This window comes from Rana temporaria, chromosome 1, assembly GCF_905171775.1.
Source record: "Rana temporaria chromosome 1, aRanTem1.1, whole genome shotgun sequence".
NCBI lineage: Eukaryota > Metazoa > Chordata > Amphibia > Anura > Ranidae > Rana > Rana temporaria.
Genome location: NC_053489.1, coordinates 101,609,792 through 101,753,970, shown reverse-complemented (window position 1 = coordinate 101,753,970; position 144,179 = coordinate 101,609,792). Strand labels below are relative to the sequence as shown.

At 45.9% G+C, this 144,179-nt stretch overlaps 2 protein-coding genes across 3 annotated transcripts; both read left to right on the top strand.

Annotated features, from left to right (window-relative positions):
* Positions 1-48,892: 48,892 nt before the first annotated feature.
* On the top strand, positions 48,893-137,243 carry LOC120929744 (beta-hexosaminidase subunit beta-like). Of its 2 annotated transcripts, none has more exons than XM_040341435.1 (14): positions 48,893-49,226; positions 67,735-67,883; positions 81,816-81,881; positions 85,568-85,614; positions 88,544-88,654; positions 93,975-94,076; positions 107,958-108,090; positions 110,975-111,155; positions 112,303-112,389; positions 115,191-115,263; positions 126,832-127,006; positions 131,551-131,641; positions 133,331-133,435; positions 137,088-137,243. In XM_040341435.1, the coding sequence occupies exons 1-14, from the start codon at positions 48,955-48,957 to the stop codon at positions 137,146-137,148; spliced, it is 1,653 nt and encodes a 550-aa protein (XP_040197369.1). In that variant the 5' UTR covers positions 48,893-48,954; the 3' UTR covers positions 137,149-137,243. The 2 variants fall into 2 exon arrangements, with proteins under 2 accessions (XP_040197369.1, XP_040197368.1); XM_040341434.1 differs by lacking the exon at positions 126,832-127,006 and adding an exon at positions 123,444-123,618 and having other exon boundaries at positions 48,894-49,226.
* LOC120929796 lies at positions 56,272-58,119 on the top strand. The gene is made up of 2 exons (XM_040341438.1): positions 56,272-57,863; positions 58,080-58,119. The coding sequence occupies exon 1, from the start codon at positions 56,472-56,474 to the stop codon at positions 57,858-57,860; it is 1,389 nt and encodes a 462-aa protein (XP_040197372.1). The 5' UTR covers positions 56,272-56,471; the 3' UTR covers positions 57,861-57,863; positions 58,080-58,119.
* Positions 137,244-144,179: the final 6,936 nt, after the last annotated feature.

The window sequence follows — 144,179 nt, the reverse complement described above, 5'->3', positions numbered from 1 at the left end:
TAATAAACATTCCTTTGAAATAAAGCTCCTAAGCATCATCCCACCTGTCTCAGCTAGTTATTTGTCACAGGTATGCTGCCATGGAGGCACCATGAAAACGGAAAATTGTATCATACTTACCAGTAATTTTCCTTTCCTGGTGCCTATCCATGGCAGCATACAATCCCACCCTCGGTATTCTATATTACGGAGAATGTGGGGGCGGTGCTAACCAACTCTTTTATAATATTCACTAGTCCTGAGGGAGGAGCCAAGGCGGAGCTTGTCACAGGTATGCTGCCATGGATAGGCACCAGGAAAGGAAAATTACTGGTAATTATGATACAATTTTCCGTTTTTCCTGACTTCTAGGCAGAAATGATTAATTGACCCTTGCAGTGTAGGCCCAGCCCTACTACAAGGGTATTCCTGGAGTTGGGCTTTAAACATTTAGGATTAGGAATGACAGAATATTTGATATGCCAGTAAGTGGCACATTTATAGTGTTTATAAATAAAGTTTTTTTTTTATTATTATTATTATTTAATTATATATCAGTAGAACAGTCCTTATCCAAGTGTGAAGAAAGTCTGGTTGGCAGAACTTGCATAAAATCACCTTTACTGATGTAGAAAATTTAGAACAATGCACAAGTGAGGGATACAGCCTACAGCTAACGCGTTTCTTGGCGTGTAATCATAGCTTGAAGCTATTTGTGCATTGTGGATGGTCCTTATATCGTGTAAGGTTTTCTTCTACAAAGACAGTACAGGGAGTGCAGAATTATTAGGCAAGTTGTATTTTTGAGGATTAATTTTTATATTGAACAACAACCATGTTCTCAATGAACCCAAAAAACTCATTAATATCAAAGCTGAATATTTTTGGAAGTAGTTTTTAGTTTGTTTTTAGTTTTAGCTATTTTAGGGGGATATCTGTGTGTGCAGGTGACTATTACTTTGCATAATTATTAGGCAACTTAACAAAAAAATATATATATCCATTTCAATTATTTATTTTTACCAGTGAAACCAATATAACATCTCAACATTCACAAATATACATTTCTGACATTCAAAAACAAAACAAAAACAAATCAGTGACCAATATAGCCACCTTTCTTTGCAAGGACACTCAAAAGCCTGCCATCCATGGATTCTGTCAGTGTTTTGATCTGTTCACCATCAACATTGCGTGCAGCAGCAACCACAGACTCCCAGACACTGTTCAGAGAGGTGTACTGTTTTCCCTCCTTGTAAATCTCACATTTGATGATGGACCACAGGTTCTCAATGGGGTTCAGATCAGGTGAACAAGGAGGCCATGTCATTAGTTTTTCTTCTTTTATACCCTTTCTTGCCAGCCACGCCGTGGAGTACTTGGACGCGTGTGATGGAGCATTGTCCTGCATTAAAAAAAATCATGTTTTTCTTGAAGGATGCAGACTTCTTCCTGTACCACTGCTTGAAGAAGGTGTCTTCCAGAAACTGTCTCTGAGTATTGCACACCTTGTGCTTTTGGGCACTCCAGTGATGTTGCAGCTCTGAAATATGGCCAAACTGGTGGCAAGTGGCATCTTGGCAGCTGCACGCTTGACTTTTCTCAGTTCATGGGCAGTTGTTTTGCGCCTTGGTTTTTCCACACGCTTCTTGCGACCCTGTTGACTATTTTGAATGAAACGCTTGATTGTTCGATGATCACGCTTCAGAAGCGTTGCAATTTTAAGAGTGCTGCATCCCTCTGCAAGATATCTCACTATTTTTGACTTTTCTGAGCCTGTCAAGTCCTTCTTTTGACCCATTTTGCCAAAGGAAAGGAAGTTGACTAATAATTATGCACACCTGATATAGGGTGTTGATGTCATTAGACCACACCCCTTCTCATTACAGAGATGCACATCACCTAATATGCTTAATTGGTAGTAGGCTTTCGAGCCTATACAGCTTGGAGTAAGACAACATGCATAAAGAGGATGATGTGGTCAAAATACTCATTTGCCTAATAATTCTGCACTCCCTGTATACACACTTTTAATAAATCTACTGTAAGTATATAGTAAATGGTTAAAGAAGCAGAACGTTGATGTGTTGGAATGGCAATGACCTGATCTTAAAATTATTGTAAGGCTTTGTTTTTTTGTTTGTTTTTTTAAATAACAAACATACTTGCCTCCACTGTGCTGTTCGTTTTGCACAGAGTGGCCCAGATCGTCCTCTTCTGGGGTCCCCCCAGTGGCTCTTGCAGCTCCTCCCCAAATCAGATAACCCCCTAGGAGAAGGGATTACCTTGCAGGTGCGCTCCTGAGTCCAGCATTCGCCGTCCATAGACACGAATTCTGGACTCGGCCCCACCCCCCGGCTTCCGTGTCATTGGATTTGATTGACAGCAGCGGGAGCCAATGGTTGCGCTGCTATCAATCTATCCAATCAAGAGCCGGGGCCCTGTGCAGAGAGGGACAGTGCGTCTCTCTGCCGAGGGAAATACGGGGCTCAGGTAAGTAAAACGGGGGGCTGGTCAATGCCAGAAATCTTTCCACCTTAATGCATAGGATTCATTAAGGTGAAAAAACATGAGGGTTTACAAGTGTCTGTAAACCTCAGTCATAAAATCTGAATAAAGCACATATATCTGTAGTGTTTACTTATTTCTCTCCAAAGTGTTGTTTCTCTCTGGTGCTTCCTTCCTTTGTTATCAGCATGTCTCACTTTTCCGACACATGAGATAAATTTGTGACCCGGGAGGGAGCACACAGCTGACACCCGCCTACCATCTGATCCGACAAGATCCTCTCAAAACAGACGTATGGCGATATGTTCGCCATCCGTTCAGCAGATAGGATCGGATGGGATCGGATGAAAATGGACAGGCTGTCCATTTTCATCTGATCTCCCCATAGAGGACAGCGGGGCTCTGACAGGTCAGTCAATGCAGAGTGAGCAGAGACGGACTTGTCATCCGCCTGCTCAGTGGGGATCAACAGGGCGATCTCCCGCTGAGCTAGCAGAGTTCATGCAACGGATCCGCCCGTGTGAAAGGGGCCTTAATATGACTTTAACAAGACTGTGTATTCATTATTTTAAGACAAATATGATATATCCATAAATAATGTTAAATTATAATATATACAAACATGATGATGTACCCAAATATGATGTTAAACAGAATACACACAATACTCTATCCTGTAAGGCTCCATGTATGAAGGAGAGAAGTGCCAAAATAGGCCCGGTGGACAAGTGGTTAAATACCACCAAAAGAAAACTCTATTTGTGGAAAAAAAATTACAAAAATGTTATTTGGGTACAGTGTTGCATTGTCATTCAAAGAGTGACAGCCTAAAAGCTGAAAATTGGTCTGGGCAGGAAGGGGGTTTAAGTGCCCAGTAAGCAAGTGGTTAAAGTTTACTACAGAAGTACACTACAGATGATACATTTCTCCTGTTGTTTGGCATTGGCTTTTATCAGTTTATGTTTTGTTCCCCATTGAAGTTTTTACATTATGTTTATCTTTGTTTGTTTTGCTACTTAGAAGATGGGATTTCCTTTTTAAAGAAAAAAACATAGGCCCAGATTCTCATACATTTACGTTGCTCCTGGGCAGCGTAATGTATGTGATTTACGTTACACCGCCGCAGCTTTACAGGTTTACAGCCTGATTCTCAGAACACTTACCTGTAAACTTGCGGCGGTGTATCGTTAAATCGCTCGGCGCAAGCCCGCCCCATTCAAATGGGGCGGGCACCATTTAAATTAGGTGCGCTCCCACGCCGAGCATACTGCGCATGCTCCGTCGGGTAAATTACCCGACGTGCATTGCGCTAAATGACGTCGCCCCGACGTCATTTGCTTAGACGTTTACGTAAATGGCGTCCAGCGCCATTCACGGACGTCTTACGCAAACTACGTAATTTTTTTAAATTCGACGCGGGAACGACGGCCATACTTAACATTGGTTGCCCCTCCTAATAGCAGGGGCAACCTTACGCGTCGCGTACGCTACGGAAACAACGTAAATTCTCACGGTCAACCGCGCGTATGTTCGGGAATCTCGCGTAATTACCTCATTTGCATAGACGACGGGGAAAACGACGATGCGACACCTAGCGGCGGGAAAAAAATTGCTTTTAAGATCTGACAGCGTAAGAGCCTTACGCCTGTCAGATCTAATGGGTATCTATGCGTAACTGATTCTAAGAATCAGTCGCATAGATACCCGGGGCCAGATGAGGAGTTACGACGGCGCAAATGGTGTTGCGCCGTCGTAACGCCTTTGAGAATCTGGGCCATAATGCTGTGCAAACTGAAGTAGGTGTCAAGACCATCTCCTTCTCAAATGTTGGTCAAGATTGCCCTCTGCTGGACAGGCCTGGCTAATACAAGCAAAATTCCACTAAGAAATTTATCAAAACTAAAAGCAAAGGAAGATGCCCATAGCCATGGGCGTCCGCTGAACTTTTTTCAGGGGGGGCATCATTTTAAGGTCATCCATGCTCGGTCCCTTTTTGACAATGTCATAAAGGGGAGGGGCTTAGTCATTATCACATAAAGCGCAGGCATGCAAAGGTTTGAGAAACTTGATGCAACTTTCAAGCAACTAGCAACTTTGAATAACAGTATCATAAAAATGGAGGCCCCCCAAGGAAATAACAACCCCCAGGATCAGTGCCAGTTTCTGCAATAACAATCTCCAGCTTTGCTGTCAGTTTCCGCAATAAAAATCGCCAGCATTGGTGTCAGTAGCAACAATAATAACCCCCCACATCGGTGCAGATTTCTAGAATAAATACTTCAGCATCTGTACCAGTGTACATAATAATGACCCTCAGCACTGGTGTCAGTTTCCTCACTAAAAACTCCCAGCATTTGGTGTCATTTTCTGCAATAATTGCCCCCAGCATGGATGGGAGGATATCAGGTTAGACACTTCCTAATGGCTCAGTCCCTAGGAACAGTAATGGATAATGGCCAACAGGCCCTCTTACCAGACCTGGTGAAACCGCAATGGTGATCCCTCTGGCTGGACGTTCACTCACTCTGGGTTGCCTGGGGTGACTCTAGTCAGAAGTGTAGCATGCCTGTACCCTGGCAGCGGCTCGGTCTTTCTCCCTCTCTGGTCGTGCGTGTACAGCGGGGCTCCCTCTCTGGTAGTGTGGGTACAGCTGGGCTCTCTCTCTGGTGGTGCGGGTACAGCGTGACTCCCTCTCTGGTTGGTGCGGGTACAGCATGGCTCTTTGGTTGGTGCAGGTACAGCGTGGCTCTCTGGTTGGTGCGGGTACAGCGCGGCTCTCTGGTTGGTGTGGGTACAGCGTGGCTCTCTGGTTGGTGCGGGTACAGCATGGCTCTCTGTTTGGTGGTCTGGTTGGTCACAGCGCCGCTGCTCCATTTACCAGAGAACTCAGCAGTGGCGCTGTGACAGGGAGAGGAGAGCAGCGGGCTGGCTGTACTGTATATCTTCCCCGATCGTCCCCCTCCCCCTCTCTGTCAGCTGGAGCTAGAAGAGAGAGAGAGCGGCTCTAATTGGATTTGCCGTGCCGCCGCCTTGCTTCATGCCCGCTGTTTCCCCCCCCCCGAGATTCATGGCACTGGTTTATAGGGGGGGGGCAAGCGCCCTCCCTTGCCCTATGGAGCGGATGCCCATATCCATAGCCACTAATAAACTAATCATATTTCAGATATAATTTTTTCCTGCAAAGATGTTTTATATCTGAACACACTGCAGCCTACAATCCCTTATATACTATTTTTTTTTTTTTCATATTTTTTTTTTTTAGCTGACAATCCTGCCAATTACACTTGTAGGCTCCATTTACACCTAAGCATAGCGCTGCTGACAGCTGCTGCAATGCATTTTTTTAACCTTTTATTTCGTTTTTTAGTTGAGTGTTTCTGGAGCGGCACCATTCATTTGAATGGGCCTCCGGCTGCTCCAAAAATGCTCCTAATGCTCATAATGAAGCTCATGTACCAAATCTTGACAGAGAACCAGGAGGGTTTACGATCGCACTTTTTGTGTATGAGAAGGCATGGCTTGCAGGGTTCACTCTAATTCATCCCAAAGGTGGTTCTATCGGGTTGAGGTCAGGACTCTGTGCAGGATTCACTCTAATTCATCCCAAAGGTGGTTCTATCGGGTTGAGGTCAGGACTCTCTCCAGCCCAAACTCGCCCATCCATGTCTTTATGGACCTTGCTTTGTGCACTCGTCCAAATCATTTGGTGGAGGGGGGATTATGGCGTGGTGTTGTTTTTCAGGGGTTGGGCTTGACCCGTTAGTTCCATTGAAGGGAACTCTTAAGGCATCAGCCTGCCAAGATATTTTGGACAATTTCATGCTCCCAACTTTGTGGGAACAGTTTGGGGATGGCCCCTTCCTGTTCAAACATGACTCTTCACCAGTGCACAAATCAAGGTCCATAAAGACATGGATGGATGAGCGAGTTTGGGTTGGAGGAACTTGACTGGCCTGCACAGTTGAGTTGAGTCCTGACCTCAACCTAATAGAACACCTTTGGGATGAATTAGAGTGGAGACTGCGAGCCACGCCTTCTCATGCACAAAAAGCGCAAATGCTTCTGGCTCTCTGTCAAGATTTGGTACATGAGCTTCTTTAGAAGCATTTTAACGCTCAACTAAAAAACAAAATAAAAGATTAAAAAAAGGCATTGCAGCAGCTGTCAGCTGCTCTATGCTTAGGTGTGAATAAAGCCTATGGGCCAGATCCACGTACATTGGCGAATCTTTATGCCGGCGTAGCGCATCTCATTTACGCTACGCCGACGTAACTCAGAGAGGCAAGCACCGTATCCTCAAAACATTTTCTCCCAACGTTGCGCCGGCGCAACGTAAATTCGTAGGCGTAATACAAAGTAGAAAGGAAGTGGGCGTGTTCCATTTTAAATGAACCGTGACCCCATGCAAATGAAGGGCTGAACGAACGGCGCATGCGCCGTGACGTTGACGTATGTCCCGCACCCCTCTGCGCATGCTCACAACTACGCCCGGCGTAACCCCTGAGATACGCCAGCCCACAGCCTACGCCCAGGGCATAAATACGCCCAGACATGCGCCCGTCGAGCGCAAAAGTACATACGCTTGTTTCCCCCCCTGAAGCAAGGTCCTTTTTGCTGTTTGGTTTTGAGCCATGTCTGCTCCAGCTTCTGGGAAGGAAGAAGAATTTTTCGGACCAGGAGAAGGATGTTATCATCAGGGCCATGTCCAGGTATGATGTGTACCTCCATGGTGCAGAGAGTGGCACCACCAGTAAGGCCAGAAGGGAGGAGATCCTGATGCTGATTACGACAGAGGTCAATGCCCTGGGACATGAGGTTAGGACCTCCGAGGACATACTTAAAAAAATAAATGACCTGCGTCGTCTGGTCCGAGGGAAGCTGGGCACGATAAGGAGGCATGCCAGTGGCACTGGAGGGGGACCAGCCACTAGTCTAAGGCTCACTCCTGATGAGCAGGTGGTTGCCCAGTGTCTACACAGGAAACAAGTGGAGGGAGTGGAGGGCTATGACTCCATGGAACAGGCCTTGAGGACAGGTAAGTGTGTGTTTTATCTCCTATCTGGTGTGTAGCATGTGAGGGGGTGCAAGGGGACATGTGACAAGTGTGTGGGTTCACCAACATGTGAATGTTTTGTGTCATCCACAAATGTGCTGGAGGGAGCGGGGCCATCTGTTGCTGGTGGCCATCCCACGCCATCCCCCGAACATCATTCTGAGCCTGACCCCCTGGGAAGCCCAGAGTCAGCGGTGGAGGGGAGTGCCCACACCTCTCCTCTTGAGGTGGTTGAGGAGGAGCAGGTCAATATGGACCATGATGTTGTCCTGTACTTGGAGGATTCTCCCCCTTTGGCCGGGCCCTCTCAGGCCTCCACCCCCATCAGGGGAAGCCCCTCAGGGTCCACCCCCATCAGGTCTACCCCCTCAATGGCCTCCCCATATATACGGCCCTAAGCCTCTCCTGGCCCCAGGAAGGCTACCAGGCTAGGGGGGTGCCTGAGTTCCTCCCGGAGCATCTGTCGAGGGAACAGGCCTGCAGACCCGCCATCTGGGTGATGTCGCTGTCCAGATGCGGCTAGTGGCAGACAGCCTGGCCTCCTCTGCACAGATCATTGACAGTGTCCAGGACGTCAGTGGCAACTGTGCTGCTGTGGTCACCTGCCTGGGGGAGCTGCAGGCCACCACAGCAGGCCTCGTGGCAGAGTTCCAGACCCTGGCAGTGGCCGTACAGCACAATACAGCTGCCATCCAGGCGGAGGGGAGGCAGTCAAGGCTGCTGCAGGCCGAGACCAATGCGGTCCTCACCCGCATTGCCCTGGCGTTGGAGAGCAGGCAGCCAGCCAGGGAGAGACCAGGGGATGCTCCTCCTCCTCCTGATGCCCCCCCACCTGAGGCTCCCACCATGCAGCTAAGGAGCCGGGGCCGTGGCACCAGGCATGGCCCACGACAGGGCAGATGAGTGCCTTTTTTTATTTTAAGATGCTCAGGTTATGAGACTTTTTTTTCTATATGCTCTGGTTCAGAGCTTTTTTATTTTGTAGGATCTGCACACGGTGAGGAGTGCAGGCTACAGTGTGACTGGTGTGTGAATGTGGGGGTGACACTCCTGCCAGTAAGGTGTGTCACCCTGGGTCGTCGGGGAGAGGTTATCCCCACAGCCGTGTGAATGTGGTATGAATGGACAGCGACATAATTGGGGCCTTGGCGCGGCGTTGCTGCTCCCAAGTCCTGCATGGTGGACTTGGGCTAATCCAATGTGATGTGGATGTGGTGTGTGTGAGCTAGGGACCACAGTGGTGTGCATGCGTGCATTCTCCTTGTGCCATGATGAATATGTGTGTTTAACGTGCAAAGATACGTTCCACGAGGCACCTCCTGACTGCTGTTCCATCAGCAGAATGGGTAGCCACGGGCAGGGGGTGACTGTGTGGTTGGGGGGTCAGGTCATCACATATGTCAATCTCCAGGCCCTTTCTCACTGCGTAGTTGTGCAGCACGCAACATGCACTGATGATCTGGCACACAAAGTTTGCGGAATACAACAGGGCCCCCCCGGACTTATCCAGGCATCGGAAACGGGACTTCAGGAGGCCAAATGTTCGCTCCACCACTGCACGGGTACGTATGTGTGCAGCATTGTATCTTCTCTCTCCTCTGGTTTGGGGATTCCGGAATGGAGTCATGAGATGGGGACCAAGTGCATATGCAGAGTCACCTGGAAGGGAAAAGACAGGAGGATGTTAGCCGTGCATGTGCCCCTCGTGATGTCTGCATCATGGGGTCGGACAGTCATGCCTGACACCCATGTCACTCACCAACCAGCTGTCCAAGTTCTGTTCGAATTCTGTTGGGATGGTGCTTTGACGGTATATGTAGCTGTCGTGGCTGGCCCCTGGGTGTTTGGCACGGACGTGCCATATGAGGCATTGGGCATCGGCTATTACCTGTACGTGGATGGAATGCCAATGCTTCTGATTGCGGTACATGTGCTCTGTGGCATGGGGGGGCTGTAGTGCCACATGGGTGCAATCAATGGTGCGTGGGAATCTGGCAATTCTGTAGAAATCCTGCATTGCCTTCTGCCGCAGGTGCTCCTGGGTGGGTCTGATGATGTGGTGGGACATGCGTGTGAAGATTGCGGGGACAACCTGGTGCACACATCTGCTCATGGTGGATTGTGACATCCCAGACACTACTCCACTTGTACGCTGGAACGAGCCACTGGCAAGGAAATGGAAATGGAAATTTGCCATTGGTGGTTATAGTATTGCGCAATCAGGTTCTTTCTGCTTGTTTTACATGAGCTGTGTCAGCGGGGAAGATCTCGTTACCTGCCAGTGATAAGTGCCTGGGAATCAGGGAGGCGCATCCCACACAAGTCTCTGTTTGCAATTTTCCACACATGGAGTGTATAGGTCTTTGTACCTACTGAGTCACTAATTGGGACTAATTTATTAATACACTGTGTTTGCACTATTGTTGCACTATTGCAAAAGGTTTTCACATCATCAGAGTTAATTTTCTGCGCATTGTTATTTATATCAAGGAAATGGAGTGTTGCCAGTACCTTGACCAGTGGCTGCACTGCATGTGTGAGTTGTGTCTGGCTGGTGAGGTCATCTTGCAGGGCTGTGGCTAATTCCAGGATGGCAGCAGGGCTGAATCTGAAGATGCGATACACCTCCGAATCACCCATGCCAAAGACGTCCATGCGCGTTCAGTATATCCTCTCCCGTGCCCTCCTCCTACGCGCCTGTGAAGACAGTAGTAGTGCTACGACCATGGCTGCCCCTGGCATGTTGGCATACAGAATGTTGTCCTGCAAGTGTGGATGCTCAGCTCGTCCGTAACGGTGCTGCTGCAGCCAGGACAGGACTTAGGGTGGTGGGGGCCCCTGGGCTTGAGTGTTGAAGGGGCCCCCTGGAGCCAAGAATTGGGGGGGGATCGAAGATGTTGAGCGAGGGGGGATCATAATAGTTGTTGAGCGGGGGGGTGCATTAAAGTTGTTGAGCGGGGGGTGGGGGGGAGCATTAAAGTTGTTGAGCTGGGGGGCGCATTAAAGTTGTTGAGCGGGGGGGTGCGCATTAAAGTTGTTGAGCAGGGGGGGGTGCCTCTCACCTGTGCACGGAATGTGTCGGCTCTCTTCCCTTCAGCAGACATCCACACACCACTCCAGGGGGGTTTTGCAGTTGTTGAGCGGGGGAGAGTGCCTCTCACCTGTGCTGACAGCCGGGGCCACAGACTATCATTAGCCCTGCTGTGGGCTTTCTTCCCTTCAGCAGCCACAGTCCTCTACCAGGGCCAGATTAAGAACATCATGGGCCTGGTGCTGAGGATTTTGGTGGGGCCTTTTATAAATGATAAATAAATGCGTGGGAATGACATCAATGCAGCCCGGCCAAGGCAAGTGACCAAAGGCACAGAACCCAGAAGGAAGACCGGGTGAAGATGGAAGTGTCCAGGCCCCGCCGGATTCATCACAGCGCAGCACTGGAGGGCGCAGTCTGAAAATTTAAGTGTACCCTAATGTGCTAATATGCTGTGCATACTTGTACGTTGTGGCATAACCTACCCCAGGGCCTCTAAACAGTAGTAATGTCAGGAAAGTTTACTACCGCTTTAATATCACAGGATCCCAGGAGCCTCTCATGGGGCCCCCTACTGACCCGGTGGGCGGTGGCCCTTGGGCAGTGCCTAAGTGCATAGTTGCCAACATTTAAAAAATATTTTCAGGGACACTTTTTTATACAAGTGCTATATTTAGAGTAGCTGAGATGCCCTATGTTCCTCTATACATCACAGTAGTAATCACAAAATTAAATGAGTACTAATAATGGGGCAGAACAAATATGAGAACTGAGATTTCCTTTAGTTGAACTATCAAAAGTATGTCCATTCTAGAGCTGGTAACATTGAGGGTATTCAGTATAATTTTAAAGAACTGTTTTTGTGGGTAAGCGACATAGGGGAGGAGTATGGACGGTATATAAGTGGGAAGTATGTGCAGGTGAGGGAGAGGAATGTGGAGGGTCTAACAGTGAGCACTATGTACAGGAGAGGAGTGCAAAGGGTACGGCAAAAGGCACTATGTACAGGAGAGGAGTGTGAAGGGTATGACAGTGGGCAGTATGTACAGGAGAGGAGTTTGAAGGGTATGACAGTGAGCAGTATGTACAGGAGAGAAGTGTATGACAGCAGGCACTATGTACAGGAGAGGAGTGTGAAGGGTATGACAGTGGGCAGTATGTACAGGAGGAGTGTGGGAGTATGACAGAGGGTAGTATGTACCATAGAGAAGTGTGGAGGGTATGATGGGGCAGTATGTACAGGAGAGGAGTGTGGAGGGTATGACAGTGGGCAGTATGTACAGGAGAGGAATGTGGATGGTATGATAGTGGGCACTATGTATCGGAGAGGAGTGTGGAGGGTATGACAGTGAACAGTATGTACAGGAGAGGAGTGTGGAGGGTATGACAGTGAGCAGTATGTACAGGAGAGGAGTGTGGAGGGTGCAACAGTGGGCACTATGTACAGAAGAGAAGTGTATGACAGCAGGCACTATGTAAAGGAGAGGAGTGTGAAGGGTATGACAGTGGGCGCTCTGTATACGAGAGGAGTGTGGAGGGTATGACAGTGGGCACTATGTACAGGAGAGGAGTGTGTAGGGTATGACAGTGGGCACTATGTATAGGAGAGAAGTGTGGAGAGTATGACAGTGGGCACTATGTACAGGAGAGGAGTGTGGAGAGTATGACAGTGAGCACTATGTACAGGAGTGGAAGGATGTTTAGGGACTGCGTAGTGGTTAAGCGGGTCATACATGGATTGAAATTACGCCAATTATGCAGAGACCAGCCATAGTCGATCTATGTATGGGCTAGCTGGTTTTACACAAGTCAATCTATTAATCAACTTGAGTACAACCAGCCTGTTAGGTTTTTCCCAAAACAATCAGTGCTGCCAGCTATAGTTAGAAACACTGATCATTGTACGCACTGGTAGAACACAATAACACTGCAGAAGTGATTCCCCCATCCACAGGTCAGCAGGTGAGAGGGTGTGTGGGGACAGGCTGGGGAGAGATACTAGTCAGTGGCTGGGTAGGCACTGGTAGTATCAGAGCCAGATATACACAGGTTACATACGCCATGATCGTTAGAGCGAGAACAATAATTCTACAATAATTCTAGTACTAGACCTCCTCTGTAACTCTAAACATGTAACCTAAAAAAAAATTAAAGCATCGCTTAGGATACCAAAAAAAATTGTGCTAGTGTTTTTTTTAATGAATGAAACTACCATGCTAGAGCTGCACAATTAATCGTTAAAAAATTGTGATTTCGATTCAACCCCCCTGACGATCTCCAATGCAGAGTTTGCTGATTCTTTCATATAACAAGTGGAGAGACTTTCAGCTGTCAAAAGAAAATATCTGGGCAGTCTGCCAAGTTTTTAACAGGAAACATTGTAACTAACACTTCCTTCTTAGATCAAAGGGATAAACTTCTGTGTGTAAAGAACAAATCCGGGCAGTCTGCCAAGTTTGTAACAACATGAAACATAACCAACTATCTTCTTAGATCAAACTTCTGTGTGTAAATGCAGGAAATGTAACCACTTAAAGTCCAACACTTGTTTCTTAAGTTAAAAAGCAATATTTTTTGCTAGAAAATTACTTGGAACTTGGAATTTTTTTTTTTTTTTTAAAGGGGGCCCCCTATTGGGCGGGGCCCATGGGCTTGAGCCCAGTCAAGCCCAATGGTAAGTCCGGCCCTGGCGGCAGCTGCTCTCCGGCTGACCTCTGCATGTCTGCTGTTGACTTACCCCTGCTTTATGAGGGGTAACTTTAGGCCGGACGTACAACTTACGCGCGGCGCGCGTAGCCGGCGTCGGGCGCACGTACGTTCGTGGATCGCCGTATCTCCTTCATTTGCATATTTGAATAGGAAATCAATGGGAGCGCCAGATGCGTCCAGCGTATATATGCGCCCACACTACGCCGGCGTAGGAAAGTTACGTCGGTCGGAAGAAGCCTATTTTCAGGTGTATCTAGTTCTGTGGATACGGCGCATAGTTGCGCCGGCGCATATATACACTTACGCCGCGCATCTCGAGATACGCCGGTGTAAGTGCTTTGTGGATCTGGCCCTACATGTGTAACTGGCAGGATCACCAGCTAAAAAAAAAAGGAAGAAATAAATGAAAAGAAAACAAATGCAGCCAAAGGATATAAGGGCTTGTAGGCTGCAGTGTGTTCAGATATAAAACATCTTTGCAGGAAAAAATTATATCTGGAATGTGATTAGTGGCTATGGGCATCTTCACCATTCCCTTTGCTTTTAGTTTTGATACATTTCTTAGGCCTAGTACACACGAGAGGATTTATCCGCGGATAAACGGATTTCCAACGGATTTGGATCCGATGGTGAGTACACTGATGAAATCCGCGCCGAAATCCCCTCGCAATGACGTGTCGCGCCGTCGCCGCGATGATGATGCGGCGACGTGCGCGACGCTGTCATATAAGGAATTCCACGCATGCGTCGAATCATTACGACGCATGCGGGGGATCCCTTCGGACGGATTGATCCGGTGAGTCTGTACAGACCAGCGGATCAATCCGTTGGGATGGATTGAAGCGGATAGATTTGAAAGCATGTCTTCAAATTTCTATCCGCTTGAAATCCATCCCAGGGGATAAAAATCTGCGGAAACAGATCCGCTGGATTGTACACACCAGGGGATCTATCCGCTGGAGCCGGTCCGCGGATCAATTCCAGCGGATGGATCCTCTCGTGTGTACGGGGCCTTAGTGGAATTTTGCTTGTATTAGCTAGGCCTGTCCAGCAGAGGGCAATCTTGACCAACATTTGAGAAGGAGATGGTCTTGACACCTACTTTAGTTTGCACAGCATTATGTTTCTTTCTTTATAAAGGAAATCACATCTATTAAAGTGAATCGCTCCGGCTTCACTGCCCGGTTCCCTACGGCGCATGCGCGTGTCGCGCTGCGCCTGCTGACTGGCTCCCGCTGTGCTCTGGGAGCCGAGTGTTCCCAGAACACAACGGGAGGGCGGGAGGTGACGTCCTGCCCGCAGTCTGCCTGCAGATTGTGGCCGGAAAGGTGTCAAATGTGACACCAGAGGGGGGGGGGGGGGCGTTCCGATCAGCGGGAGTTCCACTTTAGGGTGGAGCTCCGCTTTAAGTAGCAAAACAAACAGAGATAAACATAATGTAAAAACTTCAATGGGGAACAAAACATAAACGGATAAAAGCCAATGCCAAACAACAGGAGAAATGTATCATCTGTAGTGTACTTCTGTAGTAAACTTTAACCACTTGCTTACTGGGCACTTATACCCCCTTCCTGCTCAGACCAATATTCTGCTTTCACTGCTGTTACTCTTTGAATGACAATTACTCAGTCATACAACACTGTACCCAAATGACATTTTTTATATTTTTTCCCCCACAAATAGAGCTTTCTTTTGCTGGTATTAAATCACTGCTGGGTTTTTTATTATTTGACCAGAACGTTTGAAAAATCAAAACAGTTTTATAGTTTGTTATACAATTTTGCAAACGGGTAATTTTTCTCCTTCATTGATGTACGCTGATGAGGCTGCACTGATGGACACTGATAGGTAGCACTGGTGGGCACTGATAGGTGGCACTGAAGGGCATTGATAGGTGCTCAGCTGTTTGTATATCAAGGTAAATACACTTTCCCCACCCTAGCACTCACCTGGTGCTTCATCTGCATTCCCTGCACTTTTTTTTGTTTCATTTAAAACACCGCTGTTCACACAATCTTTTTTCTTTTTTCTTACCATAGGGGGTTGATTTTCCAGAAAAAAAACACTTTTTTTCAGGATTTACTTTCTTACCCATAGTCTCTATGTCTGCTCCATTATTGGATCACGTTAGTCCACACAAATAATTGTATAACCTTTGCCTACTCTGCCTATTTAGTACATACGTATGTTAGAGTATACATGCTCTCATATAAAACATTATTACATTATCTGACTTGATGCTCACCTTACCAGTTTTGGAATATTATTGAGACACATACATCTATGTTTACAGCTGATATCTATCAAGCTACATACTGAGACAATTAGGACCATTCACCTTCACCTATGCCATGTCTGCCGCCTGGCGTCCCCCTGGGGGTACACGTGTCCATCTTCTCCCCCTAAGCTCCCGTGCCATACTCTGGCTGCTGCCGCCCATTCGAGGGTTCAGCGATGGAGACTCTGGTTTTGTTCATTGGTAAGTAGTGGGCCATTTTTGTTCTTGCCCATTCTGCTATTGTTCTTACATTTACCACTGTGACACATCTCTTTATCTATTTAGATACATCTCATCTGCATCCACCCCTGATGAGCGAGCTATGATCTCGCGAAACGTGCATCGGGTTTCTTCGATGCTTGTATATGTATATACTCCATGTCATGATGTTTTGTATCAACTTTATTTATTCTTTTTATCATTTGCCATTCATTGGCTGAGCTAATATGCTATAGTATCCATGTACTGTATGTACATTTATTTTCAATAAACATTTTTACTGCTATTACTTTTGTTACTCAGTGGCAAACTGTGACCACCTCATTTAAAGTCCCATGGGCGACTCCTTTTTGTATATAGGGGGCACTGAAGGGAACTGATGGGTGGCACTGATGGGCACTGCTAGGTGACACTGATAGCCTGCACTGATAGGTGTCACTGATGATGAGGCACTGATTGGCATTGATAAGTGGCACAGGTGGGCACTGGTATGCACTGGCAGGTGGCACCGGTGGGCACTGGCAGGCGGCAATGGTGGGCACAGATACTTGGGTGATGTCTCACCCTCTTCGGGGACCGCTGTCCCTCTGACAAAAGCCGGTGATCACGTGATCAACTGTCATTGGGATCGGACCCTTACTCACTTTCAAAGTGGGGTACTGGCATTTCCAGAACACAGGCCAACATGACTCACTTGGGGCACTAAACAGGAATGTCCCCACAGCAACTCCCTTTTTAAAGGTGAAGTAGCTTCAGTAAAGCATTCTGACTCCACAAGGCACACATTTGTAATCCGTAATGATTTTTTTTGCAAATTGACACAGTTTAGTAATATTCACCAGTAATATCTGGGTTCTGGCAACTGTACAGGTTTGCCACTTGTATCGGTGGTAGTGACGTAATGCTGACGGTCTTTCTGGTTAGGCCTGCGAACGAATACACAGTCTGGGGTAATATGTCGGCCATAGTCCTAAGTTTGTGAAACAGAAGAGTACCTTTCAGAATACCTTGGAGATAGATTTTTAAGATCAAGGTTAAGGGGGATCTTGAGAAAGTTCTGAACAGCCACATCTACCCACTGTGCCCTTTTCTCCTGTATCTCTTCCTCCAACTGAACCAGAACATATGGGTACAAATAGCCATAATATTCAGCCATTTTCAGCCTAGGCAGCGTTTTAGTGTCTCCACACTTGGGCAGAACCCATGCATCAAGGGCATGTTGGACCAGATGCCCAGCAACAACATTGGATTTGCAACTGAACTTGGTCACTTGAGTTGGTTTAGTAACAAAGGCCCGGATTTACACATTTATGCCGCCGTAGCGTATCTCCTGTACGCTACGCCGACGCAGCGCAGAGAGGCAAGCACTGAATTCACAAAGCCAGTGCTTCCAGTGCACTGGGTTTCCTAGGCGTAAGCCGGCGTAGGTGGAAATGAGCCATCCAAATGAGGCGTGACCCCATGCAAATGATGGGCCGAGCGCCAGACAGATACGTATAACGAACGGCGCATGCGCCGTCCCGTGGACGCATCCCAGTGCGCATGCTCACAAACACGTTGGAACAACTGCCTAAGATGCGCCGGATCACTGCCTACGGCGTGAATGTAACCTGCACCTAGTCATATTCACGTCCAACGTAAACTACGTAAAATACCTTGGCTTGTATTTCTTGGTGCAGCCCTTTGCACGTCTGTTGCTGAGTTACATTCATGGGGCTTAACTTTATGCCGGACGTACAACTTACACGCACCACTCGTAGCCTGCGTCGGCCGCACGTACATTTGTGAATTGGCGTATCTCCCTCATTTGCATATTTGAATCGAAAATCAATGGGAGCGCCACATGCGTCCAGCGTAAATATGCACCCACTCTACGCCGGCGTAGGCAAGTTACGTCGGTGGAATAAAGCCTGTTTTTAGGCGTATCTTAGTTTGTGGGTACAGCGCACAGATACGAATATTTGCACTTACGCGGCGTATCTGGAGATACGTCGGCGCAAGTGGGAAGAAACTCATCTTCCTCCAAATCACATGCCTGCTCCTCCTCACTATCAGTCCACTTCCCAGTCCATGACAAATTATCTGAAAACAGCTTAGAGATCTTATCAGATGAGATGTCCTAATTGAGAATTGTAGAGCACTCTTCGGCCAGGAGCAGGTTGCACTTTGTACTGACATCAACTGGCAAAGCAATCTTATACCCCTTACTGGCCACAGGCATCACAGCTCCCACTGGCACACCACTCTCACCAAATTCAGGCTTACCCGACTCTGGCGTCTTTCGATCAGGGAGTTCCATCATCAAGGAACGCAGTTGGGCCGACCACGGCCTTGAGGGATAATGGGAGCACTGGGTCCTGGAGCGGCCACAGAGATAGGAGGAGCAGCTTCTTACACAAGCCGGGTGATAGCAAGGGGACTCTCGATGCCGTCTCCAGCCAGGATGGTGACACACTTGTCCCAATCTGCCTGTAGTGTCCGCGGAGGTTGGGTCGGTGTGACTACCTTAAGCAAGGATTCCCTGGGTGACAGCTGCAGCATTGGAAACATGTTATATATTCCACCCTGAAATCAGGTGGAGCATGTAACATGTTCCTAAGGCCCCTTCACATGGGCTTTCCAATCAGCTCCGGCTGTCAGTTTTTCAGGAGGACCTGATCAGATGCTCCATTCACTCCTATAAGCGCAGCAGGTGTCAGCGGTGACACCCACTGCTTTCTGATCCAATCCTGTCTGTCTGAAACCCTCTTTTCCATCCGTCTGGTGTATCGGATTAAAATGGATAGGCGGACCATTTTCATCCGATCTCTTCATAGAGGAGAGCGAGGTTCTGACAGATCCATCTCTGCACAGTAAGTGGAGTCGGACCTGTCATCCGCCTGCTCAGCAGGGATCAGCGGATCAATCCTTCGCTATGCAAAACGGAGTCCGCCGGGTGGACTGCCTGTGTGAAAGGACCCTTAACCCTTTGTAAAGTTGGGGGTTGTTAACTCTCGTGGTACAGCCGTTTTTGAGTGATTCACGCCAGTCAGGAACTATCTTTAAGGGCCTGGTAGCCCACTTTTATTTAAAAGCACAAAAGTTCACAAACACAACAGTATTTCTGCATCTTGCATAACCAACAGTTTAGCCTCCTGGCTTCCATACTTGCCATCCGGCTGTTTCAGGCCTTTAGCCTAGGCCTAAGTTCTGTTCCTCAGAACAAACAGTTTCCTAGGGATAAGCTCAAACCTAGCTTTCTCCTGATAAGCGTCTTGCTGCTCAATCATCAAACGACATCTGCCTGCTGCAGACATGCATGCTCTAGCTGCAACCATGCAGTGTCTTTGACTCCTCTCAGAGGGATGGGAATCCACCTGATTCCCAGGAACAGACTTCCTGTCTGTTGGGTGGGGCTCTGAGCCATGTCAGGTCAGAACTAAAAAGCTCAAGACACAGCTGTGCAATTAATGTGTCTTTCTCTCCAAAATCTGGTGTAAACCAGCAATCTTTCACATAGCACAGAGTCCCACCATCACACCTTGTTCACACTGGAGCGTTTTGACATGCGATTTGAATCGCATTTCAAACCGGCAGCAATTGCCGTCAATGCCACCATCCTAATCTGTAGCTTCTGCACTACCTTTTGCAATTTCGGCCTGCGATTTACATTGACATCTGTGCAGAAACCTGCATAGATGTCTCTGAAATTGCTGCCAAAATAGGGACTGACCGTCGCTGAACTCGCACGGCTTCATTCCCGCAGCTCAGTGTGAACCTGGGCTAAAGGTTGAATTTATCCTTTTTAAGCGCAGCTCCACCCTCAAATTAAATTCTGCATCAGCACTTTTAAAAAAAATTCATTAGCCGAGTAAAAAAAAAAAAAATGTTTACATACTTTAAAACGGTTGTTGCTAGGCAGACTTCCTAATCTGCCTTCTTCCTGCACCGCGGTTGTTTTCCTCTGCCTACACCGCACAGACTCCTGGGATTGTTGAGTCACCTCCCCCTCCTAGTCACTACTCAGACAGTATAACAGCAACACCCCCCCCTCCCCGCTGCACCCGCTGATCACCCCCCCTCTCAATATTCTATAAACGTGCCTCACTCGCGGCACCCGCGGACCCCCCCCCCGCTTCTCAATATTTTTCATTATGAGCCTCACTCGCGGCACCCGCGGACCCCCCCACGCTTATCAATATTTTTCATTATGAGCCTCACTCGTGGCACCCGCGGACCCCCCCCCCCCCGCTAATTATGAGCCTCACTAGTGGGACCCGCAGTTCCCCCCCCCCCCCCCCGCTTCTCAATATTTTAAATTATGAGCCTCCCTCACCAGCGGTACCCGCGGACCCCCCCCCCCCCCCGCTTCTCAATATTTTTAATTATGAGCCTCACTAGCGGCACCCGCGGACCCCCCCCCCCCCACGGTTCTCAATATTTTTAATTATGAGCCTCACTAGCGGCACCCGCTGATCATCCCCCCCCCCTGCTTCTCAATATTTTTTAAATGAGCCGCAAATGGTTGATCGGCGGTTCTTCCCCCCCCGCTTCTCTCGGCAGCACCCCCCTTCTCAGTGTCCCTTTTAATGGGCGATGTCATTGATTGTCATTTACTTTCAGCGATCGGCAGCAGAACCCCCCCCCCCCCCCGTGCTTATGAACTTTTCATGTGCAAGTTCAGTGTCATTTATATTCGGCGATCGGCAGTTAATTTTCATTTCTCTCCATTTACTTTCAGCGATCCCCCCCCCCATGCCCGCTTATCAACTTTTAGTGGGCGATGTCATTGTTTTTTTATTATCAACTTTTAATGTCATTTACTTTCAGCGATCGGCAATCCCTATCCCCTCCGCATATCAACTTTTAATGGGTTATTTCAGGAGAGGTTTGCATAAGGGGCGGCAACTTCGTCTGACACTGCCGTTGCTGTGGAAACCTGACCTGAAACCTATTACACTGCTTGTGCAGCACTGAGCATGTGCGAGATCTGCAAAGCTGAAATTCAGGAAGTAATACAGTCTGGCCCACACTTAAGATGGCCACGGCCTAATGCTAGTTTATAAAGTTTCAAAATGCTGTAATAACCAAAACGGACCTTAGTTTACAGACTAACTTTACTAGAATACATTAAGCTTGTGTATTATAGGGGTATTTTTATTTAAAAAGTGTAATTTTGTCCGGAACTCCACTTTAATTGAACACCATGCACAGCTGCACCAGATTTTGAGTGCTCAAGTTCTAGTAAATCTATCCCTTTATGTCTGTATGTTTTTAACCAGTAACCTTGTTTTCACAGTTAACACGGAACTTAAACTCAAGGGTGGATTGTTACGCAAGAGCCTTATATCTGCAGAATTTATTTTCTTATATCATTGCAGAAGTTATTTCAGGACAGAAACAAGTCAACCACTGTATTGAACTTCTGTTTATCTGGGTCCAACGTGCAAATCTGTAGTGGCCATTAACCTCTTTTCTGGTTCACACAAAAATGATTGGAAGCGTATAACACTACAAACATTTATGCTCAGCTAAGTGTATAACCCTGTAGAATAGTAATGCAGAATTAAGCCTTGTATACACGATCAGTCCATCCGATGAGAACGGTCCGAAGGACCGTTCTCATTGGTTAACCGTAGAAGCTGATGGTCCGTCGCGCCTATACACCATCAGTTTAAAAAAACGATCATGTCAGAACGCGGTGACATAAAACACAATGACGTGCTGAAAAAAAACGAAGTTCAATGCTTCCAAGCATGCGTCGACTTGATTCTGAGCATGAGCGGGTTTTTAACCGATGTTTTTGCATACTAACGATCGGTTTGACCTATCGGTTAGGCGTCCATCGGTTAAATTTTAAAGCAAGTTCCTATTTATTTAACTGAAGGTTAAATAACCTATGGGGCCCCCACACGATCGGTTTTGACCGATGAAAACAGTCCTTCAGATCGTTGTCCTCTGGCTATCGTGTGTACGCGGCCTTACCCTCAGTGGCATAGGGAATGGGGTCACAGCTGCTCCTGGTGGGTTCAGTTTCTATGCCATCTGCCTTGATGTGGACTTGTCAGCAGTGCACATTGTGTGTGTGGATGTGGGCACATGTCCACCATAGACATTGGTACAAAGTGGGCTCTTTAAAGCTGAGTCCTGCCTGGCTCAGCATAGAATGGTCTTTTAGCTGCATCTTTGCGATCCATGGTCTCTAATCCTGAAATTCTAACTAACATTTGTTACTGACCCAGCTTTTGTCTGACCTGCTCTTGGATTTCCCTTGTCTGCCATTGGTTACTCATTACCCCCATTACCGACTTTAGCCTTCAGACCAAGATTCTGCTCTCCAACTTTGTACCTCGCTGCCTGCGTTTCTCAGATCTGCCTATTCCTGATCTTGATTCTGCTTACGATATTATGCATTGGCGATCATCTGTTCATCTGACCCAACTCATTGATCCATTCCCAGCTGTACTCCTGCACAGATATCCAGGTCCTCATCTTCTGGATTTGCAGTATGCAAGACAATAAAAATACCACAACAAAATGTCTAACTGCCGTTAGTCCCTTAGGCCGGCCATAGACAGTTTGAATCCCGGTCAGCTGAGATTCAAACTGTGTATGGGCAAGCTAAATGTACCAAGTTGATCGATCAACCCATGTACCAGCATGCTGGGTTTTACCTACGATTATCGCTAGCGGCTGCTATAACAGAACAGGTCAAAAATCAGTAGGAAGTATTTCCCAGATCTGTTGGAAGTGATGCAGAGGTCAGAGATTAGTGGGAAGTGATGAAGAGCACCGAAATAAGTAGGAAGTGACTCACAGATCAGTAGGAAAAGATGCAGAGTTTAGATATCAGTAAAGTGACTCACAGATCAGTAGGAAGTGATGTAGAGGTCAGAGATTAGTGGGAAGTCATGAAGAGATCAGTAGGAAGTGATGCAGAGATTAGTATGAAGTGACACAGAAGTCAGAAATTAATACGAAGCGACGCAGAGCTCAGAGATCAGTAGAAAGTGACACAGAGCTTGAAGATCAAAAGAAAGTGACGCAGAGATCAATAGGAAGTGACACAAAGCTTGGAGATCAGTAGGAAGTGATGCAGAGTTCAGAGATCAATAGGAAGTGACACAGAGCTCGGAGAGCAGTAGGAAATGACTTTAGTCACTACTCCTGCATCTGTTCTAATTGCACTAATGGAGGGTGATTTCTGTTGTGAGTGGGAAAATGTAATGCCGATCGCCTCCTGAAGCTCCTCCAAAGTAAGAGGAGCATCCAGCTGAGTCCTAGCAGCGTCAGATAATGTGGAGAGGTCTACTGTCTCAAGGTAAGTCTGCAGGGAACTCGCAGAGTAAGTCTGTTTAGACTGGTATAAAGTAGAGTAATATGAGACCAATTCGGCCATAATAAGATTAGGGGCATTAGTCACTACCCCTGCCTAGCTTCTAATTGCACTAATGGAGGGTGATTTCTGTTGTGAATGGGCAATTTTAGCTAGCAGGCGACCGGTTCGCTCTCCCTCCTCATAGTAAGCCAGTTTGTTAAAAAAGCGTTCCCATTCTGCTGCAGAGGTAGCACAGCGATTGAGTGCCTCACTAGCAGCAAGCCATGAGTCTTTGTGTTCCTCTGTGGGATCAGATATAAACTTTGCCTCCAGATCACTCACCAGCTGCTCCAACCTCTCCCACCTGTTCTCCATTCCAACTTGTTCCCTTTGTACCTGCCAGAATTCCCCAATTTTGGTCGCTATCTGAGCATGGGATGAAAACAAATTAAGCCAGAAGGCATTCAGTTTCCAAGGGGTCTTGATCTTAGACGAGATGGGTCTCACCTCTAGAGTGGTTATCCCTGGCGAGTGATCAGATATGCTGGGGACAGCGTACGTGATCTCCAATACATGTCGGGAGGCTGTGGCTGAGCAAATACTAAGCTCTATTCGGGGGGGCATGGCTTGGCAGCAGATGTAGCCAGACGTGCAGAGTGTGAGCTTCTCAGAGACTCCGTGCTTTGATCCTGTTATTTGGTACTGATCGGCTGAAATTTGTGTTTTATCTGCCCCCTCGGTGCTGCCTGAACCTACTGTGCGGCTGCAAAATTGTCCTGCGCCGGCTGAGGAGATGTCTAAACGCGGATCCGTGGCCCGCTCGGCTCCGGGCCACGAGGCCCAAGATGGCGGCTTGGCAGGGAAGTCTGCTAAGAAGAGATACAAGGAGGCAGCGCAGAAGCTGTTCTCCCCATCGATTGCTCGAGATCTGCCTGTGTTACCCGGCGATACGACTGGGGATCACAGCAGTTCCCTGTCAGATGCAGATGACACAGTGCCGCTGAAGGATCCGATGGCACCCGTGCTGCCCTGGGACACAGTGAGTACTCCCCCAGTGACTCAAATCTCACATACTGCTGCATCTTCAGGCTCAGCTAGACCTGAACCCACGCTGAGGGACATATTCTCTGCAATTACATCCTGTAACGGCTCCCTGGCTGCATTGGCGACGGAATTTAACCAGTTGGTAACCGCCCTATAGCCAAAATACGGCTACAGAGCGGTTACTGTACTCTAGGAGGGCGTCAATGTACGTCCTCCCAGAGACTGCGTTGTGCGCGCCCGAGCGGGCGCGCACACGCGATCGCCGGTGCTCGCCGGGTCTACGGGACCCGCAGCAACAGCACTCGCGGTAAGGAGCCAATGGGCGCGGCTCCTTACCACGTGATCGCGCCGTCCAATGACGGCGCGATCACATTTGTAAACAAACCCTGCGGCTGGGTCACATGCAGGTCATCTCTCTCCTCTCCTCACACCGTTGCAGCGTGAGAGGAGAGGAGAGAGATTTTTTCAAATCAATAGTAAGTGCCAGCAGTGCCCAGCAATCCCCAGCAGTCCCCAGCAGTGCCCAGCAGTGCCCAGCAGTGCCCCATCTTTACCCCAGCAGTGCCATCTGTCCCCTAGGAAGTGCCATCTGTCCCCCAGGAAGTGCCATCTGTGCCCCAGGCAGTGCCATCTGTGCCCCACTAGTGCCATCTGTGCCCCACTAGTGCCATCTGTGCCACCTGTGCCCCACAAGTGCCCCAACAGTGCCACCTGTCCTACACCAGTGAACACCAGTGCCACAAAAGTAAAACAACACTGCCACATCAGTGCCACAACACTGCCACCTGTGCCCATAAGTGCCACCTGTGCCCATAAGTGCCACCTGTGCCCATAAGTGCCCACAAGTGCCGCCTGTGCCCACAAGTGCCGCCTGTGCCCACGAGTGCCGCCTGTGCCCACGAGTGCCGCCTGTGCCCACGAGTGCCGCCTGTGCCACACCAGTGCCGCCTGTGCCACACCAGTGCCGCCTGTGCCACACCAGTGCCGCCTGTACCAAACCAGTGCCGCACCAGTGTCATCTGAGCCACACCAGTGTCATCTGAACCACATCAGTGCCGCCTGTGCCCATCAGTGCCACCTGTGCCCATCAGTGCCGCCTGTGCCCATCAGTGCCACCTGTGCCACACCAGTGCCGCCTGTACCAAACCAGTGCCGCCTGTACCAAACCAGTGCCGCACCAGTGTCATCTGAGCCACACCAGTGCCACTCCAGTGTCATCTTTGCCACATCAGTGCCGCCTGTTCCCATCAGTGCCACCTGTGCCCATCAGTGCCGCCTGTGCCCATCAGTGCCACCTGTGCCACACCAGTGCCGCCTGTACCAAACCAGTGCCGCCTGTACCAAACCAGTGCCGCACCAGTGTCATCTGAGCCACACCAGTGCCACACGAGTGTCATCTGAGCCACATCAGTGCCGCCTGTGCCCATCAGTGCCACCTGTGCCCATCAGTGCCACCTGTGCCCATCAGTGCTCATCTGCACCCCACCAGTGCTCATCTGCACCCCACCAGTGCTCATCTGCACCCCACCAGTGCTCATCTGCGCCCCACCAGTGCTCATCTGCACCCCACCAGTGCTCATCTGCGCCCCACCAGTGCCATCTGTGCCCCACCAGTGCCATCTGTGCCCCACCAGTGCCACACCAGTTCCACCTGCACCACTGCAGTGACGCCTGTGCCCACCAGTGCCGCCTGCTAATCAGTGACCCCAGAGCCACAGCAGTGCAACCAGAGCCACACCAGTGCCACATTTGCCCATCAGTTACACCTGCGCCACTGCAGTGCCACTAGTGCCCACCAGTGTTCTGCAGTCCAGCCTCACTAGCCACCAGTATGGCAAAAAAAATTTTTACCACCGAGCAGGCCTTCCAGAAACTATGGGCGTCTGATGACAGCTGTGAGGAGTCTCTGTCCGATTCCGATTCGGCCTATGAGCCCGTAACAGGAAGCGGGTCTGATACTGATTCAGAGGAGGAACCTGTGCCCGTTAAAAGAAGGCGTTCTGGCGTGGAGCAGCCTACTACTAGTGCAGTGCCGTCCACCTCGCAAGCAGTGCCGTCCACCTCGCGAGCAGTGCCGTCCACCTCGCAAGCAGTGCCGTCCACCCCGCAAGCAGTGCCGTCCACCCCGCAAGCAGTGCCGTCCACCCCGCAAGCAGTGCAACAAAGGTCAGGCACCAGTAGGGTGTCCTCTCTGCCCCAAAGGGATAGGGGCCATGCCAGCCTTCCCTATGGCCTTCAAAACCCCCTGTGGCTGCCTTCGAATTCTGGAGCATCAAGTATCCCCCCTTTCACCGCCCAACCAGGTGTACAGGTGAACACCGATAATTTTGACACGATTGATTTTTTTCATTTAGTTTTTACAGACGAATTATTGTCATCTATTGTGGCCCAGTGCAATCTCTACGCTCAGCAATTTATTCTAAGCAACCCCGATTCCAGCTATGCCCGCCCCTTTCATTGGAGAGAATGTCCACATGCTCACCACCATCCACAATGACACCTACGTGGAAGTCCCCAAAAGAAGCGGCCCAGTGCAGAAACCATCTTGTGTCTACGACTACAATTTATTTATGGGTGGCGTAGACTTCAATGACCAGATGATTGAACCCTATCTTCCCTCCCGAAAATCCCGTCACTGGTATAAAAAAGTGTCCATTTACTTTTTCAGTTTGGCCTTCTATAACTCTTATGTTATCTACAAAAAAGCAACACAGAATCCCGTTCCATATCTACTCTACCAAGAAGACGTTATCACCGCCCTTTTGTTCCCTGAAATGCCACCAGACATTCTTCGCACTGATTGCGTGAGCAGACTTCGCGAACGGCACTTTCCTGACAAAATCCCCCCCCGTCGAACAGGTGCAGCCCGTCAGAAGAAATGTCGGGTGTGCGCCAGAGGAGGAGTCAGAAGAGACACAACAGTTTATTGTCCCAATTGTCCCTCCCAACCAGGCCTCTGTTTAGGTGCATGTTTCCGCCGTTACCACACTATTGAAAATTATTAGGTAAACAAAATTCAAATTCCCTGTCATTTTCCTCCACACCCCTTATGCCACTGCACTCTACATACCTCTGCCTTCTCCGGAACCGACCCTGGACTGTTATACGACCACGATTTTGCCTAATGCTAAAAATACCTCTGCTTTCTCTGGAACTGACCCTGGCTTGTTATACGACCACTCTTTTGCCTAACCCTAAACTGTACCTACATCTGCCTGCTCTGGAATTGACCCTGGACTGTTTGACCACGTTTTTTGCCTGCCCCTTGGATTGATCTTTTACCCTGCTATGCTAGTGGGAACACAGGAGTCTCACACATGTGAGGGGCTCCAGAATTGTTTTTCTGGATGAAAAAACTAATTTTTTAGTTTTCTCATTCCCAGATTAGGGTCTGGTTGCCCGGAGGCTTCAAAGAGATTTGGGTGGGAGAAGCCTCTACCCCTGTCCCCATTCTTTCCTGGCCTTACTACCAGGACCAATATTTTGGCACTGCTGGCTATGTACCGACTATGAACAATATTGCTGCCTGGACAATTCCATTCATTGTCGCTGACCACGTCCCTGCCTGCTGCCTGGATCAGGGCTCTCCTCCTGTGGACAATTGCACTACTAAAAACACAGGTAATCCTTTTTTTTTGTACCCATTACTCAGCAGAATGTATTTTAGGGTGTAATTCTTGGTATGTACATGCTGTGTTAGAAATATGAAGGGCCTTCAAAAATGTGATAGATTGTAAGGAAATTGGATGTGTAATTTGTGTCCCTACAACACCTGATGGTGCTTCTTGGATGTTGGGTCTCTATGTGGCCAGGCTGTGTAAAAGTCTCACACATGTGGTATCGCCATACTCAGGAGGAGCAGCAGAATATATTTTGGGGTGTCATTTTTGCTATGTATATGCTATGTGTTGGAAATATCCTATAAATGGACAACTTTGTGTAAAAAAAATGCGTTTTCATTTTTTTTTCCACATTTTCCAAAAACATCTGCAAAAAAATGAACTGTTCAAAAGACTCATTATGCCTCATAGATTATACGTTGGGGTGTTAGCTTTCCAAAATGGGGTCACTTTGTGGGCGTTTCCATTGTCCTGGTGCTCCAGGGCCTTCAAAAGTGTAATAGGTGGTTGAGAGATTAGATGTGTAATTTATGCTCCTAGAATGCTTGAAGTTGCTACTTCGGTGTTGGGCCTCTGTATGTGGCCACGCTGTGTAAAAGTCTCACACATGTGGTATCGCCATACTCAGGAGGAGCAGCAGAATACATTTTGGGGTGTAATTTTTGCTATGTACATGCTATGTGTTGGAAATATCCTATAAATGGACAACTTTGTGTAAAAAAAATGCGTTTTAATTTTTTTTCCACATTTTCCAAAAACATCTGCAAAAAAATAAACTGTTCAAAAGACTCATTATGCCTCATAGATTATACGTTGGGGTGTTAGCTTTCCAAAATGGGGTCACTTTGTGGGCGTTTCCATTGTCCTGGTGCTCCAGGGCCTTCAAAAGTGTAATAGGTGGTTGAGAGATTAGATGTGTAATTTATGCTCCTAGAATGCTTGAAGTTGCTACTTCGGTGTTGGGCCTCTGTATGTGGCCACGCTGTGTAAAAGTCTCACACATGTGGTATCGCCATACTCAGGAGGAGCAGCAGAATATATTTTGGGGTGTAATTTTTGCTATGTACATGCTATGTGTTGGAAATATCCTATAAATGGACAACTTTGTGTAAAAAAAATGCGTTTTCATTTTTTTCCCACATTTTCCAAAAACATCTGCAAAAAAATGAACTGTTCAAAAGACTCATTATGCCTCATAGATTATACGTTGGGGTGTTAGCTTTCCAAAATGGGGTCACTTTGTGGGCGTTTCCATTGTCCTGGTGCTCCAGGGCCTTCAAAAGTGTAATAGGTGGTTGAGAGATTAGATGTGTAATTTATGCTCCTAGAATGCTTGAAGTTGCTACTTCGGTGTTGGGCCTCTGTATGTGGCCACGCTGTGTAAAAGTCTCACACATGTGGTATCGCCATACTCAGGAGGAGCAGCAGAATATATTTTGGGGTGTAATTTTTGCTATGTACATGCTATGTGTTGGAAATATCCTATAAATGGACAACTTTGTGTAAAAAAAATGCGTTTTCATTTTTTTTCCACATTTTCCAAAAACATCTGCAAAAAAATGAACTGTTCAAAAGACTCATTATGCCTCATAGATTATACGTTGGGGTGTTAGCTTTCCAAAATGGGGTCACTTTGTGGGCGTTTCCATTGTCCTGGTGCTCCAGGGCCTTCAAAAGTGTAATAGGTGGTTGAGAGATTAGATGTGTAATTTATGCTCCTAGAATGCTTGAAGTTGCTACTTCGGTGTTGGGCCTCTGTATGTGGCCACGCTGTGTAAAAGTCTCACACATGTGGTATCGCCATACTCAGGAGGAGCAGCAGAATATATTTTGGGGTGTAATTTTTGCTATGTACATGCTATGTGTTGGAAATATCCTATAAATGGACAACTTTGTGTAAAAAAAATGCGTTTTCATTTTTTTTCCACATTTTCCAAAAACATCTGCAAAAAAATGAACTGTTCAAAAGACTCATTATGCCTCATAGATTATACGTTGGGGTGTTAGCTTTCCAAAATGGGGTCACTTTGTGGGCGTTTCCATTGTCCTGGTGCTCCAGGGCCTTCAAAAGTGTAATAGGTGGTTGAGAGATTAGATGTGTAATTTATGCTCCTAGAATGCTTGAAGTTGCTACTTCGGTGTTGGGCCTCTGTATGTGGCCACGCTGTGTAAAAGTCTCACACATGTGGTATCGCCATACTCAGGAGGAGCAGCAGAATATATTTTGGGGTGTCATTTGTGGAATATACATGCCATGTGAGAGAAATAACCTGTTATAATGACAATATTGGTATGAAAAAAAATAAATAAAAAAAAAATCTTAATTTTGCAAAGAATTGTGGGAAAAAATGGCAACTTCAAAAAACTAACTATGACTCTTACTAACTACCTTGGAATGTCTACTTTCCAAAAAGGGGTCATTTGGGGGGTATTTGTACTTTATTGGCTTGTTAGGGTCTCAAGAAATGAGAGAAGCTGTCAGTACTTCAGGTGTGATCAAATTGTTCAATTTTCAGAAATTGGTACCAAAGCTTGTAAACCCTATAACTTTCACCCAGACTAAATAATATCCAAATTTTTTTTTTTTTACCAAAAATATGTAGCAGTATGCATTTTAGGCCAAATGTATGAGGAAAATTACTTTTTTACAAAATGATATGATAGAAATGAAGAAAAATTCATTTTTTTACAAAATTTTCGTTCTTTTTTCATTAATAGCGGGAAAAAAAAAAACGCAGAGGTGATCAAATACCACCAAAAGAAAGCTCTATTTGTGGGAAAAAAAGGACAAAAATTTCATTTGGTTACAGTGTTGTATGACTGAGTTATTGTCATTCAAAACGTGAGAGCACCAAAAGCTGAAAATTGGTCTGGTTATTAAGGGTGTTTAAGTGCCCAGTTGTCAAGTGGTTAAAGGTATGAAGGCAGAAATGTCCTTTGCAAAAATTGAGGGACCGCACCACCGAAGTGGAAGGGCGCATTAGCATCATTGAGGATGATTGGGCCACTATGCAGAGAGAGTCGCATGCTCAGCAATTGCTGGTAGCCAAACACGCAGCAAAGCTTGACGATTTAGAGAACAGGCTTCGCAGAAACAACGTGCGGGCCATTGGTATCCCTGAAAATATGGAGGGTAAAAACCCGGTTCAATTCATAAAGCACTGGCTGTTAGAAAAATATGGGAAGGACTCCTTTTCCACAATGTTTGCAGTGGAGCGTGCACTCCGAGTCCCCACCAGGCCTCTACCCCTGGGTAATCCACCTAGAGCTTTTTTGTTCAAATTGCTCAATTACAAGGATCGTGATGTTATCCTTTTTTAAGGCGCACACTATGGGGGATGCCCTTGTGATGGATAACTCAAAAATGTATTTGTTTCCGGATTTTTCGGCGGAGGTTTAAAAAAAACGGGCCCAGTTTAATGATGTTAAGAAAAGGCTTCGTTCCCTGGAGATTCAATTTGCTATGTTGTACCCTGCCCGCTTGAGAGTTGTCGCCAGAGATGATGTGCACTTCTTTGAGAAACCATCATTGCCGATGTAATGGCTGGATAGAGAGGAGCGTTGATTGCGTTTAGATCTGGGCAGGAGACGAAGGGTGCCTTGATTTTTGTTCATTGTCTCTAACATCATGGGGAAAATGATTGACTTCCTAGCTCGATTGGATCAGTTCAAGTTTCGTAATCCTGTTCAGGCGGAAGACTGTGTTCACAAGTTTTGATGATACTATGCCTTATGCTGGATACGGCAACAGGTCTATTGCCTTCTGGTTCTTCAATGCCGGCTACTAAACTTAGCCCCCCTGATCGGTGTCCTTCGTGGACATTACAGTTTTTTTTTTTCTGTTGAGCTAACGGTGGCCCTGTTGGTCTGCATGCTCACTACCTGCCCAATCTCCTTTTTTGTAGACCATTTTTGTTTCTTTTTTTCTTTTTTTTCTGCTCTAAGACTGACAATTGTCATATGTTATATATTATGTGGGAACCTGCCCATCCTGCTGAATTACTTTTCAGATATAACCGTTCACTATTTTATATTTCATGACTCTTGCTTTTTATCTGTCTGTTGTGTTCCCTCTTGGCGGGGCAGAGGGTTATAACTAGTTGGAATGTTAGCGGCCTAGGGGACAGAGTGAAACGACTGGCTGTATTCCATGTGGTTAAACAGTTGGGCTCCTCTGTGGTGTGCCTTCAGGAGACCCATGTGGCTCCTGGTCAGGAGTCCCCTTTTTCTGCTACACTGTTCGGGGTCCAGTTTCACTCTGCCTATTCCTCCTACGCCAGAGGGGTTAGTATATTGATCGGTACAAATGTGGCCTTTACATGTATGTCCTCAATGATTAACCCCTATGGTCGGTTTATATTTTTACTATGTTCTCTGGATGGTTTGAAATGCATTATTGGGAATGTGTATATACCAAAATTTTAGCTACATTTCGTTGCATCATCCTGGTATTCCCACGATTATTGTGGGAGACTTTAATAACTATTTAAATGCAAGCTTAGACAAAGTTGGGGCTGAGGGACGTCTGGAGGCTCAAACACCCACAAGCAAAGTGTTATTCTTGTTATTCAGCTACACATGGAGGCCTATCCAGAATTGACCTCGGTCTGGGCACTGATGAGATACCCCTAATTTCATCTTCAAAGTATGAGGCGAGAACTGTCTCTGATCACTCCCCATTGTGTATTGAGATCTTTACGTCAGGTGTCACCAAGAGGATCTGCTGGAAGCTAAATCTGTTCTGGTTATCACCTTTTCCAGTCCCTGATCATAAGGCTATCTCTGATAGTCTGACTACTTTTATCCACTTCAATAGACCTTCGGCTAGTCCTAGTATCTTCTGGGATACGCTGAAAGCCTTCTTAAGGGGACAATTTATTAAAACCATTAATGCCATTAAGACTGAGACCAAGTCCTGGGAACACTCTGTGCGGTTAGAGGTTGAGAGAGCCGAGTCTGCTTTTATTGACTCCTCTGACTCCCCCCCCCCCCTGAACAAACTGAGAGACCTTGGCGGGAAGCTCAGAACATCGCTAAACATGTGGTTTTAACTAAGGCAGAGAAGAAGCGGTTCTTCATTCAGCAGAAGTACTTTGAAGAGGGAAAAGGTACGGGTCACATGCTTGCTATGATGGTGCGTTCGCAGAAGGGATCGTCTCACATAGAGGCAAAAACCAACTCCTATAGGGATTTTGTTTCTACGCACTTAGGAATTATGTCTGTTTTTAGGGATTTTTATGCTGATGTGTACTCCTCTAAGGTATCGCCTACTTTGAGTGAAATTGACCTGTTTCTCGATCACTGGTTCCACGGCTCCCGGCCCTGGAAGTGGAGCAGTTGAATGCTCCCCTCACGGTCAATGAGCTGTTGGAGGCATTGGCTGTTTCCCTAACCAGAGGAGGGAGCTTGTCTTCTAGGTCACTGATCATGCTTTCAGCTGCAGTAGTTCTTTCCCCGATTTTTTGCAAGTCTTGTCTGATCAGGGTTACTTCCTCTTTCAGCCCACCAAAACGGTCCTGTAATGTATTCACTGAAGCAGTGCATTTATTAACCGCTCGCAGTATGGCAGCTAGAGTCGGCTGTTCAGTTTCCTCATCTCAATCTATCTCATCATCCTCAGGCTCAGATGTGGGGATCTCATGCTGTGTTGTAATGGTCGCCAGTACCATAACCTTATCCCCCTCCTCCTGCTCTGTGTCCTCCCCCTCTGTCAGAGCCTCAGAGTCCTATCAGCCTGGTCAGCCAGCTTCTGGGCATAGTATCTCATGTCCCTGGGCTGATCGATGGTGGTTGTTTTAGAGGATTTGAGGTGCTTACTCACTGTGTCCTTCTTTTCTGAGCCTCTCTGGCCACGCTGCTGAGGAGTCCCGGCGGCACCATGTTGGATTTCAGGCCAATCCGCTCTGTCCTTGTTTTTCCAGGTAACCATCATCTCGATCTGGCTCTAAACAGGTCGGAGTGGTCAGCGGGAGTTCCGATACCCTCTGGTACTAAATAATCGGTCCTACGGAGTCAGTAACAGGATCAAGTACAGGGTAACTTGTGGGAGCTCTGTGAAAAGCGTCTGCTCACATGCCGTTCCGGGCCACGCCCCAATGTCTGCGGTCTCTAACCATCTCTTGTCAATGTCTGCAGTCTTTGAGGGCGATCCTAGTAAAGAGTGGGAGAGCCGCCAGGATGGGGGTTACGGGAAGAGAAAGACATGTGTGGACTGTGGAGAGGAGACTATAGAATAAAACCAGAACCGCCAAGCTGCAGCCGTCTGACTGAGCCCTGCACAGTGCACCTGAGAGGAGGTCAGTGACAGCAACACCAGGCCAGTCTGGGGGGAGGGGGTTGCTGATGTAAGGGGGGGAGTGAATACAATAATGTAAGGGGGCACTGATATAAAGGTTCCCTCCTATATTAATAACCCCCCCTTTACCTTGGGGTATTCACTCTGCGGAAGGTGTTCTTTATTCACCAGAGCCCCCCCCACACACACACACATCAGAGTTTCCCCTTACATCATGATCTGCAGTGTTCCCCTTTCACTGTAAGGGGGAATCCTGCAGACTCTGATGTAAGGGGGAATGTTTTTTGACTTTTGTTTAACTTAAACACATTGGGCCAGATTCTCATACATTCCGCGTTGGCGTAGTGTAAGCCATTTACACTACGCCGCCGCAAATTACTTGAGAAAGTGCCGTATTCGCAAAGCACTTGCTCCGTAATTTGCGGCGGCGTAGTGTAAATGGCCCGGCGTATGGCCGCGTAATTCAAAGGGGGCGGCTTGTATTCAAATTAAGCGCGCCCCCGTGCCGATCGAACTGCGCATGCGCCGGGCGGAAAAATAGCCCAGTGCGCATGTTCCAGCTCACGACGGAAAACGTCAATGACGCCGACGTGAGGGTCATTGACGTAAAGTCGTATTCCCGAACGACTTAGTAAAACGACGTAACCGACGGAAAAAGACGATGCTGACCTGACGCCATACTTAACATGGTATACGGCAGACTGGCGTAAGGTTACCCCTCATATAGCAGGGGTAACCTTACGCTTACGGAAACTACGTAAACGACGACGACGCGGCGCAAATTCGTTCGGGAATCGGCGTATCAGGCTCATTTGCATAGTCAAATGAGAACTGAACGTAAACGCCACCTAGCGGCCAGCATTGCATTACATCTAAGATCCGACGGTGTAAGTGACTTACACCTGTCGGATCTAGGCCGTATCTATGTGAAAATGATTCTATGAATCATACGCATAAATACCCGGGGCCAAAAACAGAGATACGACGGTGTTTCCTGAGATACACCGTCGTAACTCTTCTGAGAATCTGGCCCATTGCCAATAGAATTAGCTATGTGGGTATAGTTCAAATATTGATATTTGCACTGTTTAGCATTGAAAACCGTCATTTTAGGTACTTTTTTGTAGTGTCAGTAAAAAATGTGGCTCTCTGAGTAAATGTCATGTTTTTTTGCCAGTAAAAAAATTGTGCTGTTTGTAAATTTTGGAATTCTGCCAGTAAATTTCACTTTGGGGGATAAGACAAAGCTGCTAATTCAAGCGTTATTTTGGAAATGCAGTTAACCAAATACAATACTGTGAATCTGTGTTGGACCTTGAGTGTGCTGGTTTTTTTTTTGTGTTGGGTACCATACAGCTATCCCCTCCCACAGCCATTTCCCATTACAAGAAGTTACTTAATCATTTCAGCTTTCAGAAAGATTAAACATCGACATGAAGCTATTGCAGTAATCTCAGCAGATCGCATTAGTACATGACAAGGTTATCTCTCGCCCCCATACAGCTTTGATTCTAGTTATTGTACCGCACAACTCTGACCTTCATGCCTTGTACATTTTCAGATTCTAGATTAGTCATTTGATATTATACTTCCTGTAGGAAATTGTCTTTATAGAGAAAAACAAATATGTTCACATGTTATGCAAGTCATTTACAAGCTCAGGTGCTACTTTAAAGCGGAGTTCCACCCAACTTTAAAACAGGGCTGTGGAGTCGGTAGATAAATGTTCCGACTCCGACTCCTCAGTTTTATGTACTTCCGACTCCGACTCCCTGACTCCGACTCCTCTGTATTAATATGCAAATGTATTTTATACATTCCTTGAGTGAAAGAAACGCAACCTACCACAGGACTACTGGCTGGGAAGCCAACAGTCTACTGTATTGCACAGTTTAAGCAAAAGACAAACACAATGAAAACAATCAAGTGACTGGATAGTAGCAGCAGGCATAAACATCAGGAACAGGATCTTTACCAGTTCAAAAATACAAACCACATTATTTGGTTGTTTTAGAACAAAAACAAAGCTTATCTATAATGAACCAAAAACAAAATCTGCAAAACCTAGAAATGGTTTATATTAATCTTGAAATGTAGTTCTAGGCTTAGCAAATGCAAATCAATTCAATGTAGAGTTCTAAGGAAGAGAATTGCCTCTGCCAGATCCTCTTTCATAGAAGCTCTTAAGTCCGACTTTATTATTTTTAGGGCTGAAAATAATCTTTCGACACTGACTTGGGTGGGTGGCATTGCAGTAACTATTCTGGCCACATCACCAACGATCTCTGGATAAACAAGGATGGCTTCTTCAACAGTAAGTTTTGATGAGCGATCATACTTTTCAACTTCTTTTAGTGCTTTATAAAACTCCTGTTGGAATTTTTTTATTTGGACACTTACTGGTTCTCTAACATGCGTTCCCTGTAAAAGCAGAACACAACACTATGGAAAGTATAAGTATTGCAGCTCCTAATTGTGCGTTGCGTGCCATATAGTGAAGCACATGAAAAGCATGCTTCTTCACGGTCACTTAACGTGTTCGTTTTGCGGTTACGTGAGGCACTGCATGCATTGGTCTTTATTCTTACAGTAGAGAAGTCATTAATTATAACTTTTTGTGAATTGGGACATTTAAACTTGCTTTTTTTTTTTTTTATTCCAATCTAAATTTAGTAGGAGTCGGAGTCGGAGTCGGTGCATTGTTTTCCGACTCCGACTCCAGGTACCCAAAATTTCCCCCGACTCCGACTCCTCGACTCCGACTCCGACTCCACAGCCCTGCTTTAAAACATAAAGACCACCCCTCGTTTTAGGATATATTTTTTTTTCACTTACCTTAGTAGTTTAACCACTTCAGCCCCAGAGGATTGGGCTGTCAAATGACCAGGCCACTTTTTGCGATTCAGCACTGTGTAGCTTTAATTGACAATTGCGTGGTCGTGCGACGTGGCTCCCAAACCAAATTTACGTCCTTTTTTCCCCATAAATACAGGTGAAACTCGAAAAAAATTTATATCGTGCAAAAGTTCATTTATTTCACTAATGCAACTTAAAAGGTGAAACTAATATATGAGATAGACTCATTACATGCAAAGCAAGATAGTTCAAGCCGTGATTTGTCATAATTGTGATGATTATGGTTTACAGATCATGAAAACCCCACAATCTCAGGCCCCATACACACGAGAGGATTTATCCGCGGATACGGTCCAGCGGACCGTATCCGCGGATAAATCCTCTCGAGGATTTCAGCAGATTTCTATGCGATGGCGTGTACACACCATCGCATTGAAATCCGCGCCGAAATCCTCTGGCGATGACGTGTCGCGCTGTCATATAAGGAATTCCACGCATGCGTCAAATCATTACGACGCGTGCGGGGAATCCCTTTGGACGGATGGATCCGGTGAGTCTGTACAGACGAGCGGATCCATCCTTTGGGATGGACTTCAGCAGATGGATTTGTTGAGCATGTCAGCAAATATTCATCTGCTGGAAATCCATCCCAGGGGAGATATATCCGAGGATAAATATCCGCAGGAGTGTACACACCATAGAATCTATCCGCTGAAACCCATTTGATGGGATTTATCTGCGGATAGATTCTATGGTGTGTATGGGGCCTCACAAAATTAGAATATTACATGCAATCAATAAAACAAGGATTGTACATAGAACAATATCGGACCTCTGAAAAGTAGAAGCATGCATATGTACTCAGTACTTGGTTTGAGCCCCTTTTGCAGCAATTCCTGCCTCAAAGCAGCGTAGCACGGAAGCCATGAGCCTGTGGCACTGCTGAGGTGTTATGGAAGACCAGGATGCTTCAATAGAGGCCTTCAGCTCTTCTGCATTGTTCGGTCTCATGTCTCTCATCTTTCTTGGCAATGCCCCATAGAGCAATTTCTTTTGATGGTATTTGATCACCTCTGCGGTTTAAATTTTTTGGAGCTATAAACAAAAATAGAGCGACAATTTTGAAAAAGAAGCACTATTCTGTACTATTTGCTATAATAAATATCCCCAATTATTTTCTCAGTTTAGGCCGATACGTATTCTTCTATATATTTTTGGTAAAAAAATCACAATAAGCGTTTATTGATTGGTTTACGCAAAATTTATAGCGTCTACAAAATAAGGGATAGTTTTATGGCATTTTAATTATAATTTCTTTTTTACTAGTTATGGCGGCGATCCGGGATTTTTATTGTGACTGAGACATTATGGACACATCGGACACTTTTGATGCTATTTTGTGACCATTCACATTTAAACAGCTATCAGTGCTATAAAAATGCACTGATTATTGTATAAATGTGACTGACAGAGAAGGGGTTAACCAGTAGGGGGCGGGGAAGGGGTTACGTGTATCCTAGGTAGTGATTCTAACTGTGTGGGGGCGTGGCTTACTGCGACACGTCACTGATCGCTGCTCCCGATTTTTTATTTTAAAGCCAGCAGCTACTAATACTAGTGCAGCTGCTGATTTTTAAAAAAGGAACACTTACCTGTCCAGCACGCCCACAATGTCGGCAGCCGAGGGACGAGCAATCGCTCGTCCCTCGGCTGCCCCCACCGCCATCCTCGGTAAGGGAATCAGGAAGTGAAGTGTTGCAGCTTCACTGCCCAGTTCTCTACTGCGCATGTACGGCGCTCCCTCACTGGTCCCTGCTCTCTCCTGGGAACAGTGTGTTTCCCAGGAGACAGCAGGGGGGGCGGTTAGTGGGTGCAAATACCTGTCTAAGACAGGTATCTGTACCCCCCTCCCCCCTGAAAGATGCCAAATGTGACACCGGAGGGGGGGGGGAGGGTTCCGAAAAGCAGAAGTTCCATTTTTGGGTGGAACTCCGCTTTAATGCATTGAGTTGCTGGCATGTGATTGGCTGATTAGCAATTTGTTACCAAGCAATTGAACAGATAGATGTACCTAAACAAGTGGTAGTGAGTGTATTTGGCAAGTTCCACTGTGTCGATTTTTTCCCTGGTATAAATTATTTACATAGCAGCTTTTCTTTTGAAAGAATGCAGTAAAGTTAGTACATTGTGATAGAATATCCCCCAGTGTATGGAAGCCTGTCCCCTCAAGAGGCTTTCTCCACACCAGGGAGAAAGCCTCACATTACTGTGTGTAGTTACAGACAGAAGAACAGGAAGTGAGGATTTCTCAGAAGAAATAAGGACATTTAAAAGCAAAATGGAAGGATGAGGTAAGTGAAGGAGGACTGCACTAAGGTAAAGGAAGATATTTAGGGAAAACATTTTTTTCCTTTACAACACCTTTAAGGCCCCATACTCACGACCAAACATGTCTGCTGAAACTGGCCCGCAGGCCAGTTTCAGCAGACATGTTTGGTCGTGTGTGGGTGCGAGCGGGCCGAATTCCAGCAAACATTTGCCCGCCGGGCCTTTTCCCAGCAGACAAATATTCCTGGACTTGTTTTAAAACAGCCCGCTGGAATTCAGCCCGCTCGGACATGTACGGTCGTCAGTACAGACCTACCGTACATGTCCAGGCGCCCGCCGTCCCTCGCATGCGTCGAATGACTTCGACGCATGCGTGGAAGCATTTTAAAGGCGGGCCGCCCACGTCGCCGCGTCATTGTCGCGGCGACACCGCGGACACGCCCCGCGTATTGTTTACGCGCGGACTTCTGTACGATGGTGTGTACAACCATCGTACAGAAGCCCTCTGGCAGACATGTATGGTGAAAACGGTCCGACGGACCGCTTTCACCATACATGTTTGTCCGTGTGTACCCGGCCTTAGTCTTCAAAAGACTTGAGACTGGGGCAGAGGTTCACCTTCCAGCAGGACAACAACCCTAAACATATAGCCAGAGCTACAATGGAATGGTTTAGATAAAAGCATGTGTCATGTGTTAGGCCGCGTACACACGATAGGATAGCCAGAGGACAACGGTCTGAAGGACCGTTTTTATCAGTCCAAACCGATCGTGTGTAGGCCCCATAGGTTATTTAACCTTAGGTTAAAAAAATGAGAACTTGTTTTAAAATGTAATCTATGGACTGGTAACCAATAGGTCAAAACCGATTGTTAGTATGCAAAAGCATTGGTTAAAAACCTGTGCATGCTCAGAATCAAGTCGACGCATGCTTGGAAGCAGTGAACTTCGTTTTTTTCAGCACGTCGTTGTGTTTTACGTCACCACGTTCTGACACAATCGTTTTTTTAACTGATGGTGTGTACGCACAACGGACCATCAGTCAGTAATTGCAGTGAAAGTTGGTTCTATAAAGTATTGACTCAGAAGGGCTGAATACAAATACACACCACACTTTTCACATATTTATTTGTAAAAAATGTTGAAAATCATTTTCTTTCCACTTCTCAAATTATGTGCCACGCTGTGTTGGTCTATCACATAACATCCCAATAAAATACATCTGTTTTTTTGGTTGTAACATAACAAAATGTGGAAAATGTCATGAATGCTTTTGTATACTTTTTAATGGCACTCTACCTAAGACCACTGTCACACTGAAGGCGTTTTCAGGCACTTTAGCGCAAAAAAATAGGGAATGTTTGTTTATAATTTAACCCTGCTTTAAACTATTCCCAAACTTTATCCCCGACCTGTCTGGTGTGTTCTTTGGTCTTCATGGTGCTATTTGTTCACTAATGATCTCTAACAAACCTCTGAGGGCTTCACAGAACAGCTGTATTTATACTGAGATTAATTTCCACACAGGTGGACACTATTTACTGATTAAGTGACTTCTGAAGGCATCAATCTATCCAATGAGGACCCAAGACAGAGGCTGGAGCTGCTGGGCTTATCCCTGTTGCAGGAACGATCGGGTTCAGGTAAGTTAAAGGGTGGGGGGGCTTCTGCACTACAGAAGGTTTATCACCTTAAAGGGGTTGTAAAGGAAAAGAAAAAAAAAATTCCCTAAATAGCTTCCTTTACCTTAGTGCAGTCCTCCTTCACTTACCTCATCCTTCTGATTTTCTTTTAAATGTCCTTATTTCTTCTGAGAAATCCTCACTTCCTGTTCTTCTGTCTAACTCCACACAGTAATGCAAGGCTTTCTTCTTGGTGTGAAGAAAGCCTTTTGAGGGGGGAGGGGGCGAGCAGGCAAGTCAGGACACTCTCTACTTTGCAGATAGAGAAAGGAGCTGTGTGTTAGTGGGCGTCCTGACACTCCTGCTCGCCCCCTCTCCCCTCAAGAGGCTTTCTCCCCACCAGGGAGAAAGCCTTGCATTACTGTGTGGAGTTACAGACAGAAGAACAGGAAGTGAGGATTTCTCAGAAGAAATAAGGACATTTAAAAGCAAAATCGAAGGATGAGGTAAGTGAAAGAGGACTGCACTATGGTAAAGGAAGCTATTTAGAGAAAACATTTTTTCCTATACAACCCCTTTAATGCATAGTATTGAATTAAAGTGAAAAAAAACTTGAGGGTTTACAACCCCTTTAAGTAGAAGGGTAGGGTTGAGTTTTTCATATCTATTTAGGCCCAGATTCACGTAGATCGGCGCATCTTTATGCCGGCGTAGCGCAACTCATATGCGCTACGCCGACGTAACTTAGATAGGCAAGCACCGTATTCTCAGAACAAATGCGCCCAACCTTGTGCCGGCATAACATAAATTCGTTGGCGTAAGCCGGCGTAATTTAAAGTAGGAAGGAAGTGGGCGTGATCCATTTAAATGAAGCGTTACCCCATGCAAATGAAGGGCCGAACGAACAGCGCATGCACCGTGACGTGGTCGTATGTCCCGCACCCCTCTGCGCATGCTCACAACTACGCCCGGCATAACCCCTGAGATACGCCGGCCCACCGCTTATGCCCAGTGCATAAATACGCCCAGACATGCGCCCGTCGAGTGCAAAAGTACACCTGTTTGGTTTTTGGTGGTGTAAGTACTTTTGCATTGTGCCATGTCTGCTCCAGCGTCTAGGAGGGATAAGAGCAGGAAGAAGAACTTGTTCCCACAAGAGAGGGCCATTGTGCTCTCGGCCATGGAGAGGTACGATGCTCGCCTCCATGGGGCAGAGAGTAAAACAACTAGTAAGGCCAAGAGGGATGAGATTCTAATGAAGATCACTACACAGGTCAATGCCCTTGGGAATGAGGTAAGGACCCCCAAGGACATTTAAAAAAAAAATGAATGACCTGCGTTGTGTGGTCAAAGAGAAGCTTGGCACAATGAGGAAGCATGCCAGGGGCACTGGAGGTGGACCAGCCTCTGCTATTTGCCTGACTCCTGAGGAGCAGGTGGTTGCCCGGTGTCTTCAGAGGAAGCAAGTGGAGGGAGTGGAGAGCTATGACTCCATTGAACCAGCCTTGAGGACAGGTAAGTGTGTTTTATCTCCTATCTGGTGTGTAGCATGTGAGGGGGTGGAAGGGAACATGTGACAAGTGTGTGGGTCCACCAACATGTGAATGTTTTGTGTCATTCACAGATGTGCAGGAGGGAGCGGGGCCATCTGCTGCCTGTGGCCGTCCCACGCCATCATCCCCGGAACATCCTGTACCTCAGCCTGACCCCCTGGGAAGCCAAGAGTCATTGGTGGAGGGGACTGCCCAGACCTCAACTCAAGAGGTGGTTGAGGAGGATGTGGTCCATATGGATCAGGAGGTGTGCCTCTATTTGGAGGATTCCTCCCTATTGGCTGGGCCGTCTCACACTTCCACCCCCATCTCGTCAAGCCCCTCAGGGTCCATCGCCATCAGATCGAGCTCCTCAGGATCCATCGCCATCAGATCCAGTCCCTCAGGGGCCTCCCCATATACAAGGCACCAAGCCTCTTCTGGCCCCAGGAAGGCTACCAGGAAGACAAGGGGGGTTCCTGAATTCCTGCCGGAACATTTAGCGAGGGAACAGGACCGCCAAACCCCGCATATGGGGGCAGTTGCTGTGGAGATGCGTCGTGTGGCAGACAGCCTGGCCTCCACGGGCCACATAAATGATGCACTCCTGGATGTCAGTGGCAACAGTGCAGCGATGGTCACCTGCCTAGGGGAGCTGCAAGCCACAACGGCAAACCTCTTGGCAGAGGTAAAGTCCCTGGCAGAGGCCGTACAGGGCAATACAGCTGCCATCGAGGCGGAGGGGAGGCAGACGCGGCTGGTGCAGGCGGAGACCAATGCGATACTCACCCGCATTGCGGTGGCTTTGGAGGGCAAGCAGCCAGCCAGGGAGAGACCAGGGGATGCTCCTCCACCTGATGCCCCACCCCCTCCACCCGAGGCTCCCACCAGACAATTAAGGCCCCGTGGCACCAGGCCTGGCCCACGACAGGGAAAATTATTTTTTTGGGTTTCCTTATATTTGCTCAGGTGATGAGCGTTTATTTTTATTTTTTTTGCTCAGGTGATGAGCGTTTATTTTATGTTTGCTCAGGTGATGAGTTTTTTTTATTAATTAATTACTGCACATGGTCAGTAGTGCAGGCTACAGTGTGACTGGTGTGTGAATGTGGGGGTGACATACCTGCCAGTAAGGTGTGTCACCCTGGGTCGTCGGGGAGAAGTTATCCCCATGACCGTGTGAATGTGGTATGAATGGACAGCGACATAATTGGGGCCTTGGCACGGCGTTGCTGCTCCCAAGTCCTGCATGGTGGACTTGGGCTAATCCAATGTGATGTGGATGTGGTGTGTGAGCTAGGGACTACAGTGGTGTGCATGCGTGCATTCTCCTTGTGCCATGATGAATGTGTGTGTTTAACGTGCAAAGATGCGCTCCACGAGGCAATTCCTGACTGCTGTTCCCTCAGCAGAATGGGTAGCCTCGGGCAGGGGGGGAATGTCTGGTTCGGGGGTCAGGTCATCACGTATGTCAATCTCCAGGCCCTTTCTCATGGGGAAGTTGTGCAGCATGCAACATGCACCGATGATCTGGCACACAAAGTTTGGGGAATAAAACAGGGTACCCCCGGACTTATCCAGGCATCAGAAACGGGACTTCAGGAGGCCAAATGTGCGCTCCACCACTGCACAGGTATGTATGTGTGCTTCATTGTAGTTTCTCTCTCCTCTGGGGATCCCAGAATGGAGTCATGAGATGGGGCCCAAAAAGACGCCTCCCTGGTATCGAGCTACCGGCCAATCTCGCTGCTCAATGTCGACGTGAAACTTTACGCCAAAATCTTAGCGAATCGCTTGCTCCCACTCCTCCCTAACATCATCTCTTTGGACCAGGTAGGTTTTGTCCCTGGAAGGGAAGCCAGGGACAACACCATAAAGGCGCTCAATATACATCACTGGTTGAAGTCTTCCAAGGGGAGGGGATTTCTCCTCTCCTTGGACGCGGAGAAGGCGTTTGACAGAGTGGCTTGGGACTACATGGAGGCAGTGCTTGGAAGACTGGGTCTTCCGCCTCGCCTTATCCAGATGATTATGGCACTGTACTCTGCCCCGACGGCATGTGTCAGGGTAAATGGCCGGCTGTCAAACGCCTTCTCCCTCACAAATGGCACGCGACAAGGATGCCCCCTATCCCCAATAATTTTTGTACTCACAATGGAACCATTCTTGCGTAGACTGCGTGATAACCCAACGATTAAAGGCATTGAGGTTCGCGGTAAATGTTGCAAGGTAGCTGCGTACGCAGATGATGTGCTCTTATTCCGGTCCGACCATATCACAACCATCCCCAATCTGTTGCTTGACTTCCAGAAGTTCAAACTCCTCTCCAACCTCCAAATAAATTTCGACAAGTCTTTGGCTTTAAATGTGTCCCTCCCAGATTCGTTGGTCTCGCACTGCAAGCAATCCTTCCCATTTAGATGGGAGACACGCAGTATTACTTATTTGGGTATCAAAATACCCCCCGACTTGAAAGACCTTTTTGCTCTTAACTTTCTTCCTGCTCTACAGGCTATCAAGGAGGACTTGCAGTGTTGGACCAAGGGTCATCTCTCTTGGTTTGGGAGAGCGGCGGTGCTGAAGATGAATGTCCTGCCTAGAATACTGTACCTGCTGCAGGCAATACCGATTGCTTTACCGCAGTCTTTCCTTACTGCTGTCAAACAGTGCTGCAGGGTTTTCCTCTGGGCCGGCCGCTCCCCTCGATTAAGCTGGGATAAATTGATAGTGCCAAAACTAAAAGGAGGTTTGGGATTACCTGACATTACTCTTTACCACAGGGCGTGCCAATTGGTGAGGGTGGTGGATTGGCACCTCCATGCCGGTAACAAGGATTGGGTGGCAGTGGAGAATGAATTCCTATCGTTTCCCATCACTCATCTCCCGTGGATTGAGGCACGCTCAGTCCCTAAACCTTGCATGGAGCACCCACAGATAGGACCCACAATCAGGAACTTTAGAACGGTATGCCGTAAATCTGGCCTGTCACCATCACCTGGACCGATGACTCCCCTGATTCTTAACCCAGACTTCCCTCCTAGCATTGCGGCCAGTGACCCCACAGTGACCCCCGACCCCACTCAGGCGCGTGCTAGTCACTTCTTTCGAAACGGAACCTTGCTCTCCCAGACCGAAATGACCTCCGCGCTCCCACAGTTGACTATACCGTTCTTTAAGTTTCTCCAAATAAGACATTTCCTGGGCGGCGCCCGGACGCCCATGATATGGTCACGTGACTTAGCCCCGATAGAACAGATTTGTGCTACAAACCGGCCACAACGCCATTTGATCTCCACGCTATACTCCCTGCTATTATCCAAGGTGCCTCCCACTGACCAGTTCCAATCATCGTGGAATTCAAACCTCTCTCTTGACCTGTCAGACGAAGACTGGGACCGCATTTGGGAACACGCCCACAAGGGGTCCGTCAATGTGTCAGCCCAGGAGAATAGATACAAATTATGTATGCGCTGGTACCGCACCCCGGAAAAGTTACATAAAATCTTCCCTGCAGTTCCTGCGGCTTGCTGGCGGTGTGGCAAGGCCACGGGCTCTCTACTCCACATATGGTGGGATTGCCCCGTGATAGTGCCGTTTTGGAAGGCGGTCCACGAGAGTATCATTCAGATCACTACATACTATTTAGAGTTCTCGCCGGCGCAGTACCTACTGCACCATACAGTCGTACCTCGGAATCATTACCGCAAGTCCCTAACATTACACCTGGTCAACGCCGCCACACAGTGTGTCCCCTTGAGATGGAAATCTACATCTGCCCCCACTCTGCATGACTGGCACCTTCGGGTGCAGAAAATAGACGACATGGAACAACTCATCCATCGTGCCAATGACACACATGACAAATACCGAGAAACATGGGCGTGCTGGACCCATTACAGGGAATCCGGCGCCTTGGTGGGCCCACCCTCCCCTACAGACGTATCCACGAACCTGCCTTCGGGACAGTGATGTCTCTGTCCCATAGCTAGCTGGTCTCCTGTCTCCCGGCTTCAGGTTCCTCCCACTACCCCCCCCTTTTTTTTTTTCTCTCCCCTTTCTCGCTCTCTCCCCCCCCTTCCCTTACCCCTTACCCACATCGCTTACTGCCAGTGTCCTGTATCCTGGGGCCCGCTCCGCCCACAGACAGCTCAGTTCAGGGTTGACGGTTGGGGAGGGCCCTAGATGGGCGCGGGAATTCTCAGGTGTCCTGTTAAGCTCCTCTACCACAGGCTTATAAAGGTGGCCCGACCTCTTGCTTTCAGGATATTATGGTACCATTTCTGTACTGTTTTTTGTTGTATTTATGATTGACACAGTCTGACCTTACTTATCTGTACCTTTCCCTGTACTTCACATGCTGGACTACTGGTTGCATCCAGTAAGAGTAATGGTTGTATATCTTGCTGAATTCTTAATAAAAATGTTTTTGGAAAAAAAAAATGAGATGGGGCCCAAGTGCATATGCCGCGTCACCTGGAAGGGAAAAGACAGGAGGATGTTAGTCATGCATGTGTCCCTCGTGATGTCTGCATCATGGGGTCGGACAGTCATGCTTGACTCCCATGTCACTCACCAACCAGCCAGCTGTCCCCATACACGTTTTGTTCGAATTCCGTTGGGATGTTGCTTTGACGGTATATGTAGCTGTCGTGGCTGGCCCCTGGGTGTTTGGCACGGACGTGCCATATGAGGCATTGGGCATCGGCTATCACCTGTACGTTGATGGAATGCCAGTGCTTACGATTGCGGTATATGTGTTCTGTGGCACGGGGGGGTCGTAGTGCCACATGGGTGCAATCAATGGCCCCCACGGTGCGTGGGAATCCTGCAATTCTGACAAAATCATTCCTTGCCTTCTGCCACAGGTGCTCCTGGGTGGGTCTGATGATTTGGTTGGACATGCGTGTGAAGATTGCGGGGACAACCTGGTGCACACATCTGCTCATGGTGGTTTGTGACATCCCAGCCACTACTCCACTTGTACGCTGGAATGATCCACTGGCGAGGAAATGCAGTGTTGCCAGGACCTTGACCAGTGGCTGCACTGCATGGGAGCGGTGTGTCTGGCTGGTGATGTCATCATTCAGGGTTGTGGCTATTTCCAGGATGGCATCTGGGCTGAATCTGAAGATGCGATACACCTCTGAATCCCCCATGCCAAAGACGTTCATGCGCATTCGGTATATCCTCTCCTGTGCCCTCCTCCTTCTACGCGCCTCTGAACACACTAGTAGTGCTATGACCATGCTTGCCCCTGGCATGTTGGCATACGGATGTGTTGTCCTGCAAGTTTGTTTGCTCAGCTCATCCGTAACAGTGCTGCTGAAGCTGCTCTCCAGCTGACCTGCGCACGTCTGGTGCAAAGTTAGCCTGCGTCGGGCCACGTAGCCTGCGTCGGGCGCACGTACGTTCGGGAATCGGCATATCTCCCTCATTTGCATATTTAAATACAAAATCAATGGGAGCGTCAAATGCGTCCAGCGTAAATATGCGCCCACGCTACGCCAGCGTAGAAAAGTTACATCGGTCGGAAGAAGCCTAATTTCAGGCGTATATAGTTCTGTGGGTACGGCGCATAGATACGGCGGTGCAAATATACACTTAAGCCACGCATCTCAAGATACGCCGGCGTAACTTCTTTGTGAATCTGGGCCTTAGTTTTTTTGTGTATTTGTGGTAGGTATCTCTTTACTCGGTGTAACATAATGTTTTATAACTTACAAAAAAATTGGGGTATATATATATATTTTTTCTAAATTAATTAAAGTGTATCTTTTCCGAAACAAAAATTGTATTTGAAAAACCGCTGTGCAAATTTTATTCCTTAGTGTCTCTGCTAAAAAAAATAAAAATAATGTTTGGGGGTTCTAAGTAATTTTCAAGTAAAAAATGTAAACTTGTAAACAAAAAGTGGCAAAAAAAGCTTGGTCGATGTCCAGCACCTAATAGGATGGAGCTTGTCTGGGATCGTCTACTAATGAGAAGAGGCGTGTCTGGACGGGAATCACATGGCCACCCAAATTTCTGGTAATAGAAAAGGGGCGTGCCTTGGTGGGATTTATATGACCACCAATGAAGGGGCGTGTCTGGGGGGGGGGTCTTACATGACCTTCGAAGCCTAGTAATAGATAAAGGCGTGTCTGGGCGGAATTTTCATGAAAATCAAACTCTTTAGTATTGAAAATAGGCGTGTCTGGGCGGGACTTACACGCCCATCCAGATTTTTAGTAATGATAAGGGGCGTGTGTGGGCGGGACTTACACGCCCATCCAGACTTTTAGTAATGATAAGGGACGTGTGTGGGCGGGACTTACACGCCCATCCAGACTTTTAGTAATGATAAGGGGCGTGTGTGGGCGGGACTTACACGCCCATCCAGACTTTTATTAATGATAAGGGGCGTGTGTGGGCGGGACTTACACGCCCATCCAGACTTTTAGTAATGATAAGGGGCGTGTGTGGGCGGGACTTACACGCCCATCCAGACTTTTAGTAATGCTAAGGGGCGTGTCTGGGCGGGAATCACATGACCGCGGCGTCCCATGACCCGGCAGTTGGTGTAGATGTAGTTAGTATAGTAAGTGATGGAAGGGATGTGGATCCTTCCCGTGCTGTGTCTGATACAGACCGCTGGCAGCTATGAGTCCCGGCTCTATCATTCCCCGGAGAAGAGGGAGCATTTGCCGCCGCTCGGTGCTCCGGATCCCTCCCCGTACGGCTCCCTGTGGCCGCTTCCCCAGGAGGTGCAAATCTCCCCCGACTTCATGTTCATCCCCCCGGCTGACTTCTCCATAGTCCACGGAGAGCGATCCACCGCGGGGCCGGAGTGCCTGGTGCTGCAGGATGCCTTCCGGAGGTGAGCTGTGTGATCCGAGGGTGTCCGGTGTACTGTATATAGGAGGTGTCATCACCCCCCCCCCCCCCAATATATGTGTGATCATCACCCCCCCCCCCCCCCCAATATATGTGATCGGAGGGTGTCCGGTGTGCTGTACATAGGAGGTGTCATCGCCCCCCCCCCCGCCCCAATATATGTGATCGGAGGGGTGTCTGGTGTACTGTACATAGGAGGTGTCACCTCCCCCAATATGTGTGATCGAAGGGGTGTACTGTACATAGGAGGTGTCATCATCGCCCCCCCCCCCCCAATATGTGTGATCGGAGGCTGTCCGGTGTACTGTACATAGGTGTCATCACAACCCCCCCCATATGTGTGATCGGAGTGTGTGTGTGTGTGTGTGTGTGATCACCCCCGTCCCAATATGTTTGTGTGATCAAAGGGGTGTCCGGCACCATAGGTGTCATCACCCCCCCCCCCAATATGTGTGTGATCATTAACACCCCCCCCCAATATGTGTGGGATCTTCACCCCCCCACCCCGATATGTGTGTGTGATCATCACCCCCCCCCCCCCAATATGTGTGTGGGATCTTCACCCCCCCCTTCAAATATGTGAGATGACTATTCTCCCCCCCCCCCCCCCAATATGTGAGATGACTATTTTCCCCCCCCCCCCCCCCCCAAAAAAAAATGTATATATGTGATCCTACAGGACATGTGATTATCCTGTACAGGGCATGGCTCTTGGAGGACCCTATCACATCTGCGTGTTCCCACTCACTGATTTTTTTTATTATTTGCGTTTTAACATGCGTCGCGCTCAGGGCAACCCCTCCCATTCCCTGATCTATGTGTGACAGGCGCCCCAAAGTAGCTTCAGAACCTTTTCAGTTGTAGAGCGTTGCGTGTTATTAGTGCGTGTTTTGGCACGTTTGTAGCGCGAGGCAAAGCGTGCATCTGCTACCCCGTGTCTGTGGCCCCATTAACAATCAATGGCACCCCAAGCAGGACTCACAATTGTAGCACGTTTCTAGCTAAACGCAAAGTTTTGTGTCGCGCGTTTAGGAAATGCATCAGTGCGAATTCAGCCTGCGGATTATTCTGTCTTCCTGTTATTATTCTAAAAACAATGTTCAACTCAAAAATAAAAATTGCGTTAATCGAAAACATTGACAATGGTGACAATTATCAATCAAAACATTGACAATGGTGACAATTATCAATCAAAACATTGACAATAAGTTGTAGTGCCAAATATTCTATGAACTCCTTTTCCTTGTTTTGAATACTGAGGAAGAGGAGTTCTTGTAAACCTATATGAACTTTTCTGACTTCCTATATCCGTGTATTTAGTGTATTGGTGTATCTGCTCTTGGATTTTGCCACACGGGTGTCCTTTATAGAATATATAACACGTTGGCACCACAACTCATTTAACCACTATTGCCAAAGCTTTTTGATGCAATTTGAACATTCTCTATAGCGCCACTCTTTTTAAAAAAATATTAGACTGCCACTTTTTATTACTTTTTGTTTAACACTTCTTTTATTTGCACTGGTTTTCATCATTATGACCTATTGCTACGTCCAAGCGCAGTTTTTGGTGTAGTTGGTACTTCCTGTTATCGGCACACACGGATGTAAAGTCCAGACGGTGTCCTATAGAAGAGAACAGATCTGTCAGCACTGTCCCTGCAGTCATGGAAAGTCCGGGATGGAATGAGGCCGACAAAAGTCAACGTTTCCTCTGCATTTTTGAAGCCTCGCGAACAGGGTGGATTTCATCTAACCACTTCAGCCCCGAACCATTTTGCTGGTCAAAGACCAGGCCACTTTTTGTGATTCAGCACTGCGTCGCTTTAACTGACAATTGCGCGGTCGTACGACGTGGCTCCCAAACAAAATTGCCGTCCTTTTTCCCCCACAAATAGAGCTTTTGGTGGTATTTGATCACCTCTGCGGTTTTTATTTTTTGCGCTATAAACAATAGCGACAATTTTGAAAAAAAACAATATTTTTTACTTTTTGCTATAATAAATATTTTATATATATATATACTAGGGGCGAAACAACTAATCGACAATCGATTACAATTTTCATAATCGATTAATCGGCCAGTAACATAATGGGGTTAAAAAAAACTAAAATTAGCCCTTTATAGTACAAAAAAGCAAATCGCTACTGTAAATATTACTTTCACTGTCCCACAGTAAAAAAAATGAACCCCTTACAGTAGCGATTATTTGCTGTTTTTGTACTTATTTTTGTTTTTTTAACCCCATTATGTTACTAAACATCTCAGGCCGGGGGTCACACCTCTGTGTTTTGGTGCTTTTTGCAGAAACGCACTACAGTTCATTTACATGTTTTCCTATGGGACACGTTCACATCCATGATTTTTTTCAGCTGCTGCGCATTTGAAAAGGGCAAGGACTTTTTAACGCAAAACGGTGCTATTTTTTTTTTTTTTTTGGTTCAATATACTTCAATGTAGAAGCTGCAGAAAAGCATGTAATGTGTTTTTGCGGCAATTTGTGTTTTGTAATCTGCCCAACAACAAATTGGCCCAGAAAAAAATTAAAATACAATTTTTTTATTTTTTTAAGGCTATTATCCGAAAATAATCGATTAATCGAAACAATAATCGACCAACTAATCGATTATGAAAATAATCGTTAGTTGCAGCCCTAATATATACACACATATACATTTTTTTTTCCCCTCGGTTTAGACCGATATGTATTCTTCTACACATTTTTGGTAAAAAAAATATCGCAATAAGCGGATATTGATCGGTTTGCGCAAAAGTTAGTGTCTACAAAATAGAAGAAAGTTTTATGGCATTTTTATTAATACTTTTTTTTTTTTTTTAAATCATGACTGCAACATTATGGCGGACACATTTTTGGACCATTGTCATTTTCACAGCGACCTGTGCTATAAAAATGCACTGTTTACTGTGAAATTGACACTGAAGGGGTTAACCACTAGGTGGCGCTGTAGGGGGGATGGGCTGTGTGTGACAGGACAGTGATCACCACTTCCGATTACAGGAAGCTGTGTTCACTGTCCTGTCACTAGGAAGACTGGGGAAATGCTTGTTTACATCAGAATTCCCCCCTTCTTCCTCACCATGACACGATCGCGGGTATGCCTGCGGACATCGAGTCCGCGGGACCCGCGGTCAGAGTCACGGAGCTTGCGGCAGGTGCGCAATGTCGGCTTCTTAAAGGGGACGCATATATACGTCCTTTTGCCTGCCCGTGCCATGCTGCAGACGTATATCTGCTTGCGGCAAGCAGTTAAATGTAAAAAAAAGAGGGAGGGAACACAGTTAACCCCTTGATTGCCCCTAGTGTTAACCCCTGCCAGTGTCATTTGTACATTGATCAGTGCTATACGCACATTGATCAGTGCATTTTTAATGTAAAAAAGCGTAATTTAGGGTCAGATTTGTCTGTCGCAATCCTGATAAAAATCGCAGCTCGCCACCATTACTAGTAGAAAAAAAAAGTCCCAAAATTGATCCTGTAGTTTGTAGAGGAGAGACCTTTTTCCCTATCCGTCTTTCAGGACAGCCACAACTTGAGAGATAGGCTCCTCCTCTTCCTTAGGAAACACTGCCCAGCCTTTAAAATCTCTCCTCCCCCTGCTAGACCTCAGTTCTTAGTGTTTCCTCCGGTGGGGAGACACTGCTAAGGAACCAGGCAGAACAGTCAGGGGACTGTGGCCATCATTATTTTTCCTATGGTGGAGGCAAGGGCTTCCTAAAGGAGATTGGGCGAAAGAACTTACCGCCAAAAGAAACGCACCCCAACCAGGTCGAGCGCGACAGACGGTTCGTGGGGGGGTCCCTATCGTGTCCACAGGACCGCGGCGGGGGGAATTCAGCTCCGGGCACCCTGATTACAGGCCGCACATTGTTTTTTTCTTTTAAAAAATGCGGGCCGAGTGGCGGGCGACGTCATTTCCGGTGCGCCTCGGAAAGGATTCCCTATGACCCGCGACTTCCGGTTCCGGGTCGCGGCGCTGATAAGAGACCCACGCGTCCTGCTGGAGGTGTCGGATACTCGTTGGGACGAGTTAGACACAGCACAACCACCCCGCTATGTCGGTGACCTCTCCGGAACGGGACCCGACTAGGGACGCTACCTCCAGCCAGTCCAAGGTAAGGGTTCCTGGGGAGGGTTCCCAAAACTTTAGACTATGTCTCTTTTCCTTCCTCTATTTTTCCCTTGGTGGTTGGGGGAGAGGAGGGAAAGACAGCAGGGCACCTAGCAGTAGTGTCTGTCTAGTGCTTCCCAGAGGGCTGTAACCAGGTTGTTATTTAAAAAAAAAAAAAAAAAAAAAACTTTTTTATATATATCTCTGTTCTTTTAATGTGGGTCCTTATGTCTTCTATTTTTCAGAAGAGCCTAGAAAAGAGCCAAGAAAAAACAGGAAGGACACATAGTTCTAAGAAGAAGTGTGCTTCCTGTAGGGATTCCCTTCCTGATTCTTGGGCAAAAGTTTTATGCAGAGATTGCATAAACTCTCTAGTTAGGGAAAGGGATGCAGAACAGGAGGATAGTCTAGCTGCTTCAGTTAAGGAACTAGCCTCTACCTTTTCCTCTTTCAAAACCCTGTTTGAAAGGGTGCAACCCCCCCTGGTACCCACACAGGTTACAGCCCGCCCTGATGTTCAGGGTCCTGCACCTGCCTCTCCTGATCCTTCAGAGGAAGCAGTTGATTTTGCAGGCCCTTCTCAGGGGCAGCACTCCTTAATGGAGAATGTTGCTTTCGACTCGCAGGCAGAGTCAGGTGAAGAAGACCAGGACAGTGAGTCCAAGAAGTCTTCCAGATACAAGCTATCTCTTGATGAGGTTGAGGAACTACTAGGGGCCATTTACACGACCCTAGGCATTCACACGGATATTAAACCTCTTAGTCTCCATGACCAGATGTACAAAGGTCTAGGGGAACACAAGGGCAGGGTTTTCCCAGTACACGATCTTCTGATTGATACTGTTAAGAAGGAGTGGCAGGACCCTGAAAGAAAGCCTTTCTTTTCTCAATCCCTTAAGAGAAGGTTTCCCTTTGCGGAAGATTCCACGTCTGTTTGGAATAAGAACCCTAAGTTAGATGCGGCCTTTTCACAAGTCTCTAAAAAGACTGATTTAGCATTTGAGGATATGGGCAACCTGACGGATGCTATGGATAAGAGAATGGACTCATTGTTAAAAAAAGCATGGGAGTCCATAATTGGCAATTTAAAACCAGAATTAGCAGTTACAGTAGTGGCCCGTAATTTAGAACACTGGCTCTCAAAGATCCAAGAACATATTGAGGCAGATACGGACAAGGACACTATTTTGGCTTCCTTCCCCACAATTTTAAAAGGGGTAGCCTACATTGCGGATGCCTCAGCAGAATCCGTCCGCATGTCAGCCAGGTCAGCAGCCCTGGCTAATTCTGCCAGAAGAGCTCTCTGGCTCAAGACTTGGTCAGGAGACATTGCGTCCAAGTCTAAGTTATGTGGGATTCCCTTTACAGGAGACCTTCTATTTGGTCCTGACCTGGAGTCAGTCTTAGACCGCACGGCGGATAAGAAAAAATCTTTTCCTTTTAAACGTAAAGCTCCACAAAAAGGAAGAGGGTTTCGTCCCCAAAGACAAACGGGGGTTCCGAAACCAGAGACTCAAAAAAGGATCTGGACACCTAGGGGTAGGGGAAGAGGAGCGATTTTTCGCCCACCTGACCAGCCCCCCAAAAAACAATGACTCCCAGATCAGAGTGGGGGGAAGGTTGGGGGCCTTCCTTCCACAATGGGAGTCTTTTTCCCCAAACAGGTACGTATTGGCGATAGTGAGAAGGGGGTATTCCCTAGAGTTCTCATGCCTCCCGCCACAGAGGTACCTGGTCACTCAGCTTCCCAGAGCCAAGGAAAAAGCAGAAGCTCTAGTGGGGGCCTTGAGGGATCTGGAGGTCCAAAATGTTGTTTGCAGAGTCCCAAAAGGAGAGGAGAAAAGAGGGTTTTACTCCCACGTTTTCGTGGTAAAGAAACCCTCTGGCAAGTACAGGTTAATCCTAAACCTGAAACCGCTGAACAAGTCAGTAACATACAAAAGATTCCGTATGGAGTCAATTTTCACGGTAAGGGCCCTCCTACCACAGAATTGCTTTATGGTCTCCCTGGACCTCAGGGACGCGTACCTGCACGTACCCATTGCAGAGGGGTCTCAGGAGTTTCTACGGCTAGCGATAGACTTGGGAACTTCGGTGGTGCACCTACAGTTCCAGGCCTTGCCATTCGGTCTATCCTCCTCACCCCGCGTGTTCACAAAGGTCCTGGCGGAACCAATAGCTTTTCTGCGTCTTCAGGGAGTGGGTATAATAGCGTACCTGGACGACCTGCTTCTTTTTGCAGCCTCTCCGGAACAAGTCTCCAGGGACCTGGAACTAACCAAAAAGACCCTTATGGACCTAGGTTGGCTATTAAACCTGGAAAAATCCAGTCTAATACCATCGCAGCGCATTCCTTATTTAGGGTACACCCTGGACTCCACCCTGCTAAGGGTCTTCCTTCCATTAGAGAAGGCTCTAAAGTTAGAAAAGTCAGTATCTGCCCTCCAGGGCAGCCATCAGGTTTCAATCAGATTCCTGATGTCAACACTAGGACTGTTAACTTCCACTCTACCGGCAGTCCAGTGGGCAGGGATTCACTTTCGGGCCCTGCAGGCCTTTGTACTCAGAATCTGGGACCACAGCTCAGAACACCTAGACGTTCTGGTACAGGTCCCAAGTCAGGTAAAGAGATCCCTCTGGTGGTGGAGAAAGATCACCAATCTGTCACAGGGTCGTCTATGGCATATCCGGTCTCCATTGATCGTCACCACAGACGCCAGCGGCAGAGGTTGGGGGGCTCACCTGGGGGTACTTCCAGCACAGGGTGTTTGGGAAGTGGCAGAGCTGAAACATTCCTCCAACTGGAAGGAGCTGAGGGCGATCGGTTTAGCTCTCATCTTCTTTCAGGAGAGACTTCGAGGACACCACGTCCAAGTGAGGTCAGACAATGCGTAAACAAGCAGGGTGGCACCAGGTGTGTAGCCCTGTCGGCCATAACAACAAGAATCTTTCGCTGGGCCGAAACAAACACCCTGTCCTTATCAGCAGTTTTTCTAAGGGGGATAGAAAACAGTACAGCGGATTTCCTCAGTCGAAGTCAACTGAGGGAAGACGAGTGGTCCCTCAATCAGGAGGTCTTCCATCTTTTGGTCAAGAGATGGGGGTCTCCGGAGATAGATCTCTTCGCTTCCAGGGAGAACACAAAAACACATTGGTTTTTCTCTCGGGGCAGGGGAGAGGGAGCAAGAGGGATAGATGCCCTATCCCAGAGCTGGCGATTCGGGATTTGTTACGCCTTCCCACCCCCAGCTCTTCTACCACTGGTCCTGAGAAAATTTCAGCTGGAGAACACCTCACTTATCCTTGTGGCACCCCACTGGCCCAAGAGGGCCTGGTTTTCGGTTCTCAAGCAACTGACCACAGAACCCCCTCTTTTTCTTCCTCTTCGAGAGGATCTCCTCTCGCAGGGTCCAGTACTGTGCCCTCAGGTACACAGATGGAACCTCGCGGCGTGGTTACTGAGGAGTCCTTGCTGAGGTCCAAAGGTTTTTCGGACAAACTGACTGCCACCCTTCTTGACAGTAGGAAGAAGGAGACACGTTCTATTTATAGAAAAGTTTGGATTCGTTTTAATACTTGGTGCCAGGAATTTTCCTTTCCAACACAAAGCCACAAGTCCGTTCTGGAATTTCTCCAGTGCGGAGCGGATAAAGGCTTGTCAGTGAGTACCCTTAAAGGCCAGGTCTCAGCACTCAGTGTGTTTCTAGAGAGCCCTCTAGCATCCAATCCCTGGGTCATCAGGTTCTTTAGGGCTTTGTCCAGACAGAAACCTTCCCAGGGACCTTCCTTCCCCAAGTGGGATCTATCATTAGTTTTACAGGTGCTAACAGGGTTGCCCTTTGAACCCTTAGACAAGTGTTCTTTAAAGGATCTAACATTTAAAACAGTCTTTTTAGTTGCAGTGACTACTGCCAGGAGGGTCAGTGAATTGGAAGCCCTGTCCATTCGTCCTCCTTTTTGTGTAATTTTCCCGGATCGAGTTGTTTTTAAAACCGATCCGGCCTTCCTTCCGAAAGTGGCTTCCAAGTTCCATAGAAGCCAGGAGGTGGTATTACCCTCATTTTGTTCCAATCCCTCTGGTGAAAGGGAATTTAAGTTCAGTACACTAGATGTTAGGAGATGTATCCTACAGTACTTGGAGCTGACTCGAGCTTTTAGGAAGTCAGACTCTTTGTTCGTTTTGTTTTCTGGGACCAGAAAGGGACAGAAAGCGTCTCGGCGCACTATTGCTAGGTGGCTCAGACTAGTTATTGGGCAGGCTTACTCCTTATCTGGTAGGGAAGTCCCTACAGGAATTAAGGCACACTCTACTCGGGCGGTGGCTACTTCTCAGGCTGAAGGGGCTGGAGCGACGCCAGATCAAATATGCAAAGCCGCAACTTGGTCCAGCTACGCCACTTTCATCAAGCATTACAGAGTAGATCTGGTGTCAGCAGGTGAACAAGCCTTTGGGAGAAAAGTCTTGCAAGCCGTGGTCCCACCCTAAATTGTAAGTACTCGATTATCCTCTCAAGTTGTGGCTGTCCTGAAAGACGGATAGGGAAAAATGGAGTTACACTTACCGGTAACGTCCTTTCCAGTAGTCTTTCAGGACAGCCCTAGTTACCCTCCCGAAAAGTAAGAAGAAGGGGTTTCTAATCCAGGAACATAGTATGATATTGATGTGTTAACTATGGATTACTAACATGTTCTTGTGTCTCCCCAGCGGACCGGAGTGCTCGTATAAAAACTGAGGTCTAGCAGGGGGAGGAGAGATTTTAAAGGCTGGGCAGTGTTTCCTAAGGAAGAGGAGGAGCCTATCTCTCAAGTTGTGGCTGTCCTGAAAGACTACTGGAAAGGACGTTACCGGTAAGTGTAACTCCATTTTTTGCTCAAACCAATCAATATACGCCGATTGCAATTTTTTTTATAAAGAAGAAAAATATGTAATATCCCAGCCACAACGCTACCTGCCTGGAGTTTGCATGTTCTCCCTGCATAGGTTTATTGAAAATATTTTTTGCATAAGTATTTTTTTGTTAATAGCGCAATAAAGGTTCACACCTATGCAATCTGATTCTGCAAATTACACTGCGTTTTGCAAGCCGATTTTGGGGTGTTAAAGGGGTTGCAAAGGCAATTTGTTTGGTGTGTGTGTTGTGTTCTTCTTTTTTTTTATTTATTTTTTATTATTATATCTTAATACATTTTATGCAACCAGCAGCCCCCCACCCCCAAATTTACTTACTCGAGCCCCTTCTCTCTCCATGTCTAAGCCATCCGGGACACTCCTTCTGAATGGCTTAGACACAGCAGCAGCGCCATTTGGCTCCCGCGGCTGTCAGTCAGCTAATCAGGGGAGAGGGCGGGGTCCGATTCAGGGCCCTGTCTGAATAGATATCAGGATGGGGTGCCCCCAAAGAGAGCTGCTGGCTGAGGGGGCGCTTGATAGGAGGGAGCGGCCAGGAGCAGCAAAGAGGGACCTGAGAAGAGGAGGATCCGAGCTGCTCTGTGCAAAACAAACTGCACAGAGGAGGTAAGTATAACATGTTTGTAAAGTGTCTGTTATTTAAAAAATAAAATGAGAATTAACTTGACATAGAGTTTGCATGAACAGGGTGTGATCTGGATGCAGTGCGGAATCCGCACAGAATTTTCAGTGAATTTTGCATTGCATCAGTGTGAACTGGGACTAGTAGTAATCATATATTATACAGGATTTATAGAGGGCCAACAGTTTGTGCAGAGCTTTGCAACATGAGGGCAGACAGTACAGTTACAATACAATTCAATACAATACAGGAGGGATCAGAGAGCTCTGCTTGTCAGAGGTTACAATCTATGAGGGAAGGTCAAGTGATACAAAAGTAACAACTGTGAGGGATGAGCTGATGGAGAAAATAAACGTACAGTTGTTGGGTGGAGGCAGGATAGGCTTCTCTGAAGGGAAGGGTTTTCAGGGATCGTCTAAAAGCAAATAGAGTAGGAGATAATTGGACAGATTGGGGTAGGGAGTTCCATAGGATAAGAGGGGGGGGGAGTCCTGAATGGGAGGAGGTGGCAAGGGAGCCAGAGATGAGGCATTGGCAGGAACTAAGAATGATTAGGTTGGTATTTTTGAGATTAGGTCAGTGATGTAGCTGCGGGCCAAGTTGTGGATGGCTTTGTAAGTTATTAGTATTTTGAACTTGAAGCATTTGTTACCCTAAAACAAATGCTTTCAAAGGGTTAAATGTGTGCCTAGCTAGTGTTTTTGTGTGATGCTTTTACTAAAATGTGATGGATTTTCTTTACCTGGTGTCAGGGTGGCGCTCTGCTTTGTTTACATAGGCAGAGCTCTGTCCTGTGTGGTCTGCTTGATGATTGGCGGGTGTCGGCGGCCATCCATTGGCCAGCACCTGCGCTGATTTGGCGTCTCTTCTGTGGACAAATCGCAGCAGAAGCGGCATGCGCCCCTTACATAGAAGTGCAGAATCGCGCTTGTGTGTTGTACATATTTAATGCGATTCTGCAGAGAACGGCCATCCTGTAGCAGTAAATGTTCTATAGGGCAGTCGTTAAATGGATAAGTTCACCTTTTGAGAACATGTTCCAGCATCTGCAGCTCTCCCACACCAGTTGTATTGTGCTCCAGTGTGTGCGTTCTGTTTTTCCCCCATTGCTAAGTTGATTTATAAAAACCTATTGTGATGGTCGTTCTCTCAGTCAGGGCCGATCCGCCCTATAGGCTCACTATGCAAGCCGCTTAGGGCCCCGCAAAGCCACGGAGGGCCCCCCAAATTACTAAAGGCCCCGCCTGGTGAGAAGTCATTTTTGGCCCCTCACCCCATTTCTCAACTCACTGGCTGCATGGGAGAAGAGGTAGGAAGTCGGCACCCCCGCTTCTCACTTTAATGTAAAATGTAATTTTCGACAGCAGGACACCCCCTCCCCGCTTCTCAACTTTAATCTTTAATGTGACATGTCACTGTCGGTGGCGCCCCACATACCCCCCCCCCCCCCCATTTTGCTTGGGGCCCCAGGGAGGTCAGGATCGGCACTGCTCTCAGTACAAGACTTTTAGTTCTGCAACTGCTGCTGAATGACGGTTTGCTTCTCCATCTAACAGGGTGATTGCATGTGACCTGACCTCAAGCTCAGAGTCACACTCAGCACAGCGTAATTTCCCCACATGTCACATGACAGTTATTATTGTTCTATATCTCCAGGCCCTGATCAAAGAAAACTCATATTTCCTGTTGTACAAACCAGACAAGACCGGTCATTAACAGGAACTGTCATCAAACGACGTGGGACTTTCCATTGGTCTGTGTGATCAGATGACTTTGCTGTTCTGCTGGTCATGAGGGAAGTGTTAGAACCACATCCAGTATGAGTTACAGTGCATCCGGAAAGTATTCACAGTGCTTCACTTTTTCCTCATGTTGTCTTGTTATAGCCTTATTCCAAAATGTATTCATGTTTTTTCCCTCAAACTTCTCCAAACACTTCATAATGACAATGTGAAAGGAGTTTGAAATCTTTACGAATTTATTAAAAATAAAAATCACATTTGCAGGTGCATCTCATAAAATTAGAACCTCATTAAAAAGTTAATTTTTTTCAGTAATTCAATTAAAAAAATGAAACTTGGATAGATATCATATCTGATATCTATATATTTCCTCAAATTCCACTTTTTGAGGGCTGGCGAGCTATCGCTGCCTGGGTGTGGAGGGGGGGGGGGGGGGGGCAAGCACCGTCGGCAGCCTAGGTTGAATAGGAGTCCTTCCAGCGATTGCAGAGGAGAAAAAGGGACAGCCTGGATGATCACAGCGCAGGGAACACAGCGATAACGGCTTTCTTTCACATTGCGGTGTTCTCAGCTGGTCGCTGTCACATATAACCCCTCCCCCTGTCAATCAAAGTTCCCCGGGCCAGGGGGCGGGGCTGTATGTGATGAGCGGCAAAAACACGGCAATTGAAATGAAAGCTGTTATTGCTGTGCTCTGATCATCCGAGCGGCCCTCCCGTTTCTCTCCTCCCCTACACAGGCAGGCTGTATTGGTGGGCATGGATTAAGTTGTTGTTGATGATTTTTATAATTTAACTTCTGCATAAAACATTTAAAGCTGAGTTCCACCCAAAAATGGAACTTCCGCGTTTCGGAATATTCCCCCCCCCCCCCTTCGGTGTCACATTTGGCACCTTTCAGGGGGGAGGAGGGAGCAGATACCTGTGTAATACAGGTATTTGCACCTACTTCGTCCCTCCCCTCGCTGTCTTCTGGGAAACACACATGTCCCAGAAGACAGCAGGGACTGTGCACATAGGGAACCAGGAAGTAAAGCCGCAAGGCATCACTTTCTGATTCCCTTACCGAAGATGGCAGAGGCAGCACCCGAGAGCCAAGCAAAAGATCGACATCGCGGACACCCTGGACGGGCAAGTGTCCTAATATTAAAGCAGTCGTAAAGGATTTTTTTTTTAAATTTAAAATAACAAACATGTTATACTTACCTCCACTGTGCAGCTCGTTTTGCACAGAGTGGCCCCGAACCACGTCTTTTGGGGTCCCTCGGCGGCTGTCTCTGGTCCTCCCCGCAAGAACTCCACACATTAATGCAAGCTTCCTCGCATAGTGTGGAGTCCATGCGGGTGCGCTCCTGCGATGCATCGAGCGGCCATAGCCGCTCACTGTATCACTCGGCCCCACCCCTCGGTGCGCCACGTTATTGGATGTGATTGCCAGCCAATTGCTGCGCTGCTTTTAATCCATCTGCTTTAGCCAATCAACTGCCAGGCTAAGCGGCAAAGAGGATGTCTTTGCCGAGCGCGGGACTTTCGAGGGGTCAGGTAAGTATAACAGGGGCCGGTATACTCCGTTTTTTCACCTTAACCAGTTCCCGACCCCCGCATGTACATATACGTCCACAATATGGCACGTACAGGCACATGGGCGTACACGTACGTCCTCGCCTATTAGCGGGTGGGGGGTCCGATCGGGACCCCCCCCGCTACATGCAGAGGTCGGGTCCGCTCGGGGAGCGATCCGGGACCACGGCGCGGCTATTTGTTTATAGCTGCTCCGTCGCGATCGCTCCCCGGAGCTGAAGAACGGGGAGAGCCGTGTGTAAACACGGCTTCCCCGTCCTTCACTATGGCGGCGCATCGATCGCGTCATTCCCTTTATAGGGAAGACACGATCGATGACGTCATTCCTACAGCCACACCCCCAAACAGTTGTAAACACATACTAGGTGCACCCCAACTCCTACAGCGCCACCTGTGGTTAACTCCCAAACTGCAACTGTCATTTTCACAATAAAGAATGCAATTTAAATGCATTTTTTGCTGTGAAAATGACAATGGTCCCAAAAATGTGTCAAAATTGTCCGAAGTGTCCGCCATAATGTCGCAGTCACGAAAAAAATTGCTGATCGCCGCCATTAGTAGTAAAAAAAAAAAAAAAATAATAAAAATGCAATAAAACTATCCCCTATTTTGTAAACACTATAAATTTTGCGCAAACCAATCGATAAACGCTTATTGCGATTTTTTTTTTTACTAAAAATAGGTAGAAGAATACGTATCGGCCTAAACTGAGGAAAAAAAATGTTTTTATATATGTTTTTGGGGGATATTTATTACAGCAAAAAGTAAAAAATATTGCTTTTTTTTCAAAATTGTCGCTCTATTTTTGTTTATAGCGCAAAAACTAAAAACCGCAGATGTGATCAAATACCACCAAAAGAAAGCTCTATTTGTGGGGAAAAAAGGACGCCAATTTTGTTTGGGAGCCACGTCGCACGACCGCGCAATTGTCTGTTAAAGCGACGCAGTCCCGAACTGTAAAAACACCTTGGGTCTTTAGGCTGCATATTGGTCCGGGGCTTAAGTGGTTAATGCATAGAATGCATTTAGGTGAGAAAACGTTTTCCTTTACAACCCCTAATGGGTTTTACTTCCTCTTTGTTTCCCTGCAAAGGTAAAGCATAATGGGCTGCTATGCATTGCCTTATAGCATTCTTCACCCCTCTTCCTTCCGGGGCTGCGAACTCTGGCTCTGACTGGCCCCCAGTCGCGTGCAAGCGGGAGCCTGCCAGTCATGGCATGACCCCAGCTTGAAACGGCACAACGTGCCCTTTCAAGATGGCGCATGCGCTCTAGAAGTTATCATTCAGGGATATTGCATATACCTCCTAAACCGTGTAGGTAAGCCTTGATCTGGGCTTACCTGTAGGTTAAAGTGGTTGTAAAGGGTTTACAACCACTTGAAAAAAGTCAGCAGCTACAAATACTGCAGCTGCTGACTTTTAATTTTTCCGCTTTAAGGCCCCTTTCACACTGGGGCGTTATTCGAGCGTAATTGGAGAGAAGCCTCATCTGCAATCCCAATGTGCTGGTAAAGCACCGCTAAGACCCTAACGTTTTAGGGCGTTTTTGCAGTGCCTCAGTGTGAAAGGGTAAGGCGTTTTTTCAGCGCCCAAAAGCTGCTCCAAAGATGCTGCTTGCAGGACTTTTCTCAATGCCCCGCCAGTGCAACGCCTCAGTGTGAAAGAGTAAGGCGTTTTTACAGCGCTTTCAATTCATTTCAATGGAGAGGGGCGTTTTTGGAGCGTTTTTTCAGCGCCCAAAAGCTGCTCCAAAGATGCTGCTTGCAGGACTCAGTGTGAAAGGGTCCATTGAGATGCATGGAGAGCGTTTTATGAGCGTTTTAATAGCGCTCTTTTTAACGCTAAAACGCTGCAAAAACGCTTCAGTGTGAAAGGGGTCTAAGCAGGGCCGGCCCTATGATGGGAGCGGGTGGTACCATGGGTACTTTTAGGGGGGCAGCATACTGACGCCTGCCAGCCAGCCCGTTCCGCCTGCTATGCTGCATGTGAGGAGCGCGGTGCCGGGCTGCCTGTGAAGACACTCGCAGAGGGGGGGGGGGGGGGAGTCAGCGAGTGAGCGGGCAGGTGCCACTGCCTGTGAGGAGCCCAGCGCCGCTGCTGTTAGTGGTGACAAGAGCGGGAAGGCAGAACATTTCTATATACATGTATAGAGCCATGACAGGTCCTCTTTATACTCCTATACATGTATAGAGCCATGACGGGTCCCCTTTAGTTATGATATAAAATATTGAATGTGGGGGCCTTTTGGTGGGTGTGATTTTTTTTTGGGGGGGGGGGGGGGGCATTTCATTCTTGGTCCCAGGCAGCACAATGTCTTGGGCTGGCACTGGGTCTAAGTGTAGTTTCTTGAGAGAATTCATTAATTCATGAGGGCGTGTTTTGGGGCAGAATTGGGAAGGTCAGGGTTGGGTGGGGCAGCTGGTGGCGAGTAAACCTTGAGGCAGCCTGGCTAGTAGCTCAGGACTTGAAATTTTGAGCCCTGTATCGTATAGATGCGTCACACACCAAGTGATATACAGTGAATCCGGAACGTATTCACAGCACTTGACTTTTTTTTTCACGTTTTGTTATGTTGTGGCCTTATTCCAAAATGGATTTAATGAATTTCCTCAAAATTCTGCTAATATGACATAAACGTAATGACAATGTGAAAGGAGTTTGTTTTGAAATCTTTGCAAATATCTTCACACTGGACCTCATGCAACTTGGGTTCTGGGCCTCTCCGCTCTTCCTCCAGACTCTGGACCTAGATTTCCGAATGAAATGCAACGTTTTCCACAGTCTGTGGTGACTCTATCCCATCCTCCCCACAAAATGGTGGTCCTGTTTTCCATCTGTCCGGCAGAATCGGATGGAAATGGACTAGCGGTCCTTTTCACCCGATTACCTCATAGGCGAGCGGGACTGTATCCGCTCTGCACAGTGAGGAGAGATGGACCTGCCGTCCGCTTGCTCAATGGGGATCAGCGGAGCCGAGCAAGCGGATTCAGTTAGGCGGAGGTGCCTGTGTGCCCGTAAATTTGTAAACCTTTCAAACAAACGTCTTTCACGTTTGTAACATTTTAAGGAAAATAATTAATTTGATAAATTTTGAAATAAGGCTATAACATAACCATGTGGAAAAAGTGAAGTGCTGTGAATACATTCTGGATGCGCTGTATGTACTCTACAGGTCAGGTCAGGTAAGGTATACTGAATAGCGGTGGTGAGTTTATTGCTTTACTTCCTCCAGCGAGTTGGGAAATCTTCAAGTGTTTGCAGTTGTTATTATTAAAGTTAACTGGTTTTATTTGTTTAACCTGCCACAGAAGTGACACACCTTGATCAGGGTACAGCGTATGATAAATAAACTGAATCCCAGTTCACAGTGCAAACTGCATCTGATTTGGACAAAAATCGCACCGCATTCCTATTCAAACCCATGCAACTCATTGCAGTGCAATTTGAGCCATTCATTTTGTATGGCTCAAATCGCACTGCAAGTTGCACCACACCTGCAGGAAAGGTGAAGACACCCCCCCCCCCCCCCCTTATTTTTTTATTTTTTTTTGCACTAGAATGTTCAAACCCATTCATTTCAGCCAATCGCAACTGCATTTTGTGACCTGTTTTTGCATAGTCATTAACATTGACACCCCCTATGGTTTGCATGAACGTAGTGTGATTGTGATATGGTCTGGGAGACGCACAGGAATTGCTGTAAATCCTGCACTGCATCTGTGAACGAGGGGACTAAAATAAAAAATTGTGAGCAGCCAGGTTCTTTATAGTAGAAGACATGTTATGCTAAAAGGCCCCATTACACTTGATTTAAAAACCAAAGTTTTTTTTTTTTTTTAGGGCCAGTTCCTACCACATGCGGTCTAGTGTTTTTTTTTTTTTTCTTGTCTGCATCAAAAACGCAAGGAAAGTAGGTTATATGTTTTTTTAATGGCATAGTTCACACCAGTGCTTGCAGTTCCAGAAAAATAAAGTAGAACATGCTGCATTTTTCCTGCACTGGACAGTAAAAAGCATAAAAAATGCATTGGAACACACACATGTCTTTATTCAAGGTTAAGAAAAAAGGTGTGGAAATAAAAATACTGGACTGCATCAAAAACGCACCAAAAAATACGCATGCAGAAAATCATCTGGACTGCAATTCTATGGTGTTAACTGCCCTCGGTGGAAAAAAGTGTAAGGGACCTTTCACGCAGGCGGTCCGCCCGACAGATTCCACTTTGCTCAGCGGCAGATCGATCTGCTAAGGTGGATGACGGGTCCGTCTCCGCTCACTGTGCTGAGACGGACCTGTCCGAGTCCCGCTCTCCTCTGTGGGGAGATCGGATGAAAACGGACGGCCTGTCTGTTTTTCATCCGGTCCACCAGACGGATGGAAAGTAGTGTCTCCATCCATCTGGTTTTGGTGGACAGGATTGAATAGCGGGTGTCAGCTGACATCCGCCGCTCCATAGTGGTGAATGAAGTATCCTGTTAGGTGGACGTGATCAGAAAAGCGTGTGTGAAAGGGGCTTAAGCCCAGGTTCACTCTGGGCTGCAGGAATACTTGCAGGATTTCACTCCCGCTTGTCGGTCCCAATTTCGGCTGCGATTTCAATGACCTGTGCAGGTTTCTGTGCCCTGCCCCCAACCATATATTTAATTTGTGCTTTGGAATCATGGAGACATTGGTGGTTTTGACTGCACAATATTGCCTCGTAGCTTGGATGCTGTGTTTTTTTTATTTTTTTTTTGCATCATCTTGTGCACCTATGACCCTTGTGTCTTGGTGTTCTGTTTTACCCATGTTCTGTTACAGTATTGGACTGTTGCTGCTCTCGTTTTGCATTTGGGGAGCAATATTTGTTCAACGTGTATTGCTATTTTTGGGTGCACTTTTAGTTTCTGTAATGCTTTATTTCTCTTGTTATATTGCAGAACTTAAAGTGGAGGTTCACCCAAAAAAATCAATTTTTAACATTAGATTGGGCCTAATTACGGGAAGTAGAATCGGGTGTTTTGTTTAAAATCAATGCAGTACTTACCGTTTTAGAGATAGATGTTCTCCGTGGCTTCCGGGTATGGGCTGCGGGACTGGGCGTTCCTATTTGATTGACAGCCTTCCGACCGTCGCATACAGCGCGTCACCAGTTTCCATAAGTAGCTGAACGTCGGTGCGCAGGCGCCGTATAGAGCCGCACCGACGTTCGGCAACTCGTGACGCGCTGTATGCGACCGTCGGAAGGCTGTCAATCAAATAGGAACGCCCAGTCCCGAAGACCATACTCGGAAGCGGCGGAGAACATCTATCTCTAAAACGGTAAGTACTGCATTGATTTTAAACAAAACACCCGATTCTACTTCCCGTAATTAGGTCCAATCTAATGTAAAAAAAAAAAAAATCGGGTGAACTCCCGCTTTAAATAAAATCTCAGTAATTTTATTTTTTATTTTTTTTAACAAGATTTCAGATTGAAAAGTTTTAGAATGCACATTTTTAAACTTTCCAATGTTTGTTTTCAGATACTTCAATTACATATTTGGTTTCCTGCGATTGGAAGATGTAACTGCAGGTAAACCAAGGGCAGGACGATTGGTACAACTTCAGGTCATCATCACCTCAAAGGACAACGAATGTCACAAGTATCCCAACATCCGTTCAGATGAGTCATGTGAGTATTTAGGACTTTAGTACTAAGCGAACCATGTGACTTGTTTTTTATATCTTTTTTGTTTTATCTAGATTATAAACTAAAGCCAACGATGCACAGCTCGGTTGTTGTTTTTTTTTCATCCATGTATGAGCGCTGAGGTTGAATGAATGAATGAATGAAAAACTTATATAGCGCGGCACATGCGAACTGAATCGCCTCTGGGCGCTTGATGTTTCGTGTCTCATGACATCAAAAGAGCAGAGTTTTAATCTGTCTTCTGAAAGTCAGGTGGTTTTCCTCCAACCGAACGCTGGTTGGTAAAGCGTTCCATAGTCTCGGACCTTGAAAAGCAAACCTTCTTTCTCCTTTGGACTTGTATTTGGTTTTTGGCACCTTGACCAGATTTTGGTCGCTGGATCGCAGAACGCGATTAGAATTGTGAGGTTCTATCTTGTCGCAAAGATATTGCGGAGCCTTCCCATGGATGCACTTATGTGTCAGGCAGAGTGCTTTAAATGCAATTCTGTCTTTTACTGGCAACCAGTGAAGGGTTCTCAGCGAAGGTGAGATTGATTCCCATGTCCTTTTCCCAGTCACCAGTCTGGCGGCCGTATTCTGTACGACTTGCAGACGAGCGATTTGGTACTTTGGGAGCCCGAGGTAAAGGGCATTTGCATAGTCCAGTCTGGAATTCACGATTGTTCCCACCACGACTGCTACGTCTTCTTTGGGGATAAATGGAATAAGTCTGCGTAGTAGGTGCAACAAATGGTGCGATCCGCTGACTACTGACCCTATTTGTGCGTCCATTGTCATGAAGGTGTCAAAAATGACTCCTAGACTTTTGACTTTGGAGCTAGGGGTGATGCTTTGGCCCAGAATGGGCGGCGGTGTCCAGGTTGTTGCCAGTTGACTCTTGCGGCTGGCGTGAAACATAAGAAGTTCTGTTTTGGAACTGTTGAGTTTAAGATAACTCTTAGTCATCCAATTTTCTATCGAAGAGAGACATTTCTCTAAACTGAGATGATGATCCTTTTTGTTGCAGATGCGAAAATACAATTGCGTATCGTCTGCATAAGAGTGATAAAGTAGTTCTTGGCTACTGATAATATCAAAGAGAGGGCGAAGATAGATGTTGAACAGTACCGGTGACAGGGGGGATCCTTGGGGGACTCCACATGGCACCGTGCATTTTTCCGACGTGAAAGATCCCAGTTTCACTGTTTGTGATCGGTTTTCAAGAAAGGAGGAAAACCATGGTAAATCACCTTCTGCGATTCTGGCTACCTCGGCCAGTCGCATCAGTAACATTTTGTGGTCTACTGTGTCAAAGGCTGCGCTTAGGTCCAGCAGAACCAGGAGACAGGATTCTCCCTCGTCTGCGGCCTCGAGGGCATCGTCCCATATTTTAAGTAAGGCCGTTTCTGTCCCGTGTCCGGGACGGAAACCTGATTGAAATGGATCGAGTAGATTGTGGGTATCCAGATGCTGTTGCAGCTGTTGTACCACTATTTTCTCCATTATCTTGGAGAGAATATTTAGGCCTGTTATGGGGCGGCGGTGAGTTGGGTCCTTGGGATCCAAGTTAGGTTTTTTCAGGATGGGCTGGATTGTGCCCTCTTTCAGCAGGGATGGCACTATGCCTTCCTTAAATGACTGATTTATAAGCTGTGTGATGGGAGGCGCCAGAATGTCGGCGCATTCCTTCAGCAGCTTGGTGGGAATGATGTCATTGGGTGCTGTGCTGTTCCGCAACGCACCAATGATATTTTTGGTGGTATCGATGGAGATGGGTTCCAGAGTGAACTTAGTTGATTGTAGAAGGTTTCTGTTGGTGTTTTGTAGTTGATTGAAGAGGGGGCTGAGGGGGGTATTATTTTGCAGAATACTTACCCGGATTCTTTCGATTTTGTCGATGAAGAAATCCGATAGTTCATTACAGAACTCTTGGGTGTCTGAATTGGGGACTTCAAGACATCCCGGATTCATGGTCTGGGTGACCATCTTGAATAGTTCTCGGGGGCGGTTCATGGCGCTGTTAATCGTCATAGAAAAATGATGTTTCTTTGCTTTGAAGATTTCTTTATGATATTGTGTTGTTATTGCCTTGTAGATGATGAGGTGATCTTCTGAAGGGCTTCTTTTCCAGGCGGCTTCCGCCCTTCTGCGCTCTTGCTTCAGTAGGGATAGCTGGTTGTTGAACCAGCCGGACTTTTTTTTCCGGATGCGGACTTTGCGTTTCGGTGCTACTAAGTCGGCTGATTGTAGCAGAGCTGCATTTATGGCATCCAGTGTATCTGAGGCTGTTAACTGAGGATGAATAGTTTCGATTCGGTTTCCCAAGGTAGATTTGAAGAGTTCTGAATGGAGCTTCTTCTGAGATCTAGCCCAGTGTATTGTCACCGGCTTGGGTGCTTTTATAACTGGTGGAATTTTGGAAATTATGAAACTAATTGCATGGTGGTCTGTCCATGGCAAAGGTTCATTTCCCAAAATGTTTATTTTCAGATTTTGTCTGAAAATTAGGTCGAGTGTGTGACCTGAAGCATGCGTGGGACCGCATATAAGTTGCTGTAGTCCTAATCCTTCCAGGTGATCGATGCAGGCATCCGCAATGGGATCCTGTGAGGAGTTGGCCCACAGATTGAAGTCCCCGAGCAGCAAAAGATGTTTGCTGTTAAGGGTATAAGTGGATATGAACTCCGTTAATGATGGTAGAAGCTGCGATTTTGGCCCAGGTGGCCTATAGCAGAGGAGAATGTGAACAGTCTCCTGGGGGTTAGTTTGAAGTTGAAGAGTAAGGGTTTCCATAAATGGAAGAGGATTTTGAAGGACCGGCTTAGTGATTGCAATATGAAACTTATGGATCACCGCCAAGCCTCCTCCTCTTTGCCCTATTCTGTTTTCCGTTATAATTCGATAATTTTCTGGCACCAATTCTCCAAGAATGGTGTTGCAGTCGTCTGAAAGCCAGCTTTCTGTGATAAAGAGGCAGTCTAGATCGTTTTGTAGTAAGAAATCGTGGATTTCTGATCGGTGTTTTACTGCCGATCTTGTGTTGATCAAAGCACATGATATGTGCTTGAGCTGGGTTAAATGGTTGAAATTTTTGATGGTCGATCGTTGATCGAATCTCAAAAGTTGGTCTATTTTTAAGGCCTTTTTGGTGACGGCTGGTAATACTGTTGCGAATTGTCTCAGACCCCAAATCGTTTCTGCAGAGTATCGCAGTTTAACCATTGTTGCCAGTCACCGGGGGGGGGGGGGATTAATTGCAATAGAGGGAAGATTCGCTGAATCCTCTCGCTTGGCCTTGGTCCAGAGGAAGGCAAAAAACCCTGGCAGTGCTAAGCCAATTTGCTGCCGCAGGGAAAAAAATTCCTTCCTGATCCCTGAAAGGCGATCGGACGAAACCCTGGATCAAGTACTGTTTGGAATGGGGGGAAGGGTGTCACTGTAGCTGAGGAGTACCAAGATGGCCGCCGATCGGGCCACAGGCCTCAGGTTTGGGGGCTGTTTGGCTTGGTGGGTATGAGCTGGTTGTTAATCCAGGGGAGGATGGGATCCTCCAGGGATAGGGGGATGATCCCTGACAATTCCAGGAAAATTTCGAGGCTGTCAGTGCTCCTTTTTGCGGCGCACCGCTAGGCCGCGGCTGAAGCCGCGGTCTTTCCTAATTGCGGCGGCTGCGAATAAGGCCTGGTCTGGCGTGAAAGCGGGAAAGAGCCGCAGATCGCCAGAAAAGAGCGCTGCTATGCGCGGCGGGTGGCCTGGGTGATTATGGGTGACTGATTGGGGTGCATGCGGCTCTAAGAGAAGGTAAACAGCCGCAATTTGGATCGCTGGAGTGGCTGTCCTGAAAAGGACGGTCACTAGCGATTCCTGGGGGTGGAAAGATGGCCCTGAAAGACAGGGTCTTACCTGAAGAGAGGAAGGAAGGAGCCGGTCCTATGGGCTGCAAGTTGATTCATGCAGCAAAGATTGTAGGAGCCTGCCTGTCTGCGGTGTCTAGCTGGCTATCTGTCTGGTCCCTGGAGAGAGCAGACTCGTCGGGAAGCGTCCTACTCCCTCACTGAACTGACACTGACTGATTATCCAGCTAAGCCTTGTCAGCTGTGATGAGCTTGGGTGTGTTCCTTGGGTTGTACAGACGTTAATTGACTGACTGATTTGAGTTTGGCATAACCGCCCAATCAGATTTTACCTGCTTGGTCAGTGCTGCAAGCTATAACCGGAAACGCTGATCAGTGTATTTTGATGACGGGGGAAGTCGTCCCACTGTCAAAATACAATCACTCAGGGTGGGTTCCCCCATCCACTTTGTGTGTAATGCCTTGTACACACGATCGAAATTTCCGTTGATGAAAAGTCAAATTTTTTTCATTGGATATTCCGACCGTGTGTGGGCCCCATCTGACTTTTTTTTTTTTTTTTTTTTCGGCAGAGTTTAGAAATAGAACATGGTGTTGTTTTTTTTTTTTTTTTTTTTTTCCCAAGGGGGGTGGAAATCCGATCGGAATTTCCGATCGTCTGTGTGAAACTCCAATGGAGAAAAAACACGCATGAAAGTGACCAGTTATAGTCCAATGTGTGATTTGCTGTGCAGATACCTTAACATTTAACTTGACCTTTAATGATAATTAAGGCACCCATTGTATTCTAGGTATATGCAGACTGTGAAAGCCTTGGCCTGATGGGCAAAGTGTGAGACTAGATCAGGGATCCTCAAACTACGGCCCTCCATCCCATGAGGCATTGTAACACACTGACATTCACAGACATGACTAGGCATGATGGGAATTGTAGTTCCTGAACAACTGGAGGGCCGTAGTTTGGAGACCCATGGACTAGATGATTTGCTAAATTCTGTTCATGGCTATCGGCTGTATGTGCCTATCGGTCATCAATCGCTCTAGAAAAAGTTTTTGAAACTGGGCTTTGAGGGTTTTCTAAATCATAGAAAGTACCCCCTGCCTGGCCTTGTAATAGAAATGGAGAGGGAGGCATGTTTGTAACCATGTCCTAGTGTGACAGCAATGGCTGCCTCCATAGATACAGTGTAATAAATGTGAGTAGCCACCCTAGGACAGGAAGTGTTCACAGTATTGCCAGCTGAAAATTAGAAGTTTTAGCCACCACATCTAAGAACTTGCAATCTGCAATATATTCCATTTTTGTTTTGGGGTTTGAATCCAAGACCAATCATTATAAGCCAGCCATGTGGGAAGGTCAGTTTGCACTGGTGCCGGAGGTTTACTCTCATTTAGCCAGGCTTTTGCAACCTTTCTAAAACTCTGTACATGCCTGTTTGAAGGATTAAAGCACCTAAAGAATCTCCATTTAATAAAATTAAAGTGCTTGCTGTAAATGTGGTCAAGAGTTTTGGTGATAAATGTAGAAATAATACGATTTCTACATAAACATAATTTAGAGAACTATCCACTTTAATCACGGGATGTTGGGTGTGCATTGCTTAATAATAAAAGCACTAAAGGCCTTTGTTTCAGCAAATACACCAAACCTCTGACGTACTTAAAAGAAATTACACAACTGTGCTCACTTGAAAGATAAACATTAACATTTATAACTGCCTGACTTCTTCAAGCATGTCTGATCAACCATACACTGGTCAAGGTTATCCATTATTGTCGATACGCCAGACATGCAGATGGTCAGTAAAATTTTCATGACAGTATCTTATCTCTGTGGCCTGTGCATGGTTAGCAAGCTCAACTCCCCAGCAATGGTCACACAATCCGATGTTATGTTGGGCTGACACCATATCTGTGGCCTAGGAGTGCAATAAATCAAGTTCTGGATCGTATGACATTCAAATTTGCAGCTCAACCAAGAGATGTCTTTAAAAGGGAAGCTTGTTCTTGTACATTCCAATCGGTCTTAAAGGATAAGTTCGCCTTTGAGAACATGTTGCATGTTCCACCCATATTTTATTTATTTTTTTAGGGTTGGGATATGTTCCCACTCCTGCAGCCACTCTCCGATCCGAGCCTTATCTGTGACAGCAGGTCGGGGATCTTCTCCCCGTACCTGCTGTCACTTTTTAAAAAGCGCGCAGCTGTGCTGGGCACTCCACCCAAACAGCTTTTGTCATTCATTCACAGATTTCTATAATTCAAAGACATCCAAGTACTGACAGTCTTTGTGGCTGACGGCTTGTAATTTTCAATGAACTACCAGGGCGCTAATTGGGGCTCTAGGTAGTTCAATGATTATTCCTGTCTTTTTTTTTTTTTTTAAACTGCTTCCCATACGATTTACTGTCAGAGAGCTTACACGGTCTGTAGAGTCCTACTTTGCACCTGCGATCTGCTGATTGCTGCTGTAATGCTTTTCTTTGGGGGGGTTTTCGGCAAAAAATGCATTATTTATTTTAACAAGTGAACTTCTCCTTTTTAAGTCTATGGTCGGCTATAGTTTTCCATGCATGCTTCCATTCAAATTGGAAGTGGCTTGAGGAAACATACCTTTTTTTTTTTTTTTTTTTTTTTTTTTCTAAAAGTACTAATTTGTAAAAGTTGAATACACTAGCTCAATGAATGTTGTCAGTTTTTATCATTACTTTTATTGTAGAGTAGAGGCAGCATGTTTTGTGTCTGGTGCACAGCATTGCATAGGAAAAGGGGTTGTAAAGGTAGATGTTTTTTCACCTTCATGCATCCTATGCATGAAGGTGAAAAAACATCCGACGGTACCGCCCCTCGAACCCCTGTTTTACTTACCTGACCTCGAAAGTCCCGCGCGCGTCCACGTGATCCTCTTCGGTCCCCAGCTTGGCCGTTGATTGGCTAGGCTGGACGGATTGATAGCAGCGCAGCCATTGGCTGGCGCTGCTGTCAATCACAGTGGATGACGCGTCCAGGGGCGGGGCCGGTGGACGGCGCTGTATCACGGGAGCGCGCTCGCAAAAGCTTTCCACCATGCGAGCTCGCTCCCATGAAGGTGGAAAGCTTTTGCGAGAAGGAGCCGAGACAGCTGCCGAGGGACCCCAGAAGACAGGGTTAGGGGACACTCTGTGCAAAACGAGCTGCACAGTGGAGGTAAGTATAACATGTTTGTTATTTAAAAAAAAAAAAAAAAAAAAAAAAGTTTGCCTTTAGTGTTCCTTTAAGGGTTGGAGAGGCATAGAAATGCACAAGGTGGTGGGCTGATGTGAATGAGCAAAACACCAAGCTTCCGCTTCTATCCTTCTCTGCATGTGCACAGTGATTAAAGTACCGTGTATATACTCAAGTATAAGAAAAGTTTTTCAGACTTTTTTTTTTTTTGTGCTGAAAGCCACTCTCGGCTTATACTCAAGCCAGGTTCTCCTCTCCCGCTGTGTCAGTATTGATGAGGAGGGACGAAAAGCCATATACGGACGAGAAGCCCGCCTCCTCCTTGTCCGTCCGTGATGAGGAGTAGGCGGAGCTTTGTCACGGTGGACGGCGCAGACTTCCTATACACAGCCCTGCTGTGAATCAGAGGAGACCATGTACAGCGTAATATGGCTTTCCTTCCTCATCAATACAAATGGGCACAGTGAGGCATGCAGATGGGCATTGTTGACCCTATTCCTCTTTCGTTCATAGACTGACACAGCCTTCATTGACCTTAGGGTTATGCTTCTTCCTACCAGGAGATTTAGGCAGAATTCTACAGCACTTAAGGTGTTAAAAACTTTCCTTCATGCCGCTCCTCCCAGGGGGCGTGGCTCGCCAGGCATAACCCACACAGTCAGGCTCTCTCTGGAGTCCTGGACTCTGGAGTTTTCTTGCAATTTTTCTTGCGATTTTTCTCGCTTTTTTTATTTTGTTCCTGCATTTTTGAATCCTGCGATTCTTCTATCAACAGCCGACTGGGTGACAGGCTGGGTCCTCGACCCTTGTAGTCCCCCCAGGTTCGGCCTTCGAGCGTGTGCCGGCCCTCAGCTCAGCTTTGGGACGTCCACGACAGGCCCCGTTGCTCCAGGGGCGGCTGGGGAACATCTTGTTCTAGGGCACACATATGACCGGTCTCTATGGCTTTGTCACAGTGTGTCTGGCCGACAGCCATGCCGTTCGCGGACGTTGGTTCTGTCTGGGATACCTCCAGCCGGGTAGTCGCAGGACAGGCAAGTAGTGGCCCCTTACTCAGGTAAGTGGTCTGGCTGGAATTTTCCCTTGGGAGGTCGACTGAGGGTTTTTCCCTGCTTTCCTCTCTCCCTTATTCCCCTCCCTCCTTCCCCCTTTGGGTGACGGCTGTATGGGTTTTTTTTTTCTCTGGGGCTCATTTTCGGGTCCGTGGTATGGCGGGGACTGTTTTGTGTCACTGCAGGGGACTGCGGTGGACATTCTGGACGTTTTTCTGTGTGCTGTGTGCTGTATTTTGTGTGCTGACAGTTTGGGTACACTGTCTTTTTAAATCTGCGCCATTGGCGGCCATTTTGCCGGAGCCACGATTGCATTGTTCGGCGGCCATTTTCTTGTGGCCAGCGCTGTTTTCAGCTCTAGTTCGGCCTCTGGTGGCCGTTTTGGCGAGGGGAAAAAAGACCGCAAATCCTCTGAGGGGACAGACGCAGCGCTGCAGCTTCTTCTCAGCACAGACTTGTCCTTCACAGACCGCGCTGTACCAGGGGGTTGGTGAGTCCCAGGGGCCCCATACTGTGTTTCTAGCGGCCGGGAGGTGACCTGTGGGGGACTTTTTTCCTGCCCTTGGCAGTGGGGGTGACACGGCAGCTACACTATGGAGCCTGAATCAGGCCCCTCATTCCTAACAATGCCGGAGTTAACCCTTAACGCCCCTTCCCCTGCCACATCTGTTGAGACGGTGTCGGCTGTCCTGGAGTCCTTTCTCACCAGGTTTGAAGCAGCCAGTGCTCGGTTGGGGGGTAAAAAGCGCCCCCCCCCTCCCTGAACCTGCTTCTGGGGACATATCTGACGCAGAATCTGACAATGCTATTGCTGCTTCTGTCATGTCAGAGGATGCGGGCTTAACCCACATGGACAGCGTGGATGACTCTGCTGCAGAGTCGGCTGACAAGGAATTTGTTGGGGCTCTTATTACTGCGGTGCGTGAGACTCTAAAATTAGAGGATGTGGCGGAGACACCGGCGTTGTCAGTCCTTTTTGGATTCCGCAAAGCACCGCGTACCGCTAAAGTATTCCCCTGTGTTCCTTATTTGGACAATATGTTGTATAAGGAATGGGATACACCGCAAAAAGTTTTTACTGTTCCTAAAAGCTTTGCTACCCGTTACCCCCTTGAGGAGGACTTCTTAAAAAAGTGGGTCTCTCCTCCGTCAGTGGACCCTCCTGTGTCCAGACTGAGCAAGGCTACTACGTTGCCTGTGGAGGGGGCTCCTGCTTTCAAGGACCCCACTGATAGGAGAGTGGAGGCCGTGGCCCGTTCCCTGTTCTCGGTAGTGGGTTCGGCGGTGAGGCCGGCTCTGGCCGGAGCCCTGGTGGCACAGACGCTAACTGAAAGGGCGAAGCTCCTGCTGCAGGAGCTGGAGGTCCAAGGTGCTTCCGAGTCCTCTAGGGACCTGGCTGAACAGTTGGTTCAGGGTCAAAAGTTTCTCTGCGAGGCGGCCATGGATTCGATACCTTTGCTTTCCAGGGCTTCCGTCTACGCAGTGGTTCGGCGCCGCCTTGTGTGGCTGAAATGCTGGTTCGGCTGACCGGTCCTCAAAAAAGGCCTTGGTGGATTTGCCCTTTAAGGGCAAACGGCTTTTTGGGGCGTCCCTGGATGACATCATTAAGGATGCCACGGGTGGTAAGAGCACGTTGCTCCCACAGTCTGGGAAGGGTAAGGAACCTCGCCGCAAGCAAGGTCCTACTTTTACTACCCCTAAGCGTTTTATTCGTGCGCCCAGCGCGGCGGGAAAAGGTCCGCAAGGTGCTAAAGCCCCTGCTGCCGGGCGTAAGCGCCCCAGGTTCAACAAACCAAACAAGCCTGCGGACAAACCTGCTTCCGCATGAAGGTCTGCCCCCGCCCGGGTCTCGGTTGGGGGGACGGCTTCACGAATTCGCGGATTGGTGGAATTCTCTTCTATCCGACCGTTGGGTTTGCGAGGTGGTTGCCTCGGGGTACAAGATAGAGTTTTTCTTGTCCCCCAAAACAGATTTTTTTCCCTCCAACCTCCAGCTTCCTCCGGCTTCCTCCGGATCGTCGGCTAGCCCTGTCCGGGGCTGTCCAGGATCTTCTGGACAGGGGGGTGGTTGTGCCGGTTCCCTCGCAGGAACGGTTTCAGGGGTTCTACTCCAATCTGTTCGTGGTCCCCAAGAAGGGAGGGGTTCGCCCTATCCTGGACCTAAAGGCCCTCAACTCCTTTGTCAAAGTGCAAAGGTTCAGGATGGAGTCGGTCTGATCGATCATAGCGGCCCTCCACCAGGGGGACTTCATGGCGTCCTTGGACATCATGGACGCATACCTGCATGTTCCCATTTGCACAAGGACACCAAAGGTATCTGCGTTTTGCGATCGGGGAGGACCACTATCAATTTGTGGCCCTCCCGTTCGGTCTGGCTTCGGCGCCACGGGTTTTCACCAAGGTGCTTGCCCCGATCCTGGCCTTGCGAAGGCAGCGAGGGATCGCTATCGTGGGATACCTGGACGACCTTCTCCTGAGAGCTTCTTCAGGCTCAGAGTTAGAGGAGGACGTGTCCATCACGTGTCGGACTCTCCAAGAGTTCGGCTGAATTCTGAATCTCAGAAAGTCAGTGTTGGTTCCGTCCCAGAGACTAGAACACCTGGGGCTGGTTTTGGATTCGGGGGAGGCAAGAGTGTTCCTCCCATCGGAAAAACTGCAGTGAGACGGTTGTCGACCCAGAAGTGGTCATCTCTTCGCTTCTGCATGAGGGTTCTGGGTCTGATGGTGGCCTCCTTCGAGGCGGTTCCGTATGCCCAATTCCACACCAGGGTACTACAGAAGGAGATTCTGTCACGTTGGAACAGGGTCCCATCTTCTCTGGATCGCCAGATTCGGTTGAGCCATCTGGCCAAGTCTTCCCTGGCGTGATGGCTGACGTCTCCGGTGCTTCGGTCCGGGAAGTCTTTTCTTCCGTGCCGCTGGACAGTGGTCACGACTGATGCCAGCCTCTTTGGCTGGGGGGGCGTCTGGGGCACCCAGTCAGCCCAGGGGCGCTGGACTCGGGAGGAGTCCCGCCTGCCGATCAATATCCTGGAGCTCCGAGCAATCAGGCTGTGCCTTGCCAGGTGGTCCCTGGAACTGCAGCGCCGTCCTGTCAGGATCCAGTCCGACAACGCCACGGCCGTGGCATACGTCAATCATCAGGGCGGCACAAGGAGCTCGGCTGCAGCGACGGAGGTCGCTCACATACTTCGGTGGGCCGAAAGGTCCGTTCCGGCTCTGTCGGCCGTATACATTCCCGGGGGTTCAGAATTGGCAAGCCGACTTCCTAAGTCGCACGACTCTGGATCAAGGGGAGTGGTCTCTCCACCCGGAGGTGTTTCAGAGCCTGTACCAAAAATGGGGCACTCCAGACGTGGACCTTCTGGTGTCCCGTCTCAATCAGAAGGTGCCACGGTTCGTGGCCAGGTCAAAAGACCCGTGGGCGGACGCGTCGGACGCGTTGGTGGCTCCCTGGGGTCACTATCACCTGATTTACGCCTTCCCTCCTCTAAGGCTCCTCCCTCGCCTGCTGCGCAGGGTGGAAGCCGAAGGGATTCCAACGATCCTGATCGCCCCAGATTGGCCACGTCGCGGACCTGGTACGTCTGGTGGCAGACGCCCCCTGGCGTTTGCCTCTGAGGGAAGATCTCCTGTCTCAGGGTCCGATCTTCCATCCTGCTTTACGATCACTGGCTTTAACGGCGTGGCTGTTGAGAGCCAGGTACTGAAGGACCGGGGCCTGTCGGGCCCGGTAATCTCTACCATGCTGCGTGCACGGAAGTCCACTCCTCGGAAAATTTACCATCGTACATGGAAAGCATATATCTCTGTGTGAGGAGATTAAGTGGCACCCCCATTCTTACGTGGTGTCCCGGATCCTGCTGTTCCTACAGCGGGGAGTGGACCAGGCTCTTGCCTTGAGCACGATCAAGAGCCAGATTTCTGCTCTGGCTGTTTATTTTCAGCGTCCCTTGGCAGCGCACTCTTTGGTTCGCACGTTTGTGCAGGGGGTCCGGCATGTGACCCCCCTGGTGCGCCCTCCGCTGCCTCCTTGGGACTTGAATTTGGTCCTCTCGGCGCTTCAGCGTGCCCCCTTTGAGGACATTCGGGAGATCCCTTTGCTGACTTTGTCGCAGAAGGTGGTCTTTCTGGTAGCTATTACCTCTATCAGACGCGTGTCTGAACTGGCGGCCTTGTCCTGCAAGGCCCCCTACTTGGTCATCCATCAGGATTAGGCGGTGCTGTGCCCGCAGCCCTCTTTTCTTCCGAAGGTCGTTTCGGCCTTTCACATTAACGAGGATATTGTTCTTCCATCCTTATGTCCTCAGCCGAAAAACCAGAAGGAGGCCACTTTACATTCTCTGGGTGTGTTTCGGGCCCTTCGAGTTTACTTGTCGGCGACAGCTCCGTTCCGGAAGTCGGACTCGCTGTTCGTGTCTGTGTCCAGTCCCAGTAAGGGCCTGGCAGTCTCGTCGGCCACCATTTCAAGGTGGATCCGACAGGTTGTGCTTCAGGCCTATGCCCTGAAGGGGCGGGCGCCTCCCTTTCGGGTCACGGCGCATTCGACCAGGGCCTCCTGGGCTTTCCGACATCAAGCCTCTGTGTTACAGGTGTGTAAGGCTGCGACCTGGTCGTCGGTCCACACTTTTTCAAAGTTTTATAAGGTGGATGTGAGTGCATCTTCTGATGCCTCTTTCGGCCGCAGGGTTTTACAGGCGGCAGTTTAAGGTTGGAGTTCCTCCGTTGAGTAACTCCGGTTTTGTTTGGGGTGTAACCTGTTTTTGCTGTGTTTTCCCACCCCTCGAATTTTTTTGACACTGCTTGGGGACGTCCCTAAGGTCAATGAAGGCTGTGTCCGTCTATGAACGAAAGAGAAAAAAGGATTTTTGTACTCACCGTAAAATCCATTTCTCTGAGTTCATAGACGGACACAGCACCCACCCCTCCTTGGTTTGTACTGCTTGTTGTGAACTGAAGCTGCTAGAGCAGGGTGTGGGTTATGCCTGGGGGAGCCACGCCCCCTGGGAGGAGCGGCATGAAGGAATGTTTTTAACACCTCAAGTGCTGTAGAATTCTGCCTAAATCTCCTGGTAGGAAGAAGCATAACCCTAAGGTCAATGAAGGCTGTGTCCGTCTATGAACTCAGAGAAATGGATTTTACGGTGAGTACAAAAATCCTTTTTTTTTTCACTCACTGTAGCTGCTGCATTCTTGCCCTAGGCTTATACTCAAGTCAATACGTTTTTTGTGGTAAAATTAGGAGAGGGGGAGAGGGAGAATATTTTGGATTGACAATCATTCTTAAACTGGCTGAGTGTTCGGTCTAAAATTTGTTAAAGCGGAGTTCCAGCCTGTATTAAAAAAAAAATAACGTATTAATGTGCTATTTATTTACCTGTTCAGGATTCCCGTGATGACGGCACCCCAAGCCAATCCATCCATCGGCTTTGGGTGCAGGCGCTGGCATTGCTAGTAAGGGAAACCGGCAGTGAAGCCTTTGGGCGCGATACACGCTGCACTTTCTGAATGGTCCTCTCGTTACTTCTGGGACACACACAGGTCTCGGAAGGCAGCGGGGGGGAGGAGCGCCCAAAGCAAAAGCGTAAATTACGTACCTCAGCGCAAAGAGGTAGGACGGAAGTCCAGCTGAGAATTAACACAAAAGGAACAAAAAAAGTATTCAGTATTAAGGCCTTTGTTGCATTTTAAACTGGAACTCCGCTTTAAAAACAAGTTGCTAGCAACATGCCAACTCTATCCCTATCCACTCAAAACCTTTGAAAGGGGTCCTGTTTTCATTCATTTAATCATTTTATGATTATTTTATTTTTCCATTGTAGATAAGCTGTCAGTTAATGAAGATGGAGCTGTTCTTCAAGCAAGTCAAGTCTGGGGTGCTGTGAGGGGTAAGCAATTTTCCATACAGTATTCATCTAGTATCTCCAGTTGAAATACAAGCTACCTGTCTGGGATCCGGGATTTTACTAACCTGGATCAGTCCTGTTTCCTGCATCTCCCAGTGTTGGAACTATAGATTCCACCTGTATAGTCGGGTATTGCGCTGCGGCTGCACGGAGACAGTAAGTCATTGATGGTGAAAGTTGGCGTTCCCCCTTGACCATGTGCTTTTGTTTATATAAGTGGAGCACGGTTGTTGGACACTCGTTGATCCACTTAAGGAGAAGTACAGCCAAACCTTGTTTAGCTGTACTTTTTCCTGTGGATCACAGGAGTGCAGTTCATTCTGTGACCCATTTTCAGCAGAGAGCAGACTGAAGCCTGCTGCTGGCTGATGTCACAGAGCCGGTCCAGGCTTGGAATGATCACGGGTCACAGGCCGAGATTCGCCCACATGCCTGGACCGTCACATGGCTCAGCCTCTCAGCGAGCAACTCAGAGCCTGAGCCGGCTGCTCCCCCTCCACAGCCTAGCGCTCTAGTGAATGCTGGAGGGGCAGAGAGCAGTGACTGACAGTTGCCATCTCTGCACTTAAGGATCTCCGAGAACCAAACGATGGGTTGTGTTTAAGCGCTCTTATCAGTGTATCTAGGTAAAGTATGATTCTAAAATAAAACAAAATCCCCATACTTCTCTCCTAATGCAGTCTTGAGCAGACGAGAATCTTCATTTCAGCCCAAAGTCCCTTTTTTTTAATTGGCTTACAAATTAAAGCTCTAGTGCACCAATAATTGATATTTAATTTATTAATCAATATTATTGAACTAAATCAGGGGTGTCCAACTTTTTTACCTTTCTGGGCCTCTTTGGAAGAAGAGGAATTGTCTTCGGTCACAAATAAAATCCACTAACAATAAGGATCGCTGATGAGCAGAAAGTCGGGCAGATCACAAGTTAACAATCACTGATCTACATAATGTACCCATCTGAATTTGAAAACTTAATTTTTATTATAAAATTAAGACCCCCTGTTTGACACCTGTTTTTGATAAACGAACGCATCAATATCTGGACGGGTGTAGTAGCAATTTTCAATGAATTCTCAAGGTGCTCATCAGATATTTTGGTTCTAATTTTGCCCTTCGTGTGCTTTATCCTTAAAGCGGTGGTTCACCCATAAAAACGACTTCCCCCTATTACACTGCCCCCCCGCATTACAATACGAATATGCCATTAATTTTTTTTTGGCTGCTGTACATACCTGGGTACAGCTATTCACCCGTGTCCTCCGGGTTGCGAGTCCCGCGGGAGTGGGCATTCCTACCATGGCGGTGATTGACGTTTTGACTAAAAAACAAGCTCCCCCCGTCGCGTAAGCAGCGTCACGATTGGCGGAAGGAGCCGAACGGCGAGTCGGCGCTATACTGCGCCTGCGCATCGCAGTTCGGCTCTTTTCGCCAGTCGTGACGCGGCTTACGCGACGGGGGGAGCTCATTTTTTAGTCAAAACGTCAATCACCGCCATGGTAGGAACGCCCACTCCCGCGGGACTCGCAACCCGGAGGACACGGGTGAATAGCTGTACCCAGGTATGTACAGCAGCCAAAAAAAAATTAATGCCATATTCGTATTGTAATGCGGGGGGGCAGTGTAATAGGGGGAAGTCGTTTTTATGGGTGAACCACCGCTTTAAATTGTTGCTTACAAATATAGGTGCTGCCAAAAACTGATGACATGAATAAGCCGTGATTGTGAAGAGTGGGAGATTTTACTCTAGGAATATAAAACCAAATACATGTTTTCTTTTTTTGTGTAAATGCATTTTTACAAAAAAAAAAAATTTTTAACGTAAGTTTTTAAGATTTCGTATTGGGCTGCATTCGTAGCCGTCTTGGGCTGCAGGTTGAACTAAATCACCCACCTTACATCTCTTCAGGCAACCAGAAGTGAAATCTGCCCTATCACAACAGAGCCTTACACCTTTGGTTGTGAAGGAGTGGGGGGTTAAATGTCCTTCTGCTCTTTTCTCTATAGTATATGACAAAAAAATCTAGCAGGGATCATGCAATTCTGCTAGAGTGTTGGGGGCGATTTGAGAGCTGGGTTTTTAAAATCTGACCTTGAGAATCTCCAAGATATATAAAAAAAATCTGCTCTGTGATTCAACCTGCTGTTTATCCAGAGATAATAACAGAAAGGTGCCGTTTTAAAGATTGATGTGTATAGCTCCCTCATTTAATGTGAGTGTAAAATGTAAAATCAACAATCCTGTCATACTTGCGTGCTCTGTAGTGGCTTTGCACTGAGCCACCCCAATCCTCTTCTCCTCTGCTGAGTGCCCTATAGCAAGACGCTTGTTAAGGTGGCAGTGATGCTGGCTTATTCCCAAGCCGGCTGTGTGTGTCCATAGACACACAGAGCGTGGCTCGGTCCTTCATTACGTGCTTAATGCCGCCAAATCTTGTATTGCATTGTGCTAGAAGGATTCCAACACTCCCTTCATTGCAATGTGGCTCAACAAAGTCAGGAACATTAACACTCTGGAAGACATGATGCTTACCGCCCAAAACAGGAGAGAGCAATATACAAAAACATGGTCCTATTGAAACTTGTTGATATATTTAGACAAGGCTCTACTGGACAACTGTTCTGGAGATTGAGGTCTTCTTGCTGATGCAAAGGTGCGTCAGGGAGACAGTTATCACAAACTGTCAGTTGCTGCTGCTTCCTTTTACTCCTACCCAAGACATTAACCTGTGAATGCTTTTGGGTAATATTGCTGCGGCAACAGCACAGTTGGATTAGAATTATTGGCAAAGGTTTTTTTTTTTTCTTCCTATTTTGGATAGAGTATAGGAGGGTGTTTTTTTTTTGCCATCTCTGTCACGTTGAGATTTCACTTCCTGTCTCGTAGCCAAAACAGGAAATCTCTGCAAATTAAGGGAATTCCTTGGGGACCGCCTGGTCACCAGAATTGGTGCCCCCCATTGGCAGATTTCCCCTTTAACTTTTCCAAGGACAACCCAAAATTTAAGCTCTTCTTACTTTCGGTGATGACCATAAACGGGACTAATATAGAGGGTGAACAGACACACTGAAAGCAATAGAAAAAAGTGTTCTGATCCCTCCCCACTCCAAAATCCCCCAACAAAAACTTTTGTCTTTTTAGTTATACTTTAGTATGGCAGCTCAGGCCCAGTTTTTCCTTACAGGCTTTGTATTGTTTGCCCTCTCCACATCTTGGTAGGCAAGCAGTCAGCCGATTTTGGTAACGTATTACTTTATTAACCAGTAAAAAAAAATCATTGCTCATCGGTTCCATCAAACCTGACCTTTCAGTTTTAGGTGGTTGCCCATAGGTTGAATCACCTGCCAGCTTCTACCATCTCGGTATATATTCCATGGCAATATTTCTTTGTAGATGTTTGTGTCACTAACCCCTACCAGAAAGACATGAGGGATTTACACTTTTAAAGATTATTTGTTCAATCTGCATTATGAAGGAATTATGAAAGGAGTGAGGCGCCATATTTTGGCAGGCTGGGCTGTCATCGGTGAAAAGGCAGCATGTAGTCGTATTCCTGCCTTTTCTGTTTTTCAATGTGTTTTTCAGCATTGACATACAAGGAAACACACCTGACTTTGCACTTTTTCTGGATTACTGAAGCTAAATGTATTATTTTTTATCTTTTTAGGTCTTGAGACGTTCAGCCAGTTAGTTTATAAAGACAGCAATGGAGCAGTAAGTATTGATTACGTTGCTGTGATATACGTGCCTCTCAATCGTTTTCAGAACTACAGGGGCAATGTATAATGCTACCAGTACAACTAGTGTGGAAGTTCAGTATCTGCTGAGATGTGTAGTCCCACAGTAGTGTGCGCTAGTATTTCCTACAATGCCCTGTGTTAAAGTTTTATGCCCCAGTGTATGTTCTATATAATGTGTAGCTTTATCCCTTATTTCATAGTGCCGATTGGCGCACACGTGACTGCTCGCCACGCTCCTCTCCTGATCTGACAACTACAGCGGGAGGGGCTGAGAATCTGCCGCTGATGTCAGCCAGGAGAAGAGCGGTGGGCGGTCACGTGTGTGGCACTCTAAAGTTTAGGAATAAAGCAACATCATTTTTAAGTGCTTTAGGTGCCCAGAGTCTAGATGTCTCGGCAGGCATTGAGTTCCCATGTCGGTTGTGTTGGCAGTGGCATCATTATCCACAGCCAAAATGCGCTGACATTTTATATTGAAGATGGCAAAGGGCACCTGCAGATGGCTGAAGTGGCCTGCAAATGGTCAGTCACGGGATCTGTGGCCATTGTTCAATGCTACTCTTATCTCATGGCTGTGGTGTATATTAAATAAGGGTATTAACAGAGAAGTACAAGGGTTGCACAAAATTATGGAAACGCCAGGTAAAAACTAAATTTCTACCTAATATTGTGTTGGCCTGCCTTTTTGGCATACAAGATGGCTTGAGTTCTTCTGGGAATTAACAAACATTATTCCGGGCCACAATCCCGTGCAATGTCCTTTTTTTTTTTTTTTTTTTTTTTTGTTTCTTTCAGTCAGTTGACCACGTAACGGTGCTTATGCTTATCAGATGACATTTTCCCAGAAACTGTATATACCGTCAAAACCTTTGATACTGTACCTCGAAAAAACCAGCAAAAAATGGCAGTCAGTCACCAGCATTAGCAGGCACCAACAATTTGCCCTTTTTGAAGCTCAGGAAGCTCTGACGTGACTCTGTATTATTGCAGTGAATCATGAAAGTGAGGCTCCTCGCCTGTTAACTGAGTGTCTCCTCACACAGCGGAAGCAAAAGAATGTGAGGTAAGGGGGAATAGCCTGTTTTAAAGTCCCCCTTTTCCTCATGGGATGATGGTAGGAGTTTCAAGCACCCCATTGATTGCAATGGGGAATTTTGTGATATGTCAAAGGTCAGTTGATTGGAAATGTTCTGGGCATCCTCTAGGATGGGTCTTTTTAGGTCACCTGGCCCCCCAGAACATTCCAGGACACATATTTAAGCAGGAGACTTATGAGGGTCTTTGCCATTCAGAGGGATGTTTTAAGAGCGCCTCACTGATTTTTGGCTGACTTGTTTACAGTTTTAAAGTATTTATTGCTTAAGAGTTGGGCCCCTTTAACGTGGGGCGGATCCGTTTTGACAGACTCCACCAACTCAGCAGGGGATCGCTCCATTGATCACTGCTGAGAAAGTTGATGACAGGTCCGTCTCCACTCACTGTGCTGCGACGAACCTGTCAGAGCCCCGCTCTCCTCTATGGGAAGATCGGATGAAAACTATGTCCATTTTCATCCGATCCGGACAGATGGGGAACGTATCGTCATCTATCTGTTTTCAGCAGATCTTATCAGATGGCAGGTGGGTGTCAGCGGAACCCTATCTGCTGACATCTGCCTGCCCATAGAAGTCAATAGGTGGCCCGATCGGGCAGGGCGAGCGATTGTGTGAAAGGGGCCTTATGGTGAATTGTTGTTTTTGTGAAAAACAAACAAGGCTGCGGCCATTAAAGTGCCTGTAAACCCAGATTAAAAAAAAAAAACCTGCAAGACATAAGCATAATGGGCTCGTATGCATCGCATACTAGTCCATTATGAAATTCTTACCTTAGAGCGATGCTGTTGCAGCGGTCCCGGCACACCGATGTGGCCGGCGTCGGCGACATGTCGCCCCCAGAGTTATTCTAGGCTCCAGCTCTGTAACGGCACAGCAGCTGAAGAAACTGCACGAGCGAGCCGTTTCTTCATTGCTAATCTGCCGATGACGTCGGCACATGCGGATACAGTGACTGTCTCCTAAACTGTGCATGAAATTCGTGGTACCTACAGGTAAGCCTTATTATAGGCTTGCCTGTAGGTAAAAGTGGTTGTATAAGATTTACAAACTTAATAGTTTGGTGTGTCTAATGTTTGTATGAGTTTATGCTGCATACCGCCCATGTTATATCACTTCTGCTTTCAACTGAAAACATGTCATCGCTTTGACACCTGAGAATTATGTTGTGTTTCCATTTTTGTCCAACCCCTGTATGGCTAAAGTGTTTTATTTTTTTATTTTTTTTTCCCCCTTTTATTATTATTTTATTTATTATTGACCAGAAGTACAATTATTTTTGATCTCCTGCGTCCCGGGGTCTGCTAATATTGGGCTGATGCCCACTATCAGCTGACAAGCTCTGGAAAGCTCCCAACTATATTTGTTGGGATCCACCTGCCTGTTTGGCAGCTGGTTCAGCCTCTTAATGTGCTGATGAGAGCCGCAGTCCCCTGTTCCTGCTCCCTTCCCTGTCCAGCGTTGACAGTGACTGCTCTCCACTCTGAGCAGATAAGAACTGAGCAATTGGTGGTCATGTGATCACTCGGTACTCAGTCTTGGAGCTGACATTGGACAGCTGCAGCATCCCCCCGCTGCTTCAGCATGGAGGCGAGTATGTATGTTTTGTTTTTTTAAAGTCCATACTTCTCCTTTTATGGTTTACAGCATTGACCTATTATAAACTGCACATAGCTTTTCTCTAAAACAGTAATGCAGATATAAAAATTCATTATAAAATGTTTTGCTGTCTTCTTGACATCTATTTTATTTATTTTTCTCTTCTACTAATACAGCTGTGTATAAAAAATATTTTTCTTGTTCTTCCTCTAGTTTGTAATAAACAAAACTCAGATTACTGACTTTCCAAGGTTTGCCCACAGAGGATTACTACTGGACACATCCAGACATTATCTGCCTCTAAAGGTTATCCTAAAAACTTTGGTAAGTGACACTGGAACGTGCTGTTAAAGAAATCCTAGTACAGTCTATATATGGGCTGCCATTGCTGAACTCCTGAAAATGCTGATTCTCTGGCTTCAGTGCTTTCTAAGTTACTGACTAAAACATAGTAGCATTCTCAAGGGGAGTTTAGCAATGGCAGCCCCTGAACCTCTTCTCTTCCTAAAGCTTGGTTCACATATGAGCCGAATGCGGCTCGCAGCAAGGGTCCGGTGATTTATTTTTTATGTTTTGCCCATTTTGAATAGAGTAAGATGCAAGGATGAGAAACAGATCGGTTAGTAAAAGCAGCACACTGTACATTATTACATATAATTGGGCACGTGTTTAATTTCTTGATCGCTCTATGTTGACTGCCCCCCCCTCCTCCCTTCCCAGCCAGTGCTATTAGTAGAGTGACCATGTATAGTAATGTCACTGGTGATGTGAGATTGACTGCTGCTTTATATGAGTCCCTTTTATAAGTTGTTGATTGCTGGAATACATTTTGGACAAAGTGTGTGTGTGTGTGTGTGTGTGTGTGTGTGTGTGTGTATGTATGTATGTATGTATGTATGTGTGTGTGTGTGTGTATATGTGTATATATGTGTGTATATATATATATATATATATATATATATATATCATTTTTTTTTCCTGTTTTATATTGTAAAAACTCAGTGATGATCAAATGCCACCAAAGGGAAGATCTTATTTGTGTGAAAAAAATTATATCAATTTCATTTGGGTAGAGCGTTGCATGACTGTGCAATTACTAGTTAAAATGGCGCAGCTCTGGAAATCATCCAGAGCTGAAGCGGTTATAGAGACACTTGGGTTTATTTACTTGAGTTGGAGAGTGCAAAATTGATCTTCTGCATAGAAACCAATCGGCTTCTAAGCTCATCTTGTTCAATTAAGCTTTGGCAATAAACCTGGAAGCTGGTTGGTTTCTATGCAGAAGTGAAGCCTGATTTTGCACACTCCAGCTTTAATGAAAAAAATAAACCCCTCTGTCTGCACAACCTGCAACAACCTTTTTTGTCCATTTATGGGCACTGAAAGCCTTAACTTCTGGGTTACACTGCCACCTACAAGAGAATGAGATGCTGACAAAAAAAAAAACCTGTAGGCCATCCCAGGATGATTCTTCCCACGTGTCTCGTTTTTTTTCTAACCTGCTGGAAGAATGAATGTTTCTGCAGCTGTGTAAGGCTTCTTTCACACGGACGGATCCGCTTTCAGCGGTCTGCCAGCTCAGCGGTAGATCTCTCTGCTGAGCCGGTGTCTTGTCACATTCGGCTCCCCATCACAGATTGCTCCGGAAGAGACGTTCTGTCGCCGCCATCTTGCTACACCCCACACTCCTGCACAGTAATGATAGAGTGTGAAGGGGGCGAGCAGACATCTTGTTACACCCACCGGAGTTTTAGATTACATAGTTATTTTCAACACAAAATGGAGCTTATGTGCTTAAAAACAGTATTTGGAAATCCGACTGGTTACATTTTTAAAGCAGCAGCAAACCTGCTGACCTTACATGGTTGCTAATGTGAGGGAACACCTCCTGATTTTCACATTTTAACATGTAAACAGTCCGTCGGATTTACAAACACTGTATTTAAGCATATAAGCTCCGTTTTGTGTTGAAAATAACTGTGAAATCTAAAACTCCAGTGGGTGCAACAAGATGTCCGCTTGTTCCCTTCACGCTCTATCATTACTGTGCAATGGTGTGGGGTGTAGCAAGATGGCGGCGATGGGAACGTCACTTCCAGAGCAATCTGTGATGGGGAGCGGAATGTGACACTACACCGGCAGATGATGGGTCCCTCTCTGCTCACTGAGCGGGGAGGGCCTTGTCCAGCGCCACCGTCTCATATGGAGAGATCGGACGAAAACTGACAGCATGTCCGTTTTTATCAGATCTCATCAGATCTGCCATGGAGACGAATGGTGACGTATCGCCACCCGTCTGATTTTGATCGGGTTGGATATCAGCGGACATGTCTCTGCTGACATCTGACACTCCATAGAGCTGTATGGAGTGACCGTGTGAAAAGGGCCTAAAAAAAACTAACTTTTTCTGGCCAGCACCTATTTTATTTTCAATCAAGACTCTTATTGCAATGCGGATGGCGCTTTTGTCTTTGATTGCATCTCTTTGACATGGTCACCCTCAGCCTAGATTTTGGAGTACTGCATCTGTACCCAATTGTGGGGATAGCCTTGAAGTGACCTTCTGGCACCAAGTTCTGCTTATTGGCCTTGTATTCGTTTGGGGAGGAATTATGCAAAAGTGGTTCTCACTGTGGATTCAGCACTACCTCGCATTAAAAGAAGTATGGCCAAAGCTTTTTTGCTCACACTCTCCTTTTGACTCCGAATCGGCCTACAGTGGGCTAAAGCCCGCTATCGACTGACGTCAGACTTTTTCAGGCTCTGCGGGGATCCCGACCATAATTGTAAAAAAAATTATACACTTAAAAACTGGACGTATTTACCCCCTTCCTGCCCAAAACATTTTTCAGCTTTCAGCACTGTCGGTTTATATGACAATTGTGTGGTTATGCAACACTCTACCCATATGAATTTTATTTATTTTTTAACACAAATCTTGCTTTCTTTCAGTGGTATTTATTCACTGCTGGGTTTTTAGTTATTAACATTTTTTTGCTAAATGAATATAAAGACTGAAGATTTTGAAAAGTTTTTTCAGGTTTCTGTTAAACGGTAACAAATGATATTTCTTCATAAATGTAGGCCAAAATGTATCCTGTTACATTTCTTTAGTGCAAATAACTGTATATATGTAGGTAGATTCAAGTACCTATGCCTAACTTTGCGGCGGCGTAGCTTAAGGCATTTAAGCTACGCCGCCGTAAGTTAGCTAGGCAAGTACATGATTCACAATGTACTTACCTGCTAAATTACGGCGGCGTAGCCTAAATCGGCGGGCGTAAGGGCACCTAATTCAAATGTGTTTGAGGGGGGCGTGTTGTATGCTAATGGGGCTTGACCTTACATTTTTTACGTTTTTTGCTAACTTCACATCCGCCGGGCGCCTACATTTCCCAGTGTGCATTGCGGCTAGGTACGCCGCACGGGCCTATTGATTTTGACGTGGACGTAAACCAGGGCTCGACAAATCCAGGTCGCCATGGCGACTAGAAATAGGGTCCTGGCGACTTGGTCTGGAAGGGGGGGGGGAAAAAAAAAAAAAAAATTTTTTTTTTTTTTTTTTTTGTGAGCTGGCTTCATCTGGTGGTGATCCGTTGTATTACAAGTTATTACCACCAGATGTGTGAGCTGGCGCCATCTGGTGGTGGCCGTTGGTATTACAAGTTAAGCATTACAAGTTAAACAGCAATTCTAATGTAATTTTTCACTATTTTCACTGCCATCTTCTTCCCTCTAATTAGAACCCCCAAGCATTATATATATTTTTTATCCTAACACCCTAGAGAATAAAATGGCGATCGTTGCAATACTTTCTGTCACGCCGTATTTGCGCAGCGGTCTTACAAGCGCACTTTTTTGGGGAAAAAATTACACTTTTTTTAAATTAAAAAATAAGACAACAGTAAAGTTATCCCCATTTTTTTTTTTTTATATTATGAAAGATAATGTTACGCCGAGTAAATGGATACCCAGCATGTCACGCTTCAAAATTACGTCCGCTCGTGGAATGGCGTAAAAATTTTACCCTTTAAAATCTCCATAGGCGACGTGTAAAAAAACTCTACAGGTTGCATGTTTTGAGTTACAGAGGAGGTATAGGGCTAGAATTATTGCTCTCGCTCTACCAATTGCGGCGATACCTTACATGTGTGGTTTGAACACCGTTTACATATGCGGTCGCTGCTCACGTATGTGTTCGCTTCTGCGCGAAAGCTCGTCGGGACGCATTTTCTGGCTCCTAACTTTTTTAGCTGGCTCCTAGATTCCAAGCAAATTTGTCAACCCCTGACGTAAACGATGTAAATCCTGATTCACGGACGACTTACGCAAACGACGAAAAAATTCGAATTTCGACGCGGGAACGGCGGCCATACTTGACATTACTATTCCAATAGGGCCTAGCTCTACGCGGCCTATCTCTTACGTAAACGGTGTAAAAGTACTGCGTCGGCCGGGCGTACGTTCGTGAATCGGCGTATCTCCTCATTTACATATTCTACGCCGACCGCAATGAAAGCGCCACCTAGCGGGCATCCAAAATATTGCAATCTAAGATAGGATGGCGCAAGCCGTCGTATCTTGGATATGTTTAAGCGTATCTCTGTTTGAGCATACGCTTAAACATAAGTCGGCGTAGATTCTGAGTTAGGTCGGCTTATCTACTGATAAGTCGGCCTAACTCTTACTGAATCTACCTATTAGTCTGTAGCACTATGGTATATTTATCTGAAATTTGATCAGTCCTGATGTACTGAAGGCCTACCATTCCTTGAGGCCCAAAAATGGAAGGACAGTTCAAATACAACCCAAATGAACCCCTTTTGTAGTAGACCGTTCAAGGTATTTAGTAAGAGGCATGGCAAGTTGGTGTGTGTGTGTGTTTTTTTTTTTTTTTGTCACAATTTTTCAAAAAATAAAATATAAACATTTTTTACATACTATCACCAGTGCAGTACAGCATCATATTACATGTGTGGCGGTGACCATGGACACTGACTGGTGGCAGTATATAAATAAATATTTATTTATTTTTTGCATACAGTGACCAGAGCAATGCAATGTTGCCATAGTAACACTGAGGAGGTGATCCGGGGTGTGTGTGTGTGTGTGTGTGTGTGTGTGTGTGTGTGTGTGTGTGTTTTTTTTTTCACTGGTTTTGTTTTTAACAGGATTTTACAGTTTTAAGCTACAATGTGATGGCTGTGATTGGCCACAGATGATCGCATGGTGCAGATGGGTTGTGATTTGCCCAGACAGTACTATATGATCAATGGCCAATCGCAGAGCTCAATGGTCCACAATGAAAGGCATGTATCAAAGGCTTTCATTGTGCATAATTGTCATGTGATTTGCTGTGATTGGCCACAGCGATCGCATGGTATCGGCAGTGGGCTGGTGCAGTGATCTAGCACCTGGGTATGCATTGGGCTTTTTTTGAGGTGTGTTTGTGTCTGTACCTTCTCAGCATTTAATTGCTATGCAAGTCTAAGATAAAAAATCCAATCCATTCCTGTAATACAGTAGGAATTTTCCCTGCCATGCTGTATGTGTCCTGAGGTTTATAATGTATATTCATTGTCCTTTCACAAGCTAGATGCTATTTCTCCCCCCTTTAACATGAATACTATGTTTTCTGTTTCAGGAAGCTATGGCATTTAACAAAATGAATGTCTTTCACTGGCATATAGTAGATGATCCGTCTTTCCCTTACCAAAGTGAAGCATTCCCTGAATTGAGTAATAAGGTGAGTGATTTTGTTTTGGGTATTGCCAATTCTCCAGTTGTGTAATTACACACACAATAAATGGAGAGCGGAAGCAAAATAAGTAATCGCTTCCTTTTTATAAGGAGTATTTAATAAAAATAAACATTAACTGTTTTTTTTTTTTTTTTTTATTTGTTTATTAACCACTTCCAGACCTTAGGTGTTTTTCAGATTTGGTGTTTGCAAGACTAAAACAGTTTTTTCTGCTAGAAAATTACTTAAAACCCCCAAACATTATATATATATATTTTTCTAACACCCTAGAGAATAAAATGGTGGTCATTGCAATACTTTTTGTCACACCGTATTTGCGCAGCGGTCTTACAAGTGCACTTTTTTTGGAAAAAATTCACTTTTTTGAATTAAAAAATAAGACAACAATAAATTTGGCTCAATTTTTTTTTATATATTGTGAAAGATAATGTTACGCCGAGTAAAATGATACCCAACATGTCACGCATAAAAATTGCGCCCGCTCGTGGCATGGCGTCAAACTTTTACCCTTAAAAGTCTTGATAGGCGATGTTTAAAAAATTCTAGAGGTTGCATTTTTTGAGCTACAGAGTAGCTCTAGGGCTAGAATTATTGCTCTCGCTCTAACGATCGCGGCGATACCTCACTTGTGTGATTTGAACACCGTTTTCATATGCGGGCACTACTCGCGAGCTCGTCGGGACGGGGCGCTTTAAAAAATTTTTTTTTTTTTGTTTTCTTATTTATTTTTATTTTATTACTTTTTACACTGAAAAAAAAAAATTGATCACTTTTATTCCTATTACAAGGAATGTAAACATCCCTTGTAATAGAAAAAAGCATGACAGGTCCTCTTAAATATGAGATCTGGGGTCAAAAAGACCTCAGATCTCATATTTGGGCTTAAATGCAAAAAAAAAAAAAAAAATTTGGAAATGTCACTTTTTCAAATGACAAAAAAAAATATTGTCTCTTTAAGAGGCTGGGCGGGACTGACGTTTTGACGTCACTTCCGCCCAGCAGAGCTATGGGGACGGGCAAAGGAGATTTTTCCTTCAGTCTCGTCCCGATCGGCTCCGCCGCTACCGACGGCTCCGGTAAGCAGCGGAGGGCGCGGGAGAGCGGCGGCCACCGATAACGGCAATCTCGCGGCGAATCCGCCGCGGAGACCGCAGTTATCGTTTACCAGACCGCACACACTAAAGATTGATACCTCGGTTGTGGCAGCAGCTGCTGCCGTTACCGAGATATCAATCTTTAAAAAAATGGACGTACGGGGGCGTGGCCGGGATGTAGAGAGAGACGGACGTGCATTGCCTGTGCTCCTGCCATCCGTGCTCTGAATCCGTCTCCATCCTTACCTTAGGGTGCCATCCTGCTCAGCAAGCTTCTTCCTCCTGTCCGGGGGACAGCCCCGGTCCTCCCGATGACTGGAAAGCGCGGCTCGGCCAAGAAGGCGGCGAGTTCTTCTGCCCGGCGCCCACCGCCAAACACGCGCGCGGCGGCCATCTTGCCGCCTTCACCATCCTTCCCGGCCTCGGTGGCAGCGCAAACGGAATCCTGGATGGCGGACCTCGAGTCGCTGGACCTGGAGGGACCGCAGATGGAAGAGAAGGACCCGCCGGGGATGCTGGGAGGTCGGTCCACCGCCGCGATCCTGGCGGCCATTGCGGACAGCAAGTCCTCCGTGGAGGGTAAGATTGACACCCTGGCCATAGAGTGTGGGCTGATAAGGCAGGACATGGACAAGTTTAGAGGCCGCCTGTCAGAGGCAGAACACTGCATATCCGTGGTGGAGGACACGGTGGCCTCCACCGCTCATTCGGTTGGGGAGCTGCAACAGCAGGTCAGGGTCCTAATGGCCCGTTCAGAAGACGCCGAAAATCGCCTCCGCCGCAACAATGTCAGGGTGGTTGGGCTCCCAGAGGGCGCTGAGGGAGCCAACCCGGTGGAATTTGCGGAGACATTCTTTAAAGAACTCCTGGGCCTGCGGAATCTGTCCCCTGTCTACACAGTGGAGCGCGCTCACAGGGTCCCCACCGGCAAGAGGCCTGTGGGTGCATGGCCGCGTGCGTTCCTGGTCCGCCTCCTGAATTTCAGGGACCGGGACATGATCCTGGCAGAGGCCCGAAAACACCCGGAGCTGAAGCATGAAAATGCGGCGATCCATTTGTATCCTGACTTCTCCCAGGAGCTGCAGAAGAGAAGGCGTTCCTTTACGGATGTCCGTCGTCGCCTGCGGGAAAAAGGCCTGGTGTATAGCATGCTCTACCCTAGCCGCCTAAAGGTGATCCATAGGGGCTCTGCAAAATTTTTTGACTCTCCGGCAGAGGCGGTGGATTGGCTGGATTCGATGGCCTAGAGGCCTGTGGAGGCTGGGTGACGGCGCAGTCGGCCTAGGGAGGAAAAGTTACTTACCTCATCACGATTGCCCTTGCTGGGAGCAGTGGTTCCTTGCTGCAGTACCTCCTTACTACACTCCGGTTGCTCTTGGCTGCTGAACTTTGTAGATCAATGATGGATGGACTATTCTGCGTGGTCAAGCATCCGTTCCTGACAGGAGCAACAGGTACTGTTAAGCACGGTTTGAAATTTCTCTGTGTTTCCCTGGAACCCCTGGGAACTTTTTTCTTTTTTCCTTTACTTTCTCTCTTGGAGTGGATGAACTGTTGAGACGTTTCACACCTGATTTCTAAGTTTTTGGGTATAAAGTTTCTCCGGCGGTAATACCGTTTTTTAGTTTGGTTCGCCTGGAGCAAACAGGGCGTTGGGATTTTAATGATGTTTTTTTGTTTTAACTTTTGGTTGTTAATTTTTTTCCTTTTTTTCCCAGGCATTTTTTGCCTTTCCCCTGTCTTTCTATATGAGGCTTTGACTCTGTGCCTCCACCCCCTATTGGCCCTGGGGCCTCGCTCCATATGTGCTACACTGTACAATGTGCAATGCTCTAAGTGTCACACCCTGTTGAACTGCTGTGATATATTATTCAATGGCTCTCTGTGTCCAGCTTCCTCTCTCCTCGTATGCTTGATTTACCTTGCATTAACATGTTGCCTCCCCCCACCTGATGAATGATATTAAGCTAGTGTCGTGGAATGTCCGCGGTCTAAACTCTAAATACAAAAGATCTCTAGTTCTACAGTACCTTAAATCTCTAAACCCACATATAGTTCTCCTGCAAGAGACCCACCTGATGGGTAGTAAAACTCTTTCCCTGAATAGGAACTGGATACAGAGAGCGGTACACTCCACTTATTCCTCATATGCAAGGGGTGTGGTCATCCTGCTGCACAAGAAACTGCAATGTAATATAGAACATGTTGTGACAGACCCCCACGGGCGATATGCTATTGTGGTTCTCACTGTTGACTCCCAGCTGCTGGCCATAGCTAATGTGTACATCCCTCCCCCCTTCAACAAAGAGGTATTATATCTGGTTTTAGAGAAGATTGCCACCTTTGGCCCATTAAAATTGCTGGTGGCTGGGGATTTTAACAATGTACTGGACTACGGGTTGGATGCTTCTAACCCCAATCGGGCACGAAACCTCGACCTCAGGCACTGGGCGGATGTTGCGGCTGTGGAGGAGTTGTGGCGGTGGAAACATCCTGGTGAGAGAGGTTACTCCTATCTTTCCCACGTCAGTTCCTCCTCCTCCCGTATAGACCTTGCCTTCGCGAATCCGGCCCTCCTACCACAGGTGACGGATGTTGATTACCTGGCCGGGGGACTCTCGGATCACACTCCCTTGCAGGTGACACTGAGTCGTCCCGGTGGGGGTGGTCTGAGACTCTGGAGGCTGCACCCGGGATGGGTAGATGAACCATCAGTTGAGTCACTGGTCTCTGGTCATGTAACGGAGTACTGGGAGGCGAATGAAGGCTCTGCGGGTGGACACATGGTGTGGGATGCGTTCAAGGCGTCCACCCGGGGAGTATATATTGCTGCTATTAAGGCTGCCAGGACTGAAAAGAACTCTGAGTCGGAAGCGCTCCAGGCGCATGAGATTCGGTGTGCGAAAGCCCATGCTGAGGCGCCCTCTGCCTCCACACTTGTGGAGTTGCAGATGGCTAGAAGAGCTTTCTTGGTCCACCTACAATCACTTACACAATGCACGTTTAGGCGTAGGGCAGAGGATCTATTTGAAAGAGGAGACAAGAATGGGAAACTGCTTGCCTACTTGGCAGCAGATGTCAGATCACATGTGTCCGTTCCATGTATTTACACGACTGGGGGCACTCTGGTACGGGACAGGGAAGGTATTCTACAAGCGTTTGTGTCCTATTACTCAGACCTATATGCGGCTATCCCACAATATGACAACCAGGTTCTGACGGACCTGCTGGATTCCATTCAGATCCCGGTGCTGCCTGGAGAGGCGGTCAAGCTTTTGGAGGCTCCTTTCTCCTCCAAGGAGCTGGCTGTGGCTATTGCCTCCTTCCCGAACGGCAAGGCGCCGGGCCCTGACGGCATTCCGGCAGAGTGGTATAAGACCTATTCAGAGGTGGTGTCCCACAGACTACTGAACCTTTATGGGGAGTGTTTGGAGATAGGGAGTATGCCCCCCCTCTTGGTATGAGGCTCATGTGGTCCTGCTCCCCAAGCCTGAGAAGGACCCCCTTTACTGTTCGTCCTACAGGCCTATTGCGCTGCTGAACATGGACCTCAAGATATTGACCAAGATGGTGGCCAATCGGTTGATGTCCTGCCTAGACCATTTGATATCTCCTGACCAGACGGGGTTCATGCCCAAAAAGGCTACTGACATTAACATTCGCAGGGTATACACGCACACGCAAATTGACGGAGAAATATCTCACGGGGGGGCCCTGGTGTTCTTCGATCTGGAAAAGGCGTTCGACTCCATTGATTGGGGCTACATGACGCGGGTGCTGGAGCGCATGGGCTTTGGGCCTGTATTTCTCAAATGGATATCGTTGCTGTATGATAGACCAGTGGCGGCAATTCGTCTGAATGGCGAGGTATCGGGCGCCTTTCCAGTATCCAGGGGCACCAGGCAGGGTTGTCCCCTGTCACCGGGCCTGTTTGCCCTGGTGATGGAACCCTTGGCGATTGCGCTGAGATCTTCGCCCCTAATCCAGGGTATCAGGGTGGGCACTTTGACTGAGTCGGTAACTCTTTATGCGGACGACCTGGTTTTATTTCTGGGGGATACTGGCCCCTCTTTGCATGCCGCACTGTCACTGATGGGCAAATTTACTGAGGTATCCGGCCTCAAAGTCAACTGGACCAAATCCAAAATCCTCCCACTCCGCTCCCATGTGTCCCCTGGAGGGGCCGACCCCTCAAACCCCCTACAGTGGGTGACCCAAATTAGGTACTTGGGGCTACAGATTACTAACTCCGTAACGAACTTTATTGAACTTAACGTGTCCCCATTGCTGAATGTCGTCTCCAAAAAATTGAACTCCTGGAAAAATCTCCCCCTGTCCCTCATAGGTAGGGTTAATCTTCTTAAAATGAAGATCCTTCCTCTCCTGCTCTATACGCTTAGGAACGCCCCAGTGTGGATACCAAAGACGGTTTTCAAGGCCATAGATGGCATGATATCCTCTTTCCTGTGGCAGGGTAGTTCACCCCGCCTTAAGTTGACCATTCTCCAACAGCCATGGGGGGAGGGAGGCCTGGCGGTGCCCAATTTTTCTAAATATTTCCTGGCCGGCCAGTTGACGGTAGCACACCGTTGGCTGACTTCTGCTCCGGATGATGCCGCGGTGTCGCTGGAAGCTGCTTGCGTGGGCTCCTATGAGGCACTCTCCCGGTTAGTCTACAGGGGCCCGAGGGCCCCGTACCCCTTAACGCCTTCCATGAGGTCAGTGATCAGAGCATGGGTCGTGGCGCAAGCATTAAGACCTACTGATCGTGCTACCTTCTCCCCCCACGCGCCCCTATGGAGAAATCCCAACTTGGTCCACTTTCTGGACTACCCGGACCCGGTGGTATGGACGGCCTACGGGATTAAGACCTTGAGCCATGTTGTAGTAAATGGTACCTTAAGGACGTTTGATGACTTGAAAACGCGACATGACCTACCCAATACCCATTTTTTTAGATACCTACAATTGCGCCATGCGTTTCAGGCACAGTTCGGAGGGAATCCGTTGGTTCTGGAGTCTGGGGACCTGGAGTCACTGGCTCGTAGTGAACCACTTCCCAAGGAGGTTTCCAGCCTCTATAAAGACCTTTTCCCCGAGACCACCGGGTTGCTGTCGCCTTGTAGGCGTGCTTGGGACTCGGTGACCACGGGATTGGACAGGGACGACTGGGACGATGTCTGGGGGGCGGCTTTCCAGGCCTTAGTCTCTACAAGAGACAGACTTATACATTACAAGTTCCTACATACGTACCTGACTCCTGCCAGGCTGGCTAGAATGTTCAGGGGTCAGGGATCGGCCTGCTGGCGGTGCTCCGCGCCTACTGCCGATTTTATGCATATTTTTTGGGAGTGCCCCCAGATTCAGGTGTACTGGCAGGCAGTGGTAGATTGCATCCGGTCTGTCACTACTATTTCAATCCCCATGACTGTAGAGGTGTGCTTGCTACTTTTGGTCGAACCCCTAGTGACGACTAGGGCTGTAAGGACGCTTCTCATTCTTGTGCTCTTCTATGCTAAGAAACGAATCATTCTTTCTTGGAAAAGTTCCTCTGCCCCGACGGTGACAGCCTGGAAGGTATTAGTCAACAAAGCCATCCCATTTTACAAAGCCACATACTTGAGTAGAGGGGCATTGACCAAGTTCGATAAGGTGTGGGGGGGTTGGATGGCCTCCACAGACACGGTATCAGACTAAGTCACATCGATGGAGAAGTTCAGTGCCTGGCAGCTACAGTGGTCGGGGAATCCTGAATGGGAGGAACTGGGGAGAACTACGACCCGCACGCATAGGGGGGACAATTCAGGTCTGTGGAGGATCTTGGGGTAAGCTAATGCTATGGATGGGCTCCTTGGGAGAGAATGGGGCCATACGTCTTTGGATTTGGCACTGGAGCTGGGTGTAGGTGGAAGAGTCTCGGGTATATTGTATGGGGGGGATCGGTTGTGCTCTGACCCATATCGTCATTTCCATCCATCCTAGCCCGTTCGGCACCTGCTGACGGGGTTCAATGTGAGCATTTCGGTCCCCCCATTCCTTCTCCCCCCTCTTCCCCCCCCCCCTTTTTTTTTCTTTTTTTTCTTTTTTTTTTTTTCTTTTCTTTTTTCCTTTCCTCCCTTCAGTTTTTGTCATGTTTGGGTTCTGTACACCGGTCTCTGTGTTTTAACCGGTCAATGTTGGTCACATATGTGGCCTGTTATTGTATATGTGTTTTGAAAGCTTAATAAAAAATAATTTTACAAAAAAAAAAAAAAAAAATGGACGTACATCGTCGTGCGCAGGTCTGGAAGTGGTTAAAGGTTTTATGCACATACAACAAAAAAGGAAAAACATACCTTGGCACACCGCCAAGGTTAACTGTCGGCCAACATGACCGGGAACATAACAACTGTGCCATCGCAGATGGCATATTCAAAACAAAAACCCTCCCGGATCCCCCCCCCCACCCCACCCCCCCTACTCAGTTCCCTTCCCCCACCAGCCTTAAACTAGGACATCTTCAGCAGAAATACTCCCCTCTGTGGCATGTCACAAACAGCATCCCCGAAACACCTGGAATAAGTCCTCTGGCCAGCTTATATACGTACTTAATTATAAATTAGTCATCTGTCCCTTTACCCAACCGTGTGATCTGATTCATACCAGGCCCTCCACACCTTCTCGAATTTCCCGAGATAGGTACGTTGCTTTATAGTACGGTAGCATAGCGTTCACCAAACCTTTCCAAAAAGCAATTTCAGGGGCCCCTGAATTCCTCCATTCGAGCAAAATGGCCTTCTTCCCATAAAACAGTAAGATACTCAATAATGTTCTGTGAGCCCTAGACGGTACCACCTCTTCCACCAGACCCAGTAAACGGACACTAATTTCCCATGGGACCGGTACCCCCAGCACCTCTGCAATACAGGCCGTGACCCCAGTCCAGAACTGTTGGATCTGGGGGCAATTCCAGAACACATGTTGCGCGTCAGCAGGGGAAAACGTACACCTCCAGCATTCGGCCGGCACCGATGGATATATCGGTGCCAATCTGGCCGGGGTATAATATACTCTATGTAAGAATTTAAACTGCATTAGCCTGTCTCTTGCTGCCACTAAATATTTAAATGGACGGTCCCACATTTCATCCCATTCCTCCCCCTGTACTCCCGGAACCTCCGCCCCTCACCGCTCTCTGCACTTGAGTAACGCTTTGGGGCTAGCCTTAAACAGTTCTTTGTAGGTTACTGACAAGGTCTTGGAAAGTTCCTCCGTCATCAGTAAGTCTTCCAACCTAGAAGGGAAAGATTCAACCTTCTGAGATCCAAACTGAGACCGATATGCATGTCTCAGGCTTAAATAACGAAAAAATTGCGAGTTTGGAAGGTCATGTTTGGCTTTCAATTGATCAAATGTTAGCAGTTCCCCGTCCCGAGTAACATCCCTGAGTAATTTAACCCCCTTAGACAAACATTAACTGTTTTGTCTGGTATGCACACCAAAGGTATCTAAAGGTGGGTACAGTGTCGGGAACTGTTCCTGAACCTTGGAGGCCTAATCAAATCTGCATTTTCTTCCTTGTGTTGTTGTTCAGGTTTATTTCTCAACACAGCTTGCCATCTACTGTCTGCATAGCAATGGAATAAAGAAAAAGTATGCGTATATATGTGTATAGTGAGGTAAAAGTATTTAAACCCCTGCTGGTTTCATACATGTGCCCACTGACAAAAGAAATGATCAGTCTATATAATTTTCATGGTAGGTTTATTTTAACAGTGAGAGGCAAAATAACCAAAAATTCCAAAAAAACACATTTAAAAAAAGTAAAAAATTGATTTGCATTTTAATAAGTGAAATAAGGATTTGATCCCCCTATCAATCGGCAAGATTTCTGCCTCACAGGTGTCTTCTTCTATACAGGCAACAAGCTGAGATTAGGAGCACTCTCTTAAAGGGAGTGCTCCTAATCTCGGCTTGTTGTCTGTATAAGACACCTGTCCACAGAAGCGCGATCAATCGGATTCAAATCTCTCCACCATATCCAAGATCAAAGAGCTGTCCAAGGATATCTGGGTCAAGGTTGGTAGACCTACACAAGGCTGGAATGGGCTACAAGACTATCGCCAAGCAGCTTGGTGAGAGGGGCGACAACAGTTGGTGCTATTATTAGCAAATGGAAGAAATACAATATAACTGTCAATCTCCCTCAGTCTGGGGCTCCATGCAAGATCTCACCTTGTGGAGTTTCAATGATCATGAGAACAGTGAAGAATCTGCCCAGAACTACACAGGAGAATCTTGTCATTTTATCTCAAGGCAGCTGGGACCATAGTCACAAAGAAAACAATTGGTAACACACTACGCCGCAAAGGACCGAACTCCTGCAGTGTCCCCCCTTGCTCAGGAAAGCGTATGTACAGGCCCGTCTGAACTTTGCTAATGAACATCTGAATGATTAAGAGGAGAATTGGGTGAAAGTGTTGTGGTCAGATGAGACCAAAATCAAGCTCTTTGGCATCATCTCAACTTGTGTTTGGAGGAGGAATGCTGCCTATGACCATGAACCCCAAGAACACCATTCCCACTGTAAAACATGGAGGTGGAAACCTTATGCTTTGGTGGTGGTTTTCTGCTAAGGGGACAGGATAACTTCACTGCATCGAAAGGACAATGGACAGGGCGCCATGTACTGTCAAGTAGGGCTGCAACTAACGATTATTTTCATAATTGATTAGTTGGCCGATTATTGTTTCGATTAATCGGATAATAACCTTAAAAAAAAATAGCATTTTGAATTTTTTTTGGGCCAATTTGTTGTTGGGCAGATTACAAAACACAAATTGCCGCAAAAACGCATCACATGCTTTTCTGCAGCTTCTCCATTGAACCAGAAAAAACAAAATGGCACCTTTTGCGTTAAAACGTCCTTGCCCTTTCCAAATACGCAGCAGTTGAAAAAGAAACATAGATGTGAACGTGTCCCATAGGAAACATGTAAATGAACTGTAGAGTGTTTCTGCAAAAAAATAACAAAAAAGAGGTGTGACCCAGACCTGAGATGTTTAATAACATAATGGGGGGGGTTAAAAAAACTAAAATAAGTACAAAAAGAGCAAATAATCGCTACTGTAAGGGGTTCATTTATTTACTGTGGGACAGTGAAAGTGATATTTACAGGAGCGATTTGCTTTTTTGTACTATAAAGGGCTAATTTTAGTTTTTTTAACCCCATTATGTTACTGGCCGATTAACCGATTATGAAAATTGTAATCGATTATTTTCAGAATCGATTAGTTGCCAATTAATCGATTAGTTGTTTCGGCCCTACTGTCAAGTCTTGGGTGAGAACCTCCTTCACTCAGCCAAGGCATTGAAAATGGATCGTGGATGGGTATTCCAGCATGACCCAAAACACATGGCCAAGGCAACAAAGGAGTGGCTCAAGAAGAAGCGCATTAAGGTCCTTGAGTGGCCTAGCCAGTCTCCGGATCTTAATTCCATAGAAAATATGTGACGGGACCTGAAGGTTCGAGCTGCCAAATGTCAGCCTCGAAAATGTATTGAGTTTGAGAGGATCTGCAAAGAGGAGTTGGACAAAAACCCTCCTGAGATGTGTGAAAACCTGATGGACAAATACAAGGAATGTCTGATCTCTGTGATTGCCACCAAGTACATAGTCATACAAGTCAGTACAAGTCATATTTTACAAAGGGGTCAAATATTATTTCACTCATTAAAATGCGAATCAATTTGTAACTTTTTTGAAATGCATTTTTCTGGATATTTTGGTTCTGTCTCTCACTGTTCCACCTACCATTAAATGATAGACTGATCATTTCTTTGTTGGTGGGCAAAATCAGAAGGGGTTCAAATACTTTTTTTTCCCCTCACTGTATCCGTTATTGGTCATTCGCTCCCAAAACCCAATGCAAATACAAAAATAATTATTTTGGTGGATGCCATTTTAATGGAGTACCCAATCTAGAATATATAGAAAGTAATGAACTGCCATATTACTTACCATATCACTGTTGGTATATTTCTATTAGTAGTGTAACGGTCAGGGGTTAACGCTGTATACAATATTCCATTCCACCAACCCACAACAGCTTATCGACACTCCACAATCCAGCAGACGAACACGGCCCATATGGGTTCTCCAGAAACGAGACGCAGCTCTGTTCTCTGATTCAAAACGGATAGATAATTTAATGGTAAACTCAGGCTCTTTATATACAGTCAGCAACCAAATAACAATGGCTTAACTCCACCCACAACATGACACAAGGAGCCAATACACATCTTAAGTCAGACTTTCTGGCACTGATATAATCCACATGAGCTATTTGGCTACTGCTGACAAGTCGGACATCAAGACTCCAGCTTTTCTCACCTGCTATACAATACACATTTATCATCAATAGAAATTCACACAAAACAGTGTTAATTAGCATCACACAATGAAAAGGTCTTCAGAAGCCAGACTAAGGCTAGTTTACATGACTGTAGCAGACTTAATTACCCCCTTAACAGTCTATGTTCCACATTGAATGAGTCACTCTCCTATTGACCTGTTGGGTTCAGAATCAACCACCTGTAATATTTCAAGATATCCTGCAATACAATGTGAATTATCATTACTGTCCCGTCTAATCCAAGATATAATTTCTCAGTCATCCTATGCCCCTAGTGGACATAGGATGACCCTAGGCACAAGAGTCATTGGTGAAGCTGAAACAGGAGTACCCCACACCCTTCAAGAGCCTCTGGGTCCCACGGGCCATACCGTTACAAGTAGCAATTGGCACGGTTCCATTTTTTTATTTTTTAACCACTTCCCGACCTCCTCATGTACATTATACGTCAGCAGAATGGCACGGACAGGCACATGTATGTACCTGTACGTCCTCTGCTAGACGTGGGTGGGGGGTCCGATCGGGACCCCCCCCCGGTACATGCGGAGGTCCGGTCCGCTCGGGGAGGGATCCGGGACAACGGCGCGGCTATTTGTTTATAGCTGCTCCGTCGCGATCGCTCCCCGGAGCTGAAGAACGGGGAGAGCCGTGTGTAAACACGGCTTCCCCGTGCTTCCCTGTGTCGGCGCATCGATCGCATCATTCCCATTATAGGGAAGACACGGTCGATGACGTCATTCCTACAGCCACACCCCCCTACACTAGTAAACGCACACAAAGTAAACCCTAACTCCTACAGCGCCCCCTGTGGTTAACTCCCAAACTGCAACTGTCATTTTCACAATAAACAATGCAATTTAAATGCATTTTTTGCTGTGAAAATTACAATTGTCCCAAAAATGTGTCAAAATTGTCCGAAGTGTCCGCCATAATGTCGCAGTCACGAAAAAAATCGCTGATCGCCGCCATTAGTAGTAAAAAAAATTTAAAAAATAAAAATACAAAAAAACTATCCCCTATTTTGTAAACGCTATAAATTTTGCGCAAACCAACCGATAAACGATTATTGCGATTTTTTTTTTTTTTTTTTTTTTTTAACCAAAAATAGGTAGAAGAATACGTATCTGCCTAAACTGAGGAAAAAAAAAATTTATATATGTTTTTGGGGGATATTTATTACAGCAAAAAGTAAAAAATATTGCATTTTTTTTCAAAATTGTCGCTCTATTTTTGTTTATAGCGCAAAAAATAAAAACCGCAGAGGTGATCAAATACCACCAAAAGAAAGCTCTATTTGTGGGGAAAAAAGGACGCCAATTTTGTTTGGGAGCCACGTCGCACGACCGCGCAATTGTCTGTTAAAGCGACGCAGTCCCGAACTGTAAAAACCCCTTGGGTCTTTAGGCAGCAATATGGTCCGGGGCTTAAGTGGTTAAAGAACATTTTGAAAAAAGGAGTCGGTCTATGAACTTTTGGTTTCCGTTTTAATAATCCTACTAAAGACTCAAACAGAAGGTACTAGATCGGATATAAATAAATAATATTATTATGCTCTTCCAATTATAACCTAGCCTTTGTGGTTCAGGAGACAAGTTATAATTGGAAGAGCATATTATTATTATTATTATTATTTATAGCTGATCTAGTACCTTCTGTTTGGTTCCGTTTAATAATCCTACTAAAGACTCAAACGTCGCTGTATTTAAAATGGGCAGTACAGTGGCTGTGGGCAAAGCAATAGATTGTCCTAATATCACAAACTATCAATATTTTTCTGCAGAGAACATGATTATGAATCGGTTATTGGAATCTTGCCTGTTTTCTGACATCATAGGCCTACAGAATAATTGAGCCGCAGTAATACATCTATTGTACATGTTTCAAAAATAGAACAATACAGTCTATAAACAGTTTTCTGTAGAATAATCAAATTGTATCAGGGAACCACAATCCCAGATTGGAATATGTGCCAGCATATAGACCTGAGCTTGTGACAACAAAAAATACATAAGTATAGATGAATTTAGGTGAAAACTACATGTAAATATTACTATAAGATCTGAAGGTTGCAGGCAGTGGAAACTATATTCCGATGTTGAAGTAGAGGACCTTTGACCTGCTGCCTCCTGAGGAGCCCTGCCGATTGGCCAGAGGTGCCCCCATCACATTAATTGGCCTATAGGAAGGCTTGAGAGGGGCAAGCCAAAGTGGTCTATTGCATGGAATATAGAGCCTTTCTTCAGTTGCATATCTCTGGATCCAATGCCTGTTTTTATATGCATGTGTTTTTTAGGTGAGTTCTGCGCATGTTTTGGAAAACCTTGCATTACTTGTGATATGAAGTGGACTGTTTGCTAATAAACATATTCTGATTTCAGGGAGCTTATCAGGCATCAACACATATTTATAATTTCATTGACATACGCATAGTGATCGAGTTTGCTAGACTAAGAGGAATTCGGGTTATACCAGAGTTTGATACTCCAGGGCACACTTACTCGTGGGGTAATGGTGAGTATGGTTTGTGCACATTAAAGTGAGCTTCTACATTCTATTACTTTATACTTTTAAATATGATGTGCATTTTATTAGATGAATGCTTTCTTCAAAATGATTTCCTTGTCTACATTACAGTTCTGATAGATGGCTAGATATAGATGCATAAATAGTCACCCAAATGCTGATTACAAAGTCTAAACATTTTGCCAAATGCATTAAAGGGGTTGTAAACCCTTGAAGTTTTTCACCTTTAATGCATTCTATGTGTTAAGGTGGAAAACCTTTTGTAGTGCAGCAGCCCCCCTTTTTTACTTGCCTGAACCCGATCGTTCCAGCGATGGGGATGAGCACACCAGCACCAGCTGCTGTCTCGGGTCCTTATTGGCTGGATAGATAGCAGCAGGGATGGGGCTGAGTCCTGCTCTCTGTGTCAATGAACGCAGCAGGACTGGGGAGCGTGCCTGCACGAGAGTGCCCCCAGGGAATGTGGGTCTCCATGGGGGCACTTGAGAATAGGAGGAGCCTGGAGCTCCACAGGGGCACCCCAGAGGGGGAAGGTTGTGGCCCCTCTGTGCAAATCCCTTGCACAGAGTAGGTAAGTATGACATGTTTGTTATTTAACCGCTTCGGCCCCAGAAGGTTTTTACCCCCTTTCTGACCAGAGCACTTTTTACAATTTGGCACTGCGCCGATTTAACTGACAATTGTGCGGTCATGCAACGCTGTACCCAAACGTGCTCTATAAACAAAAGAACGACAATTTTGAAAAAACACAATTTTTTACTTTTTTGCTATAATAAATATCCCACTTTTTGAAGGGGGAAAAAAATAATGTTCTCAGTTTAGGACATTATGTATTCTTCTACATATTTTTTGGTAAAAAAAAAACTTAATTAGTGCATATTGATTGGTTTGCACAAAAGTTATAGCAAAATGGATAGAATTATGGCTTTTTTTTTTTTTTTTACCAATAATGGCGGTGATCTGCGATTTTTTTTTTTTTTTTTTTTTTTTTTTTTTTTGGGGACTGCGACATTATGGCGGACACTTTTGGGACCATTAAAGCAACATAATGTTTCGCACAGCCGTACCATGCTGCCGTAGTAAAACTACGGCGGCTTGTCGGCAAGTGGTTTAAAAAAAAAAAAAAAAAAAAGCTTTACAACCCCTTTTTAAATTTCAATCATTATAGTTGGTTCTTTTTGAATAAAGGCTAATTTCATCTTTAGTAACATGTTACTAAAGCAGCAACCCTGCACCCCTCATGTTCATTGTGAATGAACTACAGTGAAATGCAAGACCCACCTTCCACCATGGCAGAAGGCTTGTAACCGTCCTCATTAACCACTTCAGCCCCGGACCATTTGGGTGGTCAAAAACCGGGCCACTTTTTGCGATTCGGCACTGCGTCGCTTTAACTGACAATTGCGCAGTCGTGCAACGTGGCTCCCAAACAAAATTGACGTTGTTTTTTTTTTTTCCTACAAATAGAGCTTTCTTTTGGTGGTATTTAATTTTTTGCACTATAGACAAAAATAGAGCGACAATTTTGAAAAAAAAAAAACTATTTTTTACTTTTTGCTATAATAAATATCCCCAAAAAAGATATACAAAATGTTTTCCTCCAGTTTAGGCCGATGCGTATTCTTCATATTTTTGGTAAAAATCTGAATAAGCGTTTGGTTTGCGCAAAAGTTATAGCGTTTACAAAATAGGGGATAGTTGTATGGCTTTTTTTTTTTTCACTAGCAATGGCGGAAATCAGGGTAGGCTGCAGACCACACGGCAGTCATTTAAAGGGCCACGTACAGGTACGTGATAATGCCTGTCCATGCCATTCTGCCGACGCGTGTGTGTATATATACAGTGGGCGGTTAAACTGTGAGGATGCTGGTGAACGCCCTTTTGGTTCATTGACTTTTCTTGCTCTTCAGTGACCCTATTACCAAAAGATCTACAGGCAGACGGCTGCACTGGTATTCTGCAGGAGCCTAGCCTTGCACGGTGATCTGCTAAAAAAAATAAGATACTAAATGTTTGTGGGTTCTGAGTAATTTTTTTGGCAAAAATGTTTTTTACATTTAAGAGAAATTCCAGAATTGGCCCTGATGCAAAGTGGTTAATTGTTATAATTGACCTATTTTTGCACTAATTAGATGATCTTGGTATATAAAAGCAGTAGCAAATGGAATGAAAAGGTGCCATTTTGATAACGGGCAATCAGATTTTTGCTTTGTTGTACTTAAAGCGGGAGTTCACCCGAATTTTTTTTTTTTTTTTTTTTTTTTTTAACATTAGATTGAGCCTAATTAAGGGGAGCAGAAACGGGTATTTTTTTTTTAAATCAATGCAGTACTTACCGTTTTTGAGATGGGATGTTCTCCCGCCGCTTCCGGGTATGATCTTCGGGACTGGGCGTTCCTATTTGATTGACAGACTTCCGACGGTCGCATACAGCGCGTCATCAGTTGCCGAAAGAAGCCGAACGTCGGTGCTGCTCTATACGGCGCCTGCGCACCAACATTCGGCTACTTTCGGAAACTCGTGACGCGCTGTATGCTATGGTCGGAAGGCTGTCAATCAAATAGGAACGCCCAGTCCCGCAGCCCATACCCGGAAGTGGCGGGAGAACATCTATCTCGAAAACGGTAAGTACGGCATTGATTTAAAAAAAAAAAATACCCGTTTCTGCTCCCCTTAAATAGCCTCAATCTAATGTTAAAAATTTATTTTTTGGGTGAACCTCCACTTTAACGTAAATTATCCTCCAACCTTGTATGCTGTGTCCATACACTCTAAAGGGGACACTACGGAAGAATGCTAGGATGTTTAACAAGTAGGATTTGTATGTCCGTGTCCATCTTTTGTAAAGTCAATACTTTTTTCTCTACCTTAGGCCAAAAAGATCTTTTGACTCCCTGTTACAAAGATGGAGAGCCAAGTGGAAGTTTTGGACCCGTGAACCCGATTGTTAATGGCACTTATGAGTTTATGTATAAATTATTTGAAGAAGTTGGCAGCTTGTTTCCTGACAAATATATCCATTTAGGAGGGGATGAGGTAGATTTCTCTTGCTGGTGAGTTAATGTTGTGTGATGTATTCCTTGCCAGAGAAAAAAAAAACAATTTAAATCCACAAAACTGTTTTGTAGACGATGAAAGCTGTGCACACACTAAAATGTAAACAGCCGTGGCAGGTAGTTATCTTCATAAGCCATAGAGATTCACACACCTCTTATACCTAAAATAACTGGGGAATTCTCCGATTGGGATGACCCCAGCAGCCGGCCCCAGGACCAGTAGCCCAGCCACAGCAGCTGTGGGATCGGGCTGCATTTCATTGGGCACTGGTATAGGTGCATTTAATTGTCACTGATCAGGCTGCATTTTATTGGGGGGGGGGGGGTGGCCGGCCACCTCCTTGAAATTAGTTTGAAGCCTCCCTTTTGCAGGTTTGGATGTCTAAGGGAGGGTGGTTGTGGGTTTTTTTGTTTTTCTCAATTTAATATAACAGAGGTTCTACTTCCCTGGTCTGTGCAACGATATTGCACAGAGCGTTCCCTTAACTCCTTCTTTGTTGGTCCCCCTGCTGGCACTTTTGGCTTTTTCTTCCCTTGGATGCCCCCTCAGCAAGCCATGTGCTTGAGGGGGACACCTGTGTGTGCATGATGCAGTGTGCATCACCTTATTTTGCAATCTATTCCTCTCTATTTAGAGTGATATACTATAGATAGCAGGTGTGTGTAAGGTCAGATGGTAGGCCGTGTCTTCTGCTTTAGGTTAAATGCCCATTTCTGCTTGACTGGAGTTTTTGCAGCAAACCTGTACACTGCTCGACATGTGAAGCAATCTTCATTTTACTTGAAGCAGAAATTTTTAGCCAAGTGTTTAGATACACACATGGGGCCTGTTTTTTGTACTTGCCAAAAATGTGTTCTGAGGCCGGTGGATCTTGACAAGGGTACAACCAAACTCTGCTCCCCTAGAAATTTCTCTGCAGGCTGTAGTGAAATTGAACAGTACAGCTTGATCTATGCAACATCCCAGCCTGTGATTGGATAATGAAGGAACAGGAAACCAGCACTTTGTGCTTTCCTCCTCCTTGGTAAAACTCCATGTCGGAAGGACAGCACTGTGCAATGCATTAGATTGGAACCCAAAGCTGCATGTAAAAATGTTATGGCTTTATTACAAACCAATAACCGTGTCTGATTAATCCTTTAGGAAATCCAATCCTGATATTACAAAGTTTATGGCGGAGCATGGCTTTGGTACAGACTACTGCAAACTGGAATCATACTATGTTCAACAGTAAGTGTTGTCTCAGCCAGCGTTGCTAACATGGCATGATGCTATCTTTTAGTTTGGTGCGGAATGCCATTCCAAAAGCTCTCCTGGCTTTAAATTTTGAACGCAACCACTTTTTCTTTATTTATTTTTTTATTGTTATTGAATCAAGTAATTTTTTGGTTACACACATTACAACGCTTTCAAAAGACAAAGTAGTGATATAACACATTCTTGTTCCATATACAAATCAAAAAATGGATACGAAAACAGGCTGTGTGCTGGAGCTCCTTCACCTTTTTTACTTTTTGGTGTTGGGAAAACTTGTCAGAAGTTACTCGTGCAGATGACCGAGGAACCAGAGATCAGATAGAAGCGACACTTGGTGCTTTGAGAGAGGCAAGTAAACACTATATAGAAATACAGTGCCTTGCGAAAGTATTCGGCCCCCTTGAACTTTGCGACCTTTTGCCACATTTCAGGCTTCAAACATAAAGATATAAAACTGTAATTTTTTTTTAAAGAATCAACAAGTGGGACACAATCATGAAGTGGAACGAAATTTATTGAATATTTCAAACTTTTTAACAAATAAAAAACTGAAAAATTGGGCGTGCAAAATTATTCGGCCCCCTTAAGTTAATACTTTGTAGCGCCACCTTTTGCTGCGATTACAGCTGTAAGTCGCTTGGGGTATGTCTCTATCAGTTTTGCACATGGAGAGACTGAAATTTTTGCCCATTCCTCCTTGCAAAACCGCTCAAGCTCAGTGAGGTTGGATGGAGAGTGTTTGTGAACAGCAGTTTTCAGTTCTTTCCACAGATTCTCGATTGGATTCAGGTCTGGACTTTGACTTTGCCATTCTAACACCTGGATATGTTTATTTGTGAACCATTCCATTGTAGATTTTGCTTTATGTTTTGGATCATTGTCTTGTTGGAAGACAAATCTCCGTCCCAGTCTCAGGTCTTTTGCAGACTCCATCAGGTTTTCTTCCAGAATGGTCCTGTATTTGGCTCCATCCATCTTCCCATCAATTTTAACCATCTTCCCTGTCCCTGCTGAAGAAAAGCAGGCCCAAACCATGATGCTGCCACCACCATGTTTGACAGTGGGGATGGTGTGTTCAGGGTGATGAGCTGTGTTGCTTTTACGCCAAACCTAACGTTTTGCATTGTTGCCAAAAAGTTCGATTTTTGGCTTCATCTGACCAGAGCACCTTCTTCCACATGTTTGGTGTGTCTCCCAGGTGGCTTGTGGCAAACTTTAAACAACACTTTTTATGGATATCTTTAAGAAATGGCTTTCTTCTTGCCACTCTTCCATAAAGGCCAGATTTGTGCAGTATACAACTGATTGTTGTCCTATGGACAGAGTCTCCCACCTCAGCTGTAGATCTCTGCAGTTCATCCAGAGTGATCATGGGCCTCTTGGCTGCATCTCTGATCAGTCTTCTCCTTGTATGAGCTGAAAGTTTAGAGGGACTGCCAGGTCTTCGTAGATTTGCAGTGGTCTGATACTCCCATTTCAATATTATCGCTTGCACAGTGCTCCTTGGGATGTTTAAAGCTTGGGAAATCTTTTTGTATCCAAATCCGGCTTTAAACTTCTCCAACAGTATCTCAGACCTGCCTGGTGTGTTCCTTGTTCTTCATGATGCTCTCTGCGCTTTAAACGGACCTCTGAGACTATCACAGTGCAGGTGCATTTATACGGAGACTTGATTACACACAGGTGGATTCTATTTATCATCATTAGTCATTTAGGTCAACATTGGATCATTCAGAGATCCTCACTGAACTTCTGGAGAGAGTTTGCTGCACTGAAAGTAAAGGGGCTGAATAATTTTGCACGCCCAATTTTTCAGTTTTTTATTTGTTCAAAAAGTTTGAAATATCCAATAAATTTTGTTCCACTTCACGATCGTGTCCCACTTGTTGATTTTTCAAAAAAAAAAGTTTTTTTATCTTTGTTTGAAGCCTGAAATGTGGCAGAAGGTTGCAAAGTTCAAGGGGGCCGAATACTTTCGCAAGGCACTGTATATGCTTTGTTCAGATTTCATTAAAATGTTTAAATACATTTCCGTATATACTCGCGTATAAGCCGAGGTGCCTAATTTTATTCGAGCGAAGCCTCATCTGCAATCCCAATGTGCTGGTAAAGCACCGCTAAGACCCTAATGTTTTAGGGCATTTTTGCAGTGCCTCAGTGTGAAAAGGGTAAGGTGTTTTTACAGCGCTTTCAATTCATTTCAATGGAGAGGGGCGTTTTTTTTTTTTTTTCTGCGCCCAAAACTTGAGATGCATGGAGAGCGTTTTAATGGCGCTATTTAACACTAAAACGCTTCAGTGTGAAAGGGGTCTAAGGCTTTAGAACCACTTTAACATAGGAGCTCTTAAAAATAACTTTTGCTCTACCTCTTCCAGTACATTAATGCGGTAATCGGTGGGAAAAATGCTTCTGAACATTGGTGGTCAGGAGATGGAATTGCCTACCTTACAGATATGCAATCGGAGACCAATTGCCTTATTAGCCATCTGGGAGGTGGAACCCATAGCAATCCCTGGGGCTAAGAGGCCGTTCTATTGCATGAATTAGACTGGCTTACATGTATGAAAAAGAGACCTCCTGGTTCTGTAAGACCTTCCATATGTCCTTCTGTCTGACGACTGACTACAGGAAGTACATAAACAGAGTTGGAATCCCCCTCCTTTTTATAATAAAAAAAAAAGTAAAAAAAATGTGTATGTGTGGAACACCTTTTACGGGTTATGTTCTAGTGTGTCCTCCATTTTTACTTCTCCTCCCTGTCTTTCTTTTTCCAGAATTCTTGGTATAATGTCCAAATTGGGGAAGGGTTACATGGTTTGGCAGGAAGTATTTGATAACCATAACCAGGTACGTTCTTTTAATAAGAATTATACAATACTGGACTGTCTTTTGGCTGCACTGTATTTTCCTACAAGACACTTATTTTGCTCTTGACATGCCCCACAGCAGACTTTTCCTAGTCTATGCAGTGCTCTGTTTTTAGTTGTGTGTGTTTTTTATTTATTTTTTTGTTTGTGGCAATTTTCACTTTTATATTACTGGTTTTCCCGAAGCAGAACACAGCCATGCCTCCACTCTATTTGGACTTTGTTGCTTTCCCTGATGTACCGCTATCCAACAGGACACTTTAGTGACCTGTAAGGCCACCTCATTGGTTAGTGGGATGAAGAAGAGAGGTTACTAAAACTCTGAGGTGGTGAAATGTTGAGGCCTGGTTTTAAAACCCAAATTCAGCTTTCTGTCACTTTAAATCCACTGCATACAGTATGCAGCACTGTTTTCCATCCTGCTCCCACTCCTGGAACAAAATCAAGTTGGGATGAGCACTGATCAGTCGCAGCACAAGCCGATCAGAGGGTGCTGGCCAATGATTAACCTCTGGCTCCTGCTGATCGGCAAAAGAGGCTGACCGGACAGGACCGAGCTCTTTCTTGTGACGGAGAGAATAAAAACCGGCACCTCCCTTGTTAAAAACGGCACACAGTGACTGCACCAAGCACTGTTAGGCAACACTGTATCCTGGCCTAGGCCAACAAGGCCCAGGCCAGCACTTTGCAGTGGGGGCAGCACGGAAAGAGTCCCCACCGGCTTGCTAACAGTGTAGAGCCAGTCTTATGGGGCAGACTGGGCTGAGAGGCAAATGAGTATAACGCCCCCCATAAATCGGCCGCACTGCTTTCGGTATGCAGGCATACCGCAACTGTGGGGGGGGGGGGGTAGGAGTTGCTTCTAATTTTGACTGTCCCATCATCCTGGACCACAAACCTTCCTCACTGTGCTATGTTTTCTGCTGCACCATTGGCATGGTTATATCTTCTTAGTCCTCTCCATAAAATTATCAGAAATTTGTGCTTAAATTAGAACTATAGGCAACACTTCATTTTCCTTTTTGATGGAGTAAGGGGCGGTTAGAGACCCTCTCACTTTATTTCTTACCATCCCTGTCCCATTGCAGAGATTTCCTCTCACTTCCTGCCCCATAGCCAAACAGGAAGTGAGAGGAAATCTATGTAAATTAAGGGAAGAGCGGCACCTCTAAGTGTTGCAATAAGTTGCTAAATGTTGTACCTTCATTAAATGTAACCCTATTGCTACACTTGGAGGCTCCTCTTCTTTTTTTTTTATACTCAGTTGTGACATGACGCTACTCTTATATCAAGACATCGCTTGTATATCAAGGCAAATTTTATTAAAAAATTTTGCTTGTCTTGCAAAACGCTCTCAAACCAAGGTTTTACTGTATTTTATTTTAACCAAAAATATGTGGCAGAATACATATTGGCGTAAATTTATGAAAAGATGTGCTTCTTCAAAAAGGTTTTATTGGATATGTTTTTTTTTTTTTAATACCGTAAATTAAAAAAATATCTCTTGTTGATGCCACAAGAAAAAAAAGAAAAAAAAAACCTAGTGGTGATCAAATACCACTAAGAGGGCTCTGTGTGAAATTGGCAGTTAAAGTAATGCAGTGCCAAAAAGCAGCAAATTGACTGGTCATGAAAGGGGGTAAATCTTCTGAAGGTCAAGTGGTTAACTGGCAATTGTGCGGTCATGCAACATTGTGTACGCAAATTACATTTTTATAACTTTCCCCACAAATGGAGCTTTCTGTTAGTGGTATTTGATCATCTCTGGGTTTCTTCATGAATTTAAATCGAAATGTATTCTGCTGCATATCTTTTGGAAAAATAAAAATTCCAACAAGTGTATAGTTGGTTTGCTTGAAAGTTATAGCGTTTGGTATAGATACTAGAAATAATTTTTTAATGGCGGTAATCAGCGACTTATAGTGGGACTGTCAGAGTGTGGCGAGCAATTTGACGCTGGCTGGAGGGTTTACAAATTCATATTGACATCACCAGTGATACGAATGGAATGATCAATACTAATACTATACACTGTCACTGTACTAATGGCACTGGCTAGGAAGCGTATAACATCTAGTGTGTGATCAAGGGGTTAAATGCGTGCCTAATAATGTGTGTGTTGCTTTTACTAAGCGTTCTTGGTTTTTGCAAGGAATAAAAAACAGCAAGATCGCCTGTCTGTGTCCGGAGCTCCCTTCCGTGAATGACGGACCTGATCAATCACTGGCCGGGACCCTCTGATCAACTTGCGCTGTAACAATTTTTCGCATAGCTGGGACAGCGGCACGTGCATGCCCCCCGACCCAGAAGCACTGATTACGTACCATATACGTGATCCATATACGTGCAGCAGTTTATCTGCGGGGGGATGGGCAGCAAGAAGTTATACAACTCTCACATTGAGGACATCTGTTTAGAGAAGACAGTTTGGACCAGACCGGTCCAAACAAACTATTTTAAAGTGACAGAAAGCTGGAGTTGGGCTTTAAATCCTGAACCCCCTTCCCCTTTTTCTTAATTTTTTTTTTTTCAATACATACATTTTAAAATCTTGCTACTTTCTCTTGTACTAGAATTTTGTCTCATGCTTGGCCGTTCCACCTACATTGTTAGTGTCTCATCCATCAATACAGTGCAGCTATATCTCAGTGCTGCACCACTTAAGGGTTTTGTGGCCTGGGGGCGTGATCAAGGTTAAAAATCCTAGAAAAATAATAGTGCTGCATCAGCGGGGACCTCTTCTTCAATGAAAACTTAAATTTGAGGGCAATTGGGGCATTACTCCTCCCACTGATACAAGACACTATACCCAGCAATGGGGCCCAATATGGCTCACTGACACTGCTCCTCCTGCTAATTTTAATTATGGCTTTGTTTACTCCCACTGATGCCTGAAACTTTTTCCCTCCCGCTGCCCATAGTCTGGCCCCCCTAAAGTTTGAAGGACAATAAACTGGCCCTCTGTTTACAAAGTTTGGAGACCCTTGCTCTAGACCAGTGGTTCTCAACCCTCTAGTGCTGTGACCCATTGATAAAATCTCCCAAGTTGTGGGGACCCCTAACGGTAAAATTATTTTTGTAGCGTGGGTTGTCGGCACCCAAGGCAAGACAAGTAATTTGCGCCCCTAACCCACAGACATTTAGCGCTACCTGAGTCCTATAAATGGCAACTATAATTACAGGTAGTGTTACTTACCGTGTCTCTGGCTTCACTGTGTCTCTGACTTTGTGGTGTCTCGTAGCAGTGACACCTATGCCGAAATCGGGAGATAGGGTCTCCTCCAGCCCCTCCCACTTCACATTCCTCATCAGTCAGCTTACCTCTAGTCTCTGCCCCCCAAACCATGCTGTAAACTGAATGGGTGCCTGCGAAGAGGCTGAGTGGGCCGCTACGGGCTCCAGGAATAGCCCAGCTGGGCGCCCACAGACTCCAGGGATAGCCCTGATGGGTGGCCGCAAAAAAGCTGGGAGAGTGGTGTGGGCTTCAGGAACAGCCCAGGATTCGGTGACCCCTTGGCATATCATCTTTTGACCCCTGATCGGGTCCCGACCACCAGGTTGAGAACCACTGCGTCTAGACTGTAAATGCTAATGGACCTTGAGGTTTTCCTTTGCTAGTATTCTGCACATCTATCCATCCGGATGTGACATCTGTAATACCTTGGTCTCTTCTCTTTGTCAGTGAAACCATCCAGTTCTTTTCTATTTTAGGCTTTTGTTTCAAGTTATCATGCAATCAATCATAAACTGTTTTTATTATGACATGTAAGGTACCCATAGCCAGTTTATTATTTTGTGGCTTATGATGTTGGAACACAATGTTAAATACCAGGACAGTGGCAGACAGATTGCAGAGGCCCACTGAACAGAAGAAGGATTTTAAGACCTCCCTCCAGCACCCATACTGTCCTTGTCAGTATGATGCATAACTCATTGCCAATAACTCATTGCCACAAATTGTAGTATTGGATGCTGAAGCCTACCTTGTTCCCAGTCCCTGTGAACTGTATTGTTCACTGAGCTATTTGTGCTATCCCTTGTGTTATGTTATTTTCTAGTCCATTCCTTTTGTTATTTATAAATGTAACATTAATATACTTTTACTGTTCCTTTTTTGCCTTCCAGTGTCTGGTTTAGGTCTGGTCCTTATACAGAGGGCACTATGTACCTAGCAGCAAAGAGAGAGGCTATTATAGAGCTTTGCATGGGATTTCAGTAAATGAGCAGACAAATGTGCACCAAGATCCTGCTAAGAGTATATGTTCAAATAACAAGCACTTGTGTAATCTCTTCCACATAGTGGTGAAAATAATTATTTAATCCCCTGCAGATTTTGGAAGTTTGCATACTTTAAAAGAATTAAACGGTCTATAATTGTTCTCATAGGTGTGTTTTTTAAATGATGGAGACAGAATATCAACAAAGAATCCAGAAAAACACATGATACAAATGTTATAAATTGAGTTGCAGTTCAGTGAGTAAAATAAGTATTTGATCCCCCTACCAACCAACAATAATACTGGCTACAGTATGTGGTACATAGATTAGTCCTGTGAATTTAAGAAGGTGTGTCTAACAAAAAACTGTTTAAAAGACACCTTTTCACAGAATCTTTCTTCCATAAACCTCACAATCGTGGGCAAGACCATAGAGCTGTCAAAGGACGTCAAGATTGTAGACCTTCACAAGGCTAGAATGGGCTACAAGACCATCAGCAAGAAGCTTGGTGAAAAGGAGACAACTGTTGGAGTGATTATTTACACATAGAAGAAATGCTAAATGACCATCAATCGCCCTCCGTCTGGAGCTCCATGCAAGATTTTGCCTCAAGGGTTAAGGCTGCATTCACATTGTAACGCCGCGATTTGTTTAACGTTTTTTTTTTTTTCACAAATTATTTCCATTGCTGTCTATGCCCGAACGCCAATGCCGCCTGAAAAAAGGGTCCGGGACTTGTTTTCAGGCGTACGGCGTGAGATGTGAACCATCTCATAGACAGCAATGGAAATTCGCCCCTCCAGCGTATCGAGCGTCGCGCTTCAGGCGTTTTGTCGCCTAGGTGTGAATGCAGCCTAAAGATGATAATAAGCAAAGTGAGGTATCAGCCCAGAACTACATGGAAGGAGCTTGTGAATGATCTCAAGGTAGTTGGGACAATGGTCGCCAAACAAACCATTGGCAGCACACTATGCCACCATGAATTGAAATTCTGCAGCTCCCCCCTCCTCAAGAAGTAACATGTACAGGCCCGTCTGAAGTTTGCCAATGAACCTCTAAATGGTTCAGAGAAGGATTGGGAGAGTGCTCTAGTCAGATGAGACCAAATTTGAGCTATTTGACTTTAACCCGACCTGCCAGGTTTGGAGGAAGAACAATGCTGACTTGCCCTAAGAACACCATGCCTACAGTCAAGCATGGAGGAGGAAACCTTTTATGCTTTGGGGCTGTTTCTCCTAAAAGTACAGGCCAACTTTACAGCATTGAGGAGCCACTGGACGGGGCCATGCATTTGTAAAATCTTGGATGAGAACCTTCTTCCCTCAACCAGAGCACCTGGCGATGGGTCCTCCAGCATGACAATGACCCAAACATACCGCCAAGGCAACAAAGGAGTGGCTCAAGAGGCACATTAAGGTAATGGAGTGGCCTAGCCAGTCTCCAGACCTTAATCCTATAGAAAATCTATGGAGGGAGCTGAAACTTTGCATTGCCAAGAAACCTTAAGAATTTAGAGAAGATCTGTAAAGAGTGGACCAAAATCCCTCTGAGATGTGTGCAAACCTGGTAACCAACTAATGGGTTCCTCCACAAAGTACTGTCATGTTTTACTTATTAATACAAAAACTTTATTTAATTCACTGAACTGCAACTCAATTTATAACATTTGTATCATATGATTTTTTTTTTCCTGGATCTTTGGTTGCTATTTTGTCTTTATCATATAAAATGCACCTATGATACAAAGAAATTAAGGGTCTAGAATTTAAGTGGGCAATCGTACAAAATATGCAGGGGATCAAATAATTAATTTTCCCACTGTAAATAATCTAGACCTATCAAAGGGTCACATACTTCAAATTCTTGTAAGCGCATTTACTGATTCCCAGTGCAAAGGGGAATACTGGATGCTGTGTTTTTTTTTTTTTTTTTTTTTTCTCCTCCCTTGTTGGATTGGTTTTAATAAAGGACCCATTTGTCCATGGGACCCTGAGGCAGCACACAATGCACAACTAATATGTCTGCCACTGTCCCAGAAGCTGTGTAGGCAGTATGCCAACTGATCAAATATTTGCTGTTTTTCTATTGTCCATGAAAGCTCATAATCCCTGGTTCCTCAAAATAATTCTTCATAATTGATTTGCATATCAGCTAATGTCTATGGGTATCTTAAGTTTTTCTAAAAAAAAGCCCCTTTATATTTCTGCTGACAAATCATCTTGTCCTTGGTGGTTGCTGACAGGCCAATGTTTCTTAGTCTTAGGAAAACCCCAATTACACAAGCCATTGCATGATGAATTGTGATTGAAATGTGCATTTCTCTTTCATTCTGCAGCCAGCTATGATTTTCTAACACCGACCGATTGCTTCTTACAGTATTGCAAATTTGAAGGAGTTCTGTACACTATACAGAATGACTTTATAAGCATATTTTAGGTTTATTGGGAGTAACCTGCACATAGATCAAAGCCAAGTTGCAGGCCTTTCCTATGTGTCAGGGTTTGTAAAGAAATGGCAAGGCAATCCTGCATTTCTTCAGAAGGTAAGAGCCTTGCACTGTATGTCAGTAGAAGATTGTGATCATGTAAAAAATGTTTCTTGCTACCATTCTTGCCTTATTAATGATGTTTAATCACGTAAATGTTTATACATGTAATAAAACCTTATTCTAACACTAAGGCCTCATGCACACCGGACGTTTTTACAGCGGATATTTTTGGCAGTAGCTTTTTTTTTTTTTTTTTTTTTTTTTCTACAGTCATTAAAGGAGTTGTAAAGTAAAACAATTTTTTACCTTAATGCAATCTATGCATACAGGTGAAAAAACATCTGATGCTGCCGGGGGCCCCCCAGCCCCCGTTATACTTACCTGACCCCTCGAAAGTCCCGCGCGTGGTCCCGAGATCCTCTTCGCCGCTGATTGGCTAGAGCGGATATATTGAGAGCAGCGCAGCCATTGGCTGGCGCTGCTGTCAATCGCATCCAGTGACGCGGCGCGCCGAGGGGCGAGGCCGAGTGATAGTGGCTATGGCCGCTCGCTGTATCACGGGAGCGCGCCCACAATTACTCACCACCATGCAAGCTCTCTCGCATGACTGTGGTCAGTACTTGCGGGGAGGAGCCGAGACAGCCGTCGAGGGACCCCAGAAGACGTGGATCGGGGCCACTCTGTGCAAAACGAAAGAGGTACAGTGCACAGTGGAGGTAAGTATAACATGTTTGTTATTTTAAAGGAAACATTTTTTTTTCCTTTTACTAACCCTTTAAACTCTCAATGTTATCCTATGTGTGTGTGTACATGCGCACATAGGCTGTTATCAGCAGTTTTGAGCAGTAAAAACCCCAAACTAGTGGGTTCCGAGAGACATTTTTCAGCTGTAAAAATGCTCTAACGCTGATAAACGTCGCTCACCAGTGTTTTTTAACATTTTTGATCCATTGAAAAACATTTTTTTTATTTAAAAAAATAAATAAATAAAAAAACGCTACCGTGGAAAATAAACGCTAAAAAAATAAATAATGCAAAAATGCTGAAAACAGTTCAACACAGTTGAAAAACTCACTGCAAAGCTCCTGCTGTTTTTTTATAACGTTATTTTAATGTCCAGTGTGCATGAGGCATTAACTGTACATCTGGCCTGTATGACAGTAGCAATCTTTTCACTGACGGCAACCCGTCAGACACAATCCCATAACTGTTTCTGTGGTGTGACTTCCTCCTTGGCTTGTCCAGCAAGGTGTCGGTCCCTCGGTGGTGAGGGGGGATTCTACGGCATTTTGGGCAGTGAAGAGGCATCCTCGAAACAGTTGCGTGGCTCCCTTGTCCTTTCTTGCAATACTGTAGCTGCCAGTGTGATATTGGCGTTAGTGAAGATTAACTGGCATACTAATAAAACCTTCTATTTATTTCTTAAAAACACTCATCTATTGCAATCTTTGCAGATTAATCCAGACACGGTAGTGGAAGTGTGGAAGGGGGAAAACTGTTTCGAAGAATTGCACAAAGTGACAGCTGCAGGGTTTTCTGCCATCCTCTCAGCTCCCTGGTACCTAGATTACATTAGTTATGGCCAGGACTGGCAGAGATACTACCGAGTTGAGCCACTAAACTTTAATGGTTAGTTGTGTTTTTAATATTCATATGTGAGAATGGCTGTGTGCTGGCCTTTACCAGTTTCTTGCTTTTAGTTTTAAAGCCCAATTGAACCTTCAGTTTTAAATTGTCTAAATTTGTTTCAGGTGTAACAAAACAAAAGGTGTTCAGTGTGTTTGCTTTCTTTCTAAAGCAGCCTCAGCCTAAAAAGAAAAGCCCGTCCCTTGCCAGCATGCTGCAGACTCTGGGGCATTGTCTGACACACCCCTACTGAGTCAGGCCTATAGCTCTAGGATTAGCAAAGCTTGTTGCTGAAGTTTTTGCTCTGACTCAGTAGGGGGCGTTTTGGAACTCTGCAAGAAGACCACAGAGAGCAAGTGCCCTACGCTGCAGTTTCTGGCAGGGGACAGGCTTTTAAAGCGGTAGTAAACTGCAAAAAAAATTAATCTTCCTGCAAATTTAATGTCACAATGTGCTTATATTCATTGCATACCGACACATTATGAAAGACTTGCCTGAGAATTAAGTCCTCCAGCAGCGCGCTGACAGGGCTTCCATCTTCAACCTCTCTTCCTTCCGGGTTTGCGGGCAGATGCTGTTTCAGTGGCTGAGCCGCAATGACGTCACTCCCGTGCATGCGTGCGGGAGTCATGGCTAGCACACGGCTCTGTGGATACCATATCATCAATTTGGAGTGGTGACTGGGCATCAAGGATAAAGATCAGAGAAAAAGTCTTGCCAGAAAGGAAGGAGGGTCAGTAACCAGAAGTTCTTTTGTGTAAAACCATCCAAAAAACGCACAAGGATATACAGTCATTTAATGGTAGAATGGGCAAGGAGAATAACATAATTGAGAGTATCTAGAAGTCGTTAATGTACAACTCATGTATACCATGGTGTAAGAGTACAGAAGTATTTTGCTGCATGGCTAGATGAACTTATTAAAGCGGGAGTTGGCCCATCCATAAAAGCGGAAATTAACTCTCCTATTGGTTGTGCTCCCAACCAAACTGTCAAACCATCCACTGGTTGGTGTCATAACTGATCACATGTGTAGAGCATCATGGCAGTTGCAGATTAAACAGAAGCAAAGATGGTCCCTTCCTTGACTGAAACCGATAGGGGGGGTTTACGCACATGACCAGTTTTCCTGCCAGGAAAACTGCCAAGAGAGCTTTTGGCTGGGAAAACTGGACGTGTGTATGCTTCCTAGCAGTTTTCTCGACTTGAAAACTGCCCAGAATCTAATTTAAAGTGAAACTAATTTAATAATGCCATGTAGAAGAATACGTATCGGCCTAAACTGAGGAAAAAAATAGTGTTTTATATATTTTTGGGGATATTTATTATAGCAAAAAGTAAAATTTATATTTTTTTTCAAAATTGTCGCTCTATTTTTGTTTATAGCGCAAAAAATAAAAAACGCAGAGGTGATCAAATACCACCAAAAGAAAGCTCTATTTGTGGTAAAAAAGGATGCCAATTTTATTTGGGAGCCACGTTGCACGACCACGCAATTGTCAGTTAAAGCGACGCAGTGCCGAATCGCAAAAAGGGGCCCGGTCACCGACCAGCAATATGGTCCGGGGCTGAAGTGGTTAAAAACAAGGGACCTGGTGTGAGAGTGACTTGTATTCTTATGGAATGGGGATAAATATAGATGCCATTGGCAGGTGATCTCACCACTGGAGGCTCGACAATAGAGAAAGTTTGCAAGTGACTCGGCCTGTTTAACCTGTTAACCTGTTTAACTGCACTGGTGTAAACTAGAGCCATTGGAATACATGGAAAGTACACGGGACTGCACCTGGTGTGAACTGGCACTCATGCAGAAAAAAAGTGCATCGGACTAGCACTAATGCCGCTTACACACAACCTTTTTTCGGGTTCTAAAAAATTAAGTTTTTAAGGGTCTAGTGAAAAAAACGTTTTTGTTCAACCCGATCATTAAAAACGGCCTTGCCTACACACGATTGTGAAAAAAAAAAAATGCTCTAGCAAAGCGCGGTGACATACAACACGTACGACGGCACTATAGAGGGAAAGTTCCATGCGGATGACGCCACCCTTTGGGCTGCTTTAGCTGATTTCATGTTAGTAAAAGACGATTCGCGCTTTTCAGTCTGTTACAGCGTGATGAATGTGCTTACTCCATTACGAACGCTAGTTTTACCAGAACGAGAGCACCCGTCTCATAACTTCTGAGCATGTTCGGGTTTTTAACGTAGTTTTAGACCACACACGATAATTTTTTACAACCTGTAAAACAACATGGTTTAAAACGTCGTTAAATGCAGCATGTTCGAAAACATTTTTTATCGTTTTTCAGAACCCGAAAAATGATGTTAAGCCCACAAACGATCATTTTTAAATGACATTTTTTTAAACGTCTTTTTACATGCCGATCATGTGTACGCGGCATTAGGGTTAAAGCGGTTGTAAACCCGCATATACATTTTTTTTTTTTTTTTTTTTTTCCCTGCAAGGCAAAAGCCTTAATGAACTAGTATGCACCGCATAATAGCTCATTATGAAATACTTACCTCGGAACGAGGTGTAGGGAACTTACCTGGTCCGAGCCGAGCGTGTCTTCCGGGTATCGCCGCTCCAGCGCTGTGATTGGCTGGAGCGGCGATGACGCATGCGCACAGGAGATTTCATGCCGGCCCTTCAGCCGAGGATCCCCTCCGGCGCATGCGCCGCTGCAATTAGCGGCGCATTGCGAGGGGAATATCTCCTAAACCGTACAGGTGAGCCTTATAGGCAAAAGTAAAAAATGTGGATTTACAGCCACTTTAAATGGGTTGGGTGGTGGAAACTGTATTGGAAGTGATCATATGAATTGTATGCTCCACATTGGTCACATTCCAGCTGCATGTCTTAGTAAAGCTTCCATATCATCAAATGTCACCTAACTCATCGTGTAACTTAATACTCTTTGCTTGTAAATGAATGAGCGCGCAAAATGAAGATTCTCACCTTCCTTTACATGCTGAGCTCCTCATAACTGGCTTTGTCTTCCTCCCTGCGTTCTATCATATCTTCTGGTCCTCAGCAACCACAAGTGGCACAACAACCAAATCAGACTTCAATATAACAATCATCAGATTTATGAGGGTCATTAGAGGCTGTTGGTGTCCTATGTTGATTTTTTTTTCTTTTTTTTTCCAGATAATGATAATAATAATGTACTGCAACATGCCATGCTTTATTAAACCTTCTATTTAAATTTCTCAGTTGAAGCCAGATACAGTTGTTGAAGTCTGGAAGGAAAAGAATTACCAAGCGGAGATGGCAGCAGTTACGGCTGCTGGCTTTCAGGCCCTGCTTTCTGCTCCCTGGTACTTAAACCGCATTGCCTATGGCCAGGACTGGATCCAGATCTACCATGTGGAGCCTACAGATTTCGAGGGTGTGTTCTGGTGCCTGCGCCTCACTGCACAGCTGCTTCTCATGTCGGCTGATCTGCATGTGGCTTTCCCTATAGTAGCCATTACTGCACCTTCAGTTTAAAGCGGCGCTGTCAGGGGTAAAAGAAAATCCTATAGGAAGTTGCCTTGCGATAGAAAAGCTATTGTGGACCTAGGTTTTTGTCTTTTTTTCTGTTATAGTGCTTCTGTCTCCTCCGCATGCATCACTCCTGGGGGTGTAGGATTCCTGTGTCCCAGTGTGCACACGGGTTCCATTCTCCTAACCTAGATGTCGCTGCTATGTCCTGTAGTAACTTAGGGGTTGGAGGCTAAAACCACAGTGTGTGGAGGGTGACATGAGCATCCTACTCTCCCCATCGTGTTCAATGCTAAAAGACCGACAGGCTGCAGTTCTGTAATTAACAAAAAGTTTTAGAAGAAAACCTTTCCAGGGGACTGGAGAGGCAAGTATAAGATGCCCTCATCCGATTAATTATGGGCATTGCCAGCCGCACAGGATCTCTGTGTGGCAGAATACTTTATTTTTTCAATAGATGCTATTGATGCATGAAATTTTGATAAAACAAAGTATTTCATGCGAAAAGTATTCTGTCTTTGTTCAGTGCTAGGATTGCCTACCTTCAGGAGTAGTGTTTTACCTTGCCTCCTGTAGTGGTCGCTGTTGCACTGCAGATGTATTGCATCTTAATGTATATTCGTGCAGTCTCGGCAGTGCATTTACCATATGGCTATTGCCAGAAGTATGAAGTTCCCCATAGACCCTTTTACACAAACTTTGAAGGTTTCAGTGTTTCTGACAGCAATGTGTATGGTAACCACAGAAATGTAAAGGTAGTTTAGCTGCAAATCCTGTTATTTCCTTAATACTCCTGGCCATAAGTGTGCGCAGGCTATTGCATTAGGGTGTGCACTCTGAAGCCCAAACACACACTACCGAGCGCTCACGGTGTTCATTCAGAAAGGGAAGGGGCCGGTAAATTACCCATTTACTGCCCCCTTCCCCACTCTTAAAACATCCCAGCAGCAACAGCCAATAGGAGGGAAGCTGGCAGCGCTGCAGGCAGAAAGATGGGAGCCAAGGCAGTAGGAGAATCTGTGCTGCACAGGGTGATTAGGGTGTGCCTGGGCACACTTCGCACACCCTGCGCGCATGCCTATGCTCATGGCTTTTACTAGGTGGCTTAAGGCTGGATTCACACCTATGCATTTTTAGTGCTTTTTGCATTTTGCAGATTTGCACTATAGAACGTATTCCATAGGAAACCATGGTAAATGGACTGTAGTGCAAATCTGCAAAAAGCACTAAAAATGCATAGGTGTGAATCCAACCTAAAGTGGAATTCTGACCCCCCTCTAAAAATTAAGTCAGCTGCTACAAATTCTGTAGCTGCTGACTATTTTTACTATTAAGGCACTTGCCTGTTTAGGCATCCAATGGTGTCTTCATCCAGGCTGATTCTTGGGTTGCTGGCGCTGCAATCTCAGCTCAGGAAAACCAGCAGTGAAGTCTTGCAGCTTCACTGCCAGTTTCCTATCGCGCATGTGCGAATCGTGCTGCGCTCTGTGAATGGGCCGGCTACGGGGGTGATGAACTTCCAGCTCACTTACACGGGGCGGACTGAGCCAGATGTGGAAGCGGGTACCTGTCAAAACCAGGTACCCTCTCCCCCCTGAAAAGGTGCCAAATGTGGCAGCGAAGGGGGGCGGGGGCAGATGAGTGAAACTCTCCGCCCTTTGGGTGGAGCTTCACTTTACAATTGCATTTGGGTGCTCTGACTTTAGATTGGTCTCATGTGTGCCTAATTTTCCACCAATCTCCTTCAGTTTTTCAGTCAAGGAATGTCTGTCAGGAGAGGTAGCTGACAGGCCATTCCTGAGTGAATATCAGCTGGCCCTGAGGAATTCATGAGTGGGTTCTTTTTTGTTTTTTTTCGGAGCATGCAACTCCAGCTGTTCTGTATCCAACAGACACAGTACAGAACCAAAGAGCATATCAGTCCTAAAAAACAAAAGAGCTTGCGTCCCCTCTTGTTTAGGCGTTGCATCTGCTCCAATTTTTAAGCTTGGAGTAGTGCATGATTATGCTTGATACCAAGACAGAGCTGGGTGGGAATGATTGCTCCCTTTAACCGTGTGGTGCAGGTCCAGTCCGCAGCCTGAATAAGAACCAATGGTTCAAGAAAGGCTGACTGCACCCCCAGGTATGAGGCTTGATTCACACCTATGCATTTTTTTTTGTGCCTTTTGCAGATTTACACTACAGTCCATTTAACATGGTTTCCTATGGAACATGTTCTGTAGTGCAAAAAGCACTAAAAATGCAGATGTGAATTCAGCCTAAAGCAGTGATAATTACTTTATTGAAGATAAAAATCCATCAAGATGCATCATGAGACCGCTATGCAGGCATGGCAAGATTAATGTGTTTCACAAATTGAAGTTCACTTAGTCATAATTATGCTTGCACCACTCTTTGTTCTCTCAATTGTATCTATGAAGGTGCAACATGGGCACCCTTGGACAGCAGCATTATCAATCTCAGGTGAGAGTAGTGTTGCATGGACTTTACATAAGTGACTAACAAATTTCAGCCAAACTGCAGATAAGTTTGTAAGGAAAAATGGAAAGAAACTGCGCTAAAAAATACAAAAAAGATGAGAAAAAGGGGAAATAACTGCAACGTGGTCAGTCTAATCCCTCGAGGTGCTGCGATTATCATGTAAACAATAACTACAAGAAACAAACAAAAGAAAAATATTAATCGCGCTACCTCAACCACCCTTCTTGCCAGACACAAGCATGTGCAAGTGGGTGATATAAATGAAAGGCTGGCTGCTATGTCAGGAGCGACCTATTTTGGCCACTAGGGTGCAGCATGCAGCCACCGAAGAATCCCACACCAGTGATGGTGATTTACAAGTGAGAACCAAAAACAAACAAAGAACACTTAAAGCGGAGTTCCACCTAAAAATGGAACTTCCGCTTAATCCACTCCTTGCCCCCTTACATTTGGCATGCATTTTTTTTGGGGGGGGGGGGGGAGTGGGGGCTTCCTGTCCCACTTCCTCTTTCCGCCGAGGGGCTGGTAAGGCGAATAGCTTAATCGCCTTATTGCAGCCCCTCCCTGTAGGCGAGCGCCTGTCCAATCGGACGGCGCCACTCGCGCAAGCGCAGTGGGTGCCTGGCCGAAAGCCGTCACTGCCGGGTGCCTACACTAGGAATGAAGACGCTGGCCGGGGGGGGGCGGCGAGGAAACGGAGCCCTGGCCGGCTCGTCGCTGGAACCATGGAGCAGGTAAGTGTCTGTTTATTAAAAGCCAGCAGCTACACTTTTTGTAGCTGCTGACTTTTAATAAACTTAAAAAAAGGCTGGAACACCCCTTTAAATCAAAAAGACATTAGCTAAATATAAACTTTGGCTATGAATGAGTTAATAGTCCAAAATATTAACAGCAGAAAGTCCATTAGATAGCAGGTAGTATGTCAAACACCCGTGCATCTGTGCCACAGATATCACGTTTTCCTTTGGACACGTTTTATAACTTTTATCTCCTCCACCAAACTTAGACTGGCCTCTTACCAGATTCCCACGATCCCTTACTACAGGGGATCAGAAACGGCATATAATGGGTCCCAATCTCGCAGTTTCAGATATGCAGTCCTGTTGGATCTCGTTAATTATGCAGTTTAAAATGTGCCTTGAATCTAATGTGCCGGCCGGTACACAACTCTCAGGCACTTGTCCACTGGGGGAACGTCGGGAGCTTCTTGGGTGAAGACAGCGGCGCGCTGTATATAGCGCGATTTATATTTTTCTTAGATAAGTTTGTAAGTTGTTACTGCAGCAGTTTTTTTTTTTTTTCAGTTTGGAATTGGGATATTTTTTTAAATAATTAATAAGAGCTGACGTGTAAGCACCCGTCGGTGGTAAATGGTTACTCTCAACCCTCTAACTTCTGCTGTTGCTGGACAGCTTGGCCTGTTTTTAAGGAAGCTGAAATATTAGACTGGCCGCATCACGAGAAAATAAAACTGTTACAGGGGGAACTTTGAAAAACAAAGACTGCTGTGTTAATGCGATTGTCAGACTGCAATATCTGGCTGTATTGAAATTACTATACATTATGCGTAAGATGATTGTCCATAGATAGAAATACATATTGACTTCAGGTGAGCAGATGAACATTTCTGCACCTCTCTGCTCTGTAATGTGAACAGGGCACATCAAAATGCTTTGTTTTGTTGCATACTGTGACAGACTGGTTAAAGGGCCTGTTCAGTCTGCATCTAAAAAAATAATTTGCCATTTGGGTTAGAAAGGGCTGCATTTGTTTCAGTATAAATTTGAATACAAAGAAAGTAATTCAAATTTTTGACATGCAGTATAGGTGGCCCAAGTTGAGACCAAAAATGTATTTATTTATTCCCCCCCCCCCCCCAACCTTTTTTCCAAAATGTGATTGTTGGCAGCAGTGAAATGCTGTTCTATTGCAGTTGACCATAGACATACTTTTTTTTTCTTGCAGGGACCGAACAGCAGAAGCAGCTTGTAATTGGTGGTGAAGCTTGTCTATGGGGTGAATTTGTGGACGCTACAAACCTCGCACCACGACTGTGGTATGTTTACCGGTTACATTGTTTAGAATTTGCGAATCTACAAATATATTGCAACACTTAAAGGGTTAGTTCACCTTTTTCACACAAGCTAGAAAGGTAAAGAGGCTCAACACCCTCCCCACCCCTGAAATCCCCACTGCGTATACCTTATGTGATCCCCATCTTCTGCTACCCTTTCCAGCAGCTATAATGTGCCAGTAATTTTAAACATCACTACACAGGCCTGGAGACTGTAACGGCACTCGCCACATGACTGCACTGAGCAATGAAAATCCAAATCTGTTTTGGTGTTAGACTGACATTTTACAAGAGTTAATGAAGCATTATAAATGCTCTCTAAATGTTTTAGGTACGGTTTTGACTTGTTTCCGAATTTAAAACTTCTCCACAAACACTCCTGGCTAAGTGGAACGGCACCCAGGAGCTATTGGGTAAATCCAATTAGGCACTGTCATGCTCTGTATCATGATTTACACACCTACCCTGGGAAGTTGATGGCAGCCATCTTCAAGCAGCACAAACAGGAAGTGCATAGAAGGAAGTGACAGCAGGACACTCTCTATGCTCTCCTCTATGATTGCAGGGCATTGTGGGAAATTATATTCCTCTGGCGTATGTTTATTTATTTTTAATGCACAGCAAACGCCTGTCAGTGTGTTTGTGGAGCATTATCCAAGACTTTGAAAGGCTTCAAACATCTCCAGACTTCACACGAGGCTTCAATTATAAAGCAATGTGATGCTAACGCTTCATATTTTGATGCGCTGTCCATGATATCATTTGCATAGGCGTTTAAGGAGCGTCAAAAATGCCCCTCAAATGTCAGTGTCAACTTGGCCTAAAGCTAAATAACTGAAGCTGAAATGTATGCACTCAACTAAAAGATTTAGAAACCTGAATCCCCTACACTCAGTCTAAAAGAAAGCCGCTTCTGGTGTGTTCACCAAAACTGATTGTGCTCCTTTGTGCACATATGGTGGGCCTGCCCTAAGCTACGTCCTTTTTGGCAGGACATCAGAACCCAAATAAACTGTATATTGGACATAGACCTCCCTGACTCTCCAATGAATTTCCTCCATGTCCCCACCATTCCTCTCAGCCTTTATCGAAAGTCGGTACTGCCTCATCTTTTAAATGCGGCTAGGAGATTGATCCCCATTTACTGGAAAAATGGCCAAATCCCAAGCCACTCGGACTGGATCCGTTTGAACGATATTAGGGCTTCAGAGGAGTGGATGCAAAGTTCAAGGACAAACTCCATAAATGGTATGGAATATGGGCTACATGGATTCACTATGTTGAGGGGGCTGGTACTGACACACAACCAAGTGACCCCACTCCGACCGGAGGAGAATAAATATCAGAATAACTATTGATCTGAACTGTTCATTTGCAATATTTGCTGCAGGACTGCTGACACAACTTATGAGTGCACTCTTTTCTGTTTCCTGTGCAATGGGCACAGGGAGGCGGCAATGGGTACAGTGAGGTGTGCAAATGGGCATTATTAACCCTCTTTTCCGCTTACAGTGGCTGCTGCATTCTCACCCTAGGCTTATACTCGAGTCAATAAGTACTCGAGTATATAACACTGTAAGTTGTAGGTGTAGTTCGGTTAACATAGCAGAATGGTACATTCTTGTTTTGTCATGCTAAAGAAACAGAATTAAATCTCCTCCTCTCATACAGGCCTAGAGCAAGTGCGGTTGCAGAAAGACTTTGGAGCAGTGCAAAAGTGACCTCCGTGCAGGATGCTTATAACAGGCTGGTTGTACATAGGTGTCGTATGGTCGGGTAAGTCCTCCAAGAAAATGTGTCATAGGAAATTGTGCTTTCTTGATTGTATTGCTCTCAATAATTTGCCACCCAACCCTGATCTATGGAGAGGAGCGGGAGGGGCCGAGATTCCCCTGACAGGATTGTTTATCAGCGCTGCCAGGGATGGCCACCACACTGGACCACAGGTATGTCACCCTAGACCCCCAGGGAAATGCCAATTGGTGCCCAGGCGGCTGCCTATCAGTGCCCACCAGTGCTGCCTATCAATGCATATCAGCGCCCATCGGTGAAGGAGAAAACATACTTATTTACAAAAAAAATTAACAAACACATGTAAACTTTTTTTTTTTTTTTTTTTTTTTGTTTAGCAAAAAATAAAAACCACAGAGGTTATCAAATACCACCAAAAGAAAGCTCTATTTGTGGGAACAAAATTATAAAAATTCTGTTTGGGTACAGTATAGCATGACCGCGCAAATTTCATTTAAACAGCGACCGCACTGAAAGCTGAAAATTGGCTTGGGTAGGAAATGGATGCAAGTGCCTGGTACTGGAGTGGTTAAGCACATTGTGTTTGTTTATTGTCGTGACTTCTATGAGGATCAGCTCACATTTTATGGAAAATTACTGCAGAAAACAGTTTTATTTCAAATGGGTTCTGAAAAAAACATGGGGTGGTTTTGGATTTCCTCTATTTATTATAAATGTGTATTATATTTTCTATTCCTATAGTTGGCTAGTCTATCAAAGCTCTGATAAAATTGTCTGAAAAAATACACTGCTTAAATAAGCAAGGATCTCATTTATTTGCCAAGAAAGTAGAAATGCGAGCAAAACACTAAAAGAAAACTACAGAGCAGAAAAACAAAATCGCAGGGTGATGCAATAATCATGTCCTTCCTTTTGGGCTCTGTATGCTGGCTGAGCTCCAAGGAAAAGAGGAGGAAATCTAGCTGGCGATTACCCTTTTTTTAAAATCTCACTCAGACACCACCCACACAAACGCCCTCTGCCCGCCTGTCTAGTCCTCTGTCAAATGAAAGTCCACGAGAGGCCGTCCTTTCTAATAACCAGGAAGTATATTCTTCTGTCCATTTTCCAGGAAGCATGCTGTAGTCTCCACTAGGGGCAGCATTGGTCCACGAATATGTGCTTTTGACATGGATCATCTTTCAGTAACGGCTATTCTTTGATATTGCTGTAACTCAGGAAATCGGTCATTTTCATTTGCACCTCCCTGGAGGTCTTATCTGATGCTCCTCTACCCCCATACATCACATCAGGAGGCCTATGCGAGAACATCCTGTTAGGTTATGAATTCCCATTTATGACTCCCTGTTGCGAACACCCTGGTGGGTACATTTGTTGTACTGGCATTCCAAGATGACCATTTTTAACATTTTAGGTTGCATGTGTTTTTTTTTTTTTTTTTTTTTTTTTTAAGCCCAAAATTGATATGCAAATGTCAGCCACCCCAATGTGGTTCAAGCCTGTCTCTACATCAAATTTGGGCTCCTTGCTATGACTGCCAATCTGATTTGCTTCCAAATTATGCTTACTTTGAAATTCCAAGCTTTTGTAACCTCTCACATCATTGGGATTTCCTGTGGCTCCAGTGGTCATCTTGGGGCAGAGCTGATCCATTATTTGTCTTGCCTCCATCAGGCAAAATATCATTGCAATAGTGGTCTATTAATTGCTGATAACATGGAACTGTAGAATTTTATTATAAACTTTCTGTTGTCACATGGGGGCTGGATCAGGTGCTCCTTTATCTGATGCTCTCCCCATACAGAAAAGTAAACTTGCTTTACACAGGGACAGATATATGGACGGCATTCAGACTTGCAGGGATGTACATGAAAAGGTACTAGGACTTGCACAGGGCAAACTTCTACTTTCAGCCTGTGGGATCTACTTTGACGGGGAGAGACTACAACTGTCCCCGATTTGGAGCAATGTCCCTCATGCCTCCTCATTTTGGTCTGATCTATATAGTTGTATACAAAATGCACGGTTTTATCTATCAAAATGTGTTTTCCAGAGCTAAACCTTATGTAAAGGAATAGTAATGGTAAAAAAAGCCCTTGTGGGTTTAACTAATCTTAGTTTTCTGTACAATTCTCTTTTAAGGGGGGTGTGTCCTATGCCTGCATGCTTTTTCTGATGGGTGTCCCTCATTCCCATCTCAATGTTGGACTACAAGTAAGGCTCCATGCACACTGGACGCTAAAAAAGCTATAAAAATGTCAGTAGGTTTGCAGGGAGCCTTTCAACGTTTTTTTTTTAACGTTTATGCAATAGCTTTTTTTAGCTCCATAAAGCTAAACGTCCTGTCATTAGAAGCTGCTAGGGGGCGCGCGCCGCCGGCGGCGCGCACCCATCGCGTTCCTGGGAACACTGTGCGCGTGCCTGGCGGCCGGGCACCCACGATTGCCCGGTAACTGAGCGGGGACGTGGAGCACTGTGTGTAAACACAGAGCTCCACATCCTGTCAGGAAGAGAGGAGACCGATCTGTGTCTCTTGTACATAGGGACACAGATCGGTCACCCCCCTTCCCCCACAGTTAGAACACTGATCAGGCTGCACATTTAACCCCTTGCCCGCCCCCTAGTGGTTAACCCCTTCCCTGCCAGTCACATTTATACAGTAATCAATGCATATTTATAGCACTGTTCACTGTATAAATGTGAATGGTCCCAAAAATGTGTAAAAAAATGTCCGATGTGTCCGCTATAATGTCGCAGTCCCGAAAAAAAAAATCGCAGATCGCCACCATTCCTAGTACAAAATAAATTTTAAAAAAATCATAATTATGTCCCCCTATTTTGTAGGCAATATAACAAACCAGTCATTATACGGTTAATGCGATATTTTTGTTAAAAAAAATAAAAAATAAATGTAGAAGAATACGTATCGGCCTAAACGGAGATAAAAAAAATATTTTTTTATAGCAAAAAGTAAAAAATATTGTGGTTTTTTTTTTTCAAAATTGACGCTCTTTTTTTGTTTATAGCGCAAAAAATAAAAACTGCACAGGCGATCAAATACCACCAAAAGAAAGCTCTATTTGTGGGAAAAAAAGGACGTAAATTTTGTTTGGAAGCCACATCGCACGACCGCGCAATTGTCAGTTAACGTGACGCAGTGCTGGAAGCTAAAATTTAGTCTGGGCAGGAAGGGGGTGTATGTGCACAGTAGGCAAGTGGTTAAACGCGATTTCGGGCATTCAGAAAAAAAGCTGTAAAACGTCCATGTGTGCATGGACACATAGGCTAACAGAGTGGAGTTTATGGGCTTTGAAAAAAAAAAAAAAAACGCCCAAACTCAGTTTATCAGCTCCAGTCTTCAGGAGCCCAGATTTACAGTAGACTAAATATTCCTGTTGGTTTTCTTTATCATTTCAGTTGCAGATGGGAATTTACAGCACATTTTGTGCTTGGGTCATGGGGCATGCATGTCTCTGCTGCAAACTGTTGGGCATATGCAATAAAGAAAACAATAGTTCTGATTTTGTTGTCATGTGCCAATTGTTACTAGACTTTCATTTGAAATACTGCATTAGTGCAGACACCATTCAGATTAGATTTTATATTTATAAATGAACATTACCAGTCTCCTGTACAGGCTCAGATTGTTGTTTATTTTTTGTCCTTCTCTTTCCAGGCGTGGAATATCGGCAGAGCCGCTCTATGTTGGGTTTTGTGAAAATGAAATGGACTACTAGACAATTTTAGAAGTGTGATCATGGCTGAAGAATCGGGACAGCTGGGCCAAAATGCGCATTTTTTTTTTTTTTTTTATTATTTTTTTTTTTTTTTTTTTTTTTTAAAGGTGAATGTTATGATTACACTTTATTGTAATAAAATCTTAAAGGTATCGTGTGTGTGTGTGTGTGTGTGTGGGTTTTTATTTTATTATTTTTTTTGTTTTTTAGAGACTACAGATGCTTGGTACTTATGTACTGTTAATTGCTGTGACCATACTATGACAATGTTATTTCAGTGCTGACCAATTAGGGGAGCTGTTTATTATCACACATCTGAGTGACATATTTTCTTCTTTTTTTAGTTTGCTTTTGCCAGTTTTTTTGTGATGCAATGTTTTGTCTTACCCTACCAAGAAGCTTGACAACCATGCAGACCAATTTGATGCAGTGTGTGGAGTATGGTCTGAGCACTGACAGGCTGACCCCCCCACCCCCCACCCCTTCAACCTCTGCAGCAATGCTGGCAGCACTCGTACGTTTATTTCCCAAAGACAACCTCTGAATATGACGCTGAGCATGTGCACCCAACTTCTTTGGTTGACCATGGCAAGGTCTGTTCTGAGTGGAACCTGTCCTGTTAAACCACTGTATGGTCTTGGTCACCGTGCTGCAGATCACTTTCAGGGTCTTAACAATCTTCTTATAGCCTAGGCCATCTTTATGTAGAACAATAATTTTTTTAAGATTCTCAGTTTATTGTCATGAGGTGCCATGTTGAACTTCCAGTGACCAGTATGAGAGAGTGAGAGCGATAACACCAAATTTAACATACCTGCTCCTCATTCACACCTGAGACCTGTAACACCAATGAGTCACATGACACCGGGGAGGGAAAATGGCTAATTGGGCTCAATTTGGACATTTTCACTTAGGGATGTACTCCCTTTTTTTTTGCCAGCGGTTTAGACATTAATGGCTGTGTGTGGAGTAATTTTGAGGGGACAGCAAATTTACACTGTTATACAATCTGTACACTCACTACTTTACATTGTGGCAAAGTGTCATTTCATTAGTGTGGTCACATGAAAAGATATAACAAAAATGTGAGGGGTGTACTCACTTTTGTGAGATACTGTACAACTAATAAAGCTGTTATTAAAGCAGAGTTCCACCCAAAAATGTAACTTCCGCTTTTTGGAACCCCCCCCTCCGGTGTCACATTTGGCACCTTTCGGGGGGGGGGGGGCAGATACCTATCTAATACATAGATAACCGAGGCGCTCGTGGCTATCTACGCCATGTCCAGCACCTCCTCCATCCTCCCCGCTGTCTTCTGGGAGACACGCAGGCCCCAGAAGACAGCAGGGACCAGTGGGACAGATCAGCTTCGGGTGAGGACATCACGGGCGCCCTGGACAGGTAAGTGTCCTTATTTTAAAAGCAGCTGCAGTATTTGTAGCTGCTGACTTTAAAACAAAACAAAAAAAAAAATCGGCAGAGCTCCGCTTTAACTTATATATTGTATATTGAGAAAAATTCAACTGGGCATTACCCACACAATGCGACTGCATATGTGTGGGCAATATGTGGAGTTGGCCAACCCCCGGGGCTCTCATTGTAGAAAAAGGGTACTATGTGCTGCATATAACCAATATAAATCACCAATTGAAACAAAATATCTCTCTACCCATACAACATTTATGTTAATGTTTGTGCAATGCTACCAGAGTCCATATTCTTCATCTAAAAAGGACAAAATCAGAAGCCTTGATTCCCAAGGGAAAATCCCTTAGGCGTCCAGAAGAGGGCAGCAAAGCACAATGTTTGAAAGGGGAAATGGTTGTGAATGATTCCACGCAAAGGAATAGACAAAGCACACATGAGAACTGCTGCCCCTACAGATACAGCCACCTAAGTGGAGTACAGATAATTGGTGGAAAAGAGATGTAGGTGTGGCGCTGTCCCTTTTAGGATATGTAAAATTAACCGTGTGGTTATAGATTACCAGGATACTTTTTAAAAAACGTAGGGTAATTAAAAGTGACAAGTGTTTATATTAAACAAAACCAATAAGGTCATGTGATGTGTGTGCTGTGCATAGTAGACCTATTCAAAATAATATGTGTTGCACAGGGGCATCGGGGGGAGCTGAACCCCTGAATGTGACCCCGAAAAGCCCAGAGTCTATGGAATGCTGCATTCCATTGTTGGCCCCGGGCCCAATCTGGTCGCGAGTGCGGCTGAAAGTGGCCGAGTGCCGCAGGTCCCGCCTTCTGGAGCCTGCAGCGCCAATGCGAGGACCGTGTGACGTGACGATGGTGACGTCCATCTTAGCCTGCAGGCTCCAGAATGCGAGAACGCTACATCCCCGCTCGGGCGGGCGGCTCTCCTTGGCTTCTCCTCTCCGGCGCTGATGACTGACTGCCTGCTGTGCCTGCACACTACGGCTGAGGTAGGTCAGAAACAGAGTGTGTAATATGTATGCCATTGTCAGTAGGTCAGGCAGGTCATTGGTCAGTGTGTGTAGGTCAGGCAGGTCACTGGTCAGTGTGTGTAGGTCAGGCAGGTCACTGGTCAGTGTGTGTAGGTCAGGCAGGTCACTGGTCAGTGTGTGTAGGTCAGGCAGGTCACTGGTCAGTGTGTGTAGGTCAGGCAGGTCACTGGTCAGTGTGCGTAGGTCAGGCAGGTCACTGGTCAGTGTGCGTAGGTCAGGCAGGTCATTGGTCAGTGTATGTAGGTCAGGCAGGCCAGTGTAATGGTCAGTGTCAGGCAGGTGTGTTTACTGGTTGGCATTGATGGGCACTGGTAAGTCACACAACCCCACCGACCCAGCCCAAAAAAGCACTACGTAAGCAGTAAACACACAGCAGTGCGCCCGCTGCTTAATTTGGAAGCCTGTTAAGAGCCCACAGGCTCTAATCAGGAAGCCTATTAGAGCCTGTGGCTTTAATCAGGCACTTCACCTCTGTAATTGAGATGGCCAGCGCTAGACAAGAGGCCGGAAAATTAAATAGTGGGCGGCAGCGACAATAGATTCATGCAATGCATGAATCTATTGTTGATTGACAGGTGCAGGATGGATGCACCGCCACTGCCCTTACCCCACACAGGGGTGTTGCGCAATCACAGTACATGCCACTGTGTAGCACTCAACGGATCCTCAATCTATTGCTTCCTAGTATGATCTTCCGTTATTCTCATGTATGAAAGAAGAGAATGCCCATAGCATAATGCCGCTTTTAAAACTTTATTTTATCAAAAAGCAATGGAGATATACTCACATTTATATGAAAGGTTACAGAAAAATTTAAAACTCAAGCGTCGTGACACAAAAAATAAAAACTGCAGAGGTGATCGAATACCACCAAAAGAAAGCTCTATTTGTGGGAAAAAAAAGAATGTTAATTTTGTTTGGGTACAACATCGCACGACCAGGGGCGGACTGCCCGTGGGCCCCATGCCACTAGGGAGCTCCATCGGGGATTGTCAGCCTCAGTAAAACCAGGGGCAGTATGTAAAAATCTGTGATGGAGCTGCGGTGGCTCAACGCAATTGGCACTGCGCTGACAAGCCATTCACCTCTGCAGCTAGGGGGATCGGATCCTGGTCTCGGCTACATGTGAATTGAGTTTGGTGGTCTCAGCCCGGCTCCCGGTGGGTGGGCTATGCGAGGTAAGCCTGCGCTTAGTACGCCCATCCCCCTCCCACAAAAACCACCACACTTACACGCACTCGAAATTGGGTTAACATGCACGCACTCTGACCACGCGGTCTCTAAAAAGAGAGGCGAAGGACTAACGGGGCTGGTTGAGCGGGCTAATCCTCTCACTCCCTTATAGGGAGTCCCTCTGCCTGGGCTTCAAAGCGGAGCAGGTAGGGCGGGCTGTGTGGGAGGACCCCCTCACGCACCGCCATTGCCACCCGGGGCATGGAGAAAGGTGGCAGATTGCCTCTGGGGGAGGCCTGCCTACTCCCAACTCCTGCAGTCCGGCTCCTCTCTCGAGTACACGCACAAAAATACTTAAAAAAAAAAAAAATCTGTGTTTAAAAAAAAAAAAAAAATCCCAAAATGCCCCGCCTCTCCAGTGCCTTTTCAGTGTGTGTATGTATACTGTGTGTGTGTATACTGTGGAGCCCCATAATCTCCTATTGCCCGGGGGCCCATGAGTTGTCAGTCCGCCCCTGTAGAGAGCCATCTATATTTATGGAAGATTGTTATTTTTTTTATGTGCCAACATTCTATGGGGACAAAAACGCTTGTAGGCTTCAGTCGTTTTTCTTCAGGCGACAGAACGCTCGTATGTGAACAGGGGCCATTGAAATTAATGGTTGTTGGGAGTTTTAGAGCTTCAGAGCTGAGCGCTTTACAAGCTGAAAAACACTCAGGTGTGAATGGTTTGTAATCATCACTGTTATATGCAATAACAGTGTAAAAAACAAACACTGATCACTGGTGAAACTAAGCTACTCTAATAACAGTATGTAAAAAAAAAAAAAAAAAGTTTGAAAAAAGAAAATCTTTAAAAAAAAAAGTTTAAAAACTATTACTTTTTTTTTTTTTTTTACATACTGTCACCACTCAGTACCCCTGATCACTGCCACATCAGTCATATGATGACACTTTAAGAGCTGTAGGGGGGCGTGCTGCCCACCGGCGATCGCTCCTGACAGAGACAGAACAGAGATCTGTCATTGTAAACAGACAGACCTGTCAGGGGAGGAGAGACAGATCTGCTGCTCCTAAAGATTAGGAACAGTGATCGGGCTCCTCCTCCAGGCAGTCCCATCCCCCCCTACGGTTAGAACACACATGAGGGAACATATTTAACCCCTTGAGCGCCCCCTAGTGTTAACCCCTTCCCTGCCAGTGACATTTATACAGTAATCAGTGGCTGTTTTTAGAACTGATCGCTGTATAAATTGTCAATGGTACCAAAAAAGTGTGAAAAGTGTCCGATCTGTCTGCCGCAATGTCACAGTCCCGCTAAAAATTGCTCAACGCTGCCATTACTAGTAAAAAAAAAAAAAAGATAAAAATGCCATAAATCTATCCCCTATTTTGTAGACACTATGGCCCGGATTCACGTAGATCGGTGCATCTTTAGAGCGGCTTAGCGCATCTCATATGCGCTACGCCGACGTAACATAGAGAGGCAAGAACAGTATTCACAAAGCACTTGCTCCTTTTGTTGCGCCGGCGTAACGTAAATTGTCCGGCGTAAGCCCGCCTAATTCAAAGTAGGAAGGTAGTGGGCGTGATCTATTAAAATGAAGCGTGACCCCATGTAAATGAAGGGCCGAACGGCGCATGCGCGTGCATTCTCAGAATCACGTCGCATATACTCCCTAAGATACGACGGCTCAATGCCTACGACGTGAATGTAACCTACGCCCAGCCCCATTCTCGTATGACTTACGTAAACGACGTAAAATACGACGGCTGTTCCGTCGTCCATACCCTAACATGACTTACACCTACTTTATGTGGCTTAACTTTACGCCGGACGTACGCCTTACGTAAACGGCGTAGATTACTGCGATGGGCGTAAGTACTTCGTGAATCGGCGTATCTCGCTCATTTACATATTCAATGCGTAAAACAATGGAAGCGCCCCTTGCGGCCAGCGTAAATATGTGCCCAAGATACGACGGCTTCGGAGACTCACGTTGGTCGGATGGAGCCAAAATTCAGGCGTATCTTATTTCAAGAATCAGGCGCAGAGATACGACGGCGCATCCGTGCACTTACGCGGCATATCAGAAGATACGTTGGTGTAAGTGCTTTCTGAATCCGGGCCTTAAACTTTTGTGCAAACCAATCAATTTTACGCTTATTGCATTTTTTTTTTTTTTACCAAAAATATGTAGAAGAATGTATAACTTTTTATTTAACATTTTTAATTTTTTTATTTTTGGGGGGTTATTTATTATAGCAAAAAGTAAAAAATATTGTATTTTTTTTCCCAAAATTGTCACTCTTTTTTTTTTTTTGTTTATAGCATTTTTGTTTATAGCACAAAAAAAACCGCAGTGGTGATCAAAAAACACCAAGTGGGGAAAAAAGACGTAAATTTTGTTTGGATACAGTGTCGCATGACCGCGCAATTGTTGGTCAAATCGGTGCAGTGCCGTATCGCAAAAAAACTGCCTGCTCATTAAGGGGGAAAATCCTTCCAGTCCTTAAGTGGTTAATTACCACCAAAAGACAGCTCTTTGTGTGAAAAACATGATATAAATTTTGCAGTGACGACTGCACAATTGTCAGTTAAAGCGACGCAGTGTCACAAAAAATGGCCCGGTCATTGAGCAGCCAAATTTTCCAGGGCTGAAGCGGTTAAAGCGGAGCTCCGACTTAATTAAATTAAAAGTGAGCAGCTACAAATACGGCAGCTGCTGAATTTTAATAATAGGACACCTAATTGTCCCATTAGGGGTTTCCGTCCCCCCCCCGCACTTTCACCCCCTTCCTGCTCAGACCAATTTTCAGCTTTCAGCGCTGTCACACTTTGAATGACAATTGCGCAGTCATGCAATTGACTGTACCCTTTTGGTGGTATTTAATCATTGCTGTTTTTTTTTTTTTTCTTGTTAAAAAAAAGAAAAGATAGATTAACCGCTTAAGCCCCAGACCATTTTGGTGGCCAAAGACCAGGCCACTTTTTGCGATTCGGCACTGCGTCGCTTTAACTGACAATTGCGCGGCCGTGCAACGTGGTTCCCAAACAAAATTGACGTCCTTTTTTTCCCACAAATAGAGCTTCCTTTTGGTAGTATTTGATCACCTTTGCGTTTTCTTTTTGCGTCATAAACAAAAAAAGAGCGACAATTTTGAAAAAAAAAATATTTTTTACTTTTTGCTATAATAAATATCCCCCAAAAATATATAAAAACATTTGTTTTCCTCAGTTTAGGCCGATACGTATTCTTCTACGTATTTTTGGTAAAAAAATAGCAATAAGCGTTTTATTGATTGGTTTGCACAAAAATTATAGCTTCTACAAAATAGGGGACAGTTTTATGGAATTTTTATAATTTCCTTTTTTTTTTTT

Coding starts and splice junctions, on each gene's coding strand:
- LOC120929744 (XM_040341435.1), top strand. CDS start 48,955: ATGGAAGGGATGTGGATCCTTCCCGTGCTGTGTCTGATACAGACCGCT. Junction 67,884..81,815: donor CATCCGTTCAGATGAGTCAT/GTGAGTATTTAG, acceptor TTTCCATTGTAG/ATAAGCTGTCAGTTAATGAA. Junction 85,615..88,543: donor ATAAAGACAGCAATGGAGCA/GTAAGTATTGAT, acceptor TTCTTCCTCTAG/TTTGTAATAAACAAAACTCA.
- LOC120929796 (XM_040341438.1), top strand. CDS start 56,472: ATGGGGGTCTCCGGAGATAGATCTCTTCGCTTCCAGGGAGAACACAAA.